The following is a 144,179-nucleotide window of genomic DNA, read 5'->3' as shown; positions in this document are numbered from 1 at the left end:
ATCATAGAACCATAGAATGGTTTTGTTTGGAAGAGACCTTAAAGATCATCTAGCTCCAAACCTCCTGCCATGGGCAGGGTCACCTTCCGTTAGACCAGACTGGAAAAACTCTTCAGAGGTTATATCTTGTTTGATATTTATGGAACAAAGAAACAGCTTTACCTTTGCTTCACTGTTGATGATCTTGAATTTTTAGTCTACGTGTCACTGCACCAGTGACACACTGATGCACTCTATCTGCTTCTCTGTTTGATTACCAAGTTCACAGCAAATCTAGAGAGGTCTTCCGTGTCACACTTTCAAAAAAGAAGATGATCTTTCAGAATCAGAAGGAATTTACTTTCTCCTGCAACTAAGGTCAGGGTCTCACAGGCTTGCTCTTGAGGTGCAGACAGCCCCGCTGTGCCTGTGTTTCCTGGGCACTGGGCCAAGGTCTGTTTCTGACTGTCATTAGCTTGCTGAGCAACTCTTAGAAGTCAGTCACTTCCCATCTGTCTTTTTATCCATGTCTTGAGCATGTAGGAACATACAGCATGCAGGGGTGAAATGAGCTTTCACTGCGTTTTCTTTCCTTCTTGGACTTCCACAATGTACTCAGAATGAATGATTTGTTTTGTCCTTTGTCCCTTGTCCTCTCAAACTGCCTGGTTGCACACCTCAGCCTCCACAGAAATAATTGTTTCAGGGAATAAGTTACGCACTGCTTAAGCATTTGCAAAGGTTTTACATTTTATTCTAATTCTGTAGTATCTGAGATATACAGAATAAAACAGAGCATGCTTTAAGTTATAAAGGACTATATTAGGCAAGTAGTCCAACCACTACCATTTCAGAATGAAAGGGTTGATGGTTTATACACATTCAGCTGAATTCAGACCTGAAAAAGGTGATACAGATCCTCCAACTGTAGCTATTCCTGCCTTCCCCAAGCCAAAGACAGTTATGCTTATTCACTAGAGTAGACTAGAAAAGCAGGTTCAGTCAATGCCTGGTAAGAAATGGCGCCACTGACTTGAAAGTCAAATTAGTAGATAAGGATAATAAATATATATACATTTTGATATATGATATATTTATCAAAATTACCTTATGTTCTGTGAAAGAACAATATATGGAATAGAGGGACTGTATATGACAGAATAAGAATTTAAAATGTGTAAAAGTATCTAGGTAAATGTGGAATATTATAAAGAAAGTAATAATAATGATGATGATAATAATAATGCAAAATAGAATAGTCAAAGACAACACATGTCAGTGGTCATGTAGGGGATAGCCTATGGAAGTTATGGCTGTGGAGACACAAGGTGGGAAGGACTTCTGGGCTGATTGGTCAATGTAAAAAGGTTAAGGGATTTATTCTTTCAGTCACACAGAAAATGTATGGTCTGAATCATCAGACAGACCTAATTGCAGGACACATGGATGCTGCCCTACTTAGAGTACAGTTTTGAATGCTGATCGAATTTTAGACAAGAACTGCTATATTTTTTCTGTAGGAAACCCCTGAAAATTCTTACAAAGTGCTATTAAACCAGGCCCTTTAACACCTTGTAGAAGTAGGCATTTGTCCAAAATGCTCTCAGAAAGTTCTTGCAGGCAAGCAATGAACACTCTGGTCAGTAGAGAATTGCACAACATGGAGATAAGGGCTGCAGCATGCTGAGGGTTGTACAAACATGCAAGACATCATTTAATTCTAGGGCTTTCAGGCTGAACAGGCAATGGAGATAAAGGAGGGGCAAGCAGCAGCGAAAAAGGCATTATCCAATGCAATGAAAAGCTTGCCAGTAAAGCCCGGAATCATGGCCAAGCTTCCCAAATCCCCATCTATGACCTATCCCCTCAGTCAAACCTCCATTGGATTATATGAGTCTCTACTGCTTTGTGACTTGCCTTGTAGAAGAAAATCACAGGAAGGAATAGTTACAGCAACAACATGAAGATTAAAGAACAAGACTGCCCCTTGAGAGAAATTTGGGCAGCTGCACAATGTAAATTGCATGTTGTGGCCTGAAACATCTGTTTTGATGTACTGATCTCTCCAGAGGATTTTAGGATTGTTATCTCTCTATTTCAGTTGTCATCACGTACTGGATTGTGGCCCTCTAGTAGAGGCATACCCATGTTTCCCCTTAACACAGGTCTGGTACTTAAATCAAATAACATGGTTGGAATATAATTGTACAGACACACTCCCAAGTATCGCTTAGTCACGGCTCCAAACCCGCTTCCCCCTATAGACTGTGGCTGAACACAAACAACATGTAGGGGAATAACAAAAGAGAAATGGGCCAGAACTTACTCCCACTAACAAGAGCAGGCTTAGCTTCTCAACTGGAACAATCCAGCTTTCCCCAGAAAGAGTACATCTTTTAACAGGATTACCTTGTAGCTGTTCTCTTACCATATGCTCTCTTTGTATTCATGTAAATCAGTCTGTTTGGCAGATGAAAAACTAGCATGACATGTGGATCCTTTGCAGACAGCTGGGAACGGTGAGGCTCCTCTGTCATGAGCGTCTCTGCATACAGGGCACTGGATCACTACACCAAACAGGACTTTCCAGAGATAGATTAAGACCTTAAAGGTGCCGCACAGGCAGTGTAAAAGAAAAACATCCCTTAGTTAGAGGTGAGCATAGGAAAAAAAAAAGTCTGTGCCCACACACAGATCTACAATTTTCCCAAGGCATCGGTGCAGTTGCAGAGATGAGGGTGGAACTTTTGTTTTCCATAAATTGTAGCATGCTTCACCTGAGACACATCCATGTGCCTTGGATTGCCCTCCCATCAGAAACAGGAACATGGAAGTAGTGAAAGCAAATCTCTGCAAATATATGTTTATTTCTTTAGTGTTTTGTAGCTATATAAGGTTCTATCTTAGGTTTACTCACTTCCAGTCTTTATCTTTCAAGCCTTGTCTCATTCGTCCACTTCCAAGAGGAATATCAAAACTAGAGGTAAAAAAAAATCCTCTTTCCTAGTCCAATATATACGTCCATATATTTCTACCTCTCTGCACAGAAAGCTCATTAAGATATATATGTAAGCAAAAGTCTTTAGGTATACATTTTAACAAGCATGAAATGTGGTCATCAGTTCCTTCTGGGAAGCCCCACTCCTTTTTGAACATGCAAGAAATTTTGTTTACATATCTTCTTCCAAGAAACATTCCCTTATCCTGGAGGAACTCATCATTACTAGTAGCAGTCTGTACCTTTAAATATCTGTGAGTTACTGAAGTCTGGCTACTGTTGCATACACCTGAATCTTTTTAAGAGTTGTTTATCTGTTAATGGTCACATTGATGGTTAAAGACTGGAAAATATAACCAAATATAGTATTAGTGAGAATATAGCATGAACCATTTCTTTTAGCAGCAGTTGCATTTATCTTACAAGATTACCCACAGAAGCTCAGTAGTTTCAATATGAATGGCACAGTTACAACTGGGGGAAAATATGCAAACATATTTTGAATCATACCTGTCTGTGGAGAGGGACAGTTTGCCATGGACTTGGCAATAAACTTCAGAAACAAACTCAGTCCTGGTTTTGCTTTATAACAAGAGCTGCCAGCTGAATTTTGTTAGGTTGTGCTCTAGAGGACACTCTAGAGGTTGGACTAGATGGTCTCTTCCAACCTTACCCATTATGTGATTCTGTAATTCTAATTAAATATCTGAAGGCTGAAATCCAAGTAAGGCTTGGAAGCTACCACTGCTTCAAAAGGAGATGTGATTTCCCCCTGCCACAGCGAGTGGGGAGTAAAAATCCTGGCTTCCTTAGTAACACCAGCTAATCAACCCCTGCTCTTAATCAAGCCTATAGATGAGCTTGTGGTGGACCTGTGCTTTTTGGAAAATGTCTTCCAAGCCTGACATCGTGTTGTGCTTCTTCACAGGCTGCCCTGAAAGCTAATCACCATGTGTCTTAATACAAAACAACTGAACAGCACTGCTCTTGCTAGTGGCACTTTCCTCCCAACACTGCAGGTGTCACTGTAAAATAAAAAATCTGCTTGTAGCAGGTTCTGTTCTGGTGACTTTGCAGGGGATTGTACGCAACTAGAGTTTACATGAAAATATTTGTCCTCTGATAATAGAATAGATGCTATGCTCTATTCTAACACTGTTGCTTGAACTGTATTTGGTGGTCACAGTTCTCATAGGACGAACAAAAGGTTGATGTTATAAAGGCAGATTTTCCCCTTTCCTATGATTTTACCATTAGCGAGAAAAAGGCATGGTATTTTTGGTCTGCAAAGCCAAAGTGTTGCTTTTTACAGGCATAGCAGAGCAACGAGAGTTCAGTGATGTAAAAAAGCAGTTTATTCCTTAGTCATATGATTGTCCATGCAATTCTGCCTTTCAGTGATGTCTGAGTAATTCTTTGCAGAAGGAATGCTTTAATTAGGGTGGGTATACCCAGTCTATTAAGTTATTAGGACGATATAATGAGTAAATCCAGAGCAGGCTCCTGTCTAGTAAATGTGAGAGATATCTTAACTATGCTGTAGTACATTTCCATAAGACAGAGAGATTGTCTTTTATCTTAAAGGTTCATTATGAGTATAAATGTATTAAAGAATGTGAATCACTTAGATATATTGTTGTGAGGGTCAGATAAAATGCCAAGTGAGATTCACCTCTCACTCAGCAGTACCAGTTTTTGCTTGTTGTTTCACAGTTGTTTCACTCAGTGTCTGATGAGAAATCGTTTTGTGAAGGTTAAAAAAATCAGCCTGATGCATTCCCTCATTGCAGGCAAAATTATCCAATTTATCCACAATTATAAAGGTCTTTATAAAGGAAAAAACACCAAACCCAAAACTCAACCCCCTGATTTGTTTTTTTTTCTCTTGCATTAATTGTAAATGTTTATGCTTTTGAAACATCCCTAAGGATATATTTTAGTAATATGAATTTTGGCACATAAATTGTTTAAAATACTCATATAACTTTAAATTCTAGTTCCAGCTCCTACAGTTGCTGCTGGTGCAGGTGCTACAGAGAGATAGGATTAGGAGCACTTATGTTTTAGCCATTGAATTACCTTTATTCCATTTGTTCTTTCTTCTTCTAACATGAACATGTTCCTTGGAATTTTATGGGTAACAAAAACTAGAGGAAGTACTAAAGCAGGAGGTCTATCTTTTGCCCTTGAGTATGCTTATGCTGCTCTCACTAATGTCTGTGGGGATACTGTGCCTGTATCCTGGTCAGAAATTTAGTCTTCAGGAGAGCTAAGAAGCTGGAATTCAGCCCAGAGCTAAAGTCATGTGTCTGTGTCAGCTGACAGGCCCATTTAGCCACCTTGGGAGAAAATGCAAACAGGCTTCTCCTAGCTATACTTTACACTTTCTCTTGTTGCTAAAAGTTGACATTGGAAGTGTTGCCTAAAATCAGGAGAAAAAACTCACCAGGCAAATTTAGTACAGATAAAATAGAGAGCAGCTCTTTTAATTAAGGCCTTCTGACTCATGGAGTACAAAGGCATGTGCTCATATCCAGGGGTTTCACAATTTATGGTCCTATCCGAGAACCCCTCTCAGGATTCCAGGCTTGAAGGTTGCTTTGACTATGATGGTATCTTCTTGTCCTGGCCTTAAACAAGATGTATTTACCATAGTCCTGCCTTGAAAGGAGCCTAAACAAGCCTAAAGAATTTAGAAAATTCGATATGAAGTGGGGAATAGGTTTTGGTAAGTGTTAACTACTATTCTAAAATGTGAGAGACAATACAACTATACTAAAAATCTATAGTTACTACATGGCTACTTACAAATCTACAAAAAGTTAAAAATCCCAAAAATCCTAAGGCATCAGAAGCAAAGGAAATCTGGTCTGAAAGAGCTGACCCACCTCCAGCCTCAGGTCAGGAACAGCTGTACCAGTTTCACTGTGTCTTGCATTTGTCTTGCAATGTAAAACTGGCCCCATGCTCCAATTATACCCAGTGCTATATGCTAGTGGTAACTTCTGCCTAGATGGGAATAATCACCTCTTTTTGTTGAATAGCATCATGTCTTTTCAGGCTGCTACTCCAAGTCGCGGCATAATTTTGACCTGCTAATGAGATCCTCTAAACACCATTTGCAAATCTTTCCAGACTGGTTTTGTTTGAAAATGTGTTATATATTTTCTCTGTTACAGAAAATACAGACAAGAACAAGACCTAAGACAGAGCCATCCTTAGCCCAGGCTCTCACAATCCCAACAGCACAGGATAGAGGCCAGCAAAAAGACTAGACTACCAACAAAAGGACCAGCACTGTGCACCTGGAAACCCTACCCACTTGACAGCACCACCAGTCACTGCAACCTTCACTGAAACCCAGTTGACTATTTTGGCTTTTCATCAGTTGTTGCCATAGTTTCCCAAACTTTGGAGGAAAAGTAAAAATGCTCGCACACTTTTCAGGTGTAGCATTAAGGTCTCCCAAGAACAGTGTTCCCTTCCTCTCCCACTCAGTAATGGAGAAGCTGGTCAGCCTTCCCAGTAGGGAACACAGCACTGACCCACCAGGATTAGATGCCAGTTTTGCCATTTCTGTTGACACAATAAGCATAGTGAGAATGGAAGGATTCAGGATGTTTACCTAAAAAGGTTTTAAGTAAGTTGCAGCTTACTTTCACTGCAGTGCTTGAGACTCTACCAGCTCTGTGGCCAAGCCATCTTTCCACAGCTCCAATGTGCCTCTTCCCACCAATGGGTAGTTGAAACTAAGTGGAACAGCAGCTCTGTTCTGTCCCTCAGAGAAGGCTTTATTGATACATCTGGCCACCAGGAATGAGTTTACTAATTATGTGGTTGACTTTCAAGAAAAAATGGTCTATCAGACCTAACTGAAATGAAGAAGTCAAATGAACTCCATTTAGCACTTCCAAAATGCTGATCTAGAGTGTTAAGTCTTTTGATATGGGAATGCACGAGCTATAGTGGATATAAAATAGGACAGGTGCATTTAATTTTTCTACATTTCTTTTACTGTAACTACAGTAAGGTCTTCTTAGCCATTATCAAACCAAGCTAAGCTAATGCTGCTGACTAAGAAAGTAAGGTCTAAGAGAAGTCCCTCTTACTCTTCCTAATGCATTTCATTTCCTCTCAAACAACAGAGCTTCTACATATCTGTGGTAATTTCACACCACAGACCAGGAAAGTGAAATCAGAACATCAGTGTTCAAACATTTAAGTCAAGATTTTAAAAAATTGGGTGAGCTTATTTTTGCCTATTTAAAGAATTGCATGAGCAGTTGAAAATTAAGAAAAGGAATTTTTAAATATAATTTCATAACAATTTTTTTTCACTCTCAGTCAGCTTGAGGTCCAAATCATTACAAGCTGGTTGATCAATGCAGGAAGCAAGGATAAATCTGTACCACAGTACTCTTCTCTTGATCTGTGTAAATGTACACTTTCTTGAAGTCAATTAGGGATTGGAGTCTCTGAGAAATGGTGCTGTACAAAGAGCATCATTAATATCAACTGCTTTCCTGCTATCCAAGGGTACTTGCTGCATTTCCATCTGCATTTGTTTTACTGTTCATCATTATATTATCTCTAAGGTAAACACTCTTAGATGAGAGATACTTTGTTTCCAGTTTATATTAAGGAGCATTCTCTTGGTAACCATTCTCAGAGGAAAGAGAAGAGGTTATGATGGACTCCTGATGATGAATTAAAATACTAGAATAGCAGTGGGAAAGGCTAGACTGGAAAGACCAGGCTTTGCTCTCTGGTGCTTACTTATTTTGTTGATAGTGCTTCTGAGTGCTCAGCTTATAGAGCTGCTGCTAACACCTTTGCAAACATTAATCATGAAGTATGCCTCCAAATTCACAGAATCACAGAACCACAGAATAGTTTGGGTTGGAAGGGACCTTAAAGATCACCTAGTTCCAACCCTCCTGCCATAGGCAGGGACACCTTTCACTAGACCAGGTTGTTCAAAGCCCTACCTAACCTGGATTAAACACTTCCAGGGATGGGACATTCACAATTTCTCTGGGCAACTTGTTCCACCACTCTCACAATAAAGAATTTCTTCCTAATATCTAATCTAAATCTACTCTTTTTCAGTTTAAGCCATTCCCTCTTGTTCTGACACTACATGCCCTTGTAAAAAATCCCTCTCCAGCTCTCTTGTAGGCTCCCTTTAGATGCTGAAAAGCTAATTTAAGGTCTTAAAGGCACTCTTTTAACACATTTCCAAATGGGTGTAGTTAAGCCTAAAGTTCAGGGCTATGAAACTGTTCCTGTGAGGCGTTTTGAAGTCTTCTTAATCATATGCTGGCTGGACCGCACTGGATAAATGTAGACCTGAGCAAGCACATGTTTCGATGGAAGACATTTAAAAGAGGTTTTTGAAGTCTCTTTTAAGAATAATGCAAGAATCTTCAGAAAATGTGACCTCATCAAATGTCATAAAAGACTATTTAACGGTGCAAGTATATTAGAGACATATACTAGTATGCTTGTATTTATTTATTAGTATTCATATATCAGGACATACCAGATAAGACATCCTGGAATGAGCAAGATCCTAGTTGTCTAGGAAAGTGATATCAGCACCCATTTAAATGTCTCTATTTAGGAAAACCAGAAAGGGTATTTGCCAGAGTATCAACATCTCCACGCTTTCTGTTTCTTGGGTTGGGCAGCAATTATTGACAGGTATTTAGCCTAATATTAACTTCTGCAACCTGAACTCTGACTGTGCTCCAATAACATCTTGACCACTGGAGTTCTGCCACTGAATTGCACAGCACTCAGTACAACAAGAGTAGCGAGACACTATGTTAGGGGAGTAATTTCCCTTGATAGCTGTGTGTGAGGGTAACAACAGGCTGTGCACAGGATCCAGAAAGAACGAGCCCGTGAACGTGCAGGAAAAGTGACAAAGAGCAGCCAAGTTGTATTCTGCCAATATTTAAATCATCTATGTGGAACGAAAGTCCTCTGCTCTCCTGGTATTTCACACAATTTTATTGCTATACCCAGGAACACGGAAAACTGCTGTTGCTGGTTTTCCACACTTCGAAAAAAATTGTTGGTTTAGGCAGATTTTTACCTTTGGTTTGTCCTGGCTAGTATTTTAGGTTAACAGACAAGTTCTGATGAAATGAAAAAGATGCACACTGATTTCATTATAATTCTTGTGCAGGGATACCTGCCACCACCTGCCATCCACCAGTGTGGATAAAGCATGCCACTTCAAATAATGTAGACATATCTTCTGTTCCTTTTACTGATGAACATATGGATAGATTATTTTAATTCAGTTTTTTTTTTTGATGATGTGCTGTTCCTATATGCTACAGTAGAAATTTTTCAGTGACTTCCATTTACATTTAACTTATCTTAGGTAGCATATTCTTACAAGCCTGTGAAATGCAATGATTTTTAGAGATTGCCTTTTAGTTCAGTGCTATTATTATTACATTATTGTTATTATTATTATTATTACTACTTAGGTTGGCACCTAGGAGACCAGATGGATAATTTATTAGGTTGTCTGCTTTTGACTTACAGCCTTAGAAGTCAGTCATAATTTGTATGCATTAGCACGTAGAAGAAATGAATGTAAAACTAAATGTTAAATATGAGTATATATACCATGCAATTCTTTTCAGGTCACACACTTCAAAATTAATTATTTTCACCATATATTTGATCCTTCCAGTGTCCTGAAATGACAGCCTTGGTTCCTAATCAGGCTTTTGGAGCAAGTGAATAAATTCCAAGAGTATAAAGTAAGTAGCTAGTTTGTATTCCTGAATTAATTTTGATCCCTACAGTTCAACAAGAATTTATAGAATGTGCAGTGGTTTGCCAGGAAATTTCTACAGTCAGAGAGTTTATTATCTATTTCTGTCTCAGCTCTTGTTCTAGCAAGAGTTAGCGAAAAAGGAATGTGTAAAATGCCAAAATTGTGGATGACAGCCATTCCTATGTACTCATAATAGAATTATTTATTGATAGCATCAGGTGGGTTTGAAAGCAAGAGAACTGGAAAAGGAGAAAGAGAATAGAGTGGGTTTTTTTAAGAGCTCCGAGGTGCTTAAATCTTTTAATGACGAAGGATGGAAAGCTCATGCTTCCCTTTCTGGTGGTCTCAATGGGTACTCACACATTTGGAAAACCTGTAGCTCTTAAAAATATCAGTAAGTTGCAGCTCCTGTTTCATCCAAGTGGGTTGAGACTTCGGTACTGTGCTCTGCCACGAACACCTGCAATGCTGTAGAAAGAGGTGCAAACCTCAAGAGTGGTTTTCTTTGCCATTAGCTCTCAGAAAAACCCCTTCCTGTTCTCTGGGAAAACACCTTGGACTGCTTCTCATGCATAGATCAACCATCTGCATCTTAATGTGTTGTACAATCTCCTGACCAAAATCCAATTCCTTTGACTATTTTTGAGTGAATGTCCTAAACCTGAATTTTCAATGTTCCTGCACTGGACTTGGTACTTTGTTATCCTTTATACAGCAAAATGCTGATAAACTCCATCCTTGATCCTGCAAAACACTTAGATGCATGTTTAAACTTACCTGCACGTGTGCTTTGCTGCACAGCAGTCAGTGCTCAGTAGCTTTCAGGTCCATTATCTGGGGGGAAAGTGCCCACTATATTCTGTGAGCACTGCAGAAAACAAAATTCTTTCAAGCAGACCAACACATAGGAAAATATTTCCAATGTTTTTCTTTTCCTTGGGCAGGAAGGAGACAGATTGGAAAGGTAGTAAAATCTGAGCATGTTTGACTCAAAAGGTGGTCATGGCTGTCATCCTGTTTTCTGTGTTTGCATTCATTACAAATATCCTGCTGAAAAGAGAGTGGCTGGTGAAAAGAATTGGAACAGATTTAATTCAGCTGTGCTCTTCATAGTTCATTAACATGGTACTAAATTCACGCTGGACTGAGAAATATCAACAAGGGTCAAACATGAAATGAAAAGAAAGTATATCTCCCTGCCACGGACGGTAATTGCTCTATGGGACATGCTTCAGATCTGTATCCTGGTATCTGTACAGCATGTCTTTGTGCTCAGCAGGTAATGAATCAGCACCATTCCTGGTAGCCAGCTGATGCTGGAAAAGGAAGGTGACTGCCTGGTCTTGAACTCTGTGGACACATTCCATGGAAATAGAGAGACACTACAGTTGATTTTTTTACCCTGAAACCACAACACAGTTAAAAAAGCTTGATTTATTTATACTAACCTGGCTAGATCCTCTGCATCCCCAGGGGATGCAGGAGTCCTGCAAGACCTGATGCAGAAATGACGTTCCTACTCCTTACTGGCACAGCAAACTTAGGACACACATTCAGGTAATAAATTGTCCTGCACTATGATCTCTTTCACTTTATGTTCAGATTCATCCCATAGCTATTTGAGAAGCAGGAAACTGTAAGAATAGCATAAAAGGAGAATTCACACACACAGTGTATTTTTGGCATCTTAACAAGGTCAAAAAATGGTACCCTTTATAACAGGATTGGATAATTGGAAATGTGCCTCTTTCCTCTGATTCTGTACAGGAAAATATACAAATAGACCTGATATACACATTTACACAATATACAGGGAAATATGCAGGAATAAATATTATGGAAGAAAAAGATAAAATAGATGATAGTGAAGTATTACTCAGACATTATTGAGGAATGTACTAATTTACTGCCCTAGAAAATTTAGTTGAATAAGCGAAACATATTTTTTTTTGTCTACTGTGTGCAGAAATACATAATTTTGTCCAGTTTCATTAAGGGAGATAATTACTCTCATATACACAGGCATGTACTAACAGAATTTCTTATTAATCTCTGCCTTTCTTTTCTCCCAGGGTAGAATTATTGACTGTGAGCTTTTCCTTTGATATTTTTTTAAATTAAGAAGAGGTTGCCTTACTTGTTTAATTAGAAAAATACATGTATTTATTTTTCTTGTTTGGTAACCTTGTTTTAACAACACCAAATTAAAGACATTTTTTCACGCCCTCCTAAGGTAGGTAGAGGTGAGGTACTAATGTGACGACCTTAATATTACACACAGTGGCAGACAGCATTTAGTATTAAGGGCTGTAGTTTCCTCAAATTAATTATAATAATATGTCTATTATTCAAATATTAATTTTAAACCCATTTATAATACATTAATAATATTTAATGAAGGATTATATCTACAAAAGCCTTTAGAAATTTTAGCACTGCCTAGAAGCCCAGTGTAAAGTTGAAAAGTTAACACTTCATTTTTCCTGTTTGTTTACCACACACCTTCTGGAGGTATGTAAGGTTTCTGCAGAACAGGGTTCTCACCTGTGAAATCTCAGAGCAATAAAGATTCTGAAGAGCCAAGCAGTGTGGTGCCCCAAATCCACAACTAGATGTTTCATTTCCATCTCCCAGGTCTTTGGAGTCCGAATTGGCATATATTCTGACAAGGCAGTACGATGATGCTACTGCAATGCCTTTTTCTTTCAGCTACTGACTTAATAGCCCAGGATGCCAGAAGCTCAGCTTCATTTCCTCCCCCTTCTTGAGGCAGTTTCACTTTGCATATTTCCCTATCTCACCCTGTAGCAGAATTGTCTTAACTTTTCTTGCTGTTGCATTTTGTATATGGTAATTGCACAGTCATCAGACAGAAAGACTCACGATGTTCGTTACTTATTCAGGCATTAGGCAGGACACAGGAATTACATGGTGACAGCAAGTTACAGTGCCAGGAATGAATCATGTTTCTTAGCAACTCTGCATCAACAAGGAATCCAATTGCAGAATATGTCCTTCTCATCCCACCCCAGTGGGAATGCAGCAGCCAGTTGCCTACAAAGTCATTCCTGCTCTCCTCAGCCAATTAAAAAAAATAAATGAGTACTATTCAGCATCTTCAGAAGTTGCCAAAAATCTTGGACATTAGACACAACTATTTGCATTTTCAATAATTCCCCTCCGAAAACCTGGACCTTTCATCTTGTACTGAATTGACACAGCTTCACATAGTTTTCTCACTATTACATGCTGCTGTTATAAAAAAAACAAAACAACTTTGTTGAAAATGTTGGTTAGCACAACTGCATACAAAAATCAACAAGAAAATGTTTTCTCCTTAAAGTGAGTGCTGCCTGTGAACTTGAGGATTTGATAATTTTAGCTATAATTAATCTTGTGCAGAGATAGAAGGGCTAAATCATAATGCTTTTTCATGCTTTCTTTCCATTAAATGAAAAAGAATAGCTACTGTCCTTTTGCCAGCAGCTACCAAAAATTGGTATATTCAGCCCACTGTTCATGTGTCGGAGAGAATAGAAGTGCTCTATAAAACATGCTCGCTGGCAAGCCCATACATTCAAAGACTGCTGCCACCTTCTGCCTTCAAATGAGAAGCTTATCCAAAGGCACTACAGTGATAGGACACCTTCACTAACTTTAGTTTGGAGCTGGATCTAATGATTACATCAGTAAAATAATATCCAGCTGCTGAGATTTAGTCTCAGCCTGTTCATGTGAACAGGTGAAAGAGTTAGGATGTGAGCTGTCAGTTGAATGATCCAACCCCTCCAGGGCACCTGGAGGGCTCCAGGGCTCCTGTGGGAGCTGGAGACACACATCAGACAAACTGCAGGTAGAAAGTGCATTCATGCAAGCATGTGTACCCCTGCAACCTCTTTCAATAGAAAGGACAGCCTGAAGGACACTCTTGGGGTGCAAAGGGTGCCTCATGGCCCTGTTGCATTAGCCTTTGATTTAGATATCAGAGGACCCAGGACCTGGTAACTTAGTTATACGGAATGATTTAATTTCTGATTTGTTTTTTAACTCTGCATTTTTATGCTATATATGGTCATGACTGAAATCATGTGTGGTTTTTTATTCACTAAGCACTCTCTACTAGTTTACTTGGAATTTCACTTTGACTTGTGAAGGGGCTTTGATTTCTTTATTTAACTTTGCTTTCCCTGACAAAAGGAAGGGACTAAATGTTGCTGTCATCATATTGCTGCAAAAGTAAGGCCAGAAAGTAGTTTGTCCTGTGGACACATCCACCGAAGGACTGAGTATCATGTAAAGGAATAGCAGAAGTGGTATTCTACACTTAGAAAGAGTAGAGCTCTGTTAGGCCAGAACATTTAAGGTGTAAATAAGTTAGACACAAGCTTACAAAAGATGATGCTGATTTCTGATAGTGTTGAAAATTAGTAGTTTTTAGCAAATTATCTATTTCTACATTAACTTAAATGACGAATGCCCTTTTGGCAAGATCTATAGAGAGAGGGCAGGTAGGGCTCATAAAAATCTCTCACAGCATCTTCCCTTGCTTTGATCTCTAATGAGCAAACTGCTACAAGGTTGGTGACTTCTTACAGGAAAGTTCATGTCAGAACCTATGTAAAATTTATTGTGCAGGGCCCTGGAGGCCCTTTAAAATGCAGAAAAGTCAAGAGATGTAAGGGAAAGGGAATGGCATGTCTTAGGTTTACAATTTATACTTTCTTCTCAGTTCTTATAGTTTTGCTAGAATTTGAACCATAGGCCACTTTGTACAATTTCTGAGTCAGTGTAGCATTACACTGGGGGAATGTATACACAAGGTATATGCATATATGTCATTAAGAAATTATAATCTCTATATATACTATCTTTATATGTACATCTAAAATGAGAATATGTATGGAAGAGATATATATCAGAAGTAGGAACAGAAGGCAAATAAATGGGGAAAGAAATCTATTCATTGTAGGGAAATATGTTCACTTTCAATTTTGAAGGTTGGCTGGTATCTTGTCAGGAAATCTAGACGTGTGTCACTAATCACGATGCTGATGAAAAATAACCTCTCTGAAGGACCTGTAAAAAACCTCCCAAAATTCAGCACACAATTCAAATAAGAGGTAACCTAAATGCTCATCCAAACTAAGACCCAAGTGTCTCAAACCAGGTTTTTCTCAGTCAGCAGGTTTGTCACATGTTTATATCTGATTACAGTATTACTCCCTTACTTTTCCAAGCTGTGCAGAGTTCCTGTTCCTAAAACTGAATGAGATACAATCCTTTCCATTTTCTCTACCAGAATTATCAGCTAAATCATGGAACATTACTTTTCAAAGTTGTATCTGTGGAATCTCATTGAATGATGTGCTTCATCTGAGCAAAAACATGCAGGCAAGCTGCATTTAATATCTATGTGTGGTCAGCATTAAAATAAATTTGGCAGGCAGTGAAAGAAATTCATACCAGTTCTGAAGAGCTGACAGACAAAATATGATCTACTTCACAATGACTAAAAAGCATTTTCCCCAGAACACCGCTCTCTGTAGATCATTGGGAAAGCTGTGGCAAGCTGCAGTTCTGACTCAGAGATGAAGTGGGAGAACAGGTGCTGCAAAGACTGGTATTATCCCTCAGAAGGGTGAATTACTGTTTGGTGCTCTCACTACATACATCTTAAAATGTTTTTAAAAAACATAGAGAGTAATTTACTGTCATTCTCTATAGTAGATTGATAACGGACCCAGGAATAGCTTAAATTCATTTATCTGAGTTAATACCCACATGACAGGAGAGAGAGAAACATAATTTAGAATATGGTTTTGTTTTTTCCATATGGCTTACTCCACATTTGTTGGTAATGATGGAGAGATAATAATGCCAGAACAGAACAAATAGGAATTCAAAGAACGAAGCTCAGTATTTACAGACATCAGCAAGAAAGACAGATTAGTATAAAATATCCAACTATTCTGTCCATTCTCATAAGCCATTTTAAGACAGATTTTCATTCCTACTTCTTATTGAGATGCATCTACAGACTGAATGGCATCTCTTTTTATAAAGCAAAATAATTCACGTCTGGTTACCATCGCTGGATTTTGTGCTCTGTCACTCACTTTCATATCTTGAGTCCTCAGCCAATGGCTGTGGCAATCCACATTCACCTGCCTCCTCCAGAGGCTTTATTTACTGTCAGTTTCCCCCCTCCTTTCTCCTTGCTCCACATTAAACTATATGAGCTAAATCCAGTTCCCCATCCTACTTCTGTAACTCTATCTGAGTTACCCATTGGAGAGACAGTTTAAAATTTTTACACACTTGTGTCAATCTACTCACCTTTGCTGGTCCAAGATTGGTTATGAAAAACACTGCAAAACCCCAAATGAAAAAATAACAAGCACCAAGTCCTCATTAAACTCTGGAGGTTTTCCTGGATTTCTTTCCCTGCGGGTCAGAATCCATGTGACACTATTGCCTTTTATTTTTTTCTTGTTTTTATTTTGGTGCTGTGATTGTTGTGGATGCACCAGGAGGCTACTCAGAAGATAGAAGGCTCATCTGAAGATCAGTTTAAGAACATGTAAGCTTTTTCACTGACATAGGATGCTGCACTGGCCCAAACACATGGCATTTTAATCATTAATTGACTGATTATGCCAGCAAATTTCAAGGGCAGCTCTTTTACTTCTGATTTTACACCTCTGCTACAATGTCATTTTAGGAATCTCTGTAAAGGGCCAAAATGAGAGGCACAGTTGTCAGCTGTCAGTTCAGTCAATGAGGTCATAAGGCAACAAACCAGGACTTGCAGCACTTCATTTTCCCATCAGGCAATTCTCTGCCTTGGTAGCAAACTTCCCTGGGACTTCAGCTGTATCATGTTGGTATCCTCCCAGTGTCTTCTCCTGGGACTTGGGAGTTAAACCTGGAGATAAAACCTTCCAATTTCCACATCTAATCTTTACCAAAGATCTTTACCACATCTAGTACTGAATCTGGATTTAATGCTATATTTGAATAGCATGTGCAGTCTTGCCAGCATACTGGCATCATGTCCTACCTATATTTTGTGCATGATAATGATCTTCTGAGTTTTGTGTGCATGTAATTTGCTTCCTGCTTTCTGACTTACTGCACAAGGCCCTGTAATTATATTACTTGAGCACGTAATTCAGTTTTTAAGGCTTCTAGCACTGAGGTGTGAGGTATGAGCTCACAGCCTCTGTAAGTGAACAAAATCAGTCATGAGTCACACAAGTTCCTCTCCCCAGTGGCACCACATCAGCCACAGCCTGGAATTGGAGAGCCTGGACACTTGTGACAGCTTGCCAAACACAGAGGCTTGGGCAGATGGCTCTGAGATGAAGCAGAAGTCAGGGTCATAATATTGCTTGGGGTCCATTTAAATTAAATTGTCTATTGGTTTCCTGACAAAGGCTGTGTAAAGTATCTGCTTATTTGGGCTGCTACCAACCTGATGCCTCTGCACGGGTAACTCTGTGGTGAATGTGGCCTGCTACACTGTCAATTAACAGCAAGTGATTAGCATTGCATGTAGTTCATAACAGCAGCACGGAGCAGGATTATAGATGAATAATTTTCAAATGTAAATTTTCAAGAGAAAGACACCCTGACTTACACCCATCACTGCATCAAATTTTCAGGAAATTGCTGTGACAGTTGTCAGTTTATATAATTTGACGTAATTATTATAAAAATGTGACTCTCTATTACATGCACATTTTATCTCAACACTGAAGCATGCACATAGCTACAAGCTGTGTGCCTGATTTTTTTGCAGGATGCTAAAAACTTTAAAAAATAATAAATAAAATCCTAAAAAAACCACCCCACATCCACTGTCCTGTGGATGAAGAAAAAAAAACAAACAAAAACTCCAACAAAACAATGTATTTGAAAACAACCTCAGCTGTACTAACTGATAATTTGTAGCATTTCAGCCCTTTTGGCTTTGAGTTTCTCAGGGACCTCAGTCCTGCCAGTACCATTTTAATAGAGGCATCCATTACACCTAGTTCACTCCCATAAGGTACCATTGGTCTTCTAGCAGGCTTGTAACCCTGTGAATGAAGTCAAGAAAAATTAACATAATTGCAATCAGCAGCTATGTTTTAAGCTGTTTCTAAACAGCATTGCTTAAAGGTGACATAAAAATATTTGTCTTTAAAATATTTGGTTTTTTTCCCCCACAGCAGTTATAAGAAGTAATAAAGCAAATCCAGGTACATGCACACAGTTTGCTTCTTTGCCTCAGCTGCTGAGAATCACTGAGCCATTTCAAAGCTCTGACATGCTGTTGCCATTTGAATGAATACTCCTATTAGCCAAGATCATAGAAATGGCAGAGATTTTACTACTGAAATCTCTGCAGTAGAAGTGACATAAGAACCATCAAATCATTCATTTCAGGATGTGCTTCCCATTATTAAAGGCATTTCAGAAGATCTCCCTCTTTCCTGACCACCTCCACTAGACCATAGCATTTGTGAAATTCCTTGAGAGAACGAAGCCAAGGCATGCTTCCTTGTAGCAGCTACTCCTGGGCTATGCTTTATCCAAGCTGCTGGGAGAAGCTTCTATAGTAATGCAGCCTCATCCCTGTTTTGCTTCAGTCAGAAAATCCCTATTACATTGAACAGGTCTACAAACACTATCCAAAGCATTTCTGAATGTTTACAACCTCATGCTGAACCAGAAACCTCAGAAATATTTACATGGCAAGAAGAAATCACGTCTCACGGTCACGGCATGAGAACTTTCCTCAGTCCTATTTTTAAACATCTCCATTGTCTGGATACATGTGTCAAAAGATCAAATGGTCCTCTTTACACAGAAATTAGATTTCAGTGTGAACTCACATCCTATGATTAGCAATGATCCTAAAGAAATTGAATGTCACTTTAAACACAGAGGTCTGTTGACAGTCTTGCAACTGTCTCAAAAGTTAGAAAATAATCTGAAATTGTTATAAGTAGGTGAAAACAATCAGATTTAATGGTATTTGATGCTCTTGTTTTTTCCTTGTTCATGGTCTCACTTTACAAATAATACATATTTATTTATTTAATTTTTCCACCTGGTAGCAGGATTTTCAGTACTCCACACTACTAAATATTATCCTTTGGTGATACTAATTTCCCTTTCTGGAGCAGATTTCCAGTATAACATCAAATATAAACTAAGGAAAACCTTAGGAAAACCTCTCTTGGCAGGCAAAAGAACTTTGCAGCAGCTTGTCTATGTGATTCTCTTCATTTCTGTAACTGAGGATATTCATCATCTTGACAGCCACACTTGAGAGAAGATCTATTGTTTCTCTTTCAGTTAGGTATCTGTGGAGCATGTAGAATCATGGAACAGTTTGGATAGGACTTTTCAAGGTCATCTAGTGCAACCATCCCACAATGAGCAGGGACAGCTTCAACTAGATCAGGCTGCTCAGAGATCTATCCAGTCTAACCTTGCATGTTTCCAGGAATGGGGCATTTACCACCTCTCTGGATAACCAGTTCCACTGTTTCACCACCCTCATGATAAAATATTTCTTCCTTATATTTTAGTCTGAACCTGTTATTTACAGGACTGGAGCTGAAACTTTCAAACAATTCCAGAGAGATGACTTAGGTCATGTTTTCATTAGAACCCCAGAAAAGAATCCATGGACATGCTCAGCTGATGCAAAACATTAGTTCAGGCAGGTAAGACTGTGCTGTGATCAGGATCTTAATTTCCCTTAAAAAATGTGGTTTTGTGAAACTGCACTTTGTGAAATTGTGTTAATTTGGCAAAACACTGAGAGGGAAAGAATTTTGACAATAATGTAACATGCCACTTTTCATAATAGCCTACATTTCATAAGAATTCAGTTTAAGGTGTTTTATTCAGCAATTTACTGTGATATAGAGGAATACAGACTGTTTAAATCGACTCAGTTTCAGAGCTATTTTTCTGTCAAGTATGAAACTTAATTTGGAAATCTGAAAACCCACAAACAACCAGACTTTCCATTCTCTATCTCGCTTCTACTGAGATGATTTGTGTAATGTTTTTCTAAGCTACCAGCTTTCCTTACACAGATTGGCGAAAACAAGAATTTATAGAAATTGTCCATGTCACAGTTGATAGAAATCATCATGTATGAGGTGCTTAAAAGCCTTTGAAAAATCTGACTCCAAGTCTCTATGGTATTATGTGGAGATACGTGTAGATAAGATTAATGAACATGAGTCGAGTAGTGAGAAAAACATAATTAGGCTGTTTCTGATGTTTATCAGAGAGGAAGGAGCCATGAATAAAAAGCAGGCATTTAATCAGAGTGGAGAGACGTGCTCATAGCTGTACATTTGCTGCAAGCAGACTTTCCCCAGCTCCTTTATGGAGCTGTTTGTCTGGAGATGCACAGTGAGCTGCAGTGGAAAGTCACAGTGAAAGGAGGCACGTACAGAGCAGACCTCTGCTCCCCAGGGTGCCTGCAAACACACAGCACTTCTGTGGTGGGGCTGTCATAGGGCAATAAATGAAAACAGAGGTTTTGATTTATTTGATATGCCTTCTCCCGTGGAGTGTGCTTGGAAAGAGAATATGGGAGCTGCAGTATGGTCATGAACTGTTGTCCTTTTACTTGCTGGTGGCACCATTGGAAGTTGGCATAAACCAAGTGTCTGGTACACTGATTTCCCCAGGTGGCACCACAGTGTGCCACCCAGGGTTTGGATCATGACTTTTGGGGCTTTTTTCAAAGACATGTAGGAAGAGGGGAAAAAAACATAGAGGTTTTCTTCCACTCTGAAAACATCCATCCATCTTGTCAGCCAGGGGCAGCTCATAAGACTACAGGGAATGGCAGATTCAGAATCTTGAAAGGACTCTGAAATGAATGGGAGAGCAAGGTAATTTCCAGTACAGAGCAAAAGCATGGACTGCAGACTACAACAACTGCAAGGATAGTTCCAGTTAAATATCTAACCCAGTACATAGAAGCTGAGTTTGACAGCTTTTATTGGTGTGATAGTCACTGAGCATGGGCACAGTTTGCCCACAGGGGTTGTGGTCTCCATCACTGAAGATTTTCAGAAACTACCTGGATGTGATCCCAGGCAGCCTGCTCTGGGTGGCCCTGCTTGAGCAGGGAGGACTGGACCAGATGACCTCCATGTGTCCCTTCTAGCTTCAGCCACTCTGTGATTTGTTGTTCAACAACTTTATTACTGTTACTGTTGTGTCCACTTGCTGTTTCTCTGTGCAGCAGAATCTCCTTCTTCCAGCCTCTGGGCTGTCTGCTCACATCTGAAGCTGCCCCTAAGGCAGTGAGAACCTCTGGTTCAGTAAGGTTATCATGAAACTGTCCTCAGAGGCAGCGAATAGCTAATGTTGTAATACTGCATTTGATCTAAGTGTCCTCACTCATGGGGAAAGAAGATAGTATTTTTTCTGTATTTTCACTGTCTATCTACACAGGCTGGCCCAGAGATGGCAGCTGGGTTTGGCTGCTTATTCCCATCACCAACATGGCTATAAGTTAGAAGTAAAAATAGCCTGAGGTGCCTCACACAGATATTAAGAAATTGTTATTCACCTGTTAGTATAAGGCACCTGTTTTAACTAAAAAAAAAATAATTAAAAGCAGTAAATTCAAGCAATTTTATGTCCTTTAGTTCCAATTCTAGGTTTATACCATTTTATCAACAGCTGTAACACTTGCTGACTTCTTGGTCAAGTTCAATCTGATGGACGGAAAAAAGTCTGAGCACTTGAAATGCCCTTTAATGTCACATAGCTGCCGTGCACGGGAGCACAAGTCATCTTGGTGGTGCCAAGTGAAGGTATATGTTGACACACAATAGCTGGGCAGTTTGAGTGCTGCTAAGAAATGCCTCATTTTGGCAAGAGACCAGAGTGTGCACCTCGCATCACTCTGGCAGTATTTTGTAACCAAGATTCCCCTGAGATGTGAGGAAATGCTGAGCAATTTAGGCCATCTCATACTGGTAGCTGGAGGTGGATCTTGAGGTTGAAAACATTTCCACAGGTCCTTTCCCTTTCTTCCGGCTTTGGGAACTTCCACAGCAAATGCAGCCTAAAACACACAGGCTAGAAAATGTGTACAAGCATCCCTTATTTGCACTGCACAGCTCTAGATTTACAACACTATTACCCCCTCATAGACATCTGCAATGCTGAGCCTCTTCTGTATAGGGTAGAGGCGAGTATTTCTTTCCCTGATACGGGAAATTAAAACAGAGAAGTAGTGAGGAGGGCAGCAGAAAGATGGACACATTGCACTCTCCCAGTTTTCTGTTCTTTTGTTCCACATTTCCTATTTCCTAACCAGCCATAGCTCCATTGTACTGGTTTTTAACTTCTGTAGCAAACCAGCAATTGCTGCAGGAAGTGCTTCTGTTGTCCATTGGCAAGGGATGACCTTCCTTTTCTCTTGGCACAAGTCCTTAGGTGGAAATGTAATCTTTCACAGCTGAGTGACTTTCTATACATAGGCAAAGGCAGAGTGAAAACCTTAGCATTGCTATTAAAGCTGATCTCTACAAACAATTACTTGTCTTAATAGGGATTAATATAAGAACTAATCCAGTACTGAAAGAAAATGGAATCACTGCAAAGCCTGTCTTGCAGATGTAATTTCTTACTGCAAATAGAGCTGTGAAGCTACTGACTAAGTCAGGCACCCTTTACCAAACAGGTAATCAACAAAGTGACAATGTAGGAACAAGCTACACTAGTATCCATGGGAAGAAAACCTGTCTGTTTGTTTATTTGTTTGTTGTTAACCATGAAGACTGCAAATAGATGCTGACATAGAGAAAGCATATGCTACAAGGTGTTTGGTGGCTTGTTAGCAAGTTTACATAAGACTTCAAATAAAGGAAAAATGACTAGTGTGTGCAGAACATTAGAACAAATAACAATAAGCTAGGTAGTAACTTTTATTTGGTGAATTTTAATGCACAGTCGGATCATTAGGAGCCACAACAACACAGAACTAACTGCTCAGAGATGCACTAATCATAATCATCTAGATTAAATGCAGCCTTGTGAACCACTAAGAAGATTACATTCCAGTGAGCTAATCAACGCAATATTGTGATTACACGGAGTTAAAATAGATTTTTAGACTAGAAATTAGGCCAGTCATTTAGATGGAATTAATAGTCTGTCTTTTCTCGCTTTTACATTTCTTAAAATCCAAGCTTAGTCATAATAGCTTTACAAAACACTCTCTGTTATGTTCTATCTGTTTATTTGCCATTCACTGGAATAGTCTTGTTCAGCTAAGCGAATTGATAAATAGAAATCTCATGCTTTCTTGTAATGTGTGAAAAAGTGACAACATCTGGAGAGATATGTCTCATTTTGCTAAGGGGCAGCAATCATACAAAGATGCTAATAACTGAGTAGCTCAGTCTAAGCCTTCTTTAAATGCTGAGTGTGGACCCAGCAATGTACCCAACTCAATGTCCTGGTGACAGTGCTGGCCTGCTCTGCTTCGGAGTGTCTTGAGGCAGAGGCTGTTCACCTTCCTCAGCTTCTCCAGGGAGCTCAAAAAGTAGCTCTGAGCTTAAGAGATTGGCTGTTTAGCTTGGCATTTGCTCTGGACTCAGCAAGTCCCACTGAGCTGTGTGTTTCCCTTGAAGAGCATGCATGTGGCCAGTCATGGCATTGCTACTGTAGATGCCATACATGCCATGTACTTCAGGAGCACGTATGTATGCTAAGCATTGGGAATACACAAATACAGTCCACATCATGCAGCATCAATTGCTTAGTAATAATTGTTAGGTTACGTGATAGAAGCTCATCTGCACAACCATAAAGGCCCACAGACATCACCCCCAAACCTGTTCCTCGTTACCTCCCCCAGCCAGCTGTCTCCTGACTGGCCACCCTCATGTGCCCTTTGAGCAGCTTTTTATCCGCTTTGTATTTTTTTATTAAATCTTGCCTCCCTCAGTTTAAATTGTACTTTTTTCTGGTGATATGAAATCAATTACTGTGCTTACATGTAAGTAGATGAAAACTGTTCTACTTTCTCACCTTTTAAAAAAAAAGCCTATGTCTCATGGATCTGGAGGTTAATTTGCTTCAGTCTGCCATATACTTTTCTCTGTCAGGTTTTGGAATTTTGTGCATTCTGATATCAGATGACAGGATGCACTGTTTATGCAACTCATTTTTTTAATTTTTCCCATAAAAAAAGCTATTCATTTGCTATTTGATGGTCATGGTATTTATGACAACTCAATTTCATGTTTATTTAAAGTAAAAAATTACATCTTTTACACCTTAAGCCAGAGCTCTGGGATGGAGAATATCCTGTTTCACTCTGTCTTTTTGAACCTGTAGAACCTTTTTAACCAGTAGAATCTTTTTTTTACCTGGTTTTAATTCTCAGCTACTTATTTCTATAGGCCAGAGCAGCCTCTCCTGCAATCTTCACTGAAAACTGATGCAAACGGTGCTGAATTTAATTCTATTCTCTCTACATCACTGTCCCATTTCTTTTCTTTTTTTTTCCTCCACAAGACTTCTTTCCAATTTCCTTTGCATGGTTAATATCTGCCTGAGCAGCAACAATATTTACTTTATCATTATCCTATAATCTTTTAATATCCTTTTTAATATCCCCCTACTGCAAGCTTTCTTCTTTTTTACTAAAATAAATAGCAATCAAAATATTATTACTAAATTTTAATATATAAAGAGAATAAGCAGATACATTTGTAATAAAATGTAAGTTCTATTTTCAAGCAGATTGGTGTGAAATTCTTGCTGGCATCATCCTGGGTTTCCCCATATTGCCAATCTCCTTCCAACCAAGAGTTCAGGTTAGGAATCCTCTCCCCATATACAGATGGTCAAAGATTTTGTAACTGTTCCTCAAAGCAGAAAGGTTGGAATGGTTTTCTTTGCTCTGCTTGACACATATTTTAGTTTATGTTAAATAAAAGGAGTTACTGGGTTTTCTGGAAAATTACAGAAGCTCAATATTTACTGTGAGCACACTTTTCCATCTATACCCAGTGAGCAGTTCAAGATGGAATAAAACACTGTCTGCAATAGGCATATTCAGATCATTTTGTTGCACTCTGGTGAAGTCTGCGTAATAACTGCGGAGGAAAATAGCACATTTACAGAAAATAATGGTGTTGCATTGACGCTATCTGCGGAGCTACAAAAGATCTGACAAAGGTTGAATAAGCCATTGAAATGCAATTTTTCTTTCATGTTATCACTTCAAAATGTAAATTGCACTTTGTTAGTTTTACATTTGTGACATACCTTCTGCCTGGGAATATAATTTGCTTAAGAGGTAGCTAACTTCCATGTTAAAAATAGAATTTAACTCTCATAGTTAAACAGATCTATTTACATGATATATTTACTTCCAAACGCGAACTTACTTCCTTACTTTTCGCTTGCTCAAGCATTTAAAGAGTTCTCTTATTTTTTTTTAATTATTTTCCCCCCCAGCTATTTATTTTAAGGTTAGAAGGACCTCTGTAACCTTTATTGCTTAATCGAAATACATTAAAAAAGGAAAATGCCTAGGTTTTCCTGCATTCTTTCCTGTTTTTCAAGCAATGACAAAAACCACAAGTAACACCCTCCTGTTGATCCAACTACAATGGAGTGGTGATAAGTCACAGCTTGAGTACAAGACCATATCAAAAATTGTGGAAGCATGAAATGGAGAAAAGCAAGGAAGGTCTGAGTCTATATCCCAGATTGACTGCTTTTAATTTGAGTCATACAGCGTTCTGCCACTTACCATTGTCAGACCTGGTAGCCCAAATGCTTGACTTCATGTACTTTGAACAAAATTACATCTTCAGAAAGCTCAAGGGACCTGCTGTGGAGTAGTCTGGCATAGTACAAATATAGAGAGGTACTAAATGAGCTTGCTCTTTTGTTTCTTCCTTCTGAATAATGGAAAGCAATTAAAAAAGCAGTTCTGTTTTTCTGTGGATTAAAAATGAATCAGGCATCACATCAGAATAGACATCATCAACTCCAGCAGGGTGTCACAAGTTTGTCACCAGCACATGTGGCTGGCAGTCAAGTACAGTAGTGCTGCTGAAGCACAGGACAATGGTTTTCTACACAGAAACAAAAACAGAAACTATTTCTAGTTATACCCACGTCTTTTTGTTTCACTGCAGTCTTCTGAGCATGCATTTGGAAATATATTTTTCTCAAAATGGCTGAGAAGCAGTAGGTTGCTCCTTCAAAGATGAAAAGAAAACATTCTTTACAATTCTGCATCTAGCAATTGTATGAAGAATGGTTTATACACCAAGAAATGCCTGCAGGTAACTTATGAGGAAAAAAACCTGAAAGAGCACAGCTTATTTACCTAACAGAATGAAAGCTAGAAAACTAGGATTTTTCCACAGAATGGAACCTACTGCAAATGGAGAACACTGTTTAAACTACTAGACTGTACTTGCAGCAAATCAAACAGGTACCAATCAGTGAAAAATGAGTTTCACTTGGATATTTTGAGGGTTCAATGCTGGGACTGAGCTCCTGGAATAGTCTTCCAACAGGAGCATGAGGATAGCCCACTGAAGCAGTATTAAAACAGGTTTTGCTACCACTATAGTAAAAAATGGTTTGTCCTGGGCAGTTGTAGCATCAAGTGACTGGATCTCTAGATTTATAAACTCACATTACTAGTTGCCCAGCCTCTCTTCCTGTGCTGGAATTTCTTCTGATTTTACATGAAAATACATGCATTCAAACAAAAGAGACAAGTAAAAGCCTCCACATTTCATTTCTCTCTGTAATCTTAGACTGACCACATGCACCAGTCACATAAGTCACAAAGTGGAACTGGTGGTACCCCTTCAGTGCAGTAACATTTTGTTTTCCCTAGGTCTCTCTTCCAAGAAATAAAGTGCATTAATTAAACCACTTGACTAAATTACAATAGACAGAAACACATGTTCTGCAACAAAGTGAAAATGCCATTGTCCTTACCTTACAAATTCATGTCTGATTTTCTGAGGCTCAGAACACCTGTGAATCAGTAACAGAAGGTAATTAACTCCTAATTAATACTTACATCTATCACACTCGATTTTATATAACTTCACATTTTATAGTTTTCCCAGCTTAGCCTGCTCTGACCCTTTCCGTAATGACTGAACAATTCCCTTTGCTCCTGTCCAGGGAAGTATTGGTGAGGTGAGATGCTGTGTTCTGATGCTGTTCTGCAGCCTGTGTCTCAGGCACATCCTGTTACACTCTTCTGGATACCAGGGGGACTCTTGCCTATATTTCTCCAGGTACACAGACGAACAAAAACACTTTTTCTAACATATTTTTAAAGAAGTTCAGATTAAGCCAAGAGCAGCCCAAAACTGTAAAGTGCACTGAGGACACAGTAGGGGCTTGACTGAACATGTGTGAGGTAACTGGTGTTGTACTTAGTAGTGACTAACCTAGCTGAAAAATGATGAGGTATGAGTTCAGAGCTATGCATACATCTCATCTGATGGATGTTTCTTTCTTATTCCGCATCCACAGTCCAGCATTTTTCTGGCTTCTTAGATGTCACATATATATGTGAAGTCGAAAGCTCTTGAAAAGTCTCCATCTATGAAAATACATCCTCCTGTGAGATGATCAGAAGGCAGAAAGAGCCCTTTTCTCTCTTCACCACCAACCATTTCATCCAGCAGCAGTAGAGCATATATTTCATTTTTCATTAAAGTTATGTTACCTTTGGAATTTTGTAGAGCTTCTAAACAGGTTGTTTTGAAGATGACAGAAGGTCTTGTATTTTGATTGATGCCTGGAACATGCTGGAAGAGTCAAGTGACAAATCAGGCCCTGAACATAAATTTAGTCTGAATTTTTGCTTTTTACTGAGAACACATGTTTGGAGAGAAGCTCTGAGTTTAAATCATGCCTTATCTTCAGATTTGCAAGCTGTTATATATTCAGACGAACAAACCATAAATTCTCAAGGTAACAGAAAAGTCATCACTATTGGATTAGAATATTAAACATCAATCTTGGTTAGTTGGTACCTGAGGATACAGCTCAAGTTTAGTCTTATGAAGGTGAACTTACTTCTGTCTTGTCTCATTGTCTTTGTATTTGCTTTATTTTCCATTGATCATGATGCCCATCAACTTTGAATTACCACAGTTCAACTGGTGGGTGATTATAAGTTGTGTAACTGTCACTTCTGATCATACTTTACCCTTGATAATGGTAGCTAATGAATACTGATCTCATAAGTCTTCTCCCTATTCACTGGCTCAAGTTAAACAGCCTTTTTCTTTCACACTTTTTGTCAAAACCTTTCCAACATGCTTCACACACAAAGGATTTTACCTCCTCTCTTGAAACAAGAACATCTTTGTTGCAAAGTAGAATGCCCTTGATTTTTTTTCCTGCTAAGATTACCTCCTTGCAGGTACTGCTTTCCTTTGAACAGTTTGTTCCGATTTTACAAGGTTTCCTTTATCTCTTTATTCCACACTATTTTATTACAAATGTCTACAGCCTGTTTTGGACCTTGTCAGTGTTTGTATGACAGCTGCTATTGCTGCTGCTGGTGCCACTGCAGTTTGCTGTATATCAGGCAGCTGCTCCACATCTCTGGCAATGTTTCTGAAGTGGTCTACTGTATCTTGCTGACCACCAGGTTAGACATGGTCCAGTTAGTCATTTTTTGCTTTGCTCATTGCTGATACTTATTACAAAATAAAACAGATTAACTTCAACAGAAACTTTTGGTCAGTCACAAAGTCATAAAATAAACCCTTGCTGGTAGTGTGGTTTTCCTTTCATACTGACCATCTCTCAGGTCAGACAGACAAGGTGATGGGCAGTCATTAAAGGTGACAATCTTTAAAGATCTATCTGCAGATATGCACTTCTACAGTCTAAGCAAGATAAATTACCTGCTTATTTAAAGGAAGCTGTAAGCTTTTATCCCACCAGTACATTTGAGATAAAAAGTCAACTCTTTCATATTTACAGTATCTCTGCATTATTGACACAAAGTCACAGCTTTCTCAAAAGTATTTCATTAAGTCCTTGGCATCAGAGCAGCCCAATGTCTGTCTCAGTTCCTTCTCTTCAATGAGGAAATATTCACATAACCTCGTCCTAAATATTCCAGCGAGAGAAATGAGTCAAGATTTCATGGCCTTAAGAGCAAGCTGATGAAAGCAAATCATGATGTTCCCATCATGTGCTCCCATTTCATTGCCCTGGCAAGCAAAGCTGAACCTCTCAAGGATCTTGTTTCTCTGTGTGCTAAGCTGACAAAGACTTGAATACAACCAACAGTGGTGGCATGTTACCCAGTCTGATTGTTTTCTCCCAAAATTCACTCAAGGCTACCTCAAAAATTTACTCAAGGTTACCTTCCAAAGTAAGTATCTAGATGGGGGAAACATTCCAAATTTTAGATTTCCTAACAGCACTGACAGCCTGAGTTGTGTTTTCCAAAGGAGAGGGAATCAAGCTGGGCTGTGCAGTGACTCAAACATTTTTGGATGACTAGCCTTTGGCTGTACTTCAAAGGACACTTTCAGCCTTCCTAAGCAAGCACAGCCATCGAAAGAGGCAGTCCTGCCCTTCTCCGCAGTTGTTTGTTTCCACACCCCCTCCTTGTGCTAATAGCAGCTTTTCTGTGAATGTTGTGCAGTACTGAGCAGGTTGGAAAATAAATCTCTTTATTGGTTTTGGCAAGGCTATTTTTCAGCTCCCGGAGTCTTGCCTGTCATCTGACTGCACAAATACTTGTATTAGCCCAAAGGTGAGGAAGATTTGAGTTCAGAGACACTACAGCCCTCCTAAATGTGATAATCTGCACAGACTTTTTAAAGCCAGATAATCCACCAGTTGTTGTCTGTCAGCAATACTGCTTTTCCAAGTGAGGGTTGCACACCCTGTTCCAAGCCCTGTGCCACACCATGGCACGGTCATGCAATAATGTACATTTGGTCTTTGCAGAAGAAAACTACCATGAATAAATAATCTGACAACAGCAAAATAGCTCGTCATGGGTCTATGAACAGCCTGCATGACAGTTTCTCCACCCGTTAAAATGAGATTTTTTAAGATGCATGTATTTTCACAGTAGTAGCTTTTTGCGCAGGCCGGTGTTTTTCTTCTTGAAACCTTACCTAGTAGAAGCCGCTGTTAGGAGACAACTGAAAAGAAAGGAAGAGAAAAGGAACTTTCTGGTCTCATTCCTGAACAGCTGTTTTGTTCTGATTTTGCTGTGTCTTTTCCATTCCTTGGTCTTCCAGCAGTAAGAGAGCAAAACTCAATTACACCTAAAGTAGAGCTGTGAAATGAAAAGAGCTGAGAAGACAACATAGAGAATGTCAAGGGGTCTAGGAAAGCACTTCTGGCTCTGTCCAAGGAATGCAACTCCCCTGACATTTGACTGATAGGTTCACGATGACTGGGCAATTGAGCAGCCAAAAACACCTGAAAATGACAGGCTGTGGCTACCATTAAAAGCAGAAAGTGTCTTTCAGCATGCAATCACTGTATCTTCTCCTGGAGGAGTTGGGATGTAAATGTGCATGGATGCTTCAGTGACAGCTTGAGTGTCAGTAAAACCAAGAAATGGGAAGGACATTCGTTAGATGGGGGCCCCAGAAGATGGTTTCAGACTGAACAACCAACTCCTACATTTTAGGGACCTGACCTAGATGCTGTCTTAATAACAAAATGAGATGGAATATAACTGCACCCTTACCAGCTTAAGCTGAAGTAAGAGGCAGCAATATTGTTTTACTGAGTCTAGTGCTCAACTGTTTATATGAATTAACTTGCTAAATAAACTACATGCAGGAATTTGGTGGGTTTTCCCCCTTTTTTCTTTTTTTTTTTTAACTACCAAACCTCTATAATGTTTGGAGACAGATCTTGAGAAAATCACCGTAGTGCATGACAAGCTATGATTTGCTGGTGACCTTCACCTGGCTCCCTGGAGCCTCCCTGAAGCTGTGATCATCCATTCACTTAGCACATTCACTTGTCATCATGGACAGGGTTCATCCCACTCACCTTTAATCACCAACCTATCTTATAGAAGCCATTTTTCTTATCTTCTGTATGGTGAAAAAGAGAAGTAGTCTCCAATTAGTTATAAAAACTAGGATTGTAAACAGAAATACAGGACAGGGTAGTCCTTAAAGCTCTTTTTTCTTTTTTTTTTCAACAGATGCTATTTTGTAGTTATACTTCTTTGAAATTTAATACTCTGATTACTGATCACTGTCTGGTATATAGAGAGTGCTTTCCAGGAGAGCCTCTAAGACTTGCAATTTATGGAATGAAAAATAATTTTGCTTTTTGTTACTTTTATATATTGAGTTCACCAACTGCCATTAAAATAATGAAGGACTTACAAAATTAAGCAGTACATGTAGAAATTATAGTATTATGTAGATTTCTTGAAAAGCCATGGCTCTGCCTTCACTGCTCCTTCTATAATAATTTTTATTTATATAACCAGATTTTTAATCACCAATATGACTTGTTTGTGCCTCCAGGCAATGAAAAAATGCATCCCTCTTTCAAGTAATAGTGTTGTTCACAGATAATGGTTTCTTCTTAGTTCATTCAAGTCTAGAACTAATCACCTCCAAAAGTTCTTTTATTTCTTCACAATACAACTGTCTTCTGTTGTAGTCTTGTGCTTTTACAGATGCTCCAAACAGGTTTGCTTTGTTCTGATTTCCCAAAGGGTGTATGAAACACTAACCATTATTCTAAGCTTGTTCTGCAGTGGGTACACTGAGCATTGTACTGACAGGTGTTTACAGGACTTTCAGACAGGTTAAAAGAGAGATTTGCTAATGTTAGACTTCCAGAAAATCCTTCCAGCTAAACATCTGCAGCCATATCTAACTTTACCATATGTAAATTTTTCTGGGGTTTAAACCAATTTTTAAAATTATTATTTACTTAATATAATAGACTGATATAAAACTAATATAAAATATAAAAATATTGTTATATTTTAAAAACATGTTGCTATTTGTTAATATGACTTATGCTGATTTTCTAATTAGTGTGATTAATATTCTCAAATTGAAGTGCAATTAACACTGGGAGTTCCATACTCTTCTTTGTTTAGATAAAATCATTAGTATAAATGATCATTAGTATAAATGATCATTACTATAAATGATCATTAGTATAAATGTAGAAATACATTTTACACCTGTCTTAGAGGTAGTAGCTTTATCCCTCAAAGAGTTCTTCTTTCATTCTCAAACATAGATACTCTTTGCAAAAATTATCAGTTCACTCAGTTACTATATGTAAGGTCTTAAGTCTTTTTTCCATTTCTCCACAATCTCAGGAGTGTTTGCTGGTTCTAGTGATTCCTTTAGACATCCCAAAGCTTGACTGATTTCTTTATTTCAACATACTTAAGTACTGGGCTGCTTTTTACAGTTTGCTTGTTTGTCTTCTTATTTCTGAAAAAAAAAGAAAAAATATTCTGAGTCTTTTTGGTAGTCAGAATGAGTCACCTACCCTTGTTAGACTGAGCATCTTGCAGTCAGATTGCCTCAATTCACTTGGGATCTGTCTCTCAGCATAGTGTGTGTCATCTGTGATACATGAGCAGAATGATGTAATTTTTCTTAATTTCAGTTAGTTTCTTATTTATGTCTTTTTATACAAATGATGAATATATAGATGAAAATAAGGGAATAGTTTGTCCCAATTTTTAAGCAATGCTTCACCAAGTGCTTAAATGAATATTTGTTTACACATGTCAGCTCACCAGCTCCACTTTTCCCTACATTTTAAGAGAAAAGCTAGATTTGGTGACACAGAATGAATGTGGGGAAGATCACCTTCAAAGCTGACAGAGGAAAAAGATCCTAAAATCGGGAGGACAGGGCAGCAAACACAGAACCAGTTTTGAGCCCAGGACCATCATCCCCTAGGCCAGAGCTAATACTTTTAATCCTCTTTGGAAAGTTGTCAGCGGCATTTTAGTGGCATTTCCCACCAGCTCTCGCTCCCCCCCGGCTGCAGCCACGGCAGAAGGGGAACGGCGGGCCCGGCTGCTGAGCTCGACGAGGGGCTTGTGTTGGCAGAGGGGGCAGCAGAGCGGAGGGTGCGCCCTGTCAGGGACCAAGGTTGGCAAAGGCGAGGTTTGAGGGCTCCTCTCCCCGGCTGGTCACCAGGTGGCGATGCACGGTCAGTGAAACCGAGTGCTCCCGGCAGATTCCCACACTGCGAGATCCAGAATCACAGAATATGCCAAGTTGGAAGGGACTGACAATTCTCATCGAGTCCAACTCTTAACCCTGCACAGGACCATCCCCAAGAGTATCATCCAAATGTTTCTTGAACCCTGTCAGGCTTGGTGCTGTGACCACTTCCCTGGGGAGCCTGTTCCAGCGCCCAGCCACCCTCTGGGTGAAGAACCTTTTCTTAATATTCAACTTCAGCCTAAACCTCCCCTGATACAACTTCAGGCCATTCCCTGTCACTGATCACCAGAAAGAAGAGATCAGTGCCTGCCCCTCCTCTTCTACCCATGAAGAAGTTGTAGACTGCCATGTCTCCTCTTCTCCAGGCTGAACAGACCAAGTAACCTCAGCTGTTCCTCATATGGCTTCCCCTCAAGGCCTTTTGTTGCCTACCTTTGGATACTCTCTAATAGCTTAATATCTTTCTTATTTTGCAGTGATGTACCTGTCTGGGTTTGCACATGCCTCTGATGCTTAAATACCAGATCATGTCAGATAGTTCCTTACTTAGCTCCCCCTTTCCCCACAGCTGTATTCAGCTGGGTAAATCTCTCCTTACCACTGTGAGACCTCACAGATTCCATTCAGAAAGGTACAAGATTTATTCTTGACGCCTCTCACTTTATTTTCCCATCTATTTCTAAAACATAACCAGACAAAATTCAGCAATTTTCCCTGCACACACCCTGTCTGAATATTTACCTTGACTATGTACAGCTTCCCCACAAGGAGCAGAGGAGGGGCAGGCACTGATCTCTTCTTTGTGGTGACCAGTAGTAGGACCTGAGGGAATGGCATGAAACTGTGTCAGGGAAGGTTTAGGTTGGATATAAGGAAAAGGTTCATCACCCCGAGGGTGGTGAGGCACTGGAACAGGCTTCCCAGGGAAGTGGTCATAGCACCAAGCCTGACAGAGTTCAAGAAGCGTTTGGACAATACTCTCAGGCACATGGTGTGATTCTTGGGGATGGTCTTGTGCCAGGCCAGGAGCTGGACTCAATGATCTTTGTCAGTCCCTTCCAACTTGGGATAGTTTATGATTCTGTGTAGCCCTTTGGGCCAGCTGAAATGTGACAGCAAGAAAGCCTAAGAATTCCTTTGAAGCAAAGCTGCTGCTACATTCAGTCATCTTGAAGTGACTTGCAACAATCAGAAATCTCCAGCGCTCTCAGAGGAGCTGCTTAGGTTGTGTGTTGGGCCACCTTTCCTCCACCATAAGGAGACTTTCAGTGTGTGTTTATATAAAAGGCTGAGCCACCTCAGATCATATTCCCTAAGTTTGGAAGACCTAGCTCTGCAAGCGCTATCAGAGAAAAAGATGCATGAATTTAAAAATGTTAATGCAGATTCCATCTCTATCTTCTGAGAACACAATTCATTTTCTGGAGTCCATCACTGAGACTACTGTAGCTGTATTATTACCAGTGTCCATCCTTTCTATCTACTTACATTCCAACAACTGTTTGCAATTCAGTTTGAACACTCAAATCTGTTTCTTGGGAGGGAGGTAAGAACAAGTTTTCATATTTGAAAGAAAATCTTATCTAAGTTAAATATGGGCCTTGTTTTTTCTTGCATTCTGTAAAGCAGCATGGCTCCACAGTACTTTCACAACTGCAAGTTGCCTTCAAAACCACATGATTGGTGAAATTTCAGAGTATCAGGATGAAATGTTTTCATTAGCCATCTCAGTTTTGCTGAATATAGCTCTGCAAAGCAAAATTCACAAAAGATGCACAATTTCTAAAGCTACCCTGAACGGTTTAATATTGAGCACAGCTCTCCAAAAATTTTACCTACCACTAGTAAACAGTTGATTGAAAGTACATATACAATTTTTACAGATCTCTCCTGGCCTCTCACACCCTATAGTGTACACTGTCTAATGGCAAAGAGGAAGGAAAGAAGTAAAGAAATGAGAAGGGATGAACCACTCAAACAAAGGAAGTCAGAGATTTTTCAGGGCACTCTCAGACATGATAACAAGAAAAATGTAGGTAGGTTTATTTTGGCAGGAAGAAGCAGTGACTAATCATGCACAAAAGAAGCCTCTAAAGAGTGGGAGTTTGAGGTGCGGGTGGGGAAAGAAAAGGACGTCACCGGGAGAAAGAACATTAGCATGACAGAGAATTTATATTTTCAGTGTGTGTCTGGGTTTCCTTTCATGATGCCTTAATCTGTGCTGGTAGTATTCATTAAATCCAGAAGCTGCCACGATGGGAAATTTGTACCTACCTTGAAATCTTAGAGAGTTAAAAGAAGAATGAGCAGAGTATCGCATTAGATGCTGAGATTTTAGGTTTCACTAAAGAGGCGGAGAAGGAGGGAGACAAATCCATTATCTGTCAAATCTACAAATAGCACTACATTCCCAATTACAGCTCACTTAAGAGCAAGCACAAGCTGTTCTGTAGGTCAACATGAAAGTAACTAGTCAGAACCCAGGAGTATGCTTGAACTCCTGAAGTTTATCCATGTCAGCACCTGGGACAGCAGCAGGAACATCCAGCTCCTAGGTGTTGTAAATGCCATCATGAAGCATGAAAACACAGACCACAGCAACATTTTACCTCCTCAAGCTGTAACTCCCTGTGTAGGTCTTTAAATCTATTAATTTCTGACTATACTGGTATATGTTGTGTAGAGGATTAAAATTCCCGAGTTTATTTTACCTTCAAGAAATGAGTTTCATATGCCTAAACAAAAGGAAGAGTCATCCCAAAAAGTTCAGACCTGTCTGTCGATTTTTATCTTACCTGCAATTGAACAGCTGTCATTCTTCTAAGAGCAACTGGGCTTAAAACCAAGACTCAGCTATATACAGGCTTAGTGATATTGTGATATCAAAGTGTCTGGTCTGGTGCATAAGTCTGGTGCATCTTTTGTCTCTAGACCACCTGTGTAGACCACTAGTAAGATGTTTCCAGAGCCTGGAAATCCCAGAAAAGGCGAAGAGAACTTATTCTGTGAGCCTCATCTGCATCTGATGAACACCCTCGTCACAACACACTCTTGGTACAACCTGAGAACCAACCCCAGATTTTCAGCATTCCCATGACTGAAATGTAACAGAAATAGCCAGAGCAGGACTGCATGGAGGAGCTTGAAAAAATAAAAAACAAGTAAAAGTGTCCCAGGAGAGAGAAGAAAGTACTTAGTCTTTTCAGAGCAACTGAAAACCAGCAACCAGGTAACTGTTGAAAAGATAAAATTAGATACTGTGTGGTGAACATCAGAGAAGGACACATCACAGAAATTACACGCTGTATACAAGGAACAGAAAAGGGGGGATGTGCCATCCCCCAGTAGATTATCGATTAGTTTCTTGGCAATATCTATTCTGCACTGATAGCTTAGAAGCATAAACCAAGCTCATCTGGGAAAGCATACATAGATGAGACCATGCAGGTAATTCAAGACTAGATGTTCAAGTTCCTCCCTAGAATGTATCAGGCTCATCAGATTTTCTGCTGGAAGACTGTTTATTCACTTGTGCCTAAAAGCAAAATGAAAACTACCAAAAGATGAAGATAAAAAATATGTCCCGAGCTATGAAATGACAAATATGTGAAAGAGGTTGTTGCAGGTTAAATCCATCTAAGCTGGCTTGCTAGCTGGCTTATGAACATTCTAGTCTGAAAAAGAAAATATAAATATTCAAGCAGCAGCATCTGAAGAAAGAGAATATCTAGCAGTTTTAAGCATTAAGTCAGTAAAGTTCTTACTTATCCTTAAGACTATGATTTTATCTTGAACTTTCTGAAACTATATGAATGCCCCCCAATTATTCAGAATTCAGTCCTATGGCATTTTCAGGACTTTTCTTGACATCAACAGAGATCAGTACTGTCATATCTCTGAGTCTTATTGTGTAGTGTGAACTCAGCTTGGCTCTGTAGCCAAACTCTTAACACACGCAAAAAAAGGTAAGTTCAGAGACACATGAATGTTCCCAAGGCCTACAGACATATTACTCAGCTGAGGGGAAAAAAAAAAAACAACAGTAAAAAGAAACTAAAACTGCAGTTCTGATATATTTGTAATTTTCAACGGAAAATTTGAATGGGGATCATCCATCCCTGCTGGGCAATTTCTAAGAAAGAATCTGTGTAATTGTGTGGTTGTTACTCTCCGTATTATGTGCACTCAAATTAAAGTAGGAAAGCCTGTAAGTTATAATCCAAGCCAACTATTAGTCTAATCAGTCTATCATGCTTATTGTAACTCAGTAATGAGTTGCTGGAAGGATATCTCTAAGCTGTATGGAACGGCCTGGAAAAGATCCTGTCACTTTACACATCAGAAAGCGTCATCAGGAAGAGAGGAATTAGATATACAATGATATTATAAGAAAAATGTTCATATCATTTCCAATGTTTTTTTACCACCCTCTACAATACACAAAAGGCGAATAATTTGCAGTGAGAATACAGGGACTGTGTGAGTAGTAACATTTACCTCAGGAATATTTTCATCAGACACCTGCAGACAAGCTACTGAAAGGAAAATCCAAATCAAATCATTCTTCAGAATTACCTTTTAAATCAAAGTCAACCCTGCTAGGCATGAGTTGTAACTATTCAGAGGAATCAACACTACTGTGTCATGTTTGCAGGTAACTGGCTTGTTTCATAAATCTCAGTTCAAATGAAAAGCTATGCCTGATGTGTCTAAGACTGCATAAACATTCCCCATTTTTGGCACCCATATTCTGTTTCAATCTGAATAATTGAAAATGCTATGTACAGAAACCCTACAACCTTACAATGCAGAATGTAAGTCTGACATTTCACTCTAGTCCAGTTACTTCGAGATTTTGATTTCTTGAATACTATTCTGGGTTCCTGGGTACCCACTTAATGAACTGAAGGTTCAGAACCTGACCACACTCTGCTCCCAGCTTCTAGAGTAACATCCTGAAAGAGCTGAACACAGGGCTCTTAGTAATACCCTTAGTAATGCTTAGTGTTTCCGTGAGAGAGCTGGGATGGAGGAGCTGGAAGTTTTGGGCTGCTCTGAAGTGACTTGTATAGCAGGGATCTCCAAGGGGCAGACGTACTCAGTGGTTCCACACTGCTCCACAGACCTTGTGGCTGGCAACAGGAATATTATGGTCCCCTGCAGCAGCTGCCAAATGAGGGAAATATTTTGCTTCAAATATATTGCATTCAGGTGCTTCTGAAATAAAATTTTCTTTGATTTCTGGTTCATAGATTTTTGCCTGAAATAGAAGAAATCAAATTAAAGGAATCAAATAATGTTTCATAAACTGCGGACCCTGGCTGTTAAGTGATCTCCGTGTGGTACTATTCTCTAGAATAAAAGTTATTTGAAGACAGTTCCCACTGCTTTTCTGCTGGTGGATTAAACAATAACATGGATGTTGGGTATAGCTGTATTGTAGCTTGCTTTAGTTCCAACAGCATAAAGTAACTGCAGCCTTAACATCTGCACAAGAAAGAATCACACACAATTTTGACAGCATCAGGAATCTTAAAAACAATGTGTCAAGTGGGAGTAGAAAAAACTCCAGCTCTAATACATCACTGTTTTCACTCAAATAATGTATGAATTTAAAAAAACACCACCTTCAGCAACCTTTAGCAAAGCAAAGAAGGAAGAGAATGAATTTACATCAATGGGTGCCAGTTTTCCCTTATGAAGAGGTCAGTTTGGCAGACTTCTACAGGGCTCACCACCTGGCATGCTGCATCTTTCCTTGTTTTTTCTGCATCGTGCCTTATTCCTAAAGAATTTCAGCTTTCTGCTCACTTGTACCTCAATGAAAACTGGCACCACAGGAGCAAAGGTTACTGGGGAATCGTGTTCCTTCCTGTGTTCCCAAGCAACACTCCACAAACCTGCTGGTGGGCATTCTCTCTACCCAAATGATGTGTAAGCTAAGTATTATTTTGCCATTTAAAGTACAAGTTCTTTGTATGAGGTCAAGCAGGCTTCTGGAGTAGAGTTCCTCTCCCACCATCCCTGGCACCTACCTTTTTTTTTCTTTTTGCAGCTTAGCAGGCTAACCTTCATCCTCTAAACAGCAGCTATATGATGGAAATACTTTTCCAAGACTGGCAAAGTAGTTTGTGTTTCAGAGAGAAAACAGAGAGGCAGTGTGATTTTCACTTGCTGTCCTCTTGTGTATTCTCCAGCAGCTCTGCAAAACTACTCTCCCCAGTAGGCAGAATCTGGCCAGCTGCAAGACCAGGGCACCTGTGCCTCAAAAGAGCCGGAAAAAAGTCCACTCCCAGAGGTATGACCAGTGTTTTCCAGATATATTTCAGATATAAGGTATCAGTAGGGCTCTTAACCAAAGGCTAGCTTTGTTCAGTTCAGTGTGTAGAACAATAACTTGTCAGAAAAGACCCCAGAGGTCCTGGGAAGTTGGATTACGGCCACTTAAACAGTTTCTAGGATGGTGTCATTAAGTGCAGTCCTCACAGACAACACAATTATGCACTGAGCCTAAGCAGACTGGGCTGCCTATCGAATCATAAAACCAAATTAAAAACAAAACCAGTGACATATGCAGAATGACAGATCTTCTTCTGCATCCAGCTGGATACTACTGTCCCATCTCCTCTTTAATTGAAAGCTGAAATAGCAAGAAAGAAACCCTGAAAATCCAGATCTCAAAGTCTCAAAGTTTAGGCTCACTTAACAGGTGGTGATAGTGGGACTAGGAACTGGCCTTTCTTGTGAAATGGCTGAGACTGCTCCAGTACACATCGTGGTGCTCAAAGAAAAATTAATCCTGGCAGTTCAAGTTACCCTGGCTGTTAGATAGCCTGCAAAATGTTTTTCTCAAAAGCCTTTGCACAGTTGAGAGTGATCTTTGGGCTTGCTACTTCAGGACAAAAGGCAGAGAGGGAAACCGCTAATATCACTCATATTAAAATGTTTCCTAGAAACAATTAACATAATTTAAAGGAATTAATCAAAAAAGACATTGCTCTCATATGTTAATCCCTAAGCAGTAGCTAAAAGGCTGGAATTTACAGAAGAACATAAACATTCTGCCTGTGTTTCAACTTGCTTGCTAAATCTTTACTTACTAACATTATGGAATACAGAAGAGGTTTTAGAGTGGGGTACTTTTCTCCCATTTCATTATTACTATTAATAGTTTAATTGACCATCTGACTCCAATATAATTATAATAGTCTTTCCTAAGATGTTTGCAATTTGTAATATTTTGATGAGACTTAATTAGTTAAATTTACTACATAGTGTATATACTTTAGGTTGAAGATGAATCCTCATATTTAAGTGCTACATACTACTGCAATCAAATTTGTAATAGTTTGGAGGATTAATTTTAAAAGTTGTTCTTCAGGAAAGTTTGTTTTGGGCTTGTCCTAGAGATCTGGGCTTGAGCTCACTGCAGAAGAAAAAATATAACAGATTGGTGTCTGTCTCAGAAGGTCTTTCCTTCAGGATTTCTAATGCTAATGATATGGAGAGCTGGCTGGAGGAATGATGCTTGCAGCTAGGGATGTTGACAGCCCTCACAGACTCACACAGAACTCCACTCATGCCAACATCAGCTGAGAATAAATATTCTTTTCAAATGAATGGTTATGTCCAACGTGAATGTGACTGTAAAAATAAAGCACTGGTGAACTGAGCTTTGAACAACTGAAGACATCCATTGCAGCTTTTCTCGTTTACCTCAAGTACTTTGGTTGCATTTGACAACAGATGGAAATCACAGTAATTATGGTAATGTATGTCTTGCAAAGACCCTTGGAGACACCTCCATCCAGTGGAGACCCTGAAGGGGGAAAATATGGTACAAATGGCATCACTACAAACTCACTTCAGTGGGGCCAGAATTACTCCACAGTTTTCTCACTGTGACTTGCTAATCAACAACACGTCTGTGTGGCAAACAGAACTGGTCTGTCCGCTTGAAAAATATTGCTAATCAGTGAGCCCAAACAGAAAGAATTGGAGAAAAGAAAAAAAAAAAGGAAAAAAGGAAAGAAAAAGGAAAGGATTGCAAAAGAGGAGGAAGGAAAGGAGAGGAGAGGGAGAGGAGGAGAGGATAAGAAAAGAGAAAAAAGAGAAAAGAGAAAAGAGAAAAGAGAAAAGAGGAAAAAGAAAAGAGTAAAGAGGAAAAAGAAAAAAGAGGAGAGGGGTAGGGGGGGAGAAAGGGAAAGGGAAGAGGAAGGGGAAGACTGGACTGCTCCTCACTGCAATGGTTGAAGTGAAAAGTCACCAGACTTATAATTTTTAAGGGAAATTAAGGAACCTTAATATGATACTGTTCTTGTCAACCAAGGCAAATACTGCAGATAAAGAAAATTATGAATTTGAGAATGAAAGCTCTTGGTTTGGGAAAAAAGATAAGAAACTCGTTTTTAAATAGAATGAATAACACTGTAAACTGCAGCAGGCTTGTCACTGAAAAAAGAAGCAAGTGAATTTAATTAAAATGCTGCTTTTCCATGTAAAAGCATGCAGTCTAGGCTGTGTCAACATGCAGCCTGCCTAATCTGAGTATAAAGAGAGCTGGTAGCACTGAGATAAAGTACAAGCCAAGGCAATGGTTATTTTATCTTTTTTTTTTTTTTAGTTGTCTCTCTACCTCATGGATTTTCTTTTATTCCCAGGCATTAAGCAGCCTCACAGTCTTTCTCAGATTCATATTAATTTGGATCATTCAGTTAAGAACTGTAAAACACCAGAAGATGAATCCAGATGACAGAGGGAGCAAAGACATTCCTCTTGAATATTGAGATATGTTGGATCCAAGAAGTTTTGGAGTGCTCTTGGCCCAAAGACCTGTGAACTTTTTCCAGTTTATTGCAAACTGAGTATTTCCAGAATGAAAAGGAGGGTTGTGGAGGGGGCATGAAAACTCAGTAAGTCTCTCACACGCAGTAGGTACACTGAATATTTTCCTGATCTGCAGAGGAAGTAAATTTCTATTCACATCTGAGACTCTTACTAACCTTTAATGCTGTTTGGAGGAAAACAGGACATCACCCGAGGAATTGATGGAATGGACTCTGATGGGCTTTGGCTCAGAGTAAGAGCATCCTCATTGTACAGAGTATACCCAAACACGGAATCAGTCAGACCAGGGGAAAAAGGAAAAGTAGAGGATTAAATTCCAGAACCTAAATGCACACCTTCAGCATATTTTTACATACTTTCTCATCATTTGGGAATTTTTCATTTCTCTAGTTGGTTCATTTGCATGGCAGTGACGCTACAAACAGTTTTCAAGTTATAGTCACTCTTAGGAAATAAAAAGAAAGAGGTAGGCTAGTTGCAAATTACATCACCCTTGTTCTGTAAACTTCAGACTATACTTTTAGTACTATGATCTAGTTTCTTCTGCATGTACCAGCTTGTCAGGAATAAAAAACAAAGTGAAAAATCATATTAATACAAGCACGAGAGACTCCAATTCTCAAACGCAATTACAACAACTCAAAGACGAAGAGCTGGACCAGAACAAATTAAACAGTTTCAGTACTAATAGCTTTTCACCAGTTATACAAAAAAAGAGAAGAGTTGAGAGAAAGAAGTTTTAAAACCCCTGTTCAGTCTCAAATGAACCACAATCTGATTAGACTGTATTTGCTGGCACATGACATGACCCTGAGTCAGTAGCAGTCCAAAGTCAGCGGAGACTTCAGTGGTAACAAAATCAATAGGCAGTGCAAAGCTTCATACAAAAATAATGTTACAGGTTCTTAAATCTAAGGTTAAAAAACGAATCCTTTTGGTCACCAGAAGAAAGAGAAAACTGCTAAAATGCATGTACTTTAATCTGCAAAAACACCCCTAATTTAAAATGAAAAGAGTACTTTTTTTTCTTCCCACAAATTAGGGCCAGCTATTGCTAGCCCTGATGTCCCTAGTTGTTTTTTTTCTGGCCAATATTGTCTTCCTGACAACTTCTGTCAAAGAACTACTGAAGAAAACAATATGAGCATACAAAAAAATGCCAGAATCAGGCATCTAGTTGATGAAGAGTTTAATTTTCTTTCTGCTCCTAAACAAAATGGAGTGAACTTTCTCAAGCAGATGTAGTTTTAAAACAAACAAACAAGCATTTATTGTTTTGCTATCAGGCAACAGTGTTCATTTTTACCTGTTTTCAGGACAAGCGAGAAATCATCTCATGTCTTTACCACTTATGTGAGTAGTGTAACTATACCTGGGGATACGACAGCACAGGAAAGAAATTTAAAAAAAAATATTATATACATTAGTGTTGTCATGCACAGTTAGTGCATTGTTCTCATCTGAAAAATTCAAGAAGAAAAAGGAAGATGACCCAGAGAAATTAACATCAGTCCCAAATAAAATCATGGGGAGATTAATAAAAGATTCAAGTGACAGTCAGTGAAGGATGTAATTAACACCATCAAGAGGTGTTAACATCCTTGGTAAAAGGATGTATGTAAAAGGTAAAACATCCTTGAGGATGTATGGTTTGTTTAACAGAGAAAACTGCAGGTATGCAGTGTAGTGTAATGTATTGTAGTATACATAGACCTTGCTGAAATGCTCAGTTAATCTTTGTAGTATGTTGAGATAAAAAATGGCTCATATAAATGAATTTGAATTGACAGACTGACAGACACAAATTTATTAAACAATCATAATTGAAATCACATTTTTTCTAGAGATTCTTTTTTCATGGAAGTATATTAGATCTGATACAACTCTGTATCAGAATTGTTTTCACTTGTCATCCAGAAGTACTTTTAAAAACTCCAACGATCAAATTTTCAAATGACAAAGATGAGTAGAATGAAAACATTGAGACAGACAATCAGACATAGAGAACGACAGAGACAATATGAGAAGCTGGGCCTGGACATGAAATTTTCATTTTGATAGGTTTCAATACAAAGCACTGTATCTCAGCACACAGACTACAGAACAAACTTAGAAGATGAAAAAATCCATCCTGGACCAGCAACTCAGGGAAGGCTATGCCACAACATCCAGAAAACCCACCTTGAGCTCTCAGTGTCATACTGTCCTGCAGCAGAAAGAACATATGACAGTGACATTGAGCTAAATATCACTAGTTCCTTTGCAAAGATTAAAAAAAAGATGCAGAAAAGAGTTTTCACAAAGACCTGAGGAACCAAGAATACACCTTGCAGATGAAAAGCTTAAGGAGAAAAATCTCTTTGGTAATTTTAAAAACAAAGACTGAAAGGTAATGTAATTACAATGTACAAGTAATTCCCTGGAGGGGAAACAAGAAAGTCCTGAAGTCCCTTTTAATCTAGCAAGGAAAAGGGTAACTTGGATCACTTGATGGAAGCTGAAGCCAGAGAAATTAAAACTAGGTGTAACACACAACTTTTCATCATGACAGTGAATAATCACTGAAGCACATCGTAACGAAAGCAAGCAAGTCTCCATTCCTGGATATCCTAATCCAGACTGGGTGCCCTTCAGGAGCGTACATGGAAGTACCAGAGCATTGAGTTCAAACAGTGGTGAACTTGGTGGCATAGCCTGAGTCATAGCCAGGGTAATACAGGAGGAGCTCTTGTCACTGTCCAGACCCTGAGCAGAAGCCCAAGTTCAGCTCCAGGAGTAGGGACCATCCTTATACCTGCTGATGATGGACTGGGGCACGGATTTTATTTTCCCTTCTGATCTGGACCCTGCCCACAGTTCCCTGACAGCAGCAACCATTCAGGAAGAACTTCAGAGAGCAGAGCCACGGTCCCAAGCAGAGCAGGGTTGTGCATGTTTTCCCTGCCTGTGAGGTCTCCCTCCCCTGGCACCAAAAAGGAGATAAAATTGGATGGCTGCCCACACTGAGTTTAGCCAGGAAATGCTCCCTCTGGGACCATGGTGGTTCAGGCCCCAGGGGACCTCAGAGTTGCCATTCAACTTCAAGGGCCTGGACACCTTATTGCACAGAGCTCCAGTGCTTCATAAACACAGAATAAAAGGCAGTGTCCCCTAGCCCCCGAAATTAAATAACACAGATGCAAGAGATGCAAATTTATTCGCAAACGGAAACAAGCATTCCCGTATTCCTGTAGCATTCACATGGATTTGCTACAGATGCCAATTAAAACAGCAAAACAGCTAAGAAATCAAATATGTTAGAAGCATAAAGATAAACACTGCACAGGAAAAAGGGTAAGTGTGACAGCACAAACCCTGCTGCACTTCTCAAGGTGAACAAGAGAGACTGGGCAGACACAAAGGTCCCTGAAACAAAGCCCAGCTTGTGAGCCAACTGAGGCTGGGTGATTCATGGCATTAACGATCCTGGCTTCTGGGAAGGTCTGGCATCTTGTGCAATGTTGCAACAGCCAGCTGGACGAGGATCAACTCTGACAGCAACAGCGGCACGTGTTATAGATGGAAATGATTAATGCTGACAGGAGATTTGTGGATTAAAAGCACTTACATTAACCTGCACTGCACTGTTTCTTATTTCTGCCCCTCCATCCCCTTGGCTAATACCTCCTTGGCAAGGTTTCCCTGCATTGTTCTCCAGGGGAAGGTGCAGGGGCTAGATCTGATCCTGACTAAAGAGCGTCTTAGCAAAAATGTAGTAACAGTCTCCAGGGTAAGCTTTCAGCCACACTGGCTCCTGGCCTGGCCCTGGCAGTAAGTCAGAGCAATCTCAGCTTGTTCTAACCTGTGACCACTGAGGGACCACTGATCAGCAGACATTTGACATCTGCATGAAACAGTTTCCCATCCCACTCTTCTTCATCCTTCTAACACACCTTCTCCCTGGAGTCCTACACTAATAAGGGTATGCTAGCAGTCCTGCAAAGGCCCACCTTGATGAATATAAAGGACAAACACAGGGATCAGGCATGAATGTCGTTTGCTTTTTCAGGAATCCTGTCTGAGGGGCAGAAGGCAGCAATGGCCTCTCTCCTGTTCCACAGATAAACTGCATTGTGAAGATTTGCCTGCAGCATAGGAAACGATTGGGAAAGCTGCTGTCTTGGAAACACCTAGCAGAGTTTTGCTTACGCTAACTCAATTTTTGGTCAGCAGTTCTTTGCTAATGCAACAATTCTTCCTGTCACGCCACACATACTAGTGGGAGTTTGTAGTCTCTATATAAAAGCTGGAGAACAGGAAAAAATACTCTTGACACCTTATTCTATCGAAAAAGCCACCAAACTCTTTACCCTGGGAAGCAAGGATATTTGTAAATTCTTGTTTAATATCTATATTCTTTTGTTTCACAAAGACCCAAGTAGTTATGTACTTTGGGTACATAGAAGAAATTCTGCTGGCAGTAGAAGAAAGTTACTGTATTGTAAATAGGGTGCCACACAACACCTCCCACACACCTAGCTCTAGCCTTCATCCATGTCAGTTAAGTTAGCAGGGGCAGCACTGTGCCAGGTTTGTCTGGAAAAATGTTTGAAGGTACCTTATGCCATCTCTCCCCATCTGTGACAGCCACTTAGGGCAACCATGATGTTGCCCATGCTCATTTCTGGGCCAAGACACGGGATGTGCAAAGATGTTGTATCCTCCTGGAGACAGCTGAACTCTGAACTTTTCGCTTCAAGATCTCTGCACAACAACATCCCTTCCTCATACATATAATTACGGATGATTCAGTGAAAGCCCCAAATGTGATTGATAGGTTAAGAACAGGGATCAGTGATACAGGTACAAGTCATTTATATTTTGTAATACCTGAACTTCTAAGCAGATGACAGATGTAATTATATTAGTACTGACATAATTTATTTTTTCTCCTCCATTGGAATTAGCGACATTCACCAATGCCACTCCAAAGCCAAATCCAGGCCTATGCCAGAACTGAAATATCAAGTGGATTTGAGGCCTTTCCACAAATGTCGCATCAACATATTTTTCAAAACCTGAAGTATGAGAAACCTTAACCAGGCAACAATTATCCAGAGTGCCAGTGTCTGCTGTAGGCAGAGAGCAGGAATGCTTCTCAGCAGGGAGGTGACAAGCACCTCCAAGGGAAGCATCACCAAGCTCTGTAACACCCCCCCTTTTCTTAGAGACACATTAAGCATCCGGCTTTCCAGGAGAGAGACAAAACCTTGAGTTCCTGAAGAAAAGTTCTGCAGCTATGTTTACATGTGACATTTAATATATTACATAAAATCCATTGAGGTTCAGTAAATGAAACCAGGTGATCACGAACTTATTGAACATTTTCCTTAACTGTGCACAGAGGCTTGCACAATGTATTCCTTCCTTTTCCCAGTGTTACGATACAACAGCATGTGGTAACACAGATTTACCTTCAAGCACTGTGAAAATTAAACATCCACCATTATCTGATTCCCGGTAATAGTGTAGCATGTGGCTCTTCAAAAAGCATCTTGGAAATAAACAAAAGCAATAAGTAAATATAGGTGTCACTTACCAGTACAATACCCCAAAGGAGCTATTAGAAAGCATTTTAGGCATGAAACGTTTATTTATGACTGTACAGCACCTAGCACAAGAGAATTTTGAAACTTTAGGCTGAAACCCATATACACTGCCACTCTTCAATTAATAACATCATTAACACTAAGAATTAAAACACAAGCTGACCATGTTGCTATGGAAATTGCTCTGTGCTGCTCAGATGTGCAGAGACCACCTTTCCATCTCAGCACAGCAAGGCCAGGACCAGACTGCAAGATGCAAAAACATTTGTCACCCCATCTTGATCCCAGGCAACTAGAGACTGGCTTAAGGCCTGAAGCCTGATGTTTAACATCTTTCCCAACCCCTATTGTGACATTTACAGTCACAGCTGGGGTTTTGCTGCCTGCTTTATAGGATGCATCCCACAGCCTATCTCCACGGGGCTCCGGAGAGGTGAGGCCACGCTGCATTTCAAAGCAGGTAATCCAGCAGAAAACATCAGCCTGCAGTAGTGAAGGGCAGGACAGGAAACCTTCAAACAAGGGCTTTCATGATGCAGCACAGACAGGCAGCACAGTTAGTGCTGAACAGCCCCACAATTAGATGTGCTCTCTAGATCTTCCCATGGCTCATTCCTGCTTTCCCTGTTGAGAACCCACATGGGTGGGTGGGGTTCCTTCATGCGTATGCCCCTGATGGGCACAGCTGGCCTCAAGCCACGCACATACACCCTCCTGAACAGCAGCCAATAATTGGGAATGGCATAAAGGAAATGAGCCTAAAATTAATTACTAAAATAAATAGGATTTCTTCAAATACAGAAAAGAAGAAAGCCTTGCTTGAGCAGGCATCAGGAAATACAAGTACATTAGTATTTGCACTGATCCTTACCTCCAATAATGACATTTCCAAAAGCATAGCTACAAAAAGGATGGAAAGAAGAAAAATGAAGCAAGTAAAAAGAAGGTGGATAAACAGAGTTACTAATCTAAAATCTGTTAAAAGTACAAGCTTGCTGTCTTAAGAGAAACAATGCTGCTTCCATTTCTGGTTTGAAAATAAAAGTTGTACTATACTACATAAAGATAAACAATTTAAGTGCCAAAAGACAAAAAAGGTGCTGTTCTTCACTGAAAATTTATACACTAGCCAAGGCAGGGATGCATCTATGTAGAAGAATAAGATGATCTATGCATTTCCTTTCATCACCATGTTACCATCTGGTAGCTTCAAATCAGAATGTGTATCCCCATGTCCAAGTCTGCCTATGCATTTCTATTACACCTAAGGGAGGGTGGCAGATCCCCCAGGTTCTGAGTCTTTCCAAACTCTGAGGTTGATTCTGGCTTTTGGAGATACATGAGTTGACAGGGTAACTGAATGTAGTCATAGATCATCTACCTCTGTGGATCAGAGAAGGAGCAAAATAACACAATTTGTGGACAAACTTAATAGAAGGGTGATGGAGAGGCCCAGGAAATGACAGCGTTTGTTCAGAAAGGGTATGAGTAAGAGGGGACAGAAATACTTTTGCTTTCCTTTCCCCACAAAGCATTCCATCTCCTGAGACGGTTTGCTTTCATCTGCTGACAGAAACCGGCATCCACAATTTCTCATGGGATCACCTTCCCTGAAGTCCTTCTGCTGTGCTCATACCTAAGAGATCTCTGCTGGTTTGTGTTTTTGCTACTCTATTCTCACAGCTACTGGAAATTTCCTCACATGTACCAGGAGTTATTCCCCAGCAGGGGTGATTAATTTTTCATACACAAAAGATTCTAGCGGTTTGGGGCAATTATTTTTTGTGCTTATATGTTCTTGTGCTGATTTTCCCTCAAAATTATAACTGAGAATATAATTCTGACATTTTTCTGGTGGAAAGACCAACCTTTAGGGACAAAGACATCTATGTTGTCTAAATCCTAGGCAGTACGCTGTCTTTTGAAATACTGCATCCATCATCGCCTGAAGACACATTTCTGAGGTGGATTCCCATTTCAGGATGAGCAAGCAGTGAAGATATTCCTCCACCTTGAAACACACACTGAGGCACAGGAACCCCCACTCAAAGCAATGGATTCAAAACATCTACTCTTTCTAGATTGCCCAGATGACACAGACACAAGCAGGCCAAAGGAGCAGGCTGGTCATCCAGAGATTTGAAGGGTAGAGTGCAGGAAAAGGCACACATAAACAGTATCTATACACCAACTCCCAGTCTTGACCTAGGTAGAAGCCTGGTGCACACAGTCAAGAGCCCCCAGGTGCAGGCCCCCAGGTGAGCAGCTTGATTTTAAAAACAGATGCCTAATGAATTACATACATCTCTATTCACATCCCAGTAACAGTTTGTACTTTTCTTTCCCCGAGGATAGTACACAGAAATACATTAATATTAATTTAAACCCCAGAGGTTATGGAAATTTTTCAGTAGAATAAAGGCTTACAGAGCACAAATAACACAGATTTTACAAATAGAAAACATTTCCACTACAGGTAGGGAAAAAATGGATTATTCAAAGCAACTTGTCATTTTCTGTTTAAAAACACCATCATAAATAAAATCAGTTCTTTGTGCTGCTGCAAGCTCCCTTAGAGGCACACTCCATCACTTCATGTTGGGCTTGGAGTTGTGTCTAAAACACTAGAAGGAGATTGAAGAGTTACCTGGAGTAAAATAAACAAATTGCAGTACGAAGTATGGTGGGTATCTAAACACTGTAGGCTCCTCTGAAAAATTTTCATTGTATTAGAAGAGTGGCAGGCAAGTGAGCTTCTCATTTTATTGCTCTGAATTTTCTAAGTATTTAAGGGTCATTTACTAGGAATATTTTTCACCCAGGACAAAACAAGGAAATACCCATTAGCGGCAATTATTGGCACAGAACAAAATATCGTTGTTAATGAGAATACACTGAATCATAAGTTAACCAGCAGTGACCATGAGTGTATTACGACTAATCTAATTTAATTGACACATATTTGAAGATTGCAATATGCACCTTTTTCTCAGCACCATAATTGCATTGTTCTGCAGCACGTGCATTGCAATGATTGTTGCATTTTCTTTGAAGTGTTACTCCTAAGGCATACACATTTCCCATAATTTCACACAGTAGTAGAATTGAAGCCTATGGACACTTGACATTCTATATGTAATATGTTTATTTAAAAATAAATAAATAAATTCTTTACTTATGAATTCTGTTCAATAGAACTAGAAGTGCAATTTATGTATGTGGAGGGAAGATTGTAATTTAAGTCCTCTTTAACCTATCAAATCAGTATATAAGGAACTTGATATGAACAAAGAGATGGTTAAAAATCATAATAGACTTTTTTCATAGAAAAACTCAAGCATTTCCAAAATAACTGAAGCTGAGCATCATGAACAAACTGCTGCTAAATGATTGAATCTTAATTTTAAAAAAAAAAGGCAAAATATATATTTTAAAATGAAAAGAAAGGAAAAGACTGATACTACTATTCCACACATTTCAACTGATTAAGATCTCTTTCTCAGAAAACAACTTTAGAGAAAAACAGATCCAGAAAGAAGAAATACCAGTGACAAGACAGAGCACTACATGAGCTAAAGAGGTAAGTAGGAGCATCGTGCCAGTGGTTTGAGCAGCAGGCTCTACTTCAGAGAGGCTTTGTCTGGAAAGCTGATTTACCATTTATATTCAATAGGCAGCATTCCAATAGCTGGGCTAATCACATCGTTCTTTGTTTCCCTCATTTTCAGGATGCCACACAAGTTGGAAATGTAATATAGCGACCAGTAGATTGTGAAAGGGCTGCACACCTGAGCTGAAAGGATAGAAGACATTCGTTTCCACCTTTTCTAAACTGAATTCCAGCCCAGACATTGTCAAGCAGTGGGTACAACACTAAGAAATCTGTATTGTATTGACAAGGCAATAGCCAGAATTGCGTTCTTTTAACAAACTGGAACCCAGTTTGGACCTGAGACATGAAAAACTCTATCAGCAGATTTTCAATTGTGAAGCATTAAATGGCAAATTTTTATTGCAACTCTCCAGCTTGAGATAAAAACGAACTTGTTAGTTGAAATTGGAAATAATGATAAAAATGTGTATTAAGGGGGAGGAGAACAATAGTGCACCCATAAACAGCATGTGTCTTCAGAAGGGAGACATAAAAAGCTGGGGAAAAATAATGAATTTTATGGAGCCAATGAGAAAACAAAGATAATTAAAAACAAAACCAAAACTCTTTACCATTATGATACCCATATAATACCTTCCCTTCAGGAAAATAAAGGAACTATCATCTGAATATTTATGTATGGGGGAAGAAAGTTGCATTTCTTTTGGCACTAGAAATAAGTGACAATTTTTTTTAATTCAGATGAGTACCAAAGAAACTTGACCTCAGCTCATATAATGCTAGAAACATTCTGGTACCATCTAGTCACTACAGAAATATTATGGCAGCAGTGCCCTGTATGGTACTTCTTTCCCAGCAGTTTCTCTCCAAGTTAGACTGGAAAGTCTAAGGACTTCCAAATATTCTAAGTCTTTGCAAAAAGCATTAGTTGCAGTTTTGTAGATACTGTTTTTATTGAATGTATCAATTGATCTTAGTTTTATTAATACTTTCCTACTTGTGCTTTTAAGTGGAAATATTGCCTGGCCCATGTAGCAGTGTTCTGCTCATACTGCACTTCTCCAGTTCTTCCACTACCCGAGCTCCAAAACTCATTACCCACCTCAAAACTTCCCCTCCAGTGATATACCTGTATGTGGTGCAGAGATCAAGCTATTTTGAGAGTCAAAATACAAATAACTACCAACAATTACACCTTTCTTCCTCCCCATTAGGAATATTTTTCAATCTCCAATTCTTACATGTTTTTATCTGCAGTTGAAAAACACTTTTCAGGAAAAATACCGCACCATATCCAAAGTTCTGGCAGATTGAATCAATTCCCTGGCCTTGTAGGCAGCGACAGACAGAACTGTACCTGTGTCTCCAGCTCTCCAGAAACCATTTCAGCAGGAGAGATGCAGGTGACCTCACCCAAGATTGTGCCACCTCCTAGTGAAAGGCAGCTGAAAGCACAGGCTGCAGATATAACTACTGCTTTCGTGATACCAAAGATCCCATTTCAAGGCTGATATAAAACCCCCCACTGCGCTATGCATGGAAATCTGCCAGTGCTTTAAGAGCAGGCAGCTTCCTGAGAGGTGACTGTGTGCCAAAGGCCCATTTAAGAGAACATATAACCAGGGTGTACTTAAAGATTGCTTCATCTTCTTTTATACTCTGTTATTATTAATAATGCACCTACGTTTTAAATACTGTGCACCCAAGGTCTCTGTTGGAAAGCAAAGTGGTTGCAGATGAAACAGCTTAAGCCAAAACAGCTTCCTTTCCTGTGAGCCCTGTCTGAAGCACCAGCTGTGTCTGGCAGAGCAAGTGTTGCCTTAATTCCCTCTCGAGACAGTAAGGTGAGGCTGGCAATTGCAATAAGTACTTTTTTAAAAAAACAAACACAACACAAGATACCATTAACAGCTCTGTGGAAGCAGTAAGTCCCACATGCCGCTTCCTAATTAGAAAGCTGAGCCCTTTTGGAAGGTGGGGCTTTAAAAGCAAGTATTTCAGCTCTGTCTCTGTGTTGCTTATGACTTCATGCCAGGGCCCACCTCTGCTGCTGCTTCTTCACCTCCCCATCTTCTTTGAACTCACTGTACAGCAGATGTTTGGAGCTGCTTTCCCTCCTTCTTTCCAGCCATCAATGCCATTAAGTCAAGTTTCTGCTGAAAGAGCTCTCAGAGACTCTGTCATGTCCTTGATCTTTTCTATTGTGCTCATTTTTGTAACTGTTTACATCACTGAAAAGAAATGCCTCAAACCCACTTTCTGTAGGATCTTTACCAGGCTTCATCTTTGCCCCTTTCCTTGCTTTCTTCATGATAAAACTGATGAGCGAGTTCCTGGAGGTCCCACCTACAGCACTGTCGCTACACTGTTCCCTCACTTGAGGGAAAAAAATACACTGCATTTACCCACTGAGAAACACAACTTACTATGATTCTGGTGCACAGTTGAGAAGTATGTAATCTTACCTATTATTTCTAATTAAAGTCTTCAAGCCTGCCTCCTCCAGACAAACCACTAGAGCAAGCAGATGAACACTAAACAGAACCCATTCTTCCTCTCTTGCAAAGATTTGATTAAGTTTCTCAATATTGTGTCTACATCTATACAGGCAGAATGGAACATATACCATTTTCTTGAGCTGCTTTTCCTTTAAGGAATAACTCAGGGCTGAGGGAGTGTCCGAAGATTATGTAGCCCTTGTCACTGTCAATATTCAAATATTATTTCATACTCTTTTCTTAGCAACTCCTTCTGAGCTTCACAAACTGTTTGCACATAAGGATTAGTAATGAAGAGTTGTCTCATTCTTCAGCCTCCCCCCAGCCCACAGTGCAAAATATAGCTGTACTTTGGATTTAAAAGACTGACTAATCATGTAAGATACCCACCATTCATCTATGGAGAAGGCAGTACTTTGTCACAGTTTCTACAAGTGCATTCCTGCCTTTTGCCTGTTTGCACAGTGCTGTTATGAACACAGAAGGACTATTCTGTGGACAGGGAGATAATCAAGGCTTCTAAATCACAGAATCTCAGAATGGGAAAGGTTGGAAGGGACCACCAGTGGGGTCATCTGGCCCAACCTCCCTGCTAGAGCAGTACTCCCTAGAGCACATTGCAGAGGGTGGCATCCAGACAGTTCCTGAATATTTCCAGGGACTGAGACTCCACAACCTCTGTGGACAATCTGTTCCAGTGTGCAGTCACCCCCACAGTAAGTCACAGAGCCTTCAGTCCTAAGAAAAGCATTAGCAGGTTTCAATACCCTGCTCTTTAGGAAGACTGCTTACCATTAAGAGGTAAAGGATGATTGACCTAGTACTTACAGTATGAATCAAGGAGCAAAGATGCACCTTTAGGTGCTGCCTTAATCTAAATTTTCATATCTTGGCAATGAGCAAATGCCCTAAAGTCCAAGGAAACTAATGATGACATACATCTCTTCCTGGAAAAACTTAGCTAACACAAATAACCTTTCACAGACCAGGTAGTTACACCTCCAGGCTATATTTTACAGTCCCAAATACTTGCTGTTAACATTCATCCTCTACTAACAATGTCAAAGCATCATAAGACAGAAGAAAGGCCCTGCTACCCCTTCACACATTTACAAATTTCCAGGTTTAGGGTCTTTTTTAAAAAGCTTTGGTAGATAGACAGAAAGTTCCAAGATAGGAAATATTTGTCTGTGCATTCTGCGCAGCCTTTGTGAAGAGCACATCTGGAACAGAGAGAGGGAGAAAAATCTTGCAGAAAAGCAAACCTCTAATAGATTGGTTTCATGTCACAATCTGTCAGTGGTGTGACTCATTCTGTGCTCGTTTCTACTGTAACAAATTATTGCTTTTCTAGGCTTGAATTTTCTCTGTTGCTGTTTTGCTATAGCACTGCACGATACAACCCAGCACTGAGCACCTCACTGCAGGAGTGCCACATGCAGTTAATCATTAGCAATAGAATTCTGGCAAAGAATGGAGAAGGGTGGTGCAATGTACAAATAAAGAAATATTAAACAAATAAACAACAAACAGCAGCAGGTGTGTTAGAAACAAATGGCATGGCATAATTGCAGTACGCTATTTTACACTGGGCATCAGCTTGAGTCCAGACTGCTTCTGTCAATTTTATTGCCATCAAGCAGCCACTTATTTTCCTTTGTCTAAACATGGTAGTGACAGTATTTGTTCTGAGATGGAAGATCCCGATTTTCAAGCACACAAGCACACCAGCCAGCAACTAAGGGCAGGAAAGGAAGCAGCTCTGTTCTCCTCCTCACAACAGATCTTTCTCGTCAGCATTTATGTTCTCCTTGCTCAGCTTCACCACCATCCTCTCTGCATGTCTCCTTTTTCCCAGCCTTTGGACAGCTGGTGCAAAATCTAAAGTCAACTCCTACAAGCTACAGCTGAATAGTGAGTAGTATCAGCAAATACTGGAGCTTCCTGAGGTTGCCTTGATCTCGAGGGTGGGTAACACAGGAAACTGGGAGTGCACAAGTAGAGATAAAAAAAAAAAAGGAGACTTCCAGTGTAAAAATGACAGACTGGGAGATGCCCCTTGCTGGGCATTTCCATAGTTTTTCCAGAAACTGGGAGAGAAAGAGCTGGCTTCACCCCCACACTTTCCTTAGGAGTTGCCACTGGGTTTTTAACTTGCTGAAAGAATAAATTAAAAACTCAGATTCAAAATCAAATGCGTCCCCCCCTAAAAGCACACACCCTGTTTCTCCTTTAAAATGACCATGGAGATAGTCCAAGGCGAGTGTGACAGGGAAGAGGCTTGCTCAAAGTCAGAGCTGATGAAAGAAATATGAACTCACTAATACAAAATGAGATATATTTGAGATATCAAAGTTAAATGACTGGTTTTAAAGCTGCTAAAACAGAACATGCCTGTTTTCTTCCATTCTAGCAGATGCTGTTTTCCCTCTGAGTTACAGACTACAAGTGACAAAAGGATCACGATTTCTAATCAATAGTAATTTAAAAATCAAGAGCAGCCTCTGTGGCGTGACTGCACATAAGCATCAGACAGGCTGCAAAGACAAGAACCTCCTCCCAAATAAAAGGGCAAGCCAAGAAAATCTTACTAATCATGTCCCTTACACTGACTTGTGTCCTGACACATCTAGAGCTAAAAACTCGTGAAGTCTGATTTTTAAGAGTGTCCACAAAAAAGCTGCTATTTAAAAACAGAGGTGAAGCATTTCAGGTGTTAGCACAGTAACCCTGACTTCCTGGAAAAATACTCGGAAAAAAGGTTGCACCTGTCTGTAACTTGATATTTGTAGTTCGTTGTGTCCACCAGCACGTGATTTAAAGCCCTGACTTGGAAACTCCCCAAGCTTCATCAAGCTCTTCAGCTGCACAAGACATTTCAGGCTGCACATGCACATGTGGCAGTGGAAGAAGAAATAGGGAAGCAGAAGCAGCAGCAGTAAGGCAGAGATGAGCAGGCACTGTGATTCATATGCACTGCCTTGCCTCACTGAGAGCCTGACTTGGAATTAATTTGATACCATTTAATCACTAGAATAACTGGAATATAAACAGCATACTATCATTTGGTGAATCACTTGTTCAAAAAACCTCAGATCTAAAAAGATTTATCTGCTCCTCAGCTCCTTGTCTGATGGCCTGAATGGCAAATCATGTTTAAGAAAAGAAAAACCAGGCATACTAGTGCTACAAATCAGATAAGAGGGGTTTAGTGGGGATTTTTTTAAATCCTTTTTAAGAAGAATCAATTCAAAACCAGTATATAAATGATGCCATATGAATAACATTCTTAGTAGGGTTTTTAAAGTATATTCAGACATGGGCCCTGAAAGATGATGGTGGTTTTCAAGATACTCCGCAATAAGGTTACACTCAGAAGTTGGGGGGCATCATTAATCTAAAATAATAGGAATGATAAATCTACAGACCAGAATTTGCTGGGGGTGAGGAGGCAGAAGGGGGAAGACAGGACTAAGATACTGCTATCCCTCTAATAACACACAGTTTTAAGACAGTTTCTTACTGCAAGGTAGAAATACTGAAAAGATCTTACTAGAGTATGTAGTGCCAAAAGTAACATGAAAAATCTTAAGGAATTCCATTCAAATTTAAATTCCTCACAGGACAGAGGGAATTTTGCCAAAATCTCACTTAGCAGGAAAAAAAGAAGTTGCGCCGTGCTGTCTGCCTTGCACCTCTGCTTGGTGTCTGCAGTGCAGGGGTGAGATGATGTTTTCCAATCGCACCCCTTCAGCAGAGATCCCCATCAGAGCACCCTTGTTCCCGTGTTAAAGAGGTAAAGTGTGATCCTACAGCTTAGGAAGGGAAACGCTTGGCCGTGACCCTGTGGTGGCATCCTAACGAAGTGAGGAGCATGGTGAGTGCTGGCTTATCCTGACACCTGATGTTCGGCCACCAACAGTACTCTACAGTTTCCCCACTTTTTCATCAGAAAATGCATTGGAGGGTCAGTACTCAATCCCTAGCAAGTCAGTCTGCAAGCCAGGTTTTTTTCCAACTGACTCTGAAAAACAATCTTCCTCACCCGCAGGCGTATGTAATTTGTGGCAAATAGGGGACTGCTGGCATTTAAAACAAAAGTATTTCACAGCCTTTCCCTGCAGTATTGTTGTTTATTTGCATGGCCCTGGGGATATGCCAGATGTTCTAAAAAGCCACCAAAAACTAATCTCCCTTTCAGCTTTGTAAATAGAAGCCAATGCATTTACATTCTTTGTCAGCTTTGTTTCTCCAGTCTGGTATTTTAAAGCTCCTGGCCCAATCATGTCTAGGGCCTGAGGATGCCCTCCTAGCATCAACAACAAATAACAACTGAAGGACCTGGGATTTCATGGTTATGTAATGACTGTGAAAGTGAGATCTGAAACAGGCTGCAGACCTGTCCAGAGAATTTACAGTCTCACAAAAAACTACAGAAATGATACCAGCAAGCTGGCCAACAAACTGTACATGACAGTCACAAATACTGATTTTCTTACAACAAATATAATTAAAAATGGCACTGGAAATACACCACTGTGTGAACCTGAGTGAATGGCAATAGGAAAGCGATAGGTCCCTCTGTGCTTCAGCAAGCTTTTCTCAAGTGATAGGTAAAGCCTTGCGTACCAACAAAAATCGTAGCAAGGTACTTTTGAAGGTAAATTTGATAAGCATCAGCAAAGAGAGAGGCAGAAATCTGAAGCCCAAAGGCAGAAATCTGAAGCAGGAAGAGGAAATCACTTATTTTTGGATTTTTGAATAGCAAAGTACTGTGCAAATTGGGATTCAAAAGCAACAGCAAGGTGACCCCAGTCCCCTTTCTGAAAAAAGAAAACCAGACTGACAAGCATGAAATAAACTACTTGTACTGCAGTGAGCAATTAATTAAATCTGGACTCTGAGGTCTGCTGTTTAATTGTCCCTACAATTAAAAATGGATTTTGCTTCTCTAGAGCCTGCTCACACCTGGTTCTCACCTGGACCACTTATTCCAAGGTTTCCTCTTGGCTCTGCAAATCCAAACTCACTACACTGTGATACATAACTGGAATCACCAATACAGAAAGATAACTGTGGAGAAGCCACTGCAATGCTCGTTTCCATTCTCTGTTGCTCTATTTCCCTTCAGATGGCCAAGCTGCCTACTTACTATGTAGCAATGTGCCCACAAAAATGGATATGTTCATAACCATTTAGTTTAGAAATAGCATAAATGGAAAACAAAAACAAGAAAAGGCAGATTTTTTTTTTTTAAATCAGCACATGTCCAATTGTGTTAACCCTGGATTTTCTGTACATTATGTCTCTAAAGAGATTCCACAGGGCATCAGGGATGTGCAAGGTTATGACCTGACAGTTAACATGTCTTTGGCTTTGTAACTGAACACTGTAAGATCAGCAGAAAGACGAGGAAAAAAGTTAATGGAGAAAACAAACTATTCTTTGGCAACATTGTTTTGGAAACAGTGTGTGAAGAACTCTGAAGAAAAAAAAAGTCTAGGAAGGATGCACTCCAACTCCTAACACTTGGGCACACAGTACCCCAATCTTGCTACCCCAGTCAACAAACTCAGAGCTGATCAGAGCAAGTCATAGTTCTCCTCTAGTGCAGGTGTCATTGCAGGATGGACCTCAGTCTTGGGGTCAGCATGTGGTTGTGGCATGACCCCAGCCAGGGAAGATATACACACATTAATCTTCAGGTACCTCAGCTGAAAACTGATGTCGTGCAAATCAACGATATCCATGTGAACATTCATGTTTAAGTTTATTTAATGAGAAAATTAAAGATTTGCTTGCATTTTACATCTCACTGAGTCCATTCTTTGCTTTCAATTTAAATTAAGAAGTTGGAAGATAAAACCTCCTGTTGCTCTTTTCCACCAGTAGAACCATAAATGGGTAAAAAAAACCCCTCATGGTAATGTTTTCTTTTTTTAAAAGTCAGCCATCTATCAACAGTATGGCTTGGTCATTTTAATACAAATACCTGCATGACTCAGGGGAGTCTGCAACCTCATTCTTTTACACCTTCCAGCTCAGCTGTTTTGATCTCGTCCTGTGTTTCCTAAAGTCACAAGAGCCATTCAGCCTTGGTAAAAGACATAAAAAGTTTGACAGAAGAAGGAAGAGGAAAAGCAACATCAAGCCGTGGCAACTAGCTACAAATTAATTTCCAGTTCTTTATCTTCTGCTGCTGTATTGCATCCATATTATTAAAGGGAGTCAAAGTAGCTTCAGAATTAGCAGTAATAACACCTCTCAGATCTGCAAGCACTTTGCAAGCACAGCTATTTCTGTTTTATAGTGGGGTCATAAACTGAGCTGGAGTGATTTTCATACCACAACACCATAAGCAATTAGTGGAATTTGAATTAAAGTCTGCCCCTATATCTTACATTACAGCCCTTACTATGCTGCAGTGTTGTGGGATCTGAACTTGCCCACTGATTTAATTTTCTAATCATAACCCTTCATGCCCATCACAGACACAAAAAGCAGAAGATACAGCCCTACACTGGCTGCACTGCTTCTGCAGGTATTGAAGAAATCGTAAAGCAATACTTCCCACTTACCTCTAGAAAGTATCCGCTTTTTGAAACAGTGAAGTCACACACTCTTCTTTCTTTCCTTCCATTTTGAGTTTCTGTGATGAGATAAAGTAAATCTCACTTTTAAGATAGCATCTTCTCTGGAAATTACATCCCGGTCAGCCAGGTGGAGGTGGAGCTGGTTCAGGCACTAACCTGGAGGCAGAGCTGGCAAGGCACAGGTATATACTTTTAAGCAATGCCAAAATTCTTTGCTGTTGAGTAAACTCAAACTTTTTTCCACAACAGCACTTGTGTTTTGTGTAATGAGAAGCCTGGCAGGAACTCAGGCAATAGTTTACAAAGAGCTGAAGTAGCCCACAGTGGTTGAGAGCTGAACTCCACTCCCGCACCACCCATACCATTCTCCTGCAGATTTCCAAAGGGTCTCCAGAGGCAACACACCTCACTCTGTATAATCGACCTCCAGGTTAACAGTATTATCCTTATACTCCACTTAAGTTTCAGTAATATTTGAGGTCCTGTTGTACAAGGGACTGAGCAGTCATGGAACAGAAAATGACCTTTTCTCCAGCAACCTTGCAACAGGTAAGACAAGACAAAGTGATTAAAGAAAGAAAACAAATGGGTGATTTATCAACATGTTAAATGCTGTTTCTCCCCAAATTGCACTCCTTTCACCATCAATTCTCACCTTTCAGACCTATCCACCCTCCCGAGCGAGGAAGCACTTTTGCTCTCATTTCTAGACTGACTTGCGTTAGCCAGCCCAGAGCTGCCTTGTCACAGAGCTGCTCCGGGGCAGAGCTGCTCTTGGTAACACTCATCTATTTAGCTGTATAGTCAAGCTCAGGATAATTCCCTTTATTTAAGCAGCGCAGCTTATCTCCTTATGAGAGAGAGACAGACTACCCTGACTTAACGCGATTGTTTACATGATGGTCTACAGTTGATATGAAGAGCTTGTTTGTGGTCACATAGGAGCCAGTGTTCCACTGGCAGTTGGGTTCAGAAAAGCCATGCAGTTCTTAGGGGCAGAAGGTTTGCCAGGAAATCCATTGTGTGACTAGGAAATGCCAGGGTTTCTGGGTGGAGTGCTTTTATTATCATGCTAAGTGGAACTGGTGCTGTGACAAGGGCTTCAGCCCCTAAAAGGGTATAAACACAACATGGGTGAGAAAAAACACGATTCTTGACTGATGTAGCTGTATCATCAAGAACACCTAGTCCAGAAGTGTAGTAGCAACACTGCATCTTTATTATACAGTGTATTGTGCTGTAAGGGACCAAATAATGTCCTGCCCTGTAGGTAAGATAAGCCACATATGGATTTGTAGAGTTTTATGGGGTTACACCTGCAAAACTCCACTACTGCAGATTTGGCCAGTTAGTTGTAAGGCTTGAATTTGGCAGCTTTCAAATATGTTACCTCGCATTTATATTAAGTGCCTTAAAAATGGATTCCTTGAATTTAGTATAATCCTCCTCACCTCCAAAGACAATTATTAAAATAGTATCACTTTATAGTACTTAATGACAATGCCCATACATTCTGAACAATTAAAGCAGGAAAAACTCACCTGAAATAAGTTAGTAGAGGAGAGCTGTCACTTTAGTGCACTGCAACTGCCTTTTGCACAGACTACAACAGACTGAAATTATCTTTGTATTTGAATTTGTTGAGCTTTCATAAAACTGAGATTGAAAATTGAAGGCTTTCAGAAGTCCATTTATTTCACATCTAAGAACATGCAATTATTCAAATGAAATATATCACTCTCTAGCTGCAAATCTGGGACAGATCTGGAAACTCAATTTCAGAATGAGGGGGCTGAATAAACAGGAGGAATTTTGTTTCAAGTGTTTTGTGGGAGATGCTGTCACCTTTCTTTGCCAAGGAAAGTTGCCACTTAGTGGTTTGAGATCACAGATTTAATATCTTTTTGGCCTTATTATGTATCATTTGTAAATTACTGCCCTTTACATTTTCACCATTAACATGTTTTCCTCCTTTACTCAACAGCACTGTTATGTCCTTTTGCCAAGGCTGCTCCTTTTGAGATTTTTTGGGGGTTGATAAGTAGACGATGCAACCAACTCAGCAGGATGCTATCCTATCAAGTGCTAACATTAGATGACTGTCTTTGCTATTTTTGCAAGGCTTCACGAAATTGTGCAACTGAAATTCACATGAATAAAACACCTGAACAAACAACAGAGGATACAGTCCCAAGGGCATTGTGCAGCTCCCTCTTCTATACAGGAGACTGATAAAATCAGCTTCCATACTTAGTTCTTTATTTATTAATCTAGTACACTACTTGGCCAATTGCTTTTATTTTCTTGGTATAGAGGACTTCTGGTGGCAGAAAAATAGAAAAGGGAATTCAAGATAAAAGCCAATTCTCCTCAAACAGCACAGGAATTCTGCCTCATGGAGAGTCCCTGAATTTACCTGGCTCCTCGAGGTGCCAGTCCCTGGCAGAACTGTAAAGCCATGGGCTATTTTCTATCATTAGCCTCTGACACCAGAAGCAGTGCCCAGGGGAGGGAGGCAGGATGAATGCCAGCCAATTCTCAGCATGGCTCTCATGTCTGTTTTGCTTCTCCAACCTCTTCCTCGGTGCTCCTTGAACAGGCACTGTGCCTCTCCACTTCAGGGGCAATGCCTTGGCTGCAGTGACAGAGCACACCAAGGAGATGAGCCATCTTCCTCTTTTTAGAGGGAAAATCAAAGACTAAAAACCCCAGCTCTCCAGGCATGCTTGCAGCCTCATCACAGTGTACTAGACATATCTAGAGTAAAATTTTGCAATGAAATGGACACTCGTAGCAGTGGGTACAGGGTAAGAGCTAACCCTCTGAGAATTTAGCAGATCAGTGGAGAGAAAGAAATAAATGTGAGAGGGGTGAGCAGAAAGAAAAAGGAAAGAAGTTGAGGTATCCCAGCAGTTGCCTTTTCCTAAAAACATTCTCCTTGTTAAATCTCAAGTTAATCATCAGAAATGCATACGTGCTTTGGCCTCTTGTTCTCCTATGCTGAAAAAAGCACCTTGTAATCTCAGACATTTCTGCCTTTCCCACAGAAATATGGCTCATAGATGTATCAGTTGCTGATAGAGTCTGACCTATTCAGAGATGTGAATATTAATGGAAAATGCCAAAAACCCACTTTTATTCATCCACTGGAGGAAGCATTTGTGAAAGCATTGATTCCAACATGGAAGAAATCTCATCTGACCTAGTTTGCTACCTCCTGGCTGTCTCATCTGAGGTTCCACCTGCTGTTTCTCCATCTGCCAGTCTTTTTTGTATCAGAGGAACCTTCTGAGTTACACATTAAATGTCAGGCAGGCTGGAGAAAAGTTATTTATGTCTGCATTTAAACAGATAATATTTTCCATTAAAAATGCATCACGGAGACACTAAAGGCTAAGATCTCCTTTGCTTTTGGTTACCTTAACTCAAGGGCAGGTCTGCTTATGTGAAAAGTGATGCTATTATTTCAGACCTCCGTATATCCAAACAGAACAATGATACCTTGTGAAGCTCATTATTAGAGTCTTTCCCAGTAATATTAAAAGCCTCAAGCTAGGGGCAAAAAAGTATCAGATAATTTAGTTAAAGTCACTGGAACCCAAAACCAGTGTCAGGGAACCATCTGTCTTCTCCCACTTACCTCCTAAGGTATTTCAGAGCAGAACACAAAGAGTTACTTTGGATTAATATATGAATAAATATATATTACCTGAAGGAGTAATTACCTCTAAGGTTGCAACACCTAGGGGCAACCATTCTATTTAAACCCAACATTTGAGGTATGGTATTCTGCCAGTATATAAGACCACAGCTATGCTGCAAAAGTCTGGTAAAGACTTATGTGTGGGATTATTATGATATCTTTGTTTTTCTGCTACTTTTACTACTCTTAGATATTCTGTAAATTACCTTTGATCACCTGATCTCTGCTGTCTTAGTTCTGTTCAGACTTAAGAGAGGCACTAGGAATCATCCAAATTCATGTAAGTCAACAAAAACACCTCTCTTTATTTTCATTGAGTTAGGGCTCAGAGCCCTGAAGCATCACCCCCATTGCATACCACCTATCTGATTTAGGTACTGTACAGCCAGTGCCTTAGGAAACTCTAGAATCCAGGCTTTCAGCAGTAATTTTATCCCTAAAAAGGATAAAGAAAAGAACTGGAAACTCATCACATCAGTACAGATTGCCACATGGAATTTTTTATGAGAAGATCTAATGTATACTGGAGCTATAGGTGTCCTAAAACACCCACCTGAAGCCAGCAGGAATCTTTCCACAGATTTCAGTAAACTTTGCATCAAATCTTAGGGGCAATTAAGAAGTTCCATTTGGTATATATATATATATAAATGCTTGGTATAGTAAGATTTTATGAATATGTGTAGGCAGCCATTCTGTACCTGTCTTCTGTTGTGTTCCTGGAATAATTTCAGCCATTAAATGGATAGCCCTGAATCTTCCAGTCTCACAGTTCTTGGAGGCAGAAGTCTCTACTCTGAGTTTGCTGCAGCTGATGGATCCACTGTCCATGTTTGATTCTTCATATATGAGAATCCCTGAGTCTGGGCCGCCCAAGCTATGAAAGCTAGGATGAATAAAATCTGTGCTTCCTGAAGAGATGCAGGCATGTTACTTTTCTTTGAGCTTATGACATTGCAATTTACCTTAACTTGTCTACAGCTGTCTTGAGGGAATGAAGGAAAGTCTTGGCAGGGAAACAAAATTACTTGAAAGTCATTATATGTATGTATGCACGTAACACAAGTATTAACACTATGATTTACAGTAATAAAAATATTATTACAAGGTGTTTAATTAGGAACCATTATAAGACCAATTAAAGTTGTCAAACTAGAACAAAAAAGCCACATGTGTTTTTCCCCTGGAGTACTAGGATATGCTGAGGCTCATTATTAGCTATTTATATAAGAATAGAAGACTGCTTTTGATTTAAGTTAAAATCCAAGCTCTTAAGAAAAAAAGAGCTCCAAGTTATATTCCTCTCTGGCAGACATTGTTTAAACAAATTTTATCTAAACATTTTCTAATTCCCAGAGTAGACACTTTAAAAAATCCGAATGCAGCAGTATCTATTTAGTTCAGCTTTAGCAGCCAACACAGTTCTGACATTTGCAATCCACACGTCAGTATTCATCTCAAAAAGTAAGACAAAATCACTGCAGAAAGCAAGACAAAATGGCACTTAGATTACCTGGAAAGGATGGTCTGACAGCCCTTACAGGAATCTAATTAAAATGCAGCATGTTACCAGAACAATGCATCACACTGTGCTGCCATAGTAACCAGGGGTCCCATGGACTTTTGGGGCCATCTGAGGGCACATTTGCAAGAGGCACAAGAACTAAACTGATCACTTATAGTACATTTTAAATTACCTAAAAACTCTAAATGATCTGATGTTAACCAACGAAAGAAATTAATTAACTCTTACATTTTCAGACAATGGACCAGTCTCAGGAGCAGATTTATTCTTGTTGCTGTTCTTTATGGCATACTGCTCCCCATAGCTTATTTAAGAAGTGCATGACTTATTTGCAACATGTGAACAACCAGTTTAATTTGATTCCCTAACAAAGAATAGAGCAATTAAGACCTAGAGGGCTGTGGAAGAGAAGACGAACAACAGAAATACATATTCTACTTAGGCTACTATTTCCAGAGCTATTTTCTGAAGTATTAAGCATGAGACTGGTCTCAGTTGTTGCTTTTAGTGGATGAGTCCCTGCTGCCATGCTGGGGAAAAAATCACAATACAGCACTGGGCTTTTCTTCCCAAATCCTTCTCCTAGAATAGAAAGATCATAAAACAACATTAATAATTATAAAAGCAGTATCTTACATTGTGTTCTATCCTGACTTTCCAGGGATACAGTCAATAGATTTGTCACTGAGGCATTGATTTTTAACAGTAGAGGCATCCAAGTCAAGAAATTCTTTTGATGCACCACCTCTGAAGGAGACTGCAAACTGTTAGTGGGTTGTTGCAGGCTATCATGGAAGATTTTTGCTAAAGATCACAGGACTTTAGGCTCCATTAAGCAACTAAACTATTGATGAAAATGCCTGCAAGTTGTTTGAAACGATTAAAGGGAATTTTAATTGCTTTGAAAAAGATACAGAAATTCTTCTGAAATAAATGAAATTCCTTAGAAATACAGGGTTGGGACTGGGGGGTGACATAGGAAATTGAAACACTGGTTTTCTAAGCACAGAGAAACCAGTGTCTCCATGTGATTCTAGTATTACACAGTATTACACCATCAACTCTCACTGTATACAGCTGGGATGGGTTCATACTTGGAAAGATCTGTTCCACATTGGGCATGCTAATACCAGGGAGGCTGCAGAGAGCCAGAAAGGAACTCAATTCAAGAACAAGTTGGAGAGTTCAGCCTCCAGGGCTTTGGTCCTCTTTTTGTGCAATACCAGGGATATGCACTATGTGGTTGTGCCTAAGTTTCCCATTTAGAAAGCCAGACAATGATACTTACCTGTTAACCAGACCACTGAAGACTAGCTGTAAGGGAAGTTCAAAATCCTGCTCAAGACTAGTGAACCTTAAATACAAAACTACTTCAGGTTAGAGGTAACATTAGATCCAAAATAAATAATAAAACAAGATAGTAAAAACATCTCACATTTAAATCTTTTTTCTATATGGAAAAATGCCCAGGCAACATAATAACTGAAAATTAATCTGTCTAAAAACAGATAGTAGACTGCACTTTTTCTAACTGGAACTTTATACAAGACAAATTCACTGCAACTAATCCATCACTGTATACCCCAGCACTTTAACAACCTCGAAACAGTAATTCTTCAAAGGCCTCATGATTTCCTGATAATCTGCTGCAGCCTGTTATTAATGACTTCATTCACTTTCAGGTTGTCCTTACAAGAGAAAGTTTATTAGCCTTACAAATTAATCTATTTGGTCAACAATTTACTCCAGTTGAGGTAGCAGCCCTGATGCTCTCATTCTTCACCATGGTTTTTTGCACAGACTGGGCTGCCATTTGCTGGTTTTGTTCCTCCAGTTCCTTTACAAGAAGCAACAAGTCTGAAGGCTTTAACAGGGCCTTTTGGAATGGAAAGGTGGTGTTAGGAATCATCACTAATTTAGAAATTCGTTTTTAATGGGTTATGTTTTATTTGCTTCAGTTGAACACCATTATTTACAGACACAAGTTAATAAAACACATCACAAAACAATAAAATTTCAACAGCTAATATTTATAGGTGCATAGTTCATGCTCAATTACTTTTTTTTATATGTATAATACATACACATATATATAAAGCTCTCACAATAAGTCATCTCTGCACAGAAAGAATAGTCATAGGAAACAAATAAAAATGTATCATAAACAATATCAAATTACTGACAGCCTATCAACAAAACATGTACAGAATTAGAAATAAGCATTAGACACTTAGGTGTTTTTACTTAAGATTTTCTTTTTTAACTTTTAAACTTGAAGCCACAATATCCACAGCACAACAATGACCCTGCCAACCGGTTTCATTTCAGCAGGAGGGAAATGCTGAAACAAGGTGGATGCGGTCACAGATACTCCAATCATTGCTGATGGAAGACTTCAAAATACACCGTAAAAACTGTAAAAAAATTTTACGACTGGGCACATTGGAACTCAGCACTTGTACAGGATGGGACGTCTTTAGTAGTTAGTAGATCTCAGGTGATAAAAGGAAGAAAAGGACTCTCATGCTTCAGGTTCATAGTCTTGATACTCTTCCTAATGGGGAGAGCAGAAATCAGCACTGCTAGTATTTTAGATAAATACATCCTACTTTCACTGTTTATTCTAGTCCTGGTGGATTCAATGCCAATATAGTATGGATTCTCATTTGATCAGGATCTTGACATTTATTTGTATTTTGTCACATTTTCCAGATCCTGTACCTTACAAGATATGGTACTTAGAAGAGAACTAATTCTCACTTTTACAGTGACTAACACGTAATTCAGCTGATGCTGCCAGGAACTCATGAGGCCACCCATGAAAATTCACTTGCAGACGGAGGAGAACAACCTCTGGGCTGAGCAGCACACCAGGTGCTGCGGACCCTCATACAAGTCACTCAATCATTTAAAGGAGTCTTTAACTATAGACACATGAGCAGCATCCAAAATTTCACTGATAGTCAAGATGTTATGCTCAAACGTGCCTTTAAGTCTTTTACTGGATCATGGCCTAAATTTTTTATACCTCTCATTTTCAGTCTAATTATCTGCGCTACCATAAAACTGCTACTCCAACTACTCATGCGTCATGCCAGATATTGCAGTAATATTTTAGATAGCTGGTTCATAAAACCCAACAAAATAATTTACTCCCATAATTGCATTAACTTAAGATCGTGTTTTACAAAGCATGATGGACTGGTAAGTGGCCAAGCTATTAAAACAATCTATCAAGATGCAGTTTGTCCTGCATTTGCTTTTAAACATACGAAAAAGATACAAGGTTACTGTGCATTAGTCAGAAAACCAGGATCAAGTGTTCTGAAACACACACAGTATTTTCCCATTTAACTCCCTTACTAACAAAAATAGCAAGTAATTTTCTGATTCCCGGCACTACACCTCTGGCAGACCTTGGCCAAAGAGGCCACAGTTCTGCTGTGCCCTTGCAGCTCACAGCATCAGTGTGTGCCGGGCTCACGTAACTCAGGCGTGCAGCCTCCTCCCGTACCCTTCTCTTACATGCATTCACTGCAAACACCACAACAGATTTACCTCTGGAGGCATTTCATAAGCCTCGTTCTCAGGATCCACAGGAACATCTGAATTATTCACCATTCCCTCCTGTAGGAAACCTTCTTCATTCTACATTTAAAATAGGGAAAGAAAAGTGACAGTGACTGCTTGCTTCCCCACCTAGGCCAAAGCGCGTTATTTCCTCCCTCTCAGATTTCTTGGCCTGTCCTTTGGTTGTGGGATTGCCAGGGGTTGTGAAGAGCTAGAGGACATTAGTTCCAGAGAGATCTTCTCCGTGTTCCACAAGGGTATCTGTGGGAATGACTACTATCATCTCTTGGAATAGTTGAGATTCCATTTCTCTCTTGCCATGGACAGATCATGAAGTCAATCCTAACAAAAGAACAGTACCACTATCAACTTGCTGAATACCTTTGGAAAATATTTTAATCCCACAGAAAATGCCTTGGTCAAGACAGGAAGCAAACCAAAACAAGTTTTTTTGTGCCTTAAGAAACTGACCTGGGAAACAAAGTCCTATGCAAACTGTTTAAGCACCACATTAAGTTATCACGTTAATTCCTGTTTGACTGCTTGGGGTAATACAGTCACAGGTACGTAAAAGTGCCTGCAGGCCAGAATTGGTTAGTACCAAGACACACAAATGAAATCATAATTCAATTATCTATTTTTTAATATTATAGACACATCCACACCCTCATAAATCTTTATTTTAAAGTTTTGGCTTTTTCAAAATACATTGCAAAGTGGCCAAAAAAAGGAAAGCTATTATGACTTAGATTACTGCATGTTGGTTTTTTCTTCACTTTTAGAATCCAATTGTACTGGGAAATGCTTTTTTCCTCTAATGGGTCATACCTCTACATTCTTTCCTATGTCAACCAGCATGTTATTCTATGCACTATTAGTATATGATACATGGTATAATATAATACCTGTCACTCAGCTTCTTTCATTTTTTTCTTTATTACAGAAGCACTTCTATTTTATAAAGCAATTTTAATAAGAGCCTCTTAGAATTAATGGGATTGCAATGGTGTAAAGAATAACTTGCTGAGTAAGATTATTAAAGCAAACTTATTATTGTCCTAGAACTATAGATACTATTTACCATCTGAAAAAAGCACAAAGGAAAAAACCCCACATTTCAGTTGGGCCAATCCCCATTGTAGCTGTTACTACAGAAGTTCACAGAGAAGAAACATGAGTTCTGGCAGAGCAAAAACTGCTGGAGTTCATCCTGAACTGTAAGAAAATTGATATGAAAACAGGCAGAGTATCTCAGTGGAACTATTGTGATCATGCTGATTTATACCAGCTGTCGGTCTAGACAGAAATGCACTAAAACACAATCACAGACACTCAGGAAGAAATTCACTTAAAAAAACCACCTGCAGGCTGGTAGAGTAGACAGAAATACAAAATTAAGTAAGTCACAAACCAGACTAATGAGGTAATTCTTCAAAGTCTACAATTTAAAGGATAGTGGTGCGAAATTAAATTTAGGATACAGACAAAATGAGGGTAAGAGAAGCTAAACCTGAAACTCACCTCTGCAAGTTTAACACAAAATAGAGTATAATACACAAGTTCACCATTTGCCATGTATTGGCTCCCTCTGTGGTTTAACCAGGTGACCATAGTCATAATGCTCTGTTCCTCATTTTCTGCACCTCCCCAGATTGTGACTTTATCTGCCAGATAGTAATCCTGTTCTTCCTTGGATGTCACCTTTTCTGATGCATATGTGGGTACATGTATTTTTTACCCTTATCATCAAAGTCTATGATGTGCAGAATTGATTTCCATAACATGGATTCTTCTCTCTAGCTCTTATTTCAGACTTCAGAAGGTCAAATATGAAGTTATCTGGTCCCATTGCTTCTCAGTGGAGCCAGATAAGTTTTTTCCTTTATAGATAAACAGTACAGTCCATGTGGAGTCAATACCTAATAACTATTCTGCCAAGTACCCTCCGTGGGTGTGCCTGCTCTGAGTCAACATCCTGCACTGCTCTATGGTATAGGTAACACAGACAAATTCCAAAGAGCCAAGGGATGCCAACAAATAAGTTTGCAAATACCTTTATTTAGGTATCTAATAGGTACCTTTGTCTCCCAGAACTGCCAATAATTTGGGGTTTTCAAAAGGTAATTGAAAGATAATTTTTCAAGTAAAAGGTAATTTTTGAAGGTGAAAATGAAAGGTAATTTTTCAAGTATGAAATTATCAGAAAAACTAGGCCCAATTACAGTTCTGCCTCAGCTTATCAAAACACTTGAGCTCCTCAGATGACCTGATCTTCATTTTTATTTAACCTAGCTTCTAAATAAATTTTTTAAGGGTATTTATGCCTATTTACTCTTATGAGAAGTAGCATCAATCCCTACCAGCTATGACTGAAATAGCCAAATAGTGTGCATGATGCAAATTTTAAAGCCCTTACTGCGCACTTGATCTAACGTATCAGCTCTAAGGACCTAAACCTCCAGCCTCCCACTCTCCTGTTTAATCCAAAATATAATTTAATTTCTGCTTCTCCCAATCATTAAGGAACAGCTTCAGCTAACAATCAAGTAAAACTGTGCACAAGAACAGTTGGGGTTTCACAAGAAAGAAAGAAAGCATGCAGCTTAATGTTATCTCTAGCAGGAAAACAGATGGCAAGGGAAACTGCCAGGACCATTAGTAAGGACAAAGAAAGAGACTTGCCAGTCGAATTTCAAATAAGAGCTTCAAAGTTTGTTTACTGTCTGTTAGGAACCTCTGCCATGGATCTGGACTGTCCATCAGGATTACAAAGACGCAATGCCTAAAAGACTGAATTTACAATCTTCCCAAGTTCCTTCAGCAAGTTCAGGATGGAGATTCCTCTACAGCTTCAAATAAAACAATCAGCAGCACTAGAAAAATACAACATCAATCACAGCACCATTATTTTTTCAAATGAAGCAAATCAAAAGCTGTACCAAACCACCAAGGGAACTCTTTGCCTGGGATAGGTTTATCACCTTTGTCCAGCTGCAAATAGTAACATAAACATCCCCATCCATGTTGATGTCACTGCAGTTCAGATGAGGATGATATTACTCAAGGTCACATCTGTTACATTTAAATGTAGAGCACAGGTGACCGCATAATTTTTAATGGTGGTGCTCTCTACTTCTGAAGTACCATTTTTTCTAATTTCAGGATATCACAAAAGCAAACAAACACCCACAGTAACAGAGAGCCATCTAAGGTACATCTTATATCATAATTTACCTCCTTTAAAACAAAGAAATGCAATTTTACGTACTCGTGATCAATAATTCCATATCCTAATTCAGTTATGGAAGAGGAAAACCACCCAACAGACCAATTCTTGTCTTAGTATGAAAGACACATTTTTCTCTAGAAGCAGCAACCTCTCTTAGACCACACAGAAGGTCATTTCCAGAGGGAAAGGTTTCTATTAGATGATGTGAAAAGCTTAACTAAAGACTCTCAGAGATGAAGGTGCTGTTATGGCTCCAAAATGTTGACTCCTCCTCCTTTACTATGGGAATGAATTCTGCTAAGCTCTGTGCATGACAGTGTGAAATGACCCACTTTTGCAATAAAATAGTAATGGAACTAATGAAAAAGTCCTCCTGAAGACCCAGTTAAAATGAAGACCTGTTAAAATATAGACTCTTTGACAAAACTTCAGGACTATTCCTTTTACCAGGAAAATGTCACCAGATGGGTTTCTCTTATTTCAGTGTTTTTGGTGAAAATTGCACCTCATTCTTTCCCTTTGCTCTCTTTCTCACCTCATAACACTCTTGGTGGAAGGGGAGAGACTGTTTGGGATCTTCTACACATGAAAAACAGACCAAATGGTCTGCCCATGGTACTGCTCCTATGTCAGCACCATGTAGTGATGGCACCTTCAGGAGTGTGCCTTCTGTCCTCTCAGTGATGTGTGCTGGAATGCCAAGTTATTGCCACCAGAAAGAAAATATGTCTCAAGTCACAGAAAAAAACAACTTCAAAAGGAAACATTTTAATTGTAATTTAGCAGCTGATCTAAGCATTACAATCCGCTATCTCCCTGACTAATAATGTGTTTTCCTTCCATTATGAATACTGAAGGAGTCTTAGAGTCATGCATATTCTCATGATTACTGGAGACTGATTCCTTCTGCAGTGATTCCACATTCTGAGATAAATAAACCAGGCTACCAAACTGTCAGCTCTTAAAACATTTATCCTGCCAAGAGGTGATCACTCTGGAAGCCACTAATCACAGAGGTCAGAAGACACCTCCAGGTATTGTCTAGTCCACCTTGAGCAGCTTGCTCAGGGCCATGCCTGATCGGATTTTGACCATTCCCACAAATGGAGACTCCATAATCTTGCTGGATAACCTCATCCAGTGAGAAACCTTTTTCTTACATATAAATGGACTTTCCTGTATTTCAATCAGTGCCCACTGCTTCCTGACATATCACTGGGCAATGCTGAAGAGTCTGGTTCAATCTCTACCGCCACTGCCACCATATATTTATACTCACTGATAAGCTCCCCCCATAAACTTTAGGATTCACATTGTTTCAGAATTGCTGATTTTCTGTCTGTTCTTGAGACCTCTATGAAATTTTCCATGCAGATATTGTGGGAGGACCTTTTCTCTAACAGAAAGCTCTACTGTTCACATTCAATTATATACATAAAAACAAGGTGAAGCTTGTCTCAAACACCTAAAAAGTTAATGCAACATGAGAAGTCATTGTTAGTTTCAACAAAATAGATTATTATAAACCAAATGAGCACTGGTCACACTACATCACTTGCCAGTCTTATTTTGTGTCTTATAATTACTGACTAACTGTGAATCAAGATAAGAGGCACTATGGAAAAAGCAGTGAATTGGAATGGGGAAAATGCTGGTTTACAAGGTAATTTTGGTATACCTCGGTGTAAAGACCTTTAAAGTCCCTTTTGGAAAGTCCTTTAAGACCCCCAACAAAATGTTCCATGCAAAGCCATTTTAACGCAGTCCAATTTGTTGTTCGTATACACGAGGTGGTGGCACCAGCAAGAGCTCAAAATAAAAAAATACACATCCAAAGCATTATTATCTTGCAAAATTATCATGTACTGATATACTAGAGTAACGGTGGGATTGCCTTATATTGTACTAGCAAGCTCTGTGCACACCACAGACAGAACTGGCTGAGAGGTGGGATATGATGCCTGGTGAAAAAAGGAAACAGTGCTTTCCTGACTCAACAACTAAATGGAATTCCCATCAGGGAATTTGACATTTCCTGAGCTTGTCAACTGATCCAAGTAGCTTGTTCAGAGAAGTCAGCCTTGCTTCCTGCCTGTCTGACAGCCATGGTCTTGTACATCTTTGTGAGCCCAGATATTAAGTCTAGCCCAGTATTAGTGAATTATTGAATATGCTGTTGATAACTGCACCAGTAATCTGTCTTTATCACCATATCATTATTTAGAGATTAACTGTTTATCCCTAAAGCTATTGGTCTTGTGCCTGTTATTGCACCCCAAACCTATAATTCGGCAGGGCTGCCTCAATGTGTGGTAACTCAATGGTAACTCAATATCCCTCCAGCCTGACTAAACCCATTTCATTTTGGTATTATGCCCTCTGTAAGAACTTTTGTTGGGAGCTGTCAGTCATTACACAGTGGAGCTTAAAGAAAAATTTTGGAATTCCTTTTCTATACCCTCAGTGCAGTTGTTATGGTTACTCTACAAATTCACCTCTTGCTACAAGCTGAACAGCAATTGTGCCAATGGGCTTAAAATTCCCCTTTGAAAAGAAAATAATTTGTATTTCTCCTTCTCCACCAAACTTACTCCACCAGGACACTCAGAGGTTGGATATTGGACCAAAATGAACAAATAACTGTTTTTATCATTTGGTAACTTATTTTTTAGAGGTATTTTGACCATAAAGCCCAATTTATCTGGATAGAAGAAAAACCCTTGAACAAACAATTCCAACAAGAGGCAGAACAAAGATATGCTAAAATGGCCTCAATTCATCTACTTTCCTAGTTCTAAGACATTAAATTCATGGAGCTCACTGGTTATAACTCAGTTGCCAGGTCAGCTTAGGATGCTTTAAAGCTCCTGCTCACTCATTGCAATAGTCAGTGCCTCCAAGACTCAGCTGTGAATGGCAAAGCACCATCATCAGTCTAGCGGTTTTACTCTGGAGATACAGACATGTATCTGCACACTAGCTAGAAATAAAGTAAATTGTTTTAATTATCCCTAAGCTGATCACCTAAGTGAAGGAACTGATGAGAAAGCATTATGTGTGAAGGAAACTAGCTGTTCCGGTGTACAACTCATTTAGAGTACCAATAATGAAATGAGACTATTGCCCTTCTTCTCCTTAAATGGAGAACTGAAACAAAGAAGAGACATTTAATTAAACAAATAAATATCACCTCAATAGCACAATTCCAGTGAAAGGCTAAGATGGTTCCTGCAAGTGCTACAGGCTACATTTTAATTTGCGGTTTTATGCCTTTCAGTTAGCAATGACAAAAGTGAAAAGGAAAAAGACTGAAGCCTATAGGGAGAGGAATGAATGTGAGGACTGAGTGTCTGTGGATACAGGTCCTTATTGGTGTTTATAAATGGCTGGAAATACTTTCTGTTTACAACAATTTCTGAACTGTTTCAAATTCATTGAAAAACAAATTTCAGTACAACACAGACTGTGTACATTTTTTCTTCCCTTCCATTAAAATTCCCCAGTTAGTATTGCTTGCAAAGATAAGACTCAGTTCAGAGTAAAACAGGAACATTTCTGTGAGGAATCAACTCTACTGAAACTCAGATTCGTGTTTGCATTAACCAGGCTGATAAAATACCTAATTAGAGTTACTGGTATGTTGCTATTTGCTGATAAATAGGGATTACATGGAGAAGCCACTCATTTCTCAGGCCAGACCAGCACGTCATATGAGTTCTACAGTGATGGACATGTGCATTAATTACAGGTGACTTAAAATAAGAGATTGCTCAGGGGATGAGTCAATGTGACATCAGTAACGCATGTAAGTGCATCCAGAACACACAGTCCTCTCAGATTCATCCTTTTTGGTCTCCGAAATTTATGGTGACATGGAAAACTCCACAGGTAGGGAAAGAATAAACTTTGGAAAGACTGAAGTAATTTCTAATTGCAAGATAGTGGGAATGACACATGCTAACTGGACATCACGTCAGAGGGATGTGGCCACAGATCTGCCTCTCTTGACATTCTCCTGTACAAGGTAATAACAATACTTTAGGGTAAGGGATCTGCTTGAACAACAGCTACTATAAATTTTGTGATTTAGGTTCTCAAAATTGAAGTTTCAGGGTGCAGTTTCACAGGAATCTTGAGTCAAGTGACACCACTAATTTCAATAAGGATTTGGAAGAAGGACCAAAGACCGCACTTATGTGCTTGCTCGGTCTTATGCATTAAGAAGGAACAATAAACAGCCTGAGTTTATTTTTACTATTCTTACTACGTAATTCAAAGGTACATTAACAAAACTGAGTAAGTGACTGAAATAAATAACATGCACCTCAATAGGAAAAGGTGTGACACTTAGGCACACAAAATCAAAGATGAAGGGCAAATGGTGCTCAGAAAATAATTACAAAGCCAAAGAATAATATAGGCCAGAAATGTCATGTTACTGCAAAATAGGCAAGCCATTCTCTCATGTATTAACAAGGTCTGTGAGGTAACCTACTTGGTCTAAGCCAGCCCAAGAGTGCCTTCTCCTGAATACAGAATTCAACCTACACAACACACTTTGCTGGGGATTTTGGAAGATCCCAAAGGAGAACAGCAGGAATGATCACATCCTAGAAAAGAGAGGAAAGACGAAGGAACCGGTCAGACCCTATGTCTTTCAGGAGCATCCTGGGGTTAGCTAAACCCATCTGTCCTCTTGCTGTAGTGGAGAATTCTTCAATCTGTATGAACCCATCACCAGGAACGATCTCCAAGGATGATACCTGAGCTTTGCCTTCATTGACTAAAACTAACATAACGACACATGATCTTGACAGATCACAATAACTAGAAGAGTGGTACACATCAGCTTGACAGTCAACATAGAAAAGAGCAACCTTGCTCAGATTTGGCTCCATTAAGTCAATAAAGATGATTTTGAACAGCATGGTCCCAGTTAAAGCTGCAAAGATTTTTTACCGTACTTTACTTAAAACAGTTTGAATATCAACATTACATAAATTTTTAGTGCAGATGAACTCCAGAATTTATTGTATAGACTCCATGAGTATATATTCTCTTTCCTAAAGGCAAAATTAAAGGATAAAAATAAGTTTCCTCTAAAAAAATTCTCCAATTATGCAAACAGTTCATTCAATGCTGTATTATCCAAAACAGTAATCTCTGAACCATAGTTATTTCTATTACTCTTAGGAAAAGTCCCCTACGAAAAACTGCTGGACCAGCCATCCTCTAGCATAACAAAAAGCATGAGTTCCCACTCCATTACACATGGTCCCCGAGAGAGCACACATTTCAGTCCTGTACCCCATCTCGTGTGACTGTATTCACAAGGCAAGGAAGCAACTTCACTCATTCCCAAGGAAGTTTTAAAGAAAGGGGAAGATCTCTCTACAGGTAGTGGAAAGAGGGCAGGTTTCTCTCCCTTTTGCTATTTCCTAGAGTATGAGGGGAGAAGTTAATGCAATCAGCATTGGCTCTTTTGCTTTTACTCTCCAGTACATTGAGCGGTGGGCTCACAGGTGATCTAGTAGCAGGACAGCCACCTTCAAAGGCTTTGATTGATTGATTGATTGATTGATAGTACGTGCTATAAGTGAAGTGGTTACCCTTCGGTTATTATCAGTGAGCATTTCTCTAAAGCATTCCTTCAACTCCAACCTACTACAACACTTTACCTAGCTGGGGAATTTTAAAATATATTTCTTCTGAGGAGTAAACAAGCACTTGCTCTAAAAAACCTACTTGTAACAATTATTTGAATTATAAGGGTTTCAGATGTATTTCCTGCAATTTTGATCTATTCAGCAGCAGATGAAACACTACAAAAGACTAGAGAGTCAGCCTGTATTTTAAATTTATGTTCCTGAAGGGACACTCTTCATCTAGAAGCAAGTACACAACTATTCAGAGCTTTCACTTGAATTGGGAAAGGTTTCTTCACAGTCCAGTGGCATGAAACACAAACATCATAAGAATCTCTTCAGCTTATTCTTCTTCCATAGAAGAAGAAATAACTTTTCAACTAAGTGAAAAGAATTATTTAATAAAGTTTATTTAGTAAGGTGTAATAGTCAAGGAGACTCATAAAAGACTAGTACCTAAATATATAATACTTGACTATCTGTGTTTTCTTTCCCTCCTCCCCCAGCACTGTTACTGTTATCTTTGCTTTTTGCTTCTGCCTTAGATGCTGGAAAGCAACAGACTGAAGTCTGATATCATCCACACTGCATGAGAGTGGAGCTCAATGCAACACAGCCTTTCCCAGGCCAAATTCTGCTCCTTCTATGTCAGTAAAAGCCTGATGTACTCTACTCCCCACTAAGCCAGTTTTGTACTTAATACCTGTTTGTCTGAGAGCAGCCTGTGTTTATAACCCTCTCTTCAGATATGTGCTGCTATCCCAAAAGGGATCCATAAAAATCTTCACTACTACTTCGTACATAGAAAATCATAAGAGTGCAAGTTTGGATGGCCTTTGAGGAGTCACCTAAGTCACACCTCTGTTTTAGATAGGTTCAGCTTTCTTCAAATCATTCCCAACAGATGTCTGGGAAAAGCCACATTAAAAGCCTCAAGCGACAAAAATTCCCAGCATCCCCAGGCAGCATCCCCAGGCAATCTATTCCTGCACTTAATTACTGTTACCATTAGCATCTCTCCTGGTGTCTAACCTTGATCTCTCTCACTACCACTTAGCAACAATATTTCTAGTCCTTGTTCCCAGTGGACACGGTCTCCTTTCTCTCTGTAGCAAGGGCTTGATACTGGGAAAACCATTACCCTAACTCATTTCAGTCTTCTCTGGGGTAAACCAGCTTACTCTGTCCATACAAAACAGTTAGGAAAAACCTGTTGAGCATCCCCTAGCCTGTGTCTCTGGTGCTCATTTATGAGAACTGCATGCAAGGCAAGTCTTGCCAGAGTTGGGATGTGGCTGCTTGGTGTTTGGAACAGAGTCAAGTAGGGCAGAGATGCTGCTCATCATGTTGCTGAAAGAGGAAAGGAGGGCAAGGCCCAGTGGTGCCTGAAGTTAGAAAACTATGTGAACCAGTGCGGGATGATGATGATGATCTCAGCCACAGATGAATCTTCAAAGGGGAATTGTTACTTCACCGTTTTTACCAGAAGGAGTCTTCTATTAATAGACTCTGTTAAACCATTTGAAATTAAAATGCAAAGCTGCTTTTAAAGGATCAAAGAAGCATCAAATGTGAGTTATCAGAATGGTTAAAATGACACTTTTCCTCTGGTCATTTCTTATTATTAATCACATTAGCTGTATGAACTTAACCAGCTAAGCAGGGGCTGCCCTCTGCACCCAGGAATGCACCTAAGTCCCAGTGAAGATATCACCATGAATTGCTACAATTCACAGGAAAGCAGTCAGTCCCACAGCCACAGGGAATACAATGAAAGAGAAATATCTCTTTGAGAGAGGGGACTCAATTATACTCCAGCCACTGCCCCATTTATATTTAAGAATACCAGAGGAAAAAACAATGTATACACACCAGAGAGGTAGCATACAAAAAATGTAGTTGAGATAAAAACATTTATTCTGTTCCCAACATCCAGAACAGCAGGTAAAACCACAATTCTGTCAGGAAGTTTTGAGTGATACACAGCTTGGTAATTGCACTCATTATACCCTATACTTTGGGGATAAATAGGAAAAACCAAACCACTTTTCTTCAAATTCATGGCATAACAGTAAGCTACATGTGATTTAAAGAAGTTCAGATGAAGCTGAGGAAGAATAATTTCATGTATGTCATGCCAAAGAGAATGATTACCAACAAAGCTTGATTACCAACAGAGCTTATTCTATAAGAGACAAGGATGTTTGATTAAAACAGAGGAGGAGAGAGCACATGTTCAACTACAGTTGGTACAGTTCTTTCTCCTACAAGCCACATTTGCAGATCCTGAACATCGATACACTGCCCAAAGCAATAAAACATTTTCTCCATCATAGTGCTTTGCATTTTCAGAACTGAGGATGATACAAGAAGACTGGCAGGATTAGTCCATGCTTCAGAAAAAGATGTGTATTTATGACTACCTGTAGTTTGAAAGCAACACAAAAACCTATCTGCTACCAGCCATAAAGATGTTTCTCTACACGTGTTGCCTGGTTAACATTTAGATAAGAAGGACAGCCAGATCTTGAGAATCACCCATGCAGATCTGAACACAACTCACTTGCAAGACTGCCATAGCCAGATGTCCAAGTGTTAGGAAATGCTCGAGCAGTATCAGTTAGACACTCAGTTGGTGAATTTACATGCAAATGCCATTTTAGAAATGATACAGACTAGGAAACACTTCTGTGGAACATGAGGCTAAAAGTAAATGTAGTTTGACATGAGCAAACAAACTAAATGAAATTCAGCAGTATGCTGCATCATCATCTTTTAATCACGATTTCCAAATCATTTTGTTTCAGTTATCTGCCAAATATTTGTGCATTCCCAGTATAAAGGCGTTTCAATGGCTCTCCTTAAAGTATGATAATTTTTGTAGTTTTGTAGCATAAAGGCAGATAGTGTTTTTACTATTTCATAAGAAGCATTGTTCAACAAGCAGATTCAATGAGGAAATAGTGAAGTGCCAGTGAAAATGGCAGTGATTTCTGTTATACGTGCATCATTTCTGTAAGAGCAGGCAACAAACCAACTGGTCCCTATTCTCCAGTTTAGTTGCCCATCTGCCAGGAATTATCCAAGAAAGGCAGTGGCATCGGAAAGTGCAACAGTTAACTGCTCTAATGTTATTAATCCCTTTGCTATACCTGCAACATTGCAAACAAATACATGCAAAGTGTGGATGCTTAGTGGGCTACATTTACCTAAACAAAAGACACTTCTGCCAGGTTGTGCCTTGGACCATCTAGCATCCTCAAAAAGCTATTTACAGAAGAATAACCAGTACCTCAAGTATTCAGAAGCATTTTTCTGAACGTATTATTGCAGAAAAAGAGTTCAACACATTCTTTGCAATGATGACAACAAACGGATACCATATTGTGCGGCTGCGTGGTACTTAGTTGCCAGCTGGGCTTAAACCACAACATATATGTAAGCAATCTGATAAGAGAAGATTAAAATACCATTGCTAACGAAAGCTTAAAAGCTGATCTACTTCAACTTGAATTATTTTTAAACATTTAAATCCATCTAAACCCTGACTCAGCAAAGATTTTCAAGCATATGCTTCAGCAAGTAGTTAGCTGCACTCAAGTCAAAGCTTTTACATAGGTTGAACAGTACCATAACACTGTAGTGAATCAAGAACAAACTTCAGAAATCCAAAGTGTTTCAAGTGCCAAAACCTCAAACTACTTAGTATGATAAGGTACAACATCTTGGAAGTTAGATAGACAGACTCAGCATGTATCCATCTGTAATTTCCCAAATTAAATCAGTGGCAAGTGAGCTCTTCTACTGTACCCTCATTGCAATAGGAGCATAAGATTCACATATAAAGAGACAGCATTCAAGCCCAGTGTCTTCCTAACACGTTTCAACCACCCCATGGAAACCAAGATTTAAGGTAAAGCAAACTTAGAAGCCAATATTCCCCCAATGACTACTCATTGCAGAAACAGAACCCCTTCAGCATTGAAGTTATTTTTTAATACTGCTGCTGACTACCCTGTACAAAAGAAAAATGCTCTAGTGGCTTGTGTTGTGTGGGTGATGCTCCCATTTCCCAGCTGAGTTTGGTCCAACATTTATAGAAGGGGTGAAGTATTCTGAGTTGGCTTCTATCAGTAAAATGACTCAGTGATCACTGCACGAGTGGGCGGACTTCAAGCATTTGACATTGCTTCTCACATTCTTGCTGTCACAAACACAAATGTTAGAGAATTTAAACTCGTTCTTATCTCGTCATTTTAAAATCCTAAAGGGACCTTTGATCATGCAGCAGCCTGTTAAATATTTAGCAGTCAGGAAGAAAGGAATTTTTTCCTTCCGGGATTGTTTAACTGGTTTCAAATCTAGTACTACTTCCTTCATGTGAATACAAAGTATGACCATTTGCCCACCATTTTCTTCAGAGGAAAAAAAATCCTCAAACGAAACATCCATCTACCTTCTAAATTAATGAAAAAAAGAAGACAGAAGCAATATAAACAGACATAAGATAGGGCTGTGAACCCCACAAGCTACATAACCTGTATGCACAGAACACATGTACATTGTGGGGGTTTCTATGAAGTAAATTTTAATTACCGTGTCCCCCTCCAAAACTAAGTGCCTTGAGAATAGTGGCTGGAGACACACTCAACACATTGAACGCAGCATTAACACCACCCTCTTCAAAGGTGTAGGACACTGGTCCCAAGGGCAACAACACCCTAATGCACTTGAACCTGTTAATCCCATTGAAGCATGTGTGATTGTTTTATATTGTAATATGTATCACATTGTATGAGGGGATGTGTCTGTAACTTGTGAGATGAAATTAAGCACCTGGGAGCACTGAGATGGAACCAGACCTGTTGCTCCGGCTCAACTCTGTAGCAACCTAAGCAGAGATGACTCTTCCACCCTCCCACACAAACCCTCTTCCGTGCTTGTTAGTGTGTCTGTTATGCTAATGACTCACCTACATCGTAAAGCACCAGCTCAGACTTTTCATTAATCACCTTAAGCGTGCTGGCTTCTGCAGTTTGCTCGAGTCCCCACTCTATGAATAATTCAGGCTTCAGCATTACAAACAAAGGGAAGGAGTTTGTGGGTCAGGCCCTGCAGTTCAGCAAGGACTTTGTAACTTCACAGAAAATACCTGATGGTCAGAATCCTTTTTTTTTCAACCCAGGGTTGAGTATCTCCTGGATATTTGCTATGAGCCAAAATTACAGCCTTCAAAATGTGATTGTTAAATTGTGTGAGTGGCCAGCAGGTCACTGCTGGTGCATTCCCAGCGATAGGCTTGCACAGGGAATTAGTCCTGCACCAGAGCACAGCCTACCTTTCCTGTAGGAAAACCATCGACTAGCTTGTTCAACAGTATGAAAACCCTAGAATAGATAATGAATGCAAACTGATTTATTCTTCAGGGGAAGAGAAAAAAAAAAATCCCTCAAAATATTCTGAAAAAGGCTCAAAATATTCTGAAAAAGGTTCTCTCTGTGTTATGAGAATGAGAAAGCCACTGAGAAGAACTGCAGGTCGTGGAGAGGAGGCACTGACTTTTGACGGACTGTTGACCATTTCTTCTGCATTCCAGACCACTAGATCAGATTCTCAGCTCCTTCTTTGCATTCCTTTGAATTTCAATTAACTGCTTCTTACTTATTTCTGTAGCAACTTCATTTTGTTCCATTTGAAAAATGACCTTTTTTCTTAACACTAACTACCAACTTAACATGGCCTCCTACTCCAGATTAAACAGGTTTTGCACAAATAAACACCAGGGCAGAGTGCACTGTTAGCAAAAACTAACAGTGTATAAGTGATGAAAATTTATGTTCACCAGTCAGCCTGTCAGTTTGCTCGCTTATAAAATGCCAAAACACCTGTCAATCATTCAGACAATGTAAGAGGCTTCATCACAGAGACTAACAGAATAACTGTCCCTTATAACTTCTTACATTGCCAAGTGTACCATTTGATATCAAGATTAGAACACAGACACAGCAGATATCTATCAGAAACTTGACAGATATGTAAGTAATACATCAAGGCTGTACCACTCCTTGACATATCACTTTCTTAAAATATTTATTAGATACCACATATGGGTTATCTACAACCACATATTTGGCACATCAGAGCAGTTGTGTTGACTTTGGACCCCATGACTGACCACTTATCTACTATGACAGATTGCTCATGATTGAGACTATTTGTATCTTTAGGGGCACTAATTCCCAGAGAGCTGGTTAACTTCAGCTAAAGAGGTGTGCTTCTGTCAAGCCAAAGACACAGATCTTCATGCATAGCTCTCTCCACAAAGGAAGGGGAAAGCTTTTCCCCTGACTGTGGATGCCAGATGGAACCCACAAAAGCCTAGAATACAACTAAGGCTGGATGTACCAGGCTAAGTGGATAATTCCCTTGCACTTGTATCTTGGAAACACCACTCAATTTCCTTCCACAGGACAAGTGTCTGTGGCTAACCCAAAGGAAGCGTTCATTCCTCCTCTTACCTGCCTAAAAGAAATACCTTTCTAGCACAGATGTGGTTAAACACAGAAAACAACCTACTTTTTTAGATGTGCTACACATGAGCAATATATTTTGCTGTCAGACAACAGAGACCTGAGCTCACAGCAGCAAGGGGCAGCCCACAGCTGACAACCCTCCCAGCCCAGCTGAGCTCATGTCTCAGGTGGCTTTGCTTTTCTGCCTGAAATACATTTTGTTTCCCCTTCTGCTTTAGATTTTTTTTTTTTTTTTTGCACTTTAGGATCACTAACTGCAAACCCAGCAGCCACGTGTTGCCGCATGAGTTGTTGCAGCTCCTCTGGTCCTCAGTGAGGACCTCACTGTCCTCCTCTCACTGTGCTTCTCACTTCGGGTAAGAGCAGTCCTCCAAGGCCAGTCAGCACTGACCTGTTGTAAGGAACAACGTTACATGGGAAGATGTCGAGCCCAAGGGGCCAGACTTTTGGAAGTGATGAAGCTTCTTTCCTCTACATCCCCAAAGGACCACCTGCCTTGCTCCAAGCCCTGCTTATTGCCAGATGGCTGTCAGCACAATTCCTCCAGCATGCTGGCCCAGTAGTTGAAGATCACCAAACTGCAGTACTGACCAAACCTGTAACATCACTCAACACTCCAGCTTGGGGAACATTAATGCTGCTGCTTCACCATGTCTATTCCACATTTTAATTGACCCAGAGACTTGAAATACCAGTAAACCATCCAGTAGGGTGTTCAAGTGTCCCAGCACAGTGAGTGCTCATTAAAATACTAAAGGAGCTTTCTAGTTCAAATATTTCCTTTGTATTCCCTTCCACAATACATTGCTTTAGTCAGGGGAATCTGTTCAAAAGCCCATATTTAACCAACAGCAAATTAAAAGTTGTCTTTCTACATGGGAACTTAAAGTCAGCTGCTTGTTAAGGAAACTTCTCTGTTCAACCATACCATCCAACAGCTACTCTGGAAGTCACACTTGTACCACCTGAGCTGGGACTGAGGCCCCTTCACAGCTATACACCCCACAGTCACACAGTCACACCCAGTTTCCCATAGCAGACTCTCAGACATCCTGATCCTTAAAATAATTTAATCACAGTGCAGTAACTGAATAACAGCTCAAACTGGTGCCTCTGAGGAGGGATCCCAAACCAAGGAACCCCTGGTCTTTTATACAAGCACAGTCTAAGCATAGGGAAGTCTGGAGTCATCAGCTCCTGCTTTGTTTGGGTGTTAGGTCGCCCATAATAAGTTTCCACTGGAAAGTTTTGCTGTATTAGTTGTACATATTGGGATCATGAAACCAGTCTGTCCACACTGATGTGTCTACACCAGCACCAGCTCTTGCAATGCAGTCCTTCTACCAGTATAGTACACATTGAAAAACTTCCTCAACTTTTTTTTGTTTTTTTTTTTTACTATAAAAGCTTTGTTAACATTTGGGATGAAGTTCCTCAGAGACCTCTACCAATATCTGTCTGCCTTCTAAATATAATCTTTCCTCAGATATCTACCACAACCTTTCACAATATACACAGAATCTGTTCAAGCTTTCCATATAGTCAGTGACAGATTTAACTCTGTGTTTGCCAGGTTGAGGAGAGTATAGATGTGCCAGCACTTCTCCAACCGCATTTCTGTCCTTTCATTGATTATTAGACTGTGTAGTTACTTGTTTACTCCCAGTGCCATGTGACTGCTGAGAAAGAGCCTTATTTTGAAGTCTGTAAAGTTCACAAGCTAAAAAAGGCCCTCTTGATGCTTGTTCTTTACAAACTGCACAGCAGGAATCAGGTCCTAGCCCCTTTCCTGACAACCTCTCCATTTCCCAGACTGCTTCTTGAGGTTCACTCGGAAGTGTGGAGCAATGAGCTTTGCCCTGCTAGAAAGCAAAATAATCCCAGAGGTTTGCCATGGTTTTGAATCAAGGGTATGCCACGTTTACTTGCAATTTCTGTTTTCTTTTGGAAATTTTGGAGAGAAAAGTTGAAAATAAAATGCTAACTGCTGATACAAAGCAGTGCCTTTCAAGTGCAAACAAATGTTTGTAGACATGTAGAGGCATTCTGGGTACCAGATGTGACCATAATACAGTCTCTGCTTTGAAAACATTATGATTATCCTCACTCTTTTTTTTTTCTTTTTCTTTTTTTTTTTTTTTTGTGTGAGAGAAGGAAAAGGTTTAAAATTCAGGTAATGTTCTTCAAAGGACTACATTAGAGAGGCAAAAATAAGCAAAGCACTCAAAAAAATCATGAAACGCCATCTGCTCTCCTTTATCTTCTAATGTCTATCAGCATCACCAGTGCTGCCAACATTAGTCACCCTCCTGATGATATTGGGTGTTTTTCTTATGCTTTCAGCTCCCACAATCAAAAGTTAAACAATTACATTTTACTTAAAATAAATGAAAAAAAAAACCAATCCACCTGATGCCTGAGAAAACTAGTACAAGTCAGCAGCTCAGAAAAGCAAGTTAAAACTATTTAGACAGATTTGCACTACTAAAATTTTTATGATATTAAGTATACTCCAAGGACTATTTTTCAAAGTAACTCAGCTTCCACAGGGGTACCAAAGGGATAACCACACTTAAGATCCAGGGTAGAATACTGAATCTCTCAAAAATCTGGTTTTAACTATGACCACAGATTATCTGAAAAATCCTGTTGTAAGCTGCATTTTTACATAGGCATAGTTCTTGACAGACAAGTTAATTGAACTGTCTGCCTTTGCAAGTCAGGCATTACTCAAACACCAAGCCCCATATCGATTACAGTCTCATTCTCTCCTCGTCTGAGCATCTAAGAGAACAAGTGCAAACTCTGACTCTCCTGCCAAATTTACACTATCACGATTACATGTTACTCAGCTGCCTCACATGGGTTTTATTTTTACATAAAGTGTTATTCTGAAACAGGAAGTATGTCATTGCCACTGCCTGCTGACACCAGGGCAAAGCTCATGACAAGTGCTGTAGGCACTGGAGAGGAACCAGCACACCCTTGGTTGGCAGGTGGAGCAGGGCAGCCCAAGAAATGCTGCTGATTGGTGTTTTTCATCTGACTCAGCACAGCTGAGTTGAGACCTGAAGGATTTGGGTCCCTTTATTTGTAGCTGCCACCTGAGAATTGCACCTTGTATGCCCTGTTGTCTCCCCACTGCATCCCTTATATAGATGTCAACCAAAACCTCAGTTCCAGCCTTGGCCTTTAATAAGATCCAAAGTCTTTAATAACCCCATCATCCTGATCATCTGTTTGAAGTGGAAATTAGGGGCTGCACTACGTAAAAGTGTTCTGTTCTCTGCATGCTACAGCCTGGATCTTTGCAGAAGGCTCTGTGACTAATATCTGACTCATGCAAGACCGGTATCACCAACAGTATCTGTCATAGCCAGAAAATAGAGAACTTGCTCCCAGGTTAGAAGCTATTTTAAAGCCATGGTGCTAAGGAAGAAATAGGCACAAGCCTAGATAGGTGGTGCAAGGAGACTTGCACCACTTGGAGGAACATGATGTTGCCATGATCCCCAGGACTCTCACTCAGTCCAAGCACTGGGGTTACCACGAGAAAGATTAAACTAACAATACCCACTAGCTAAACTTAACAACAGCACCCTGACATCCTAATCCCCCTCAGGATTTCTACATACATACACTTGAGTTCTTGTACCCACACAGAAGATGGAATCCAAGCATACACTCGGTCCTTTACAGTCCTGGTGTTTCTGGCACTGTGATTCGTGTGAGGCATTTCTCAGGGTTTCTGGTCTTTTGTTATCTATATTTCCCAATGTGAAACAGTGAGTTAGTAATTTCCTTGCTTTTACAGCTTTTTCTCCCCCCAAGTGAACAAGTGAAAAACCAGGACTTCAGAACATTTGAGTACTTCCTATAAAGTCATCTCCTCCTCTCCTTTGCTGCCGAGACTCCAGCCTCAATAAAACAAAGCCATTCCTTCTCCACATTTAAAGCCACTGAGATCACTAACTACTCAATGAATTTTGTGCTTTCCTGCACACAAGCGACAATCCTCAGCCTATTTTCCAAGTAACAACCTTTTTTTGTTGTCATTTTTAATAGCCAGTTTTGTGCTCAGAGGTTTCCTGAGTGCCAAGTGGACCGAGACGTGTTTCTTCACAGTAGGAAATAAAGAAATTGACAGAACAGCAGTACGAAAATTAAAACATTTATTTGATATGTCAAACAAAACTTAACAGCACCAAACCCAGAAGTTCCTTACTATATTACACTGGACTAAGAAAGCACAGGCAAAATGTGTAAAATATACTGGAAATGGAAAATTTGAAACCTTATCAGGTATATATTATATTTAGCAATATAATTTAAGCACAAAGTAAAGCAGAACTGCCTAAGCATTGCCCACACTTATATCATTACAGTTTATCTACTACAAGCAACTCGGGCAGTGGAGACAAGGATTTGTAAGTTGCCTGTAAGAAATCCTTTTGGATGAAGTATCAGAGGTGGTTGAATATTCAAAACAAGACAGCTTTTAGAAACCTATTTCTCAAAGAATACTCTATTTAGTTAGTCCATTTAGAAACCCAGGCCAGATTTTTATTTATGTATTTGTCAGTGCAGATCATAAAATGATCTGCTTGGTTGATCTCTGGCTGCTGCTTCTAGTACAGCTGTTAGGGGGAGAGCAGACATAGGTCTCACACATACAGGAATCCATCTTTTTAAGCTACTACAAATCAGATCAGATGATCACTTGGGCAGCATTCACAGCTGCTATTAACAGTGGTCACTGAAAAAAGGAATGAACTAGGAAAAGCTATCATTACTAATCCAACTTCCACGGTGTAATGAAAGGAAAAGCCTCATGGTAGCTTTGATGAAGCTCTTGAGTCCTTGGTTTGACCACTCTGTTTCTCTAGAGTTTCTGATGGGAAATATGTGAATTAAGTGAGAAAAGGGATCTCTCAACTACTTAACACTCATAAAGAAAGAAATAAAACAAAACCCCAAAGCTAGTAAGACTGCTTCAAACACCTTATGTTCAACCCCTCTTCCCATAATTTCCATCTAATGCTTCAATTTTTAATTTTTTCTTTTTCCTAGGGTTACCATTATGACAGCAGCTATATTACCTATAAGCCCCAGTTATTGAGGGGATCCATCTTCACTTAATTACCTTCTGGCCAATAGATCACCCAGCACAAAATATCCAGGGTTAACCTGTCTTGCATAGGAAGAGTGGTGCTCAAGATCTGCCATGGAGTTAAAGTGAGATCAAACGGAGTCTATACATCTCTGTCAGACATGAATTTTAGCACTGCTTTACTAAATACTGATGCTTTACTGAATACTGTGCTTATGTTTACCTCTTCAAAAGTCTTCCTTCCACTTACTTACAGCATCATGCCAAGCTCTTACTTTTTACATAGATAAGAAACATATTGCAAGCTCTGCAGGTAAGGAAACAGATTTATTAGATCTCCAGTGATTAAATGTAAAGCTGCAGGAAGTTTATGACAGACCAGAACCATTCCCCCTACTTCTCTAGCAACCTCTGTCCATGGATCCAAATTTCAAAGTAGCTCAAAATGCATCCCAGGCATTTTAAGCTCTGGAATTAAAAATTAACCTTGCCTAGCAATGTGCCCTTAAGGTATCTTTCCTGGAAGTTGTTTCAGTGATCCTTTTTGTTACAGAAGCAGCTTGTGTTCAGTATCAGCCATTTAATTTACAACTGGTACTTGAGAGAACCTGGAAAAAGCTTCACTTGATCCATCCAACCTTGAATTTTCTTCCTTGCTTCCTACATTAATCCTTAACTGAATATCACTATCCCTATTCCCAACAGAACAACAATTCATGGAAATTACTTATTTTTAACAATACAATACAATATAATAATTTCTGATTTTCTCTCGACATCTGGAAGGATGCACACAGTTCACTATGGGGTCACCAGCTGCAAATGTCGCTTCCCACATTTTGCAGAGTTTCTCTTGACCACGTGCTTGTCTGCCATCAGGCAGCTTAGCCTGCATTATTGTGTTTCTCTGACTGCTTGTTTCCAAGGACAGAACATCTAATTGTTAATGATTATACGCCCAAAATTCACCAGCTTCATAACTACACTTCAATTCAACTACAGATGCTTTGACAAAGCCTTCACGTGTTCTATCTTTCCCAGTTTCACCCTGTGAATGGCTTTGTCTTCTATGAAGAAAACCCACCTGCATGTGCCTCACACACAAAGCTCCCTCCCAGTCCTCATCAGGGAAAAGGGACATGAATGTACAGAAAAAAAAAGTTTTCCTCATTTAAACAGGTTTTCAGTGGGAGCCATGTGAAAGTCTGTGTATCACCCAAATAATGTTGCTCAAGATGAGTATTTCCCCTCCCCCAAAAGATCGATTGTTCTGAGAAAAAGGCAGCCTTAAATTGTTTTTCAGCCATGTTCTCCACATTGGATATCCTCCTGGGTCTTTGCTGATCACTTTATATGCTGACACTACTATTATTATTTTTTTGCCTGTTGAACTAATTTTTTCTATTTATTTTCACATGCTGTCCGTCTTTGGAATAACACAGATTGCTTCCACAGTGTTCACAGCTCCCATCATTACCTATCTGTTTTGGCTGCATCCCCTCATCACCTAGTATAACTTACAAACTCTGATATTCATTCAGCTCCCATGCTTTCATCCATAAAGAAATAACCCACCAACTACTTGCAGGAACTGCACTATCTGTCATTCTTTCTGTAATCCCTGGCACCTCTGTTCACTGCCCTTAAAAGAAAAATTAAGGTGGAGATTGTGCAACATTATTGGCTTCTCTTCTGCTCTGATGACTATATGGGTCTATTTTCTTTTCCAGCAGGAACTGAAAGTTGAGTCCTCAAAGTGTAACTAAGCATATCACCTGCGATTTGCACGTTCTTCCTTGGGACATTTGGTGGGCATTACCACTAAAGCCAAGCTTTACCAGGTAATTGATGCTGAATTCAGGTTGTTCACAGCAGGATGATGCTGGCAGAACATGCACTCAGAGGTTTTAGTGCTGCTGTGATTTTTCCATCAGTTTCCAGCAGGATGTTCACAGAAAAGTTTTCTGACACATTGTGGCCAATTTCTATTTTCCTGCTATCCCCATCCTAAATCTCCATTTGTCTTGATTCTGTTTGAATCAAATTCCTTAGAGTTTCGCAGGTCATTCAAAGAAATCACCAAGAACCATAATATAACTACTTTCTTGCAGAATTATGTATCAAACTCTATTTTAATGGGGAACAACTTAATTGAAACATAAAATGTGCTGAACTTCAAGCAATGGTACAGAAAATTATTAACAGTCCGTGATAGTTTCCAACTCCCCATTTCTGAGGTAGGATAGTACTAGAGAGTGGGGAACATTGTCCCAGTGTTCTTTCACTAGGACCACAGTGAATAAAGTTCCTGTCTCACCTGTTGTAAGTTGTACCTGCACTGTTATGAATCTGGAGTCCCCAGACTCTATGATAACTCTGTACCGTGTTTGTTTCAAACACAACACAATCACAGCTTTCTCAAGTCCCAAACAGATGAAACCAATGACTTTATTTAATTTCATTTTCCCCAAAGAATCAATAATTTCAGTGTGCTGCATTGTAGTTGGTAGAACAGTACATCTTACAAATTAAACAGTGAAAAATAGCATTCCCAACTCATACTGCATAATGCAAGACACTGAGATTTACTATGTTATTCACGAGCCTTAACATACTGTACTCGTCTATTCAGAGAGCACTGAATCCTCCTTTTTAGAAAAGGCTCCTACATGTCCCATGCTAACAAAGATGACATTTACAAGTTTTACCATGAGTCTTTTTTCTCCTCAACTAATTTTGTCATGGTAGGAGTATGTCACTTATTTATGGCACGCATTTGGGTGGAGTGTAGGGTTTTAATCACCAACTTGAGGAACTTTTGTTCTTGGACTTTTTGGCCAAGTTTGTGTTCATTTAAGAGTGGTTCAGCATTAGTAACATTGAGAAGCCCAATTGGAAGCACTTTAAAAATACCTATTTCAGGACACTTCTAATTAATCTCAAATTAGACACCCTGAAGTTAGAATCCTAATTATGGGTCACTCAACAATTGCCTTAGATAGTGACCTAATTTTTAATACTAAAATGACATCACCTATTCCATTGCTGTTGAGATGTAAACAAAGTAATTAGTTGGTGCTTTTTAACACAACAGGACAATCAGCAATTTAAGTTTCCTTTACAGGGAAATAGCCAAAATTGCAGTTACCTGCAAATAAATCTTCACTGAATTGCTTCTCCACTGCCAAGAATAGGCCCCCATTGTACGGAAAGCACAGGCTGATGGCAGAGAACTGCTTCCTTAAAAAGCTAAAATGGGTATGTTATTCCAATTTCTCAAGCAAAAGTTGCTTCTTTTTCACAGCCTTAGAGACAGGGTAAGAGCATTCCATTTGAAGGAAACCTTCCCTCCAGTTGTTTTGGAGGAGAGAGTAAAATAACCAGTACAAGCCTATATAAACAAACTGAAAAAAAAAAACCCGAACTCCTAGAAGTGAAATACTCTGGGTTTTTTTAAAAGACTGATTACTCTCCTACCAAATTTCCAAACAAATGCTTGACTAGATCTTTCGGTGGTCCAAAATAAGCATTGATGAAAGCTAAGTGACAACCACGGACAGTCGCATGGTGCTCTAGTGCTTCATGAACAAAAAAATGAGCAGGCCAGGGTAGGGATTTGAGAACTGCACCAGAGGCACTAACGCTGCTCTCAGAGAGGAGATCAGTACTTACTCCTCTGACTGCAACAGCCAACACTACACACAGCTGAAAATCCTGCTCCTGGAGAGAAACAGAATCACGAGCAACAAAACACCAGAGCAAATCTTGTCTGACAAGATTGCTTCTTTTGCTCAGAATTGCAAAATTACTGTATTAAGGGTGCACAGTGAAATGAATCTAGTTAGATTTTAATCAAGCAGCTGGTGTTGAACCTCAAAATCTTATTTTAAAAATTAATTCAAATTGATTTGAATAAAAACAAGGCCTTTTGAATTGAAAGTGAAAGACTGAAAAGAAAGAGTAATAAATGACAGAGTTTCAGTTTGAAGGCAAGTGTCTCATCAGTTACTAAAGGGATTTTTTAAAAAGATCTTCCTTAAGGATCTCTGACAGAAAAGACAGCATACAAGTCACAGATTTAGAAGTGGTAATGAAGTGGAAGAAATTCTGATTTCTGGCAGCAGAACAAAAATCTAAAAACTGAATCTCAAGCACAAACCTTCCAGAATTTATCCCACAAGTAATTTGATCATAAGCTTAAAATTTCACTTAACCCCCCCCCCCCCAACTATTTCTAGCAGGAAGTCTTGAAAACGTGAGCCAAGCATAACTGTTACATACGTGTGTGCTCACAACCTCAGAAAGACCCAAAGACAGCTCAGAGATGCCACATCTCTCCTTCACCTCCAGCTGTTAGGTCAGAAAACTAACAACAACAGTTTAAAGGCCAGCAAAATTATCTCAGTAAGTCCTGTGACAAAACCAGCACCCAGCTAATACCTCTATATACCCACAATCAGAAGACAATGTGTTTACAATACCTATTTTTAAAAGTATTCATGAGAAGATGCAGTAACACTAAGCCATCACAAAATACTCCAAGATACCCATATGAACACAATTCTTATAGCCATTTCAATTGCATTCACCATTCCTTTTATTTGCATTCTACTATCATACACACGAAAAGCCACTGCAAATATGCATGCAGTAATTTATTTGCAAAGTTCCTTTAGAAAGGCTTTGTGAGCTTGGAAGCCTTTCTATTCAAGAGCAAGAACATTCCGTGCGATCAGTGACCAAACACACAGAACAAATAACAAATTGCAAAAAAACAGACAGAGCAACTTATGGGCTGAAACAGCCAAATAATTTTGAATAATGGGAAAATTAATGAAAATTGAAATCTGCTCACACATCATTTATGGACACAACAGCTTAAATTTCTTTTCTGCATAATAAAGTTTTGAAATGAAAAAATTTACTACAGGAAAAAGATGGCTACTAGCACCAAGATGGAAAGCTTATTCTTTTTTTGATTCCCCAGTTTCTTTATAATCATTCAGCCTAAGACAAGAAAAATACAGCTCTATTGAACAAGTAAGTTTCATAAAAAAGTAGGATTTCTTATTCTTTCCCATTTTATTGCAAAGTGGATATTTCTCAGGAAGTGCAAATAAAAACAGAAATTCAGTTAACGCCAAAAAATATCACGATGAAGAGCACCTGAAAGAGCTCAGATTTGATATTTTTTTGATCATCAACATGACCTTTAGCTGCTAAACAGCACAAAGACAATAAGGAATGATAGATCAGCTGTCTTCACAGATGAAAACTAAAGGACTTGAAATAAAATCACCAGTGCCACAATCAAAATCTTACAGTAGGACACTGGCTGCAGAGGGTTATATGGATTCAAGTAACCACTGGTCAAGTTGAGAGGTATCACAGAGAAACACAGGGCTTTTCATATAGCCTACTGACACCTCTGAGTTAGGAACTCCCTCAATTGCAAATCCCTGCTGGAAAGGGAAGAGTGAGACCCTGCCATGCATGTCCTGCATCTTCGAGATGAGATTCCCATGCCACACCAATGTTTATAACTCTTTTTAGGTTAATATATCTGATGCATTTATAAGCAAAAGAACTAAAACATCTAACACTCATTGTCAAGGTTGGGAGAATAGATAGTTGATAGTTGCAGCAAGTACTCATATTTCTGGGAAATCAATGTGACTCCTTGAAGATGGAAAAGTTTTCTCTCAGTCCATAGGCACCAGGAAGAGAAAAAAAAGTGGCCAGTGGCAGATCCCTTATACAGAGCAATGTGTTCAATGTAGCTTACACATGTGGAAGGGAAAGTACAAGAATCCAGAATGTGTCAAAGGTCACTTCTGTCCTCTGTGGATTTGAAAAAAAAAACCAACAGCCTTACAGTTTTCACAATTATCTTCACCATACAATTGATTCTAGTTATTTTGGAAGGAAGTTCTCAAGAAGATAAGGACTGATTCAACTGTTATTTTTCTTTATACTTACCATATCTCCTTGAAGGTAAATACTATTGATTCACTTGAGAAGTGAATAATCCTGTAGATAAATGCCCTTAAATGTTTTTCTGATTTTTTTTACTGTAATATCAGTGTCTTCTCAAGCTAATGGCAAGTGAAGTCACAAGGAACCCATCATTAAGTAAGAAAAACACCCTTGCTGAGGGTAGACAAGTTACAGGAGACCCACCACTATTTTTTTTGGTTTAGTTTCAAAATTCCCTTCTTTTTTTCTCTGAGGAGGAAAATTCTTTCTGTCCTTAGTACTGAATGCTCACTGCTGCCATTCCCATGACCTATTTGCATATTTATAATTAGGAGTTAAATCATGTGCTCTTCTATAGCAACAGGATAGAGTTGCCTACTGAGTATGAAACATGTCTCATGTTATAAAACATCATTCTAGACAGAGGGATTTCTCAGCCTGCTATCACATCCCAAATTTAATATACCTTTAGTCTGACCTGGTTCACCCCAGAAAAGAGACAAACTAAACCCAACACAGCCCCCACACACATATAAAACAATGACAACCCAAAAACCCACCCCAAAACATAAAACAAACAAACAGAAACCCCCAAAATAAAAAAAAGATAAAAAAACCCAAAAAAAACCCCCAAAAAACCAACTCCCACAAACAACCAACAAAAAAACCCCAAAACCAACCAACCAACAAAAACCAAAAAACAAAGCAAAAAACCAACAGTAGTTTCACAGAATAATTCCCAGACAAACTGATATACATTTTTAGACATTTCTGACCCAAGAAACAAATATGACTATGGCAATACATGTACACTGAAGTTCCAGCCATTTGAGTCTTGTTCACTCAAACAAAACTTAAACATTTCCTTTGAATTCAGATGACAGTGTAAAAGGCCAAAGCCCATTTTTTTCTTCCAAAAATCAACATAATATTAACACCATAAGAAACTTCAAACATTCCAGTGATGGTTATAACTTCAAGAAGCACGATGAACAATTTAAATCTACACTGCAAATCTGTCCCAATGCTGAACACTAAAGCAGCAATATCCAAAGAAGCAGCTCTGAGTCTGAACAGCTCAACTCAGTGCCACGTTTGAATTTCATGCCACTCTGTGCAGCTCTCCCTTGCCTTTGTATTAGAAGCTTTTAAATAGAAACATTGTTCAAAGAGATGCTACCAAGCTTTGTTTTCCTGCTACTATAAGAAACTTAATCTCAAAAAAGCTGAAGACAGTCATCACTGAACTAAAAATTTAATTAGTTTAAATTTAAGAGGACAAGCAACTCATGAGGGTTGGGCTGTGCCTGACTAGACAGATGGCATTAAGATTTCTTTCAGTGTTCAGAAGCTGTTGACAGTACAGTTTCTAAAACGCTTTAGGAGTGCTGGTGTATATTAACCAGTGTGAATAGTTGCTGGTAAAGCCCCATAGGATGTTCCAATAAACCATTTAAACACTACCTGTAGGTGTCTAAATCAATACTCAGGCAGTGAATCGATGCTTACACATCCACGTTTGGCAGACAATTGACTAGTTCAGGTTAGCACCTCTGACATCAACATTACTAATAGGACTAATTAATGTAGCTTATATTCTTCTGCTTCAGAAACAGCAAGAGAAATCCAAGCTTTGGCTTTTAAGTGCTTTGAAACAATCCACATACTTTTCAGAGAGTAAGGACTAATGACTTTTGTCAGTTTATATGTTTGAGGATCCTATTCTAACGAGCTACATTTCTGTCATTTTTTTTTGCTGGATAAAATACAAATAAATCCCAAAGTAAAAAAGCAGTACAGCTACAAAGCTTTGAGAGGTGTATTTCTCCATCCATTCAAACTACACTCTTCATGTGTACAGTGTGACTTCAGACTACCATCATGGGGGTCTTAACCCAAAGATTACTAAAAAACATGCTATGCTCTTCTCACAGTTCAGACTGTATTTTAGGAAAGCACTGTGGCTGCTTAGAGGACAGCCCCTGTGATTGGGGAATGTGATTTTGGGGGGTCTGGTCCAGGATTCGAAGTACACAAAGAAAACTATCAACACACCAACTTCAGGCCAACATGGTCTGTGTGCATCCCCCCTCACTGCAATCCATTAAGGCAGAAGGCATCCTCCTCCCCAGCCATGTGAGGGGTGAAATGATTCAGTCTCCACAAGGACTGGTCTCAAAGGTGATACAGTCAATGTTGAGAGGCTGACTAGGACTCATGGTGCTCATCATCTTCTAAAATGAAGTACAGCCATGCAAATTCAGTTTTTTCTGCAGCACCTACATCTATTATGTCTGGACTGACCAAAACAAACCACATTTGAGCTAAGTGTTGCCAGTTCAGGTTGATTGAATACATATTTTTTAACTGTATCTTTAAATATTAATTGGCAGTGAGCATTTAATTCAGTTTCCCATCTCTTTTCTCAAACAGAAATAGACATTTATATGTGGCACTTGAGCCAATCCTGTCTAAATAATGTGACACAGAAGAAAGACACTGTCAAGAAAAACATGCACAGAATGGTACTGCTATCACATTTCATGCTACTGCATATGTGCTTTGGTAGGAAACACTTCAAATACAGCCCAAGTACTAAGATAACACTTAAACCACAAGGATAAAAGAATTAGTATGCACTAGAAGGTATGGAAGAAATAAGCAAGGCAAAATTCTTCCCCTGAAATTAAAAGCGTAATTACTTTGGTGTGAAATTTCACACACGTCCACTGACATTTTAATAGCTGCAGGTCTATTCTTCCAGAACGTCTCCCTGTTGTAAACATGCCTCCATCCTTGAGCAGTACCAGTAATAAGACTGAAAAAATTTCAAATAATCCAAACTCCACAGGAGCCACAAAATTCCCTTTGTTCCATTTCCACCTAAACACTTTTCTTTGCAGTTATGGACATGAAGGACAAGAACTAGAATGTATGGTGTTCTACCACTCTGCCCTCATAAAGTAACTGCTCAAAAACCCAAAGGTCACCAGTCTTGTGATCACTATCTTTTATCAAATCAAAAACTCCCATCACCTTGCAGTAATAACCTGCTTCTCTGGCAGTCTGAAGAAGACTCTAATAGCTTGTATTTCAGGGACTATGGCAATGAAGAACCAAACTACATGGTTTGGGAAAGGTGGAGGGGAAAGCAATAAAAAAAGGACAGGATAATTCTAAATTATTACTACTTACCTCAGAGTTAAAAAGTCTGTGTACAGAGTATGAAATATGCTGGTATTTCATAAGGGAAAAGAGTTGCTGACCATGGCACATACACAAGACTAAATGCATATTGATTCGATGGTACTTCAGGAAAGCAAACACATCATGGTCTGGCTGATCTGTCCAATAGCACAATTAACATCTGTGATTTTTTTTTAATTGCAATGCACTTCTTTGCAATGCTTGACTGAACATTATTTTGTATATTCACAGCTGAAGAACAAGTTTCCCTCTGACAAGAACATCCTGCTCCCTGGCTTTTGTACTTCCTAATCTTTTTACTAATATCACAATTATATTAGTACTGATGATCAAGAAGTGGAATAAATAATTTGGTAAGAAATACAGCTATGCACCAAATTATCTCAGATGCTCAGATGTTCAGTTGGCACAGTCTTGAAAAACAAAACTATTTATATGGTATAATTAAGTACTCAAAGATCAGAAAAATCTTGAAGAGAAAGAAGAATAGAAAGCAAACACCAAGAAAATGGAACAAGTTTTCTGTTGGGTAGGTTTGACTGACAACATCGTCCCTTCCTGTCTTGCCTCATCCTTCTTTGCTGAACTCATTCTCAAAGAGTGTCAGTGGCGGCACAAACAGGGAAATAAAAACTGTCAAAGGAAGTAAGAAAACTTAATTGCTGCTAGCTGCCACTCTACCAGCCTTACCCTCTTGTCCTTAATAAATTCTGTTTTCTTTAAAACCTTGCCAATCTAGAAGACACACCAGATTGATCAAAAAAAACAATAGTACAAAATAGAACTGACAGTTGACATGCTTATAACAGCCCTTCTTCATGCAGCCAAAGAGGTGTATCAAATGGGAATAAAGGATGAATTTAGCAGACCCCAATACCATTTCACACGGCAAGAATATGATGTTTTTGCTGCTCTGTACTATTGGATGTTATCCACCTACAGCTTGATTACTCTGGAAGAGCATCCGCCCAGATGACTAATGCTGACCCCCACAGTAGAGAAGACAACACTCCAGATGCTATGCAAGAACAATAAAAGGAACAAAGAAGAACAAAATATTTTCATGTCAAATTTTAAAGCCAGAAAAATTACACATCCCATTTATTTCCACCCTCTAGAGACTTTAATCATTATTCAGTAATGCCTAGTGGCAAAACTCTCAGGGGTTTGTTTTGTTTTGTCAAGGACAACTACTATAATTTCTCTCTCATATACAACTTTACCAGATGATGGTTGAGATTACTAATAAAAATTTGAACACTGCAGCACTGCTCCAACAGCAAAAGCTAAACAGAAATGAGTCACAACTGTTCTGAATACAGAGGCAAAAAAAAAAAAAAAAACAAAACAACAACAAAACATGCATGGAAATATCCCAAGGGCTGACTTTGCCTAATGAAACTATGCACTCCTTGTAGTCAATATATGTGCAGACACAACTGAGAAGGCCTACTGTTAATCAGAACAACTACGAAATTATATACCATCATTGTTAAAATACTGTAGAGTTCTACCTCACCAATTAGGTACATACCTGGGTATGTACTTTAGATTATTTTGTTATCAATATGCCCATTCACTTCTGCTTGGTTTTTTTCCTGCAATCACCTGTCAAATGCTGAAACTTTTCCATATTCTCGAGTAGCCCCACTCACTGCAGTTCAGTTTACCTGCTCACCAAAGCACTATTGAGTGGCTGAAAAATAGAAGTCTTACCCTTGATGCACTGTTAGCTTTAACATTAGTGTAAGAAAGCCTGTTTAACACTCCTGAACAAAGATGATTATGAGAAGCATGCACTCAAGCACAAGCCTGTTTTTTCAGTGAATGATCTGCATGCATACCCCAAGTCTTTCCAATGTTAGACCACAGAGCATGCAAGAATTGGACTCTGGTCTCTTGTCCTTTGATTCTGGAACTGAAGCAAGCTGTGCCTCTTGAGAGGGACAATTCATCAGTCAAAAGAGGAGCTTCTTAGTCCAGTCCCTCACTCCTAAGCTTGTATAACTTGGATCCTACTAGCAGCTGTTCCAAACCTCTGTTAGCTACTTATCCAAAACAAGTGAGGGAACTTCACGCAGTGCCTCACTGTGAGGAAGACAGCTCCTCTAATGCAAAGATAACTGGTATTTCTGCACTTCTTTGCTCCCACTTCTCAAATCATTCTCAAATGGTGGCCACATGCAGAATGACATTTTGTCAAAGCATGGTGTGTTCTAACAAAGAGAGCCAGTAATCAACACATAGTTGGGTGTTTTCAAAGACAGGCCACAATGTCTGGGGATGAGCCAGTCAAATTCCCCCCTCTCCTCCAGAAGAGATTTAAAAAAACAGAACAATCCAATTTGAAATCTCATGACAGTCTTACAATAAGAGACACAGTAGATGAGATATTGTAACACAAAAGCTCTTCAGAAATATGCTACATACAGTAGCTTAAAACAGTCATGATTTTAACTGCTACATTGAAGTGATTTTTGCTAGCAGTGGACAGTTCATGTCAAAACAAAAAATACAAATTATTTCAAGTTTTCTTCCTTCTAAAGAATGTTTGGTAAATGCTATGACAGGTGTTTTTTTCTCCCTGAATGCCAGATACACTCAGTAAAATGTAAAGAAAAATCAAAAAGTCAGCCTGAGCTCTTACTTCCCTTGGACAATCACTATATTTTAATAAAGAGGTTTCTAGCCAAGCTCCATGTTCAATTTCTACTGCATAGACAGTTTGGATAAAATTCTTGTACCTGTTTACACATTGGCAAGCAAGGTAGCTTTCGACAGATTTACGTAAATGAAGCTGAGCATTAAGGTTATAAAAAAGCTAGCTTGAATTGCACATTGATGATTTGTAAGAAAAGCAGAAAAGCATCAATCTAGTTCTGATCTCCTATCAGTCTACCTGGGAGGTCAGGGGTAGGAAGTGAGTACAACTCTGGTATGCACATAACAGACACTTTGTGTAAATTCTTTACACTTTGCTGAAATTGTTGCCACTTCCTTTGAATGTCAGTATTGTGCCCAATGGCAGACGGACAGTCAGTCCTCCTGCCATCCTGGTAAAGGGGAGATTAGTGTCTACCAATACAAGGTGGTCATCTTTACTTCCTCGGAACAGCTATAGAGATCACGACAAAGGAGGAGGGAAGATAATGGCAGGGAGGTTGGATAATGGCAAAGGGGTTGTATCTAGATGATTTTTAAGGTCTCTCCCAACCTAAGCCATTCTGTGATGGTTCTGTGATGGCACGATATGATGTTGCACTAGACTGATGAAATAGCTGGTCAAACACTCTGCACCCTGTGCAAACCAAAAGGACAGGTCTCCTCCACAATCTGTAAGAGTGCCTGAAGGAGAGATGAACCTAATGCCAAGTAAGAACAGATTTTAACTCACTGGAAATTTTAGAAGGTATTTAGATTTTTTTTTTAAAACTTGGATAATTAACAAGCACCTACAAAGCACATGGCTGTATCTTTTTCTTATACTCAATAATCTTCAAAAATTATTTTTCTCCTTTTTTAATGCATATAAACCCATTCAAATACAAGATCCTCAGAATATGATCAGTTAAGATAACTTTCTTTCTCCTTGGGGTAAGGGGTACTAATTAGGTGAGCTAGTGAGATGTCAAAACACAGAATTTAGGAAGACTTAGGCTGATGTGATGGTTTGCACAGAGCTTAAAACATGCCTCAGGCACTGAAAGGTGGAACAGGAGAGCAGAAGAGGAGGACATGACATGATGGACTCTGTACAACTCCTTTCAGATAATTTGAAATCTCATCTGAATCTGTGTCCCTGGAAAAACAATCACTCAAAAGCCCTGCTTTTCTAAACTAAGGCAGAACATTCAAAAACTCCAATTGTAAGTGCTAGGATGTGATATTCAAAACAGTCGGCACTCACCAAGTTCTGCTCCAAATAAGTTTCCTGGCAATTATCAAAGGGATCAACATTAGGACTGATGCAGAGTGGTTATAAAAAAGAATATGAAACGTAATTTTTTCCTCCCATGGGATTCATGTTCATTACTGATGTTCACCAAAAAGGCAAAACATCAGGCTGAAATATTCAAATTCCAGAGCTGCTAAGACTTCCAAGACACTATTTTGCTGGCAAAAAAAATGAGCAAGAGAAAGAGATAGAGAAAGATAGAATCCATTGCACATCCCCTATCACAGATTTAGCCCTTCTTCCCTGTTCCCAGCAGCAGAAACAGATTTCTGGAGGGGGAGTTCTGTGCCAGCATCCCATACCCCAAGGAAACAGGATTACGAGGTTTCCTCATGGTGCTTCCTTCTCTCATACATGGCCACTCTTTCTTCCTTCCTCTGATTCCTGATCATCAGATATTTTCTACCCAGTCTTTCCATCCTTCCTGAATCCAACTCATCCCCCACATCAGCTCTGTCTCCACAAAGAGACTTTTGCTAACTAGAGGATACCAGGATGAATTGCCAAGCCTGCTTCTCCTTCAGGAGGCCAGCAAAGGCTCTTGTTGAGTTGCTTCCCTTCCCATTATGTACCACATACAATCTAGAGGCATACAACTGAGCTCAGGAAAACAGAAGCTGGGAAAAGACGAACGAACAAATCCACTACTCTCAGCTGTCATTGAGGTGTTTATATTACCACAAATAGATTCCAAAGCAACATCTAAGCTTTTCTTTTTAAATTGGTTTCATTACTTCTCCCAGCCTCTCCTATTTCTCAGTTTGGACAACAGCTGGCATTTACAGCAGCCCGACCAGACACATTATAAAGCATATATCTGAAATGTAACTCAGGGAAAAAACTGCAGAGACAGCTAAGACTTAAAAACTCCATCTCATAGATGGTGTGTAGGAGGTGGAAAGAAGCACTGCTAAATTTGTTACCTTTCCTGTGAATGATGAGCACACCACCCCTTCCAAAAATAGACTATGAAGGAAACATTATGCCGATGACTGTGAAAAGCAAGTTCACTACTCTGGCTTAGACATCAGGTCAGCTGTATATGAACACATGCCCTCCTTCAAAGCTACTAGGATAGCTATTACTTATGCTTTTTAAAAAAATAAACACCTGGAATCTATTGGAAATAACGATACTTGAAAAAAATTACCCTCATTTCAAGAAGCTGTTTTATAAATTCCAAGCTAACAAAAGGTAACAACTGACATAAGGTTCCTATTAAAAGTTTCCATCTTCCACCTCTTGGTCTAATAACCCTGTGCTGCACTCTGGTCACAACAGCCATCACTAACCCCTCCTGTCTCCGCCTTTTAAATTTCTGCTCATAACAGGGCAGTGTCTCCATGCTGTGGATCAGGAAGAGCGTTTAGCTGCTAAATGCATTGGTCCAGCACCATTAAACACAGCAAATTCACTTCAGATAAATTTCTAAGACCATGATACAAGTGAAGAGGAGAGGGGAAATTTTTCTTCCACCTGAGGAACCGTGCAAAACACATTCACATTTACATCACCTTGCCAGTGACTTCACTTTTGACCTGCTAGAATAATTTTCTCCAGAGAGGGAAATTAATTCAGCCTCCAGCTCTGTTTGATCTCTGACCTCTCTCTACAAAACAACTTACCTACAGTATGTCTGTCTGAACTTGGGCAGTTATATTTTGAGGGATTTGTAAGACGACATATCACATTCAAAAAATTAAAAATGACCCAGCCATTAAAACTGATGCTACCGGGAATCTGAAAAGAATCATTTGTTCAGATCAACTACATGAAGTACTAGCTAAGTCAGACAGGGGTTAAACAAGCATCTTTGAGTGCAGTTCTTACATGCCTAAGATATGCTGGATGTTAAGTAATGAACTGAAGTGTCTGACACCACTAGTGTAATGTTATTATTTTAAATTGACATAAGTATATTCATTAGGCAAAGCAAAAGTGCTTCATGCACATATTATCATCTATAAACTGCATTAGGGGTATAAATTCTACCAAACTGGCCAGCAATGCCAGTTAATCCTTAGAATTAAACCACACATTTCAACATCTTTAAAGTATTAACTTACTATAAATTATTAGCTTAATTAATTACAAACACTTCACATTAGAAGCAATCAGAAGCTCATAGTCAGTTCTCAATATTAGAGCTGCTAACAGGTTTTACAGCTTCCAGCCTCCTTCCTAAAGGCTTACATAAAATCAAGACAAGCTTCAAGTCTTAAAAATGCTCTCTAACCCAACTCGGTTGCCCTTGTAATTTCCTTCCCCAAGCAGATTCAGCATTTTTAGCTGTAAAAATAGTTTTCTTTAGATGTGATAGTTTGTTTCAACCACTGCTGCTTCCCTTCTTCAGCTCGGACACTCCCTGTTATAAATACTGTCTTTAAGGATAAAAAGACATTTCTCATGAGTGACACTGACCCTGATACCCTAATTGAATTTTTCATACAGCTTCAGGGCAATGCATGTCCGTTTAGACCACAGTGGACCCTTCCCTAAAACCATCACAGGGAATTAGAAAGAAAAAAAAAAAATAAATCCACATATCTTCTTTACATATAATAGCACACAAAGAAAGAATTACATTACACAATGAAAAGGTATAGCAAAGGTCGGCCAAAAATGCCTAGAGCCTTTGCTTTGTCCCACAGCCCCAGAGAAGAAATATGCATGGCTGACACAGGATGGAGTGGGAGGTGGGACAGAGGGATTAAGCAGCTTCAAAGGCACAAATCCTGTTTTATGCGCTTCCGAAGAGAGGCAGTTACAGACAGCTTCTCCCTCTGTTCATAGCTAACCTCCTAAGCACAGCAAAAGAAGTTCTTCACTGGCTGCATCTCCTCATCTTCAGCTTCATTTTGACTTTTCTGACCCAAGCCTGGCAAACCTCCTGGGTATGTGTTAATAAAGGAAACAGCTCTGAAAGCTAACACCAAAAGCATGGAGGGCAATCAATATGTCAAATATATTTCAGAAGCAGGCTCTCTGCCTGCTTCACTCTTTCAAAAAGCATGGTTTTTTTGAGGGCAACTTTAGCAGTTTACACCTCCAGTTTCCTCACAGGGAATATTTTGCATTAGACTGACAAAAAAGACATTTGCCATCTAAATTTTCAGATACATTTCTGAGACATTCCATGTAGCTTTCTCCGGTAACAAATTCCAGTGTCCATATATATAATGAAACACTCTTAGACAAGTAACTTAAAAACTGAAAAATTATCAGGCCACTCAACTTCCTCTAAGGGACAATTTTAACACAGCTGAAAGCAGGTGAGAGCCAAAAAGTTTAATAACAGTTTACTGTAGAAAAAAATGAGTCATCTCCTTCGTTACTTGCTAGCAGCTTTGAAGAAGTCCCAGATATAAACAGGCTATGTACAAGCTTTTACCTATTACTGGATATATATGTTTAGGAAGTTCTATCAGTGGCCAAAATTGCCACCAAAATGCTATCATATGCCACTGGTATTTGGTGATCATCACAAGTACTCAGATATAAACTTCCATTCTACTAACAGTAATGACAGGACTGCCAATAATTAGGTAGTCCTAATAAAAGCACCCTGCCTTATTTCTTTCATCCTCCCTCTCCCTCTTAACCTACAGGGTTTTGGTGGGGGTTTTTGTGGGAGCTGACATTGGACTGACATTCTGAAAACACAGATTAATCTATTTCTCCATAGAGAGGTATTTACTCCACACTTCAATCCTTGAAGGTTATACAATCCTCATCATTACTTCAATCCAGGACCCCAATTTGCCACTCATGTCTATTAAGCATCTCACTGCAGTGCTTCACTGAACAGACTGGCAGACACAAACACAAACTGCAGTGCTTTGCCAAAATGTCATTTCAGCATCATAAACCTTCACTGCTAGCTAGAAAAAAATCTGCCAGTTGCAGCGTTGGGCTTTTACAACATCAGCAAGTCACACCAGCTACCATCACAAATCCTTTGAAGATAATGACTTCCAGATAGGCACTGAATGAATCACATTTAAGCTCCTTACCTTCCAAGGCTACACACTCCATCCTGGCAGCAAAATAAAGGGGCACTGAAACATGGCAGAAGATGCTAAGGAGATAGTTATTGTAACCTAGTAATGTTTGCAAGCTTATAAAACCTTTACCTCAAGTTGCACAAAAATGCCACTATTAAGTTTGCCCAACTATCATGGGTTACATAAAACTATTTCCCATCTGAAGCAGCCAAATCTTTCACACAACAGCGGGCAAGAACAGGAATAATTGGCATGAATATGAATCATCCCCAAATAAACTTACAAGTATGCCTCTCAGCAAGTAGCACCTTCCTGAACATTTAACATAGGATTGGTAATTATTTAGAGCAGGAAAAAAAAAATTCCGTGAGTACTTCATGAAATCCCACAGAGGGACACACAGGAGAGACTGGGGCACTACGAAACAGAACTGGTCCCATAGTTAGCCTGAGAGAATCCCACAATGAGATGGCTATATACACAATCTCAGAGCAGCCTGGAATGCGCTACGGGGGTGTATTAGGTTGGTTAGAATGGAAACTGGAGTTGGAGGATATAGGAGGTGGAAGGGAGACCAAAGAAAAGAAGAGGGATGAAACAGAGCAGACTGCAGACAAGCAAACCCTTATAACAAATGCAAAGAGCAGCCTCCTGGTAAAAGGATGGGAAGTGTCTTTTGCTTCTCCCTCACAAGTCAAAGAAAAAGAAATGAAAAATTGTGTTCTGTTATTTGTAGATACTACAGATATTATCTCGTTATCATGACATGAACAATTCCTAATGGAGAATGTGTTCACATTTCTATCAGCTGGCAAACAATTCCTGTTCTCGGACACCGAGGGAGATTGGCATTTTCGGTTTAAGATGGGGGTACTTCATTTCTTCAGGGTCAAAGATAAATCTGTGGTTGAGCAATTGCTAGAAAACAAAGAACAATGTGATGCCACCCAAAAGCTTCTTAATTAAATTTCTCCACAGGTAATTAGGAAAACATTATGGTCAGAAGTATGGAAGGCAGCAGGTAGACCCTGAACATCAGTCTGCACTAAAATGTTATCTCACAGCATGAAAGCCATTAGGAAACCAGGAAAACTCACAAGACCTTTAGATTAGACTGATATGTGTTCCTGAACTAATGAAGAGCAATAACCCCCAGGATATTTTGGTAACACCACACAAGTTTTCTTCCCTCAAGTTCTGCTTAAGTCACAGATGTGAATGCATGGAAATGCTTTGACAAAGAGAATGTGGTCTTCCTTCAAATACTGCTTTTTTGCCTTCTGAGAAAAAGTACTGACAACATGTCCCACAGCAGGAAAGGAATTTTCTCTGCCAATCAGGGAGGCCAAGCACAAGTTGACCTACCAAAATCCTACCAGCATTTCAACACTCTCTTCAACAAACACAGAAACTCTGGCACTCCTATCTGGAATCACTGATCTTTTGCCATTTGGTTTTTCCTCAATTATTCTTATTTTCTGTGCATATTCATTTCTATCTTGCCCATCCTGATTTTAAATATTTCAAACGGTGATGTTCAAAGGTAAATGAAATTAATCTACTCATGTCCAGAAGTGCTACCAGAACATGCTGAGAAGAAAGCAACAGGTAAGAACATCTTATAAAATAAAAAAGGAAAGTACATTAAAAAATTAGACATAAAAGTTTCAAAAATTTTCATGTGACGTGTCAGTATTATGGCACAGCAGGAAATAAAATAATACACTAAATAGATCTCAGAGGATAGAAAGAGACTAAATGAGAAAATGCCTGTTGGAGCTTTTTCATCTATCAAGCCAGACATTTATATTGTACGCAGTAGCAAGGAGAACACTAAAACAGCACTGGGGACTCCAATGTTGGTATTCAAATTTCTGTGATTTATACCCAAGATAACTTCAGTAAAAGTCAAATGCCAATCCTAAGTTTGTGGTTATTTCTCCATAAGACTTCTACAGAAGGGTTTCTAAACTGATCTAAAATTCAAAATATAAAGTGCAAAACTTTAAAGATTCCATATTCAACTTTTTGGGTTTTTAAACTACAGGTGGTAATCAAAACTTCTTTGGGAACACGGGAGGTAATCGAAACTTCTTTGGGAACACGGGAATCTTAGTCTGCAATAAGACAAAACAGAAATCTTTGAAAGAAGAGGTTTCACTTGCACTTAAAAAACCCCAGTGTTTAATACAAAAAGAAACCTTCATTCTACCACTGAAAGACAAATTTTCAGAGACACTTGCAGGGTTTGCTTTCCTTCTACTAATAAGATTTCCCAAATGAACAAATAATAGCTGGCTGGAGTACACTATGATGCTTGGTATCTTAATCAAAAGGGAGTTGCTCTCCTCTCATCAAAATTAAAGGGCATTTCATCATGTCCTTATTCTCATGGAGCTTCCCTGTAAAAAGGATGAAGAAGGCTCCTACATATTTGTATATTTGATTATGGTGATTCCCCAGACTGGATTCACACTGGCTCTAAACAATGGTTAATGGTGCATGGAAAGTTTTGGTCGTTCATAAGAGTAGCTGTTCTGGGCAAGAAAATTAATAACACAAGAAATACTCTATGCCTGGGATCTACTGCACTGAATGTTTATGCTATGACAGTGTTCAAATTGTAAGGAGTGCCAGGAAATGCATGGGGGCGGGGAGGGGGAGAAACTGCAAACTTGACATTGCTTTCATTCTTCTGTATTAATTTTCACATAAAATGCAATTAGCCAGGGCTCTTAGTTAAGTAATATTCCCTACAGAATGCTTAATGCTTAAATTGGCAATCTTGACACTTAAAAGTCTGTTTCTCTGAAAGCTTTGTAATTAAACCAATGAGTTATATTACCTGCTCTGTAAGTATATTACCTACCTACATTACCTGCTACTGTAGTTTTATGTTTGTGTTCACAGTGGTATTTACCATAAACGTGTTAAATTAAGAGACACTAAAAAGAAAAAGGATTTAGCACATATAGATATCAAACACAACCTATACAGATCATATAGATCCCAAATATGCTAAGGACAAGGTCTGCTATTCTATTTACTTTAGTAAATCTACAGCACATGAAATCTATCTGACTATATACTGACATGGTAGGCAGAGAACTGTGAGGTTTGAGCTTGACTGGGGATTTTGGTGCTAGTATAAATAAAATTATTCACCATAGAAATCATAGAACTTACCAACTGTTTTATTCTTTAGATGTTAGGGAACCAAATTACATGAATTTAGTGAGGTCAAGAACTTTAATTTGTTAATTACCTATTTGAAAACAATAAACTTTGTAATCTGTGTTTTGTTCTCAGGCAGTATTATACACTACAGTACCCCTCCAGCCTATTTGGGTCCATACATTCATGCTGAGCTGAAAACAGAATACTCAGACTGTAAAATCCTTTGGATTTTACAGCTTTCTTAACTCAGTAAAAAACCATGTTCATCTCTACATTAAATGCAATCATCAATAATTTTCCTTTTTTTTTTTTTTAACTCCAGTAATTTAGAAGCACATTCACGCTGTACACAGAAATAAAACATGTACAGGCACAGAATAAATGCTTTGTTGTTTATTAAAATACTGCTAGCAGTACACTAGCCCTTTTATAATTAATTCAATCCTACTAACCGCCACTGCCCTTGCTGTGTTAAGCAGTGAGTCTGTGCCACAGCAGAAATCCCCTGGGCAGCCCTCAGATGGGCACTGTCGAGTCATCCCTGTCTCTCACTGTTCTCAGCTGTCACTCTGCACTGCCTGCTTACACCAGCTGCGGGGCAGGTACGTGACAGTGTGGTGTGACAGCAGCCCTCCAGCCTGGCCTCAGTCGGATGGTTAAGTCTCTGCTTCATGCTCCAAAGCACTCCAATATTAAAGGCTGCACTAGGTAAGCTTGGACAAACTTCTCAAGAAAGGATTTTTCCAAGAAGTTGATTAGTATTTCCTTTGCGTAAGCAATGTTGTATCCATGGGTAAAGAAAATTACAAGTGTTTTCAACTGGTTGAAAGTCAAAACCAGACTTCCATCATGGCACAAGAAAAATGCCAGTCACCACACAAGACTGCAAGCTTTCACACAGGCAAGCAGATCAACTAGTAGCAGATCCCAGCAATGACATCAGTTCAAGGGGCTTCCAGAAACATGTTTTGAAGCAGCTAATCCCTACAAGGAGCAGGGAGCTGGACTTGATGATAATTTAGGAGTCCCTTTCAACTTGAGATGTTCTATGATTCTGTATTTATTTCACAGTCCTTGATTCTGTAATTGATAACAAATATGCAAACCTCTTCACTTGCATGGAGGTTGAGTTTACAGCAGTTCACAGAATAACTCAGATTGGAAGGGACCTCAGGAGATCACTATTTATTACATTCAGTTGGAGGATTTGGATTAGATTACGTGGGTTCATGTGAATCGGAAGAAATAATTTGTCACAAGTTTAGAAGCTAACTAAAAATAACAAATTATTGGCTAATGCCTTCTGTGGAAAAACAGTCTGCAATTATGGTTCTATCTGCTTTCAATGGTATGCCGCATTTGCAATTCCCTGTTCAATCAAATGGCTTACCCTGTGTAAGCAAGCAAAGTGTTCATCCTGCACATGATATACCCAGCCATTTGCTTTATATGGAGTTTATAAACTCCAAGTAGATGTCCCTAGGAAGAATAACCTTCCAAAAGCATTTGGCTGGCCACACTGAAGTTCAGGGAATGAATTTGCTATTGCTAATCATGGTCTTATTCCTAGTTTAGAGTAGACTAGATATATCATGGCCTTAAGTCACATAACCTTACAGAGATAAAACACAAAGTTACAATGATACTTTGATTGAATGCTTGTTTGACACCTTCTGTTATTTCAGAAAGACTCTGTTTCCTACAAGAGACCTGTGTCCCACTGGTATTCTGGATGCCCTCAACTGGCCTACCCAACTGTCACTTTACCTGGAAAAGCCAAGCATAAGTCTATCTCATGCCTCTGAGCTGCACAGGAATGCAAAACCACATGATTCAATTTTGATATTAATGATCACTCATCCCTTGCAAAACCAGAAAGAGACAGAGACCTAAGGCAGACCACTAGGAGCCGCAGATACTAATCAGCTACATGGCCATACTGTAGAGATGACTGAGAATCTCAGTCTAAAAATACCGGTATCAAGAATCAAATGAATGGTTTTACATATCTAAAGAACAAAGCACCAGTTCAGAATAATGTTGCTATTTATAGGGCAGTGGAATAATATGCATGTACATTCTGGATGTTCTTTCATTTCACAGATGTGATTTTATTCTGTTAGAGCCATCACGACTTATATTTAAGCTTAACAATATACAGAACATATTTAAATGAAAATCAGAAGACACTTGCTTTATACTTTATAAGGATCTCTATATGTATATTGACATAAAAAATATTAGTTATGCTCAATACTAAAGTAGGTAATAGTGCATTACTACAGTGATGATCCTTATTACACTGAGTTTGAAGAGCTATGAACAGAAATGAGTATTCTCTGTGTAAAACTACAGAAGAGCTTTAGCAGGAACTACAGGCATAGACTACTGTGGCCATGCCATACTCATGTATCCCCTGGCAGTTCATTGGATACTCAATTTTGCAAATCTTCCACATAGCTTTTACAAAGGACCATGACCACATAAAAAGCAACATTTCGCCCAAAGCTGAATAAAAAATTACTAAAAAAAACCCCAGGAAAACTGCTTTGAAAGAGAATAAAACTGCTTGTGAGATGTTTAAAAGAACAATCCACCACAATGAAATGAATGCCTACTACAATGTAATATCCCTTTTTGCTCCCCATACTAAAGCACCAATAGGATTTGTCAGACACATAGGAATACACTTCAATAATAGACAAGGAAAAAACTAAAAGTTTTTAAGGATTCAATTTTAACAGCTTCTCTGGATGCCAACTGGAAATAACATGCACAATAGAACTTCATGCTAAATCTGTGACACAGTATCTTTATGCAAATACTAAATATTCTTCCTAATCCTATTTTTTCTAAGTCTTAAATGTTCATACAGAAAACAGCACAAAGGGAGGTATTTGTCTCTTCTGGGTTATTTTTGCCTCCAAACAACACTGTACACGTTTTGGAAATCATTGCTCCCACCAGTTGGGGTCACTTTTCACCTAGTGTAAGTGGAAGAACATAATCACAGTGTATCAGCAACAAAAATGTAGTAACACTTCATATTGTGCAAATACTTATGTTCACCTTGGTGCTGGAATAAAAACACCTACAGAATGCTTTACAGGATGAGCTAGAGAAAATTTAATCTGAAGAGCTCAGAATACTTGGAGGCATTTTTGAGATAGTGTCGCTGTATTAATGGAAGATAGAGACTCTCCAGCTAGATCTTGACTTTAGATGTAATATGTCTAACCAGTCAGTGGATTGGTATACCAAATTGTACCAATCTTCAGCTACAGTGGACACAAATTGTGCTGTTAAACCTGAGATTTGCTGTTTGACCTTTCAGTACTAGCAGGTTGCTTTTTAATCCTGAGTTATTGGGAAAAACAGTTACCTTTTCATTTAACTAAACAGTTATTCTACAGTGGTTGGCCTCCGCTAGAGGCTGCCGAGTTCAGAATCATCACTAGATCACACTTTAAACCATGATACAAATTTGCTAAGACATTTCAGAATAGTAAAGTTTCATGCCTAATTCTATTCAAGTTCCCAAATTCTTCAAATCACTCAAACTACAAGCTATAAACAGCAGACATTTTTTTTGCTGTTCATTTGTTTAGCGTAACACAAATGATCCACTGGCAGACAGAAAAGAAAACACTCCACCTGCCCCTCAGTTCACGGAGACCACTCATTGCTCACTTCTTCACCTGGAAAAGACTGTAAATAAACAAACCTGTTTGGCCAACTGATCCTTCTTCACCAAGCCAGTGGCTGCAGCGATGTTCCCTGCTCCTTCCACTGTCTTCTGGGCCACCGCTGTCACTCCTGTCACCACAGCTCCCCCAACATTGGACACTTGCTCTTTGGTCTTCTCAGCCACTGAGGAGAAACAGATGATGGAAAAACACATTAGGACTCTGGGAGCTGTAAGGTTTTCAGAGAATTTTATTTATCACTGGCAGTCCAACATCATGAAAAGCCATAAGGCCATTACATTTTCTGTACCCCAAGTGGATCTTAAGAAATTCAACTATCCAACTGATAACACTGGAGCAGTAGAGGTAAAAATAACCCTTATTTTTGGCTCAATATCTTTCATGTGAAAGATATTTGACATTTTCATTCATGTCTAGTTGTACTTTAGGGAAGAAAAGTCATTATTTAAGGGCCCTTATTATGTTCAACTCACTGTGTTATATATGCCAGTTTGATAATCCATTCCAGTTAGTCCACCAAACACTTGCTACATGGTACAGGGCGTGGAAGACAAGATTTCTTTCATTAGGTTCAAAAGCACTGATTATTCTTTTTATTTTCATTTTTTAGAATATATTTAATTAAAAAGCAGATCTACCAATGCTCAACCAGAGAATTTCAAATACAACCTTTTATCAGACTCTCTAGAGATTTTTACCCTGATGCTGATACATAAAATAGTAATCTACAAAAAGATTGAATGCCAAAGATGCCAAAGCAAACGGGATTAATAGCTAACTTCCAAGCCCCAGGGAAACAATAACTCATTTTGCCTACATATACATCAGCAGTTGCCATTCTACCTTTCAGAATATCACTGGATTCTTTCTGCTCATTCATTCCCAAGGGCTCTTTCTGACAGCAGCTTGAACTAAGAAAAGGAATGGAATGACTTCATGCCTTAAAGTTATGCAGCCAGATTTTCAGCAAAAAACACATTTACTCATCTAAACAAGGGACTGTTCTTCAAAAACACCCATATATTTTTGCAATTCTAACTAATGCTATATTTTCCTCCAAGATAAATTCCCTCTGATCCATAAAATGTATTCATAGCTTTATTTGCATCCTTTTTGAGCACAGGATGGATTCTGCTTGGCAGTTAGGCCACCCTTTTTGAGTCTTTTTTTGGGGAAGTACATGCAAAAAAATTAGACTTTCTGTGGATAAATTACATTTCTTTAATTTCTTGCATAAAGAGTATCAGCCATCCATATCGCAGGGCAGGCAGAATACACTGCCATGATTGACATTAAAAACAACAATTAGGAAAAAGCTAGAAAGGTAAACAATACAATTTTTATTAAAGACCCAAATAATAAATATCTGCTGACTGAAAAAGGATGCCGATAATTTAATGCTCACTCTAAGTGAAAGGGAAAAGTTAGGAACCAAATGAGTATTATCTCTGCTATGGCCAGGAGACTTCATTACAGAGCAGGACGGCAACATCGTCTGAAACTAGTAACAGAGAAAGTCTGTTCCATAACCATACATGCTAATGAGATTAAAAACTTCTCAAGAAATTTTATTGCATACATCCACTACTCTACTGCCATGTTTTTTCCAGAAAAAAAAAAAAATCAAAAGTGGTTTTTGCTGTAAAGCAAATGTTGCCCTCAGGGAAGGTTTGACTTAATGCTAGTAAGTGCAAAAAGACATTTGTTAAGATGCCCCGCTTGATTATTACCAGCTACAGACTACAAAAAGCTCTGGATTCTACACGTAACTAGTTTTTGTAAACACGTATCTTAAAGTGTGTCCTAGTGACACAGTGTATCTTGCAAAGAATGTTAAGACCTGATTGTACATGGAGTCTTGCAGAAACAAGCTGAGAAACATTATGAGATAGAAACTCTCTATTGCTTCCAATATTAATTCAAATAGCAAAAAGAAACCTCAAACAGAGATGTTAGAGTGGCATCTTGCAGAAGTAGATTTAAAAATTCTATTCTCAAAAAAAAAAAAAATATATATTAAAAAAAAAAAAAAAAAAAAAAAAGATGTGCTTTGGGTACATATCAGTATTGCTTTTCAATTTTCCTCTGTCTCATTCATTTTTTGGGAGACATCCTGGGCTGCATCAAAAGCGTAACCAGTAGGTCAAGGGAGGTGATTCCGCCCCTCTTGTGATATCCCACATGGAGTGCTGTGTCCATCCCTAGGGCTCTGACACAGGAAGGACATAGACCTGTTGGACAGAGTCCAGAGGAGGGCCACAAAGATGATCAGAGGGATGGAGCAGGAAAGGCTGGGAAAATTGGAATTGTTCAGCTTGGAAAAGAGAAGGCTCTAGGAAGACCTTGTAGGAGCATTCCAGCACCTAAAGGGAGCCTACAAGAAAGATGGAGAGGGACTTTTTACAAGGGCATGCAGTGATAGAACAAGAGGGAGTGGCTTCAAACTGAAAGAGAAAGTTCAGATTAGACATAAGGAAGAAATTCTTTTCTGTGAAAGTGGTGAGGCACTGGAACAGGTTGCTTAGAGAAGTTGTGGATACCCCATCTCTGGAAATGTTCAAGGCCAGATTGGATGGAGTTATGAACAACCTGGTCTAGTGGAAGGTGTCCCTGCCCACAGCAGAGGGTTGGAACTAAATGATCTTTAAGGTCCCTTCCAAACCAAACCAGTCTATGAGACATTCCATGATTCTATAAATCTAGGTCCTTTCGTTCTGTTCATTTTGTTTTCTATGCAAGTGACATACACTGGTTTGAAAACTCTCTTTTCCAAAACATGTTGAATGGCAGAACACATAAAGGACAAATTCAGCAGGCTCAATGCTGACAAAGGATCACATGCACAGTTGCCCTTAAGCAGACTCGCCTCTTCCGATAAAATGATAAAAGTATGGTTGCACTGTGTTCCTTGTCAGGTCATAATTAGTTTCATTATCTGAAGCTATTAAAAAAACTGCACCTCAAAAGCAAAATACCAAGAAACAGAGTGGAATTGAGAGCACTCTGGATGCTTCAGTAGAAAACACCTAATTCCTGATGCCATTATTAAAGCCATGTTTCTATGCTGTCCTGGCAAGTACAACCACCTACCAAGCACAACTATCCAGTGGCTGCTGTTCCTACTATTAGAATGTTTTGGAAAAGCTCTGCCTGAAGTCTGTTTTCTCCTCTCAGAAACATATTATCCTAGGAAAGGCTTAGTACATGCAAAGTAAAATCAAAAGGAATCAGGCCACTAACACCCTTAATGGCACAACAATAAGATGTTGATAAAAGTAGTAACAAAAGAGGTATATTTAAGATTGCTTCTATTTCAGACTGTTTTGTGATTTAACCCCAGCTGGCAACTAAGCACCACACAGCTGCTCATTCACTGCCACTCCCAGCAGGACAGGGGAAAAGAGAATTGAAAGGGTAAAAGTAAGAAAACTTGTGGGCTGAGATAAGTACAGTTTAATTGAAATAATATAACTTGAACAAATTGTAATAAAAAGGAAAATAACAGAGAGAAAGAGAGATGAAGCCCAAGAAACACAAATGATGCAAATTAAAACAATTGCTCACCACCAAGCAACTAATGCTCAGCCAGACCCGGAGCAGCTGCCCCCCACCAACCTTACCCCTAGTTTTATTGTTGAGCATGATGCCACACAGTGTAGAATATCCCTCTTGTCAATTGGGGCCAGCTGTCCTGGCTGTGTCTCTTCCCAGCTCCTCGTGCACCCCACCCTGGTGGTGGGGTGAGGTGAAAAGCAGAAAAAGCCTTGACACTGTGTAAGCACTGCTCAACAGTAACTAAAACATCCCCGTGTTATCAACACTATCACTGTTTCCAGCACAAATCCAAACCAGCCCCATACCAGCCACTATGAAGAAAAGTAACTCTACCCCAGCCAAAACCCACACACAGACATAGCATGAGAAAGCTGACACGGGAGTTACCATGAAAGATCTCTCATACACCCCCTCAGAAATCAGAGCACCCAAACATCATCGAAGTCACCAGAGTGACTCTGATAATTAGCTCCAGCCTGGTGACCATCCAGCTCTGAAACCCCAGTGACAGGAGAAGAAAAACCAAAATAGGTTTCCAGTCTCACATATTTTATTGCCTTCATTAAGTAGTAAGCAGGGGAAAGCATTAACTATGCACAAACAAATCAGTTCAGAATGTAGGGGGTTGATTCCAAGTAATTAAATTAATCTGAATACCAGGTTGTTTAATGATCTTAAGCCCTTAAGTCTTTGTAGAATTGATACATGCTTTGCATCCCAGTGTTGAGAAACAGGGTAAATCAGCTTCTGCAGAGCTCTGCTGTGCTCTGGCCTGATTACTTCTGTCTATGCAGAGACTGTCCATTCCATTAAATGACCCTGGGACGATGTACAACGACCATCTCGAGGCTAACTTTGAATTTGAAGTTCAAATACGTACTACAGCACGGTACAAAAAATATTAGCATTGAAGTTTTCTTTCCCCTACTTATTATAGGCACCTGGGTAACATACAATATCATTGTGAAACCTTTGGCTTAATTCAAAATGATAACTAGTTGCTTTCAACTTTGAACAATAAAAGTAGATGAAAACTACAGGATTTCTCTGAATTTCTTCTTACTGCACTAAATATATTTTTGAATATCTATTTCAGATACTTGAAGAATTCATTTGCAAAGATGCCATAAATACATTGGTGGTCCTTTAATTTATGCAATTTTTCTGTAAGATACCTGATGGAGTTAAAATAAACACAGCAGGAATGTGTTAACTGTGTTAAGAAAAACAAGAATGATTGGATAAAATAATTCAGCAAAACGCTTGACTGTGGTTCATAACTTGATATTGTGTCTTCACTCACTTTCAGGAAACAGACACATGGTTGAAGAACCAAGGGCTTTTTCTCCCTGATCTATTTACAAATAGTGCTTTATTTTGAATATCAGGAGATGAACTGTAAATATTTTATCTTTAATACTGTTCATTTCTGGACATTTATCCCTGGGAGATAAGCAAGGTAGATGAATTATGCATTTATAGTCAAAGGCCAGTAGACATGTTAATTAGGAAGGCAATTCTAAACACAAGCAAACACCCCATAAAACCAATAAGCAAAGCTGCTTCATCTTCAGAAGTTCTGAGAAAGGGTGACTTCACAAATAACACTCTCACCATATTCCTGTGAAGCACAGCCTAGGATCCTCATTTCACAGTGTCTTTATGCCACTAAACCTGGTACAATCAGGTCACATTTAAAGCAAGAAACACTTCAGTCAAGAATGTCTGGGTTTGGAAAGTAATTGACCAAAGAGTGTATTTAGTTTTATAGCACTTTGAGGTGTGTCAGCTCACAGTTATCTCACCAGCACAGGGTTTTAAACCACTAACTATTCAAAAATAGCTAAACTAGCAAGATTTTGGAACTCAGACAGTAAGAAAGGACTAACTGCACAATTGTGAACACACTTGTTTTGATCTGTGATTCTAGTTTGGATTTGACTGTCTCCAACCTCTCAAACCTTTTTTATTTACATAATAAAATATTTATTTCCCCTGATGCACTGGGGAGCTAATATGCTAAGATGACCAGAATTTGTGAACTCCCAGTCCTATGAAAAGAGACAAGTAGGTCTTTACAAGTGTCTTAAAGGGCAGTTTTGTTATATCAACCTTAATTGCATTGATTTAAAGGGATTTGATTTCTACAGCAACTTCACTGGCATTTCTCAGTGTCTTCATGTTATACCTCCTAGCATGACTACACTGAACCCAAAACTGTTTTCATCTACCTTCTCTGCTGGCCAGAACAACTCTTTATAGACTTACAATTAGTTTTTATTCTTAAAATATGACCCAAGAAATTTCTCCGTTCTTATAGTACCAAGTCCATACTGTTTCATTTTGGATACCGTGCTCTCTAGATTCTGCCTGAAGTCTCCTCACAGTCATATTTCAACCTGAAATTCAACCCCTATTCATTTTCCATTTCCATTCAACAGCCAAACTCATCTCAAACAGTTGAACAGGCCAGAAGGAAGCAAACTGTGGCACAAACCCCATTACTCCCAAGCTTTCAGTGTTTCACTTTGTGACACCCATTTCATAAAGCGCATGAGGAACAATCACTGTTTTGCCTAAAATTGACAGTAACTTTTCCAAATTTTCTGTTCATAGGCACAGCACGTAACAGATGAGTTCTCCCTATGTTTGGCTTTACAGTCTGTTTTGTTCCTTCCAGAATAAAATTTACCATCTTTTCAAACCTGTCAAAAATTCTGTTCATTTACTTAAAATTTCCTGTCTCACTACACATACTGCAGTCAGATAAAGAAAGATACAGTGTTTGAGATCAGTAGTTTCTTCTGGGAGATGGGAAAGAAGTCTCCCACTGAGCTAGTCTACTTGAGTCCTATTGCTTCAGCACGTTTCATCCATGTGCAAATGCCCTTGACTTGGATTCTACCACAGCCCAGCTTGGTGTACATCACCTCTATTAACTTGCTTGCAACTGTTGTCAGTTGTTGTTCCCACATCTGTGATGATATTAGATATATGTGCCTCAAATCTCATTCTACTGCAATCCTCTACTGGTTACAGTAATGATCCCTTTGACTATTTCTCTTAATTGAGGTCTAACAGGCTGAGGTTTCAAATCTCATAACAACAGCACGCATGCTTAGCCAGAGGCTCAACTCTGAAGGACTATCATAGATGTTCTCTTCAGTTTTGTTACTAGAAATACTCTTGACTGACTTTTCAATCGTTTATATGGGCTGTGATATTAAGTACTGACATTTTTATGTACCATTGTTTATCTTTGGCACTGGCTTATGCGAGCACACGTGAATGATACATTGGCTGTACACTAAGAACAAAAATCCTTTTCTACTACCTTATTTGTTTTCTCATTTCTTTGGGGAAAAACAAATTAATATTCTTGAGCATGCATTTTCTTCACATCTCCAGAAGCCTCATATTCTACAGCAGAAAATTACACATTCTATTCAGTGCACTATGGTCAGCTAAGGCTTTCCTGCACTCTGTAGATATCAAAGACTTCCATTCATTTTGCCCCTTAAAACAAATTATTTGTTACTGGTTTCAGTTCATACCTAAAACGATTCCTGCAAATCAATTTAAAATGCAAATTTACTCCTTTTTTAGTGTAGAAATTCTACTGTGAACATACATGTCTGGCATTAATTCCAAAGTCTGAAAGTACTCTTGCTACTGAGAGATTAGGCAGTTCTAAAAAGCATCTCAAAACACTCATAACTGTGACAAATTCAAATCATTTGATCAAAGCTCTGAAATTTGTTTCTTTCCTATAAGCCATTTCTCTTTAGTCATCCCACCCAACCAGCTCTCTCAATTTTCCTATGTTTTTCTATTTTTTGTAAATTGTAGTGCTCTCAAAAAGAATTTTTAACAGCTAAATGGTTGACTAATCAAATGTAGAGAAGAGGTTGAAATTGAGAGATAATTGTCTTACCTGTTGTGACACCATGAACAACTCCCTCTTTGGTCCTGGAACCTAAAAAAAGAACAGTATTCGGTTGAAAGCGCATATTCTTAAGTACTGGTAAAGACTAGGCAGATGATAAAGAGGGATTAATATACAGATTACATACAGTTGCATGCAGTATTTTCTAAGGTTATTAAAAGAAATTAAAGAGGAATTTAATCTAAGGGAAGAGGTAAAACCATCAATAAAGAACAACTGCATGGATATATATTGACTGTGGAAAGGTGAGTAACAGTGGAAACACTTCTGCAGTTTATTTCTTGTACATACTCATTTCCTTGCCATTTTCCTAACAGCCGTACTAAGCCTCTCAGTTTGCAAACTCACATGGATGACCCTGCACAGAAACCATGTTAATGTTGACATCCTAAGGAGGCTCTTGCATGCATTTGGAGAAGATCAGAGCCACAGTTCCCAGAAGATCCTTACAATTTCATTTTACAACACTTGGCCAGATCTCAATTCGCAGGGGTTGACAACCACTACTGAACTACAGAAAGACCTAGAGGTTAAAATCATGGGGAGCTGGTAGTGCTAGCCAGATTTAGACATAAATTAATACAAAAGAGAAACCTTAAATGGTAGATAGGATTTAAATATGAAAAAGCCACTGAAATCAAACTCCAGGTCTTTTGCATCTGGTGTCCTTGTTGTCACAGGCACATGTGACAGCTCATATATGATTTGCAGGCAGCAACCTAGAACTTGTACTAGATTGAGTCATAACACAAGACCTGTGAAAGCAATGTAACTGTCATCCTGAAGACCAAACCGATTTTTGGAACAGATATGTAAAAAAGATCGTAACTCTTTACCATGATGCATCAAAGGGAAGAATTGCTGGTGTTTTCAACAGGAGAAACAAATTAGCACATACTGCTGTTCAAAATCTACCTCCACGCCTTTTTCCCTACCAGACCTCTACTTGTCCTTGTCAGGTTTTAGAATTTGGCTACATTTCAGGGATTAGTATCCATCTGTGGACTATGACACTTAACAATGTGCAATTAAGTATTACAATGACAGAGTTTATGGCTCCTAGTTAATCATCTTACTTAGTCTGCCAGAGATAGGATGACTTTTCTTTATTAGCAACACAGAATTACCTTATTTGTAATGCAACTTTTTGTCTCTGTCATTCAGTATTTGAGACATTATAATTTATACTTCTGACTTTACACTTCTAACATAGATACAATTTTATCTTAAGCCTATAAAAATCATATACAAACTGATACAAGTAGAAATATACTAGAGGAAAATGCACGAGCAGAAAAATATTAGAAGAAAGAAACTTATTGTTATAATAATACAATTAAACATTGAAATAAAATATAAGTTCATTCATCAACATGTCCTACTGGCTACTAGTGCCAATTTATGGAACTTTAGCCATCTATTCATGACACTATTAGATTGATTACGGCATTGAAATGGCTCTGTTAGCCATGAGCAACAGCAGAATAATAATCCACAACAAATAAAAGGGAAAAAATACTGCATCAAGTAAAATGACATGTTCCTTCAGCTAGCTAATGATGAGGTTAAACAGCTGAGAAGTATTTTCTCCCTTTATTTTAGTTTTCTCTTTAAAAAAAAAGGTTGTTTTCTCTCACTGAAAATATTTACCAATGAAGAATCATAAATTTCATTAAATACAAGGTGTTAAGATCTAAAGATTTGTTTTAGGACTTTGGTTCTCAATCTTGTGGTACCGTGAGACCTGAAAAAGCAGGGCACTGTGAACGCATGCTGGAATTCAAGCCTATGACGGTTCTACTGACTTCTAGAAAGAGATTAAACACCATTGCAGGCTTACAGTGTCTATTGGAATGCCTAATATTAAGCATATGCTTTTAAATGCATTGTTAAACCTGGTCAGTATCTCATTCATCTTGTTGAATTTGCAGTCTGCAAGCCGAGCTATTAAAGACATGGAAACCTGTGAATTATCAAGCACTCGGTTCCCTGAGGCCAGTAAGAGATGGATGGTATGACAGAACTCCCTGAGGACCTCTGCAATGCATACAGCTCCAGAGGGATCTATGTAAGCTGATTCTTACTTCACTTGCCCTGACGTAACACTGCTATAACCACAACTCGTAAAGAAATGCTCTGCATTCTCTGTTAGTGGAAGAGAGGCTTTTCTTTAATGAAAACTCGGCTCATAGACACATACAGAGCAGGGATATGTATAGCCAAATCCATTAATTGGCAAACAACCAGCTATTTGGTGTTCCAGATCTTACAGCATATGTTAGAGCTCAATACTACTTGCCCCACTACTGCACATTTTTGCATGCAAGTAGCTGTTTCTGCCATCCCAGCTACAACAGCATCTAGAAGTACATTAGGAGCTGCCAGAACAGGCCTATAAATAACAACAGCTTAATTCAGTAGGGTGACTTCTGGCTGGCAATGAAGGAAAGCTGGTTGTCCACATTGTATTTGAGAGAAATTAGCTGTCTTTCATTCCCAAAACATCAATAGTCTTGTTTGTGGTATCCTGCAAAACAAGAGGAATCAGAGTAGGGATAATATAAAGACCAAGAAACCTAACTCTGACCTAAACTACTTAGAAGCAATAGTAGTACATGGTAATGCTTTTTTTCCTAGCTATAGTACACACTTGTGTGAGGCGAGGGAGAAGCCAAAACAGAATTTCTGCCTTTTTGCAATTATAAAAAATACCATAGACTCTCTTCATAATTTATTATCATCACTATCATTATGCCAAAAAGAAGGAGTGTATCAGCAGTTTGGAAATACACTCATTTCTGGACTATTTGAGAGACCAACAGACTATTCACCTTACTTAATCAGAGTTGGCTAAAGACAGGTAGACAGAAGCCCAAATTAGGGGAAGGAGAAATTAACATCTAAGGAAAATGGTTGCTTCCAAGTCCTGAAGCCCATTATTCCACCACACAGGTCTTGAGTCCCTCAACTACTCTGCTGGCTTTTCTACCATCAAAGGAAAACAAGAAACCTCATGAAAAGAGAGTGCAGCAGAGGAATTTGGATGGTCTTGCCAAATAGGTCATGACTGCACTGTTCTACTCTACGGCCATGTGCCAGCACAGGGAGTAGTAAACAACTCATCTGTTAGCAACCCTGCAGCTGATGAATTATTCCTTTGTTGTGCTAGTGTATGACACACCAAAAATGGACTGGAAACTTCCATTTCTGAGCATTGAACATGCACTGAAGAGTCAATTGAGCAAAATCTTCAGCTCACTGGTAGCACACAAAAAGCTCAGTGGACATCTGGAACACTAAATCACCAAGAGTATGCAAATGCATCCTTCTTACTCTCAGTTCCTGGTTTCAAAGCAAGTGGGGGTATTGCCACTCACTTCCTCACTGCTTCACACCAACAGCTCTTGAAGGATACAGAGAGACCCAGTTTTAAACTTACAGCAAACGCAAGCAGCACAGGACTGCTGAGCCTCAGTCATCCTTTCTAAACAATGATCAGGCCCTTGCTTAACATCAAGAAAGGTTCTGATGCTGCACTTGTATGAGTCAAGACAGAGCCACTGATTTCAGCTGGTCAATGATGAAGCCCATCAGCTGAGGAATTTGGCAGGAAAGAAACCTCAAAAAACAATACATGAAAGTATAAAAACACATTGTAGACTGTATTGAAAAGTATCTTGAGTACTTTAAAAGAGGATAAAGACAGTGGATTGAGGGAAGGAAAAAGAGACAGGGAAAAAACAGATCCCCAGTTAATCCTTTACCAGGTAGAATTATGTTATGATCTTTCACATAATAGTTAACAGCAGCCTGAATAGGAAGGTCCAGATGTTTTCCATATTTACTTCAATTCCACTCATTCAAGTGAGAGACCATATCATCTAGGGGATCTGGACCAAAGACTTTGCATCTTCTTAATTCTCCAGCAGTAACTGAAGGCTGAATGTTATGAAACTAAAAACCATCAACACGTCCCTCTTAGCCCAGTGCTGTTAGGTTCTTTTTTACAAGATGTCAGGCAGCTTTCACAGTATAATCTGGCTATGAAACTCAAACCTGAAAACCCAACGATAAAGGGAGGGGGAAATCTTCAGGAGGTCTGCCGCATTGTGCTGCTCCTCTCCTCTGCTCTTAAAGGGGTTTCACCACCTTTTGCACTGAAACCATTACCAGCCTACAGAACCAGAGATTATCACAATGGCCTTTGCTAACGCTGCACAGGAGAAGAGCCACCTCTCCTGTGTGCCTGGGAAGTAGACAGAGAAACACCCAGCTCCCAATTTACCCCTGACCCTACGTGATCCTGTTGAAACACCCTGCAGGTATGGACAAGCACACAACTGTACATGGGCTGCCAGAGCTCCTGGAGACAGCTTCCAACCAAAGGCTTTTTTACCTGCACAACAAAGTGTGCATACAGCTCCTTCCTTCTGAAAAGGAGGCATCTGGCACGAGAACGATCATCCACCATTACTACAGTCACATGCACAAGTCCCTATCATGGCTCAGGGTTCTGCTGTCCTCAGTCATTTATTCTTGAAAAAAAATAGCAAGCCTGCCCTCCAAAGTTCAACCTCAGCAAAAGCGTCTCTGAAGTCAACAGGAAATCTGTTGCCTTTGGGAGCAGAACTAGGTTCAAATATTATTACGGTTTGGAGAACAGGTCAAACACAAAGATTAATTCAGCACACAATGGAGGTTTCCAATACAAAGAAATCAATGACCCCAGAAGCATGGTCAGCACCACAAGAAAACAAAATAAAAGAAAGCCTCGCCCCTGAAAAATGACTCCAACATCAAGCACAATTTACAGTGAGAGAACATCTGTTTTGGTATCTTGAAAATGAGCAGATGCTCATTTTAAAATAGACTCATCTTACAATTAGTGTTCAAAATAATTGCCATCCCTGTTGGCAAGAGCACTGAGCTTTGCTATGGCTCAACATGCGAGAAGTATATTCCAAATGAGTAGTCCACACTATCTGGAGCAGAAATAATTTCTCACAAACTGGCACTAGCCTGCAAGGGTGGAGGGAATCCTAAAAAGACACTGGAATTGCAGCAATCTCAGTGCTCCCATTGAAAAAAAATGCCTCCGGTTTTCAGCTCTGTTTAACTTCTCTCTGCTATGTGTGCACATCTCCCTTGGCACACACAGCATCCATTACAGAGCTGAACTGCTACAAAATCAGCAAAATAGAAAGGACCTACAGAAAAGGCTATGTTTTCCCCTCCTTTATATTACGCACTAACTTTATTTGAAAAATAAGAGAAACAGATCCATAATTACTTTTTTTAAAAATAACCACTTACTCCTATAGTCTTGGTAGGTTATTTTTCTGTGAATTTTTCATGGCAGCATTTGCAAGACAGTCCTCTAAAGCCCAATACTTGCTAAAATAAAGATGACTATCATGCATAAAAGTACCAATCTAGGATTTGAAAAGAATTTTATCCCTGCCTCTATGCAAGACTTTCATGTCCTAGAACGACACTTAATAACTGCTTTGCTACCTTGGGGTCTACCTACCCTACTCCATTAACTGTAGCTGTTCTTCTTGGAGAAGTCATGGAAATGCTAGGAATTTGCAATACTAAGTACAAAATATGAAGTTAACGTCAAACGATGAGGACATGACACTTTGCCATACAAAACATTACTGTCAACATGCCAATCAGTCAGCCTGTCTAATCCTCAATTCCTGAATTAACCTCTCAATTGTCTTCTCTTAAAATCCTATTTAAACTCCACATTCTATAGAATGCTGTCATATTACCTTCCACTTCAGCTTTTATATTTTTTTTAATTTATTTTTACTGTACCAACTTCTTGAATAGAATAACCAGCCAGTGACCTGTACTGCAAGGCACCTCATTCAGTCTGGTGTTACAGATGTGGCTCCACAGAGCAGTGACACATGGCCAGCACGTGACATAAGAACTAACATTAAAGAACTGGAGCTCAGGAGGCACAACTCTCCTCTTGTTTGTTTTGCAATGGTCTCCTATGAGTGATTAGGGTTCGGTTTTTTTTCAGAATACTAGGTCTGATGAGGATCCAGCAGTGAATGTCTGTGTACACCAACCAGCGTTGTGGTCTCCGCTGCCCACCTACCCACATAGAGGACTCCCTCTTTCGTCTTTCCTGCCGCCTCTGCCACACCCTGCTTGGTTTTTTCTGCTGCTGCTACGACTCCCTCCTTTGCCTTGGAAAGTCCTTTCATGAACACATCCATGGCTGAAGACTTTCTTCACACAGCTCTAGAGAAAAAAAAAAAAAGACAGTACACTTTCAATAAGATTTTTTTAAGTCTTTTATCCCAGAAAGGGGAAAAAATTATTCCAACTGAATGGGAACACAATTACTTAAAAATTATATTATTTATATGTCTATATTATGTAGCTATAGGAAAGAGATATCCTGTTTCCAGAGAATCCTAAGAGAGGTTGCCAATAATGCAGTACTGGTTGGAAGATGGATTCACTGATCTGAGTCCCTTCCTTGTCTAACAAGGCATCATTCCTTCCAAAGGATGGTTCCGTTCATGTGCTAATCGCAAGATTTAGCCCTGCATTTAATGATACTCCACCTCTAATTCAGAAAAAAAAAAAACAACTTAAAAAACCACCAGCAACTTAAAAATCCCCAAACAAACAGACCAACCTGCAAAACAAACCACATTAACCAAAATCCCTCCTGAATGACAAATGTTCACTTGTTGTAGGAAATTGCCATTACAACCCAGAAGGACTGGAGCAAATAGAAAATGCTGCTTTTCCAGTTGTTCAGCATTTTGCACACAGTCCACGTCCCTCTTCTGGAAACTGAGCTTTCCTGACTGGGTTCCTTGCATGCATCAGGACCGAGAAAAGATTTTACTAAAAAGCAGAAGGAAGAACGCAGGGTTTTAAAAGCACTGAACTAAAGCCACCGAGTGAGTTCCGTGGCAGCTATGCAGCACAGCGCTACTCTGAAACCACTAAAATAGTAATTAAAACCAAAAATTAGTGTCCCTTCAACAAATACATTATCAATATTCCTTTCTCGTCCTCCACCCACACAGACAGAAGTGCTGCCTGTTATCTTTTCTTCTTTGCCAGAGCCTGAGTAGGAGGAATGGATGTCTAGGAAGGCATCTGGGCTGTCGCAGCTTTCTACTAACTCGTGACGAGCGTGTGAAGAAAGGCAGTGTTTGTGCTCCAGCCAAACTGCCTACAGTACCTGTCACCCTGGGGATGGCGAAGGGGTGCTTTATACAGAGAGACGGGGCGGAGGCAGGACCCAGACCGCGGGACCCTCCGACTCCTCCATCGAGGGTGTCCCCAAACCCGTACCCAGGGCAGCACCGCGACCACAGGTGCGGGGGCACCTGGGGACCGCGGGCGTGCGGCACCGGGGTGTGTCACACAGCACACAAGCACCTGCAGAGGGAGGGAGGGAGGGAGGGAGGGAGGGAGAGAGCAGGGCGCCGTGCCCATACAGATGTGCAAACATACATATACGTACATCCATACATACACATAGAGGGGCACCTACCGAGCAGGGCAGGGCGGCGCTACCGTGTGGGCACCCACGGGCTCCCGCGGACACGCCGTCGGCACAAGGCGGCCACGGCGCCCGGCTTCTCCTCCCTCCCCCGTGCCCACACGAGGACGTTCAACAGGAAATTTATCTATATAGAGAGATAGATAGATAGACAGACAGACAGATAGATAAATAGATAGATGGATAGAGAGATGGATAGATGGATAGATAGATGGATAGATAGATGGATAGACAGATGGATAGACGGATGGATAGACGGATGGATGGATGGAAGGATGGATGGAAGGATGGATGGAAGGATGGATGGAAGGATGGATGGACACAGACAGATAGACAGATATTACATATATAGATATAATTATATCTATATATTCATACCCACATACGCGCATCCCGCACGGCTCCACAGACACAGCTCAGTCCCGGCAGCACCGACGCGCAGCGGAGCCGCTCCCCCCACGCCCGAGCGCCCCCGCGCCCCCGACCCCCCCTCCGCCCCCGGGCCGGCGGCCGCCTGCGCCCCTGTCCCGCACTTCATTCGCCGGGACCCTCCGCCAACCGCGACCGACCCGACCCGTTCCGAGCAGGCGAGGCGCGGGGACGGCAGGGCGGCGGCGAGCGCGGGAAGCGGCCCGAGGGACTGCCCCCCGCTCAGAACAATCCCGAGCCGGGGGGTCGGGCCCGGCGCCTGCTGGCACTCACCCCGGCAGCACCCCGCAAGGCGACGAGTGGCCAGGGAGAGGCGAGGCGGGGGGCGGAGGATGCGCCGCGGAGAGAGGGAGGAGAAGGAGGGGCGAAGCGCGAGACACCTACCGCGCTCCCCTCCCGCGCACCCGCGGCGGGTGGCACGGAGGAGCTCGCCCCCCACCCAGCCTCCTAGCCGCCCACCCGGCTTCCTGGAGGCTGAGCTGGGAGCACTTGTTCCATCGGCGCGTATCTGGAGAGGATCGAGAGGTAAAAGGCAGACCAGGCGACTTGGACCCCCCTGGGACTCCGGACACCCACCACTCGTTCCAAAGGCTGGACGACCACATCTTAGGAGAAGTGTAAGGAAGCTGTTGATGGTGACTGCAGTACTCCCCTGTTTCATTCACCAAAGCCATAGAAAATCTCCCCAAGCATCTAGTTGCTTTTTCATCTACTTCCAGATCTTTGACCCTAAATGACTGCAGTTCAGTGTGACTGTCCTCACAAGATCCATGAGCCTAGCTCATTTTTAAGCATGGGAGGTGTTGGTCTTACAAGTGTAATTTGAGCCTATTGTAGACACACAAAAATTTTCATCCCAGGTGGAGACCAGTACGGCAAGACTTGACTGACCCCTACACCTCTACTGGCATTCTCCACCACACGCTCCATGTCCACTGCCACTCAAATCTTAAACTGATGCATAGAAGTCACTTTCTCCCCAGAAAGGGAAAGCTATCAAACTTCTCTATTTTAGTAACAGAATTTAGGCATGAAAAGCCAAGACCAGTAGGAGACAAGGCACTAGAACAGATGGACCTTCAGCTTCAGTACATCAGTTCAAATCCTGCAAGACCTACAGAAACAGTTTGGGTTTTACTGCACTCCGAAAGGAGAAACAGAACATGGTATAGAAGAGATACAAGGCTGTGAGCTGCAAAGAGCATCTTTCATCCATCATCCTGTGCAGACTGCTCATGCATCCCTGGTTTTATTTTCATTCTGAACACGAAGTGTAGCATCTTCCTCTTGTCAGGTTTCTTCATAAGCCTTAATATTTCTGTACTGTTTGATCAACTTTCTTTTGCTTCATTCCACTAGTAGTTTTAATCAACCAAGCATTAAACAACAGATTTTATTTCTTTGTCTAAGAATGTGCAGAGTGACAATATAAATCATTCCCTCACAATTCTGCTCTCAAGAAAACCTTAAAAAAAAATTACGTAAGGTAACTCATCTCGTTCATCCCGTGTAGCATATTCATAGTTTGTAGTGCAAGAACTAGGTATGGTACTATTTTCTCCCAATTTGGGGAGAGGAAAACAGGTACAGTTTCAGGCAGTAAATAAAATTTAATCAAAATCATATTCTTTCCACATTTTGTTAACTGGTTTAGCAATTTAGGTATGCAAACTAGCTCACTGAAAGCCATTCCTTCAGTCACTTTCTGCTACCCTGGCTGGTAAACATAGACCCCAAATTAGAATTAAAGTGAATATTGCACTCCTTATGTAAGTATTATCTTCCAGATTTAAAGACAACTTTTGTTTTTCTGGCATGCAAGTGACTGTGAGCATGAAATGTTGCTTTTTATTATGCTGATATAAATCTGGATAGACTTATAGTATTTAATTATATTAGCAATAACAGAGAATCCAGTATGATAAATAACCTCGTACATTTATGGCTCTACTTCCAAAACTTTACGAAGAAGAGCTCAGATGTTTGCAACTCCCAGCTTTTCCAAGGATTCTTTTTTTGCCTTATGTTTATCAAAGGCAGGAATTATGTTCCTCTGTTAAACAAAGTAGCAGCCTGTCTGTTGACAAAATCATACAGCTAGGAACAGAGAGGTAAAGGCAAGAGGGATTCAGTTGCCACAGCAGAAGTAAAGCTTAAAATTTCATCTGTAGTATTCAAAATAGGCAGCTGTTAAATTCTAAATCAGAGGGTTAAGAGGCACAGCAAGGAAAAAAAGTAGGGCACAAATGTTGACACAAGAAATTCTTCATTTTGAAAATGGATGGGACTTAAGTGGAAAACAGAATTAAATATGACACAGAATTGGCATTGTATCTGCAAGGCAGTTTCTATTTAAACCACATTGTCTACAACAGCTGGTTGGGGTTTTTTTTGTAGGTTGTCTCTTCAGTACTATTAGTATCACAGTAAGTTCTCCCCTGAAGCCTTTCCTGTCTGAAGAAGGGATAGTAGCAAGCAGATTGCATTTAAAACAAATCTTTATTTAATGACACTGTTTACTTTGCATGAGCATCTAGAGCAAAAATCAATTAATTAGTAATAAAAACTCCCTCAATTCATCTTGCCTTGCAGGCTAACTTATTGGTTTAGTTGCTTGTGATCAAGTACATCTACTTTATTAATATGAAAAGAAGAATTATAGACAATTGAACAATGTTGCAGAATTTACTCTCTCTGGGTTAAAAAATTCAAATATAAAACTATTCATGTGGAAACACTGTAAAAGTGTTCCCCTTGAACACAAGTAAATTGACAGCCTTCTCCTGTTTATTCAAAGAGTGACTCATACAGGCTCCCTGTGTTACTACGGAACTGATAGGTGATGTTACTCAGAAAAAAGGTACCTTTGAAAACCTCAAAGCTGCAGTATGAAGGGAAGCTATCTTAGGAAAGGCTCTTGGTAACAGGTAACACTGATCATTCCATTGGAGAGTCTTTCTACCAATTGCAGATATTCTGAAAATGCTCTTAATTTGAGAAATACATTAACTGTGTGAAACTACAATTTTTATGCAAACCTATTTTAGTCTTTGGATTTTTTACAAAACTGTGGACGACCTCAGAGGCAACTGGGAGTTCAGACCATTTTTCAAAAATCTTGCATCACAACGTTTGCATTTCTATTCCCATTTGGGTCCCTCTTTGGACCATTGCTGTCATTACTGACCATACTGTAATTACCTGTGTGCACAGGCCATTTCTGAGAAATCAAAAACATGCTCAATTTAAAAAAAAAAGATGAGGAAAGCCTCATCCTTGCTTATAGGTAAGCCTGAGGTTTAGCAGACTATTATCTTAACACTTAGTGTACTCCTAAGTGTCATAGTGTAACACGCCGGAGCGTACATAGTGTTCCATGATGTTTACTCAACTGGAAGTTAAGGACATGTATTTAAATATTCATGCAATTAAGTCACAGTTTACCATTTCAGAGTTAGTTTCCCAGTGAAAACATTCTATTTATTAATTTGAAATTAATATTCATTATAATGCAGAAGTTGCCATTTCCAGTTCATCCCTATTGCAAAGATTTCTGCATGTGAACTGTTTTGATAGATTTAACTGGGTGATGGCTGTGGGCTGGATTATTTGATGTCCACTATCATGCCCTGCAACTATTGCCAAGAGACACAAATAGAACTGCCTTTAGGCATAGAGACTTTCATCTCAGGTCAAAACCAGAGCAACAAACAGAACATGGAGAGCACAGACTCACAGAATAGTTTGGGTTGAAAGGGTCCTTAGAGATCAACTAGTGCTCCATGAGCAGACCTAGCTCTAGCCTTTACTCTTGTTGCTTCTCCTCTGCTTCTGGTTTACCTGCTTCTATCTGACGTAACATTCTTTCTCAGAAATCTCAGTTCCAGCTCTTGTATTTGATATAGCCAGATCAGACAACTTGTCTAGTCCTTCCTGTTCTCAGCTTGTGTCTGCATGCAGCACAGCATGTACCATCTCATATCTGAAAACTACAGGTCAAGCCTTGTTCAGCTTCAGGCCAGAACATGTCCAGTGCAGGTGGATGCATCAGAGATCTAACCAAGGAAAAAGTGTGTGGGTGGAAACCGTGGAAGAAGAAGGGCTTCTTCCGTAAGTCTTCATCATCATGGCTAGGCTTTGTGAACGAAGATTTTGGGAGGGCTCTACCCACATTTTCTACAAGCGCGCTGGTGGCTAAAAAGGCCAATATGAGACAGGCACGTCCAGTTGCAAAAGGCACAGCAGAAAGACTCCTTAGGTGGTACATTCTGCAGGGCACGATTATTTCTGCGTTGTCTTTTCTCCTCAAGGGTGATCCTGCAGGCATTCTCAAAAGCATCAGCAGCGTTATAGATGGGGTGTCTCCAGACCTCCTGATTGGAGGCCAGAGTAGACCGGTTATGTTGATCAATATGGCCAAGGCTGAGATGTTGTTTCAGGGAGTCCTTCTATCTCCTCTTCAAGGCTCCTCTCATGCAGCAGCCGGTGGCAAGTTCACTATAAAGCAAGATCTTAGGGAGGTGGTGGTCCTTCATCCTGGAGATGCGCCCTGCCCAGCACAGCTGTGTTCTCAGCAACATGGCCTCAATACTTGTGACTGCTGCTTGTTCTAGAACAGATGTATTGGTCACATAATCTGACCAGTGGATGTTTAGGATTGTACGAAGGCAGCGTTGATGGAAGCATTCTAGGAGTCGCAGGTGGTGGCAGTAGATTTCGCTGAATTCCAGGCTAATCTTCAAACTAGGCTTGATAACCATTCCACAGATTCTACAGATACCTCTCCTGTAACACTCTGGCACCAAATTAAAAACAGCATCCTGCAGTCCTCTGAAGAATCCTTAGGGTTCTTCCTCAAGAATAACAAGGACTGGTTCGATGAAAACAATCAAGAGATCCAGGAATTGTTGAGGAAGAAGAGAACCACCCACCAAGCACACCTTGCACTGCCATCCTGTCATGTAAGAAAAACAGCCTTTCGCATTACGTGCAGCAAGCTCCAACAGAAACTCCGTGACATCCAGAACAAGTGGTGGATCGGTCTAGCTGAAAAAACTCAATTATGTGCAGACACGGGTGATCACAGAGGGTTCTATGAAGCCCTGAAAACAGCATACGGGCCTACATACCAAGTCCAAAGCCCTCTACTCAGCGCTGATGGACAAACACTTCTGACAGGTAAAACCTCCATTCTGAATCGATGATCTGAACACTTTCAGACCCTTTTCAGTACCAACCGTGTAGTTCAAGACACAGCCATTCAGTCCATCACACAACAACTGGTGAAGTATGAATTGGATACTGCCCCCACTTTAGGAGAAACCCTCAAGGCCATACAGCAGGTGAAAATTGGCAAGGCAGCTGGGGTTGATGGAATTCCACCTGAAGTCTGGAAACATGGGGGCCTTGCACTCCATGCTAAATTTCACAAGTTTGTGGTGTGCTGTTGGGAACTAGGTGAACTACCATCAGACCTTTGAGATGCAGTCATCATCACCCTATATGAGAAGAAAGGTATTAAATCAGACTGTTCAAATTACTGTGGTATTACTCTACTGTCCATTGCTGGCAAAATCCTGGCAAGAATACTCCATAAGTCTTAACATTTGAACAAATTAGGCTAGAACTGAAAACATATCTATAATAATGTATATCTCAACTGAGGTTGCTTAACATCAAATTCCTTCTTTCAAACATAAACAATAAAAACATTCTCATAAGAAAAATTCACCACAATATTTTAGCATAGGTAAAGCAGATTTTCTCCTCGAAATCTGTTCAGGCATAGCTCAGACATTTTGGGAGGTTTAGTGTATGTATATGTATATATTACTACTATGTTTCTGTCCGTGGCAATAGGATTGAACCTAGATGATCTTTAAGGTCTCTTTCAACACAAACCATTCTATGATTCTATGTATTTGCATAGACATATGTGAGAGAATATTTACAAGGTGTATATATATAAAAATGTTTTAATTGATACAGACATATATGCCGAAGTACCGTATTGGAGGTATGTACACACGCATGTACATATACATATATATATATATATATTTAAGGAAGATTGATGTATGTCTCTCATTTGGTAGATATCAGCTCAGTTACACTAATCTTGGCATTAATCACCAGATAGAAGGGTCTCACAGCTTTATACCACCTCTGTTGCAGACAAACCCTGCCAGACCTTCACCTCTTTTACTTGCAGTCACGGATGAAGCTACAGACCTATCACATCTTTCATAAGCAGCCGTAACATTTCATTAATTAATTAATCTGTCTGGGCTAGGAATTCAGTGCTGAAGGGCAAAGAAACTCTGTCTGTTTCACCTGGAACCTTAAGCGAAGCTGTGCTATGAAAAACAACATCTTGAGTGCCAAGGAGGCCATCTGGCAGTATGTTTCTACTCAGAGAAGACACCCAGTACATCAGAAGAGGCTGTGACCTAAGGGTGCCTGGCAAAATCAGTGCTGATTGTTCTTTAGGATGTTTCCTGTTATGTAGCACAGATGGGTTGATTGTAAGTGAAAGAAACAATCGTCTTCCTCACATGTGATGCAACATGTTATCAGCGTCTCATATAACTGATAATGCTAATGCTAGAAAAGTGGGAATCATCATGCAGAGTCGGGTCTGATGCCTGTCTTGTCCCAAAGTCTGTTTGAGCGAGAGGTCAGCACCAGATTTCTCCAAGGTCAATGATAAGACGGCATACTCTAATGTAGCCTGCTGCAGATATAGGTATCTGAGCCAGTGCAGGCACAGCACATTAATTACCTGAATGGCAGCATTTCTCGAGAGGTACACCAGGAACACAGCAGCTTTAATTAGATACTGAAGTTAGTCACCAGAAAGCTGTTTAAACAAATGGAAAACCCAAATAAGAGCATACTTCATTCTATCAAACTGTCTTCTTTCTGTACTTTCTAAGGGAAAGTAGGCATCACATAAAATAGAAGTGACCATTTTCATTCAGATTGCACTTTTGGCATCAGAGGTATTAATAATCCAGAGGTGATAAAAATATGAACAATCCAAACACACAAGTGCATCTTCACACTGCAAATGTTTGGTTTTTGTGTTGCTCTTGACCAAGTTTTCTTTGTTGCTAAAAGTCTGTTATCCGATACATTTAATAAACAGAACTTACATGTATCTGATATTCACTAACATTTTCCTGGCAAAGTGGAGAATCTCTAAATGGAGATTCTCTGCACCAAAAAAGGGGATTCTCTTTTTGAACATTCAGCGTGCGCAAATAAAAAATATGTAAACAATAATATATGGAATAAGTACATAAAGACTACATAGCTTGGGGATTGTTTGGGGTTTTTTCCACATTAACCCAAAGGGAAATCATAAAGTCTTCTCCAGAAAAAACAACACGAGTCTCTTCTCATTTCTCTGATTCCAGCTTGCAAGCTTCCCAGCCAAGTCAGTCCCTTAGATACCTTTTGCTGGTGCTACTCCAGTCACCAAAAGCTCATGACATGGTCGTCAGTTGTCAACACTTTTTTTGTAACACCAACTACAGATCCAGTCCAACTCCCATTCATGCTGACATTAAAACAGAGATTGACTCAGGGGAGCAAAAAATAACTAAAGAAATACCAATATGAGAATATTATTAGCACTTCTGATTTCTTTGGCTTCATTATTTATTACACGGAATCACTTACTAGAGTCCTATCTTAGTGCAATTTCCAACCAACAGGCCTGTACCTCCTTGTAGATGTTTGTATTACCACAGAACATATAGGCCCTTGTCTTGATCTAAAACTCCTAATTTTAAGGTAGCATCTGGGCTATTAAAATTTGTCTATATGCAGCACTAAGCAGGGCATAGAGTGACTCAGGGGAGACATTTCAGATTTCTTTAAAAGGGATGTATACTCAGGCTTGGGCAATGTTGACAAGCAATAGAAAAAAAAAGATTACTTTTCCTTATAATCATGCACAAAATAAATGTACCTGTAAATTTAATTTAATTTAAATTGCCATTCCAGTTACAGCCTCAAGCTCAGATCTTGAAAAAAACTGTACCTTAGAAACATTTAATTTCTGTTAGGCTCTCCAATTTGTTTTAATTCACAAGCGATTTGAAGCATTCACATTTGCAGTGATGCCCAGGAGGCAGGAGAAAAAGACTCGAAAGATCACTTCAGTAGGGGACAAGATAGTTAGGTAAGGGACAAAAGGAAGACAAAGCAGCAAACATGGTGGGAGTGGTCACAATTAAAGGCCACAGTCAAATTCAAGTCAAACTTGCTTAGGCATGTCCATGAGGGGTTTGTCCAGAAAGAAATTGGAGGTTGTCAGTGGGCTGAGTAGAGATTTCTGGAGAATCACTTTTCATGCATGAAGATTGGTAAGGTAGAGGGCATGAAATATTCTCAAACAATCATTAGTGGTCAGATGCCACAGGCATCTGTCAGAATAGGGGCAAGAACTGGCATGTTGGCAGCAGACAGGAGGTGATTGATTCGGGAAGTATGGGCTACAGGAAGCCTTCAGGTGTCTTGTCCAGGGAAGAGAAGCGACAGTGAGAACACACAAAAAAGAGATGTGACATGGTAGAAACAGTGTGCTAGGCACATTATTTCTCCAGGAGTTTACTGTGGGGATACTGGAACAAGATTGCACTTGCAAAAGTCTGAGTAGGTGGTGTATTTGCCAAAGCCTCCAAGTTGTTAGATGACCAGATCATTTTAAATCCCCCAAGTCAGCAAGGTCAGAGTCACAGCAATCGTGGCCTACTTCTATTAGGATATAAGTTCCAAAGTCCCAGCTGTAGGAGTGCTTGCTTCCCAGGCTGTTTGTACCATCATTGCCTCTAAGGCAACTCACTGACAAACTGAGAGATATTCAGAATTTAATGCTTGGGTGAGTGAGGTCCATCACCCATAGCAGCTAAACAATTGGCCATATTTTCAGCATTGTTGCCCCAAACAGCACAAAACCAGTTTTCCCCCAAAACAGGGCTACTGATTTAGTTTATCAAAATAGACTTGAAGAAGCATTCAATACCCAATGTTGTGGCTCAGACCCCTCAGTAGTCATTCACCTGCTATATGCTCTCTGTAAGAAATCCAAATGATCTTGCCTGAAACAGGTAAATCTCCATTTTTAAAACAAATAGTCAGTTCCATGTATCTCCAGAAAAAAGATCCCAATAGGCCGGTCTGCTTTCATATTTTGCAACTGCATTTTTCCCCAGGCCAAAATACAGACTTCCTTTTGTGTTTTGAAATACAGAGGCAGAACTTGTGCAGAATCAGTATTTCAGGAGTTTGCCTGCTCCTCACAGTCCTAATCTGCAGGAAATATTCAAAATATAAAAAACGTGGGGTTTTTTCCCCTATAAATGTATTTTTGCATTCACTTCACTCATAACTCATAACTGCTGATGAATACTCCATTGTGCTTGACATTTCATAGCCAATATTCTTGGCTCAAAAGGGCTTATTATATTGGTTTCATGACAAAATACAAACAGGGAAATAAAGCACAGATGAAGGATCTGAGAAGCAGTCGTGAGAATGAAACAGGTGAACCGTTCACAGCAAGCAATAATCACAGATCACTGCTTCTCTAGGTACCAACTGCCCTGTGAAATGAGAATTTAACATCCCTGTAGCTATTTTAGCAGAGAACTTTGAATATGGAGTGGATTGTTTCTCTTCAGCTTTCGCTGTTATCTTCTCTGCTGATTGCAGCCAAGATCCACATGTGTTTGACTCGTGGATAACAGACCATAAGATGCTGCCTTTGTTGCTGCATTTTCTCTGAAAGAGACTGATCTGCTTTGCTGTTCAATTAAAAAAATCCTGGTTATGTCACTGCTCAAAAATGTCTAAGTCAATATGCATTGAACTTGATGCATCCTTTTGTGCATTACACAGAACCCCTTCCATATCTTCTTCATTTCCAAGCCATCAGACACAGAGTTGCTGGAGTTACAGCAGCAGAAGATGATTGCTATCGTCCCTAATCAGGGCTCTTACAGGTAACAGTTTAGTATATAAATTTTTTATAAAGGTCTAATTTCAATATTTCAATAAAGTGTTAGTAATTATTATTTGCTGCTCGTGTCTAATCAAGTAGTAAACTCTTTGTACCTGTGGCATATTTTCTGCTGGCATCCTCATAACCATTTTACTAGGTACTTCTGAAGCTCCCTCCAAATACTATACTCTTTCAGAACTACTTGAAATGGGCATAAATTGAAGTCGTAAAAAATTTCCTCTTGTTATTCATGAGCCAAATGCAGCTTTCATTATTCTATGAGTAGTTGGAATGCTCTGCTGAAGAAAGGCATTCCCATCATCAGCAAGCTTGAGTTTCAATTTGAAATGTGACTGATGACACACTTTTAAAATGAACATTCAGCTTTCTAAATGAACTTTAATGTTCTTCACTTAAAATCAGTGTGCTGAGCACCTTAAAGAATTGTTGAATACTATATTTTCATTTGGTGATTTTAAAAGATTGTGTTTCAGTCACCACTACTTTTGTCTATTATGAATAAAATAGCATTCACTCTGCAGGGGTCATCTGTGCTATGAAGGACTAACAGCATGAATGAGAAAATGAGACCTTGACACTTCATTAAGCCATCTCAGTCTAAGAACAGCATTTCCAGTCTCTTTAACATTTTCCATAAGTCAGCTTTATTGCTCCAATCCAGCATCTTCTCATCACGTTACAGTTTTGCAGTTTTGACACATCTAGTGTGTAATCACTGAAAACCATCCTCACCTGCTTTTGACTTCAATGATCTCCACATGACTTTACCTGTCTGACTGGGGCTACCATTTAGCCCAGCTCTGTGAAAGACTGATTCCTTGCAGGGACCACAGAACTAACTTTACACATGGCCTGGTATGAAATGCTGAGTCAGACAAAGCTTTGAGGGGGATCTATCTTGTCCCTTTCCATAAAGAAGATCAAAACATTCAAAAAGCCAGGTATGATCTGAGTAAAATCTAGGTAAATAACCCAAATTTACTAGTGAAGTCCAATTAGATCAGGCCAACTGATTAGCCCAACCAAAAATGAAAGTAGTTTATCCCTGGCTCTGTCCCAGATTGCCATGTTCCGTCAGCAGCTCTTGCTTCCAGACTAGCTCATTAACTCTCTGAGTTGCAGCAAGCAAGCCCTGCACATTCCTCTTTGGTCACTGGAAGGTTCTTCAGGCTCACCTGAGGTCAGGGAGCTGCTCTCTGCTCTTCAGTGAGAATCCACAAGCTGTGTGAGCTGTTGGCTTCTGGCTGCAGGTGGTGCTATGTGGCCCTGCCATAGTACCTTCCCTCCCTGAACACTCCACAAAAGAGATTGAATTATCTTGCTGCTTCTAGAAGGTCTCCCTGACCCTGTGTTCTTATGCCAGGTCTACACTTGTAAGCAGTATGGTGTTCTAGAGTGGATAATCCAAAGCATCTAGAATAAATTTGCAACAGACATGTTCTAGATGCTCTAACCTGGTCCCATGGACAGAATACCCATAAGTGGAAGGAAAACTTTTCATACTCTGCGACGGGACTGTTATTCAACTAGTAAGTCAGACAGAGTGGAAGGTCTGCTTCAAAGAGCTCTCCCTATCAGTAACGTAAATGCACTGAGGTGAATCTCTCCCCTAATGCAATCATAAATATAAAAAAATATATTGTCATATAGCCTAAACCAGTTTTGAATATCATTGTCCAACAATGAAACAATGGATCCACCAATGTATTTTCTAGAAATGTAGACTCACTTGCATTTTCTTTTAAGTTGTACAAATGTACACAGCTACAGAATGAGCAAATGCTCATTTTATATCGATTAGGGAATGTCTCTTTGTGGTTTATTTTGGTCTACTGTGATCTATTTTGCTGCTAAAAATGGGGGATTTGAACTGTAGAAGAAAATGTGCTTACATTATATGATAGATTCACTACATCTGCATTTAATGAGGAATTTCCAGGAGTGTAAAAAACCACACTATTGTATTGTAATTCTGCAAAAATATTACCCCTTCTTATATGTCTAAGTTAATTTTACCACTCTTAAGAGAGGAAATAGGGGTTAGTTTTAAAGATTATTTGTATTTCTAGCTTCAAATGTTATGTAAAACATCCCAAAGGATCTAAAATTCTCAGTGATGATATAGGAACATCTCTTCCCTCACCTCTTGAGTGGATGGACAGCAGTATGGGGACTGTGTCAGCAAAGTCCCTCCCACTATAAGTAAAGCTCAGGTTCATGGCCACCTGAGGAATCTGAATGTACATAAGTTTTTGGTACCTGATGAGATGCAACCCAGAATCCCGAGGGAATTGGCTGATGTAGCTGCCAAGCCACTCTCTGATATTTGAAAAGTCATGGCAATTAGGCAAAGTACCAGCTGACTGGAAAAAGTACCCATCTTCAGAAAGGGTAGAAAGGGGGAGCCTGGGAATTACTGACCTGTCAGTCTCACCTCAGTGCCTGGGATGACCACGGAACAGACCCTCCTAGAAACTATGCTAAGCCACATGAAGAACAGGGAGGTGATTCGTGACATCCAGCAAAGCTTCACCAAGAAAGAGTCCTCCTGCCTGACCAACCTAGGGGCCTCCTATGATGGACTGACTACAGCAGGGGACTAGTGAAATGTTACAGATGTCATTTATTTGGACTTCTGTAAGGCCTTTGACACAGTCCTCCACCACATCCTTCTCTCTAAATTAAAGAGAGTTGGATTTGATGAGTAAACCTTTAGATGGATAAGAAAGTGGTTGGACAGTCACATCCAGATGGTAGTGGTCAATGGCTCAGGGTCCCAAGGGACATCAGTAACAAGTGGTGTCCCTCAAGGGTCCATACTGGAACCAATGTTATTTAATTTCTTCATTAATGACAGAGAGAGATTGAGGGCATCCTCAGCAAATTTGGAGATGGCACCAAGCTGAGTGATTGTATGCTTTATAGCATATGGAAAGCCATTAAGAATTAAAATTTGGTTATTCTTGAAGGACTAGATGAAGAATAGAGTTATTGTAGATGTGAATGCGTGGAAAGTATTCATTAAATGTATGTTTATATAAAATAAATCACAGTGATTGGTAGCAGGCTGATGTTACAATTTTTTTCATTACTTATTTAGTTTCAACAGGTAGAATTTCTCTGTTCAAAATTGTTTACATTTCTGAAACATCCAGACCCTGACAGCTCCCTCTCGTCTAACCCTAGTTTGCTTAACCTTGGCTGTGGTCAGTCTCCTGTATGCAAAATAAATGAGACATTTAGCTTAGAGCAGTGATAACGTTAGTACGAGAGTATGCCTTCAGATTGCTGTGGCTCAGATTATAAATTCAGTCTAAAGAGAACCTTATCCCCTCTTAAAATGCAATCTCTCCTTTTGATTTTAGTTTCCTACAGAGGGAACACTATTTCAATATTATTTGATATAAATTTTCATGGTTTTTCTTGATAAAAAGATCAAGGCTATGAATAATATCATTACGTTATGATGTCCCAGCTTCAAAGCCTCCTTTGAATTAAAGTTGACTTTCATGGCATCAAGGCTGCTTGGGAGATAGGATATGGGTTTTAACACATATAGAAGGGAGATGATAAAATCAAATGTTAGTAACATGTTTCTTATGGTTACTTAAGTTGGTTAGCAGCTTTTATGCCTTTTTCTGTATATTGCAGCCATTAGGTTCATGGGGAGCCAACATCACAGATGGGACAATACTCATCATGAAGCGTAGAATACACCCTTTATGACTTCTAGACAGTAAAAGTAGTTAATTGGATAAATAATTTGCAGAGAAATAGGCAATATGCAGCTGAGCCCCTCTGTTTCTCAGGGTCATGAAGGCACTCAGTGGCCTTATCTGTCTTGAGCAGCAACGCTTGACCCCACTCTGCCTCACCCTAATCCCAGCCCTTTGAGGGAGTGACTCAGGATAGTGTTGTCCCCTTGTGCTGTGCTGTCCCTGGGCTGGCAGGAGCCAGTTGCTGTCATCAGCCCTGTCCTGCCCAACAGCAAGCTCCCTGACCATGGTGGAGCCACCCTGTACACTGTCCTATCCGTGCCGTGTTGGGCAGCCCCCATTCCTGCTGCTCCCTCATGGTGAGCTCAGGCAAAACTTTCGGACCTGGAACCAAGGTCAAACAGGACTCCTAGGCCCTTGCACAGAGGGTATGGAGCGGGAACCCCAAATGAGATTACTGAGGGCAGTTAAGGTCATCGGTACCCTTAGGTCCATGATGCTATTCTCATTAGCCAAGTAAGCATTCATACAACCCCTTTAGGCTACCCTGAGATCTGAAACATTTGTTAATTCAAGTATCACAGCCTGTTCAGACAGAGCTTTGTTGGACAGAAGCAGCTGTGTCCTTGTAAATCTGGAGATATTACAAAGCTCAGATATTGAACTGAAATCCCACACTGAAGATGGTGATAGTCTGAGCACTGACAAATAAAATTGCGTATTTTAGCATGGAGCATTGGCCCAAGGGCTAATGGGACAGTCTGCTATTGTGATTACAGATTTCAGAGGCAGAGCTGCTTGAGAGAATTGGGCTTCCTGAAAGAGCAATGCATTTAGCATTCCTCGAAGAAACAGTAGAATAGTCTTAATCAATGGAACAGCAGGATCCTGTTGCAGTATTCCTTTGTAATTGTAAGGAGAGAGAAAGATATTTCTTGCAATAAAATCTTCTCTGTGTAAGTCCACAAATACAGGCTTATTCTTTCTAGCTGAGAATCAGGTGAAGATCAAATGTATTTCTCTCAACGACGTGTCTGCATAGGCACATGTAGGAAGACCTCAGTCTGCTGGAGAAAGTGAGATCATTTTGGGAAGCTCTATAGCAAAATACAGCCCTGCTAATGTGACATGCAGTTTCTAAATCTGAGTAAGTGTTCATGGAAACAAAAGGCCCCTCTCCAGCCAAGGGTATGCTACATTTGCAGGCTTAGCTAGGGGAAAAGTTACCTTGTCTTTGTCACTGCAGCTTCTATAAATGTCTTAGTGAGTCTCATTTACAGAGTAGATCAATACTGCAGCTTGCTTGCCTCCTGCATGTTAGTCTTGCCAAGCTTTGCCTTAGTGTCACAGTCAAGCCTTTGTGGGCAACTCATTGTTGCACAGACACTTGCTTACTCCCTCACAGTGGGATGGGGAAGAGAATTGGAAGGATAAAAGCACAAAAAATTG

General features: G+C 39.6%; 1 protein-coding gene and 1 long non-coding RNA gene across 6 annotated transcripts in view; both read right to left on the bottom strand.

Annotated features, from left to right (window-relative positions):
- Positions 1-2,463, bottom strand: part of LOC108642478 — a 7,804-nt gene extending 5,341 nt beyond the window's left edge. Inside the window, exon 1 of the long non-coding RNA XR_001922625.1 lies at positions 2,408-2,463. This is a non-coding gene — a long non-coding RNA (uncharacterized LOC108642478). The remainder of the gene's footprint in view (positions 1-2,407) is intronic.
- A 64,855-nt stretch (positions 2,464-67,318) lies between these two features.
- SNCA (synuclein alpha) lies at positions 67,319-129,019 on the bottom strand. Of its 5 annotated transcripts, none has more exons than XM_018072939.1 (6): positions 128,934-129,019; positions 127,125-127,270; positions 120,998-121,039; positions 113,526-113,671; positions 68,954-69,043; positions 67,319-67,949 (listed from the first exon to the last, which is right to left on the bottom strand). In XM_018072939.1, exons 2-6 carry the CDS (start codon positions 127,243-127,245, stop codon positions 67,917-67,919), a joined length of 432 nt encoding a protein of 143 aa, XP_017928428.1. In that variant the 5' UTR covers positions 127,246-127,270; positions 128,934-129,019; the 3' UTR covers positions 67,319-67,916. The 5 variants fall into 5 exon arrangements, with proteins under 5 accessions (XP_017928428.1, XP_017928440.1, XP_017928444.1 ...); XM_018072951.1 differs by having other exon boundaries at positions 128,938-129,001; XM_018072955.1 differs by having other exon boundaries at positions 128,942-128,984.
- Positions 129,020-144,179: the final 15,160 nt, after the last annotated feature.

The sequence above is a fragment of the Manacus vitellinus genome, unplaced genomic scaffold, assembly GCF_001715985.3.
Source record: "Manacus vitellinus isolate BGI_N305 unplaced genomic scaffold, ASM171598v3 scaffold_0_pilon, whole genome shotgun sequence".
NCBI classification, from domain to species: Eukaryota; Metazoa; Chordata; class Aves; order Passeriformes; family Pipridae; genus Manacus; species Manacus vitellinus.
The sequence above is the reverse complement of the archived record's forward strand: the minus strand, read 5'-3'. Positions and strand labels throughout refer to the sequence as shown.

Bases quoted from the DNA above. Each gene is read 5' to 3' on its own strand.
- SNCA (XM_018072939.1), bottom strand. From the start codon at position 127,245: ATGGATGTGTTCATGAAAGGACTTTCCAAGGCAAAGGAGGGAGTCGTA. The intron at 121,040-127,124 runs GTAGGTGGGCAG...TTCTTTTTTTAG, and splicing joins AGAGGGAGTCCTCTATGTGG to GTTCCAGGACCAAAGAGGGA. The intron at 113,672-120,997 runs GTAAGACAATTA...GTTTCTCCTCAG, and splicing joins TGTTCATGGTGTCACAACAG to TGGCTGAGAAGACCAAAGAG.